This window comes from Balaenoptera acutorostrata, chromosome 11, assembly GCF_949987535.1.
Source record: "Balaenoptera acutorostrata chromosome 11, mBalAcu1.1, whole genome shotgun sequence".
NCBI classification, from domain to species: Eukaryota; Metazoa; Chordata; class Mammalia; order Artiodactyla; family Balaenopteridae; genus Balaenoptera; species Balaenoptera acutorostrata.
The window spans coordinates 44,058,338-44,193,533 of NC_080074.1; the positions used below are offsets into that span (position 1 = coordinate 44,058,338).

General features: G+C 35.6%; 2 protein-coding genes and 1 pseudogene across 2 annotated transcripts; 2 read left to right on the forward strand and 1 right to left on the reverse strand.

The window, feature by feature from the left end:
* Positions 1-2,797: 2,797 nt before the first annotated feature.
* GLIPR1L1 (GLIPR1 like 1) lies at positions 2,798-34,397 on the reverse strand. The gene is made up of 6 exons (XM_007195002.2): positions 34,221-34,397; positions 17,733-17,978; positions 14,765-14,865; positions 8,247-8,335; positions 2,978-3,004; positions 2,798-2,889 (listed from the first exon to the last, which is right to left on the reverse strand). The coding sequence occupies exons 1-6, from the start codon at positions 34,395-34,397 to the stop codon at positions 2,798-2,800; spliced, it is 732 nt and encodes a 243-aa protein (XP_007195064.2).
* Positions 34,398-50,011: 15,614 nt separating this feature from the next.
* On the forward strand, positions 50,012-88,856 carry CAPS2 (calcyphosine 2). Its single transcript, XM_007198355.2, is given in 15 exon segments — positions 50,012-50,120; positions 53,992-54,161; positions 58,997-59,060; positions 59,063-59,118; positions 60,950-61,017; positions 65,560-65,679; positions 70,097-70,171; positions 71,036-71,131; positions 71,220-71,292; positions 74,367-74,485; positions 75,530-75,603; positions 77,194-77,348; positions 80,181-80,300; positions 82,261-82,357; positions 88,681-88,856. Coding segments are annotated over 15 exon segments (1,569 nt in total). The 5' UTR covers positions 50,012-50,014.
* Positions 88,857-101,802: 12,946 nt separating this feature from the next.
* On the forward strand, positions 101,803-103,000 carry LOC103006761 (cyclin-G2-like; annotated as a pseudogene).
* The last annotated feature ends 32,196 nt before the right edge of the window (positions 103,001-135,196 follow it).

Genomic DNA, 135,196 nt, shown 5'->3' on the forward strand with positions numbered 1-135,196 from the left:
ATCCTTCAAGGGGTAAGAATGGGATACACCAGGCCCAGTTAAGACTGATAAGTCTGATCACTTTACCTCCATATGATTAGGCAATTTCTAGAAACTTCAAACATAGCCTAGTAGGACAAAAGGATCCCCAGAAAAATGCACTTTTCAAATCCTGAGTTCACTGGCCTCAAGTAATTTGAAAAGGCCAAATCCAGACCTGTTTGTCTAGTAATTCCAAACTGAGTGAAATATGAGGGTTACTTATGGTCACTATCAAGAGCAAGATCTGCTCAGAGTAAAAGAATCAAAGTGATGCCAGGCCTCCTAAGATATCCTGTCAAGAGACTGTGATTATGATCACAAGGAAAAGACATCTTCTTGGTCTAGAATTTTCTCTTCTTGCTAATGGGATGAAACCCCACTGATAAGGCAGAGGCACTCCACCTGCCCAGCCTCTGCTCACAGCTTCAGAGTAAATGGAAATCTCTCCATGTAGAGACCCCATTATCTGAGAACTGCCACTACTTGCGAGTTCCTGTAGCAGTGCTAATATAATACTCTCTGACAAATATTTCTTCAAAATCAGAGAATTAATTCTATAAAAATTCATTTTTTAATGTGGCCTGTAGAATTTCAATTCATCTCACCTAAGGAAACTTATATGGTCCTGGATGAATAAGGAATCTAAAGAAGTAATAGAGTAATTATATTAAAAATCAGAAGATTTTAATTATTGAAAAAAGTTTAATTAAAAATCCATGAAGGGACTTCCCTAGTGGTGCAGTGGTTAAGAATCCACCTGTCATTGCAGAGGACACGGGTTCAATCCCTCGTCCGGGAAGATCCCACATGCCATGGAGCAACTAAGCCTGTGTGTCACAACTCCTGAGCTTGCGTTCTAGAGCCCATGAACCACAACTTCTGAGCCTGTGAGCCACAACTACTGAGCCCGTGTGCTGCAACTACTGAAGCCCGCGCCTAGAGCCCATGCTCTGCAACAAGAGAAGCCACCGCAATGAGAAGCCCGCGCACCACAACGAAGAGTAGCCCCTGCTTGCCGCAGCTAGAGAAAGCCCGCGTGCAGCAATGAAGACCCAATGCAGCAAAAAGAAAAAAAAAAATCCATGAAGACAATACAACAATAAACAATAAACAATAAAACAGGTAGAAAAGTATACTATGTATATGTCAGTTTACCTTTAGCCTGTTTCAAACTGCAAGTTAAGGAGTAATTAATCATGAACTTAAATTTTAACAATGCAATAGTTAAGCAAACAGCAATAGTTTATTTTACTAAAAAGATAGTGACTCCATGTACATGATGCTGAATAGCAGTGTGATGGTTAACTTTATGTGTCAGTGTGGCTAGACTATGCTGGTTGATATTTGGTCAAACACTAGTGTAGATATTGCTGTAAAGGTATTTTTTAGATGTGATTAACACTTACAGTTAGTTGACTTTAAGTAAAGCAGATTACCCTCCACAATGTGAGTGGGCTGCATCCAATCAGTTGAAGGCCTTATGAGCAGAGACAGATTTCCTGAAGAAGAATGAATTCTGCATTTATACTGCAACGTAGTTATTCTGCCTGATTTCCCAGATTTCAGATTCACGACTGCAGCAGCAACTCTTGAGTCTCCATCCTGCTACCTTGCTCTACAAATTTTGGACTTGCTAGGCACCACAATCGTGTAAGCCAATTCCTTAAAATTTCTCCTTTCTCTCTCTTCACCTGTGTCCCCATCTCCTTCCCTGTTGGCTCTGTTTCTCTGGAAAACCTTGAGTAATACAAGCAGATTTGAAATATAAAATCACTTGGCTTCTCTTTTAAGAATAACATCAATCACTCCACTATGTGGAAATTCCTAGGTATTTGGCAGTATATACAAAGTAACTCTCAATCATGTTAAAAATACATTGAAAACACATTTACGTTTTACCATCATAAAAATACATTTGCATCATAAAAATATTATGATTTTAAATATTTATAGCTGAGGGAAGTTGGTGATTGCTTTAGTTGAGAAGAAAAAGATTTAGATAATTTAGTCCATAGGAGTCAACCATTCAACATAAGCAATTTTAAAAACTGAATTTATTGAATAATCTTTTTTTTTTTTTTTTTGGTCTTCAGACAAAAGAAATGCCAGAATTCACCAATTCTTTGGTTTCTAGAGATGTTGTTAACTGTACTACAGATAATTCTGTACAGGGTTTTTAAATGTATACCTGCATCCTGTTATTTTATACAGGGTACATTTTAAAATAAAATCTCCTAAAAGAGATTAAAATCTCAATACTAAAGGAGTGTGATTTTAATTTTTGAACACACATTTACCTTTCAAAGGTTTAAAATTGATTTCCCTTTTGAGTTTAATCTGTTCTCATCCATTTCCCCAACTATTGACTATGACCATAATATAACATTACATGCTATTTGAAACTTAATAACATTTTGTTTCTGAATAATGTTGATGGAATTCTTAAAGGGAACTATTGGCATATAAGGAAAATATTTAATATCTGAAATGTTTAATTCTTTAAGTCTACTCTAACTAAAATGACAATCTAGAATATTAGATAACAGGAATCTTTTGATACATGTAAAAAAATTTTAAATCTCCTTAAGTTTTTTGTTTTTAACTGCTACCCTTCTTCTATACTACAGTACATATTTTGAATTAAAAACAGACATTAAATTTAGATAAAAGATAAGAGTTTAGAAGTTTTAATAACTAAACAGATAAGAGTTACATTTAACCATAAACTATTCCTTTGTTGTCATGTCTGAGAATTTCCCTTGTACATAAATGACAATTAAAATAGTCTCAGAAAAACAGAAATCAGGTACAATGGAGTACATGCTATCAGCTGAGGTGCTATTCCCGGTGGATTCCAATTTGGATATGCTGTCAATAAAAAACAATAGTTAAGAGCTCAATTTAGTTTCAAGAAGAGGAAGTAATTGAATTAATACTGAAATATTCTGATACATACTTCGAGGTTTATCACGTTCTTTATTTTCTAAAATAGAAAAAAAATAATATTACAAATTAAAATCATTCATTTGCTTTTGTGGCTTTTTGAATAAGATAATCAACTTAGGAAACTTAGCTTGGCTTTTTAATTTAAGAAAACTAAAGCTTTCTCTGCAAATCCCACACTACTTAAAAATCTGTATGATGTCCCCTGACAATGATGCCATGTCAACAAATATTTCTAGAACATCTCTCATACTGAAGACACAAAGGCCTGAAATAGATAAAACTATATATAGTAGTTAACTTTATTTTTGGCACTCTGTCATACCCATTTAAAGTCCCCGAAAAAGATAATAATTCCTTCATATTGAGTTTGGGTACCAGGATTCGGCAGTTTATTGAGTTTATTTATTTCATTTATTTTTATTCATTTATTCATTTTTGTGTGTCTACTATGTATTGAGCATGATTCTAGGCTTTTGATATAATGGTGATTGGGAACAAAATAAAGTTCTTTTCCTTACAGAAGAGTAAGGGGAGAAAATCTATCATCAATTTTAAAATTGAATAAATGAATAAAAGTGATTAAAAAATATCATTTCAGAGAGTGATTAGTGTGATAAAAAGGTTCAAATGATAGAAAATAATGAGGAACTTAACTATGTTAATAGCTAAAATTTATTGAGAACCTACTTTTTTTGGGCCCAAGTCATTCTGTATGGTTTATCATATTTAATCCTCTTAATCACCTCCTGAGTTAAGCCATCTGATTCCAAGGCCTATATATTTAACCATTGTGCTATATCTCCTATCCTCAAAAAGGAAGTAAAAAAGATAAAAGTTGGCTTTCTATAGAAATTGATCAATAAAAGTCAAAAGTCATAGGACTTAAAGAAGTGGAACACAACAGATATAAGAGAATGTCATTAAAACTTGAATAAAACAAAAATTTGCTAATTCCCCCCCCAAAACCTGAGTATCACATAACATTTAAAGAAGTTAAATCAGTAATTAAACATTTACAAACACACACACACACCAGAACAAAATAGTTTTACAGAAAATTTCTCCCAAACATTCAAAAAATAAGTGAGAATCTTACACAAACTATAAGCAAAATATTAATAGAAGTAATGTTCCCAACTTTCAACTTCTTTTATGAGGCTAATACAACCTTGAAGTCAAAATCATATGAGGAGAAATGAAGAAGGAAAACTAAAGGCCAATCATAATTCTGAAATTAAATGCAAAAATTACAAGTAAAATGTTAACAAGAATTTAGCCATCTATAAAAGAAACCTCATGACTAAGTTGGGTTTATCATGGGAATGAAAGAATAGTTTAAAATTAGATTACTGAGCTATCACTTAACTCTCAATATCTATATGAAAATATAAATCTCACTGGTTAAGTTGTATTCACTAAATATATATACAGCTTTTGTATGGCAATCATAGTTCAAAAAAAGTTTTAAAAAATAATAAGAGAGGGCTTCCCTGGTGGCGCAGTGGTTGAGAGTCTGCCTGCCAATGCAGGGGACACGGATTCGAGCCCTGGTCTGGGAAGATCCCACATGCCGTGGAGCAACTAGGCCCATGAGCCACAATTACTGAGCCTGCGCGTCTGGAGCCTGTGCTCCGCAACAAGAGAGGCCGCGACCGTGAGAGGCCCGCGCACCACGATGAAGAGGGGCCCCCGCTTGCCGCAACTAGAGAAAGCCCTCACACAGAAACGAAGACCCAACACAGCCAAAAATAAATAAATAAATTTATAAAAAAACAAAACAAAAAAACTTGCAAGCTCTAGCTAGTTGGATTTCAGAATTAAAAAAAAAAAAAATAATAATAAGAGAAACAATAAACAAAATGGAAATAGGATATAGAATATAATAAAAGATAGATTATAAAAATTTTTAAAAAACATCATGTACCTACCTCTTTACAATAACTTGAAAATATTTGTGAAATGGGCCAATTTAAAAAACTGCATTTACTCAAAGAGGAATTTAAAGCACAAATAATTTTTTAAAAGGTTACAAAATATTATTTCCAAACAGTTTCCAAAAAAAAAAAAAAGAAAAGAAAAACATCATTTGATGTAGTTTACAACATTAAGACATTAAAGGAAAAAAATTGGGGATCATTTCAAGAGATGCAGAAAAAAAAATCTGGTAAAATTAAACATTTATTCAAGATAAAAGCTCACAGCAAAATGAGGAAAAGAGAAAACTTCCATAACCTGGCAATGAGGACTAATTAAAAACAATCTAAACCAAATATGCATAATGGCCAAACATTGTCAGGAATAAGAGAATGGTGCTACTGTTACAGCTTACGTTCAACACTGCACTGGAGAATTCACTATTAATATTAATAAAATAAATAACTGATATAAAGATTAGAAGAAAGAACAAAACTTGCATTTATATTTATGATCAGCAAAAAAATCAATTAGGAAATATAATTTAAAAATACCATTTATAATATCAACTATAGATTACCAAGCAATCTAATTTAAGATGCAAGACCTTACTGAGAAAATTTCAAAATGTAAAAGATGTATAAAAAGACCCAAGTAAACAATCTTTATTAATGGAAATAGTCAACGCTGTAAAAATGTTATTTCTTCCCAAATTTATCTATAAATTCAATGTAATTCCAATCAAAATTTCATGGTTTTCTGTGGCATTGATAAGCTTATCCTAACACTAATTTGCAAGAGCAAAGGGCCAAGAATGGCCGAATAGTTTCTGAACAATTTGGAAAAGGAACAAGTTACCTCCTACCAAGTATCAAAGCTTATTGTAGCGTTGGTAGCTTGTATGGTGCTATCTTGGAGACCCACTGTCAACAGCTGTCTAAGTCTCCAGGATGGAAATGTTTGTAATGGACAAAATCTCTCATCAAGCACAACTAGAAAATCCAAATAAAATACAACAAAAACAATGTTTAAGAGCATCAGAGATTTGCAAAAGCAGCAAAGACTGGAGGGTCCAGATTTCAGAGCAGAAGATCCATAAAGAGGTGGGCTGATGTTATGAACGCTGCTCTTTCCTTGGGGCCATTTGTTGATTTGGGGCCCAGGTCTAGGGCTGAAAAACTGGGCTTTGCCCAGGAAGAGGCCATTTTTTAGGAAACAGAGAAACCGGCAGAGCTTTGGTTGGCCTTACAGAACTAGAGAGATAAAACTGGAGTATTGAGTAGTTCAAGATCCAGGTGGAAGGTAAAGGTGGAGGAAATAAGCCCAAGAAATGCCCATTTTGTCCTCAAGCTATTTGTTTAATTTTGAAACTATGAGGGGTAGGAGGCTAAAAACCTAGGCTGAAAGCCTTTGGAAATCAAAGTAGATGTTTCAGTAATTTCTGTGTGTTAAAGCAATAAGGATTGGAGTTCAGAACCCACTAGGGAAAGGCAACAATAAACACACCAGTCTCCCAGTGGAAAGCCCCCGAAGTCTATACTCTTGGAACAGAGCAAACAGAGGTAGAACACGCCTTAGGTAAATTCTAACCCAGCCTTGACTAAGTTGTGTTTAGATTAAGGTGAACCACCCTGACTCTATCTGTTCAGCAGAGGAAAAGGTAGAACTCTATGTTTTTGTTTCACACCATGTTGTTAGGTGTTTAACTTATTAGGCACACCAAGTGTTTCTACAATCTACTACTGTGGAACAAACTTTAAAACAGTAACAACTTACTATTATTTCTCACAATTACCCAGGTTGGCTGGTTCTACTAGGCAATTTCTCTGCTGTATCTAGTGTCATCAGGGTTGAAGGACGTGGGTGCATTTAGCTGGAGCTCAGTTGGGGTTTAAACAGAAAGATGACCTCTCCTTTTCCAGGGCCTTTTCAGTGTGACCACTCCAGCAGGAAAGCATGGATTTCTTGATATGCTGAACAGCTTTCAACAGAGGAAAAGCCGGATCTGCCAAGTCTCTTAAAGGCTAGGTCCAGAACTGGCACAACATCAAGTCTGTATTCAAGGGGAGGAGAAATAGTCTGGACTTCTTGATGGGAAGAGTGGCGTGCATGGAGAGGAAGGAGGAATCATTGATGGTCATCTTTAAGGACAATTCCCCATACCAAGATACAGAGCATGTTACCAAAACCAAGAGAAAAAACAATCTTGAAACTAAAAACAGGCTCACAGGTGATCTGGATGCTGGAGTTTTTAAAAAGAGGTTGGAGTATTTGAGCATGGTGATGATGGAGCTGACTGTGTCAAAGGGAGACTAACCAAAAATGTGGTAGGAGAGAGAGGCAAGAGGCAGATCACACCTGGGCTTGTTGGCCTCATTGAATAGAGTCAGATTTTCCTTTAGTTGCAATAAGAAGCAGTTGAGGAATTTTAAGAAAAGAAGTGATTTGATCTAATTTGTGTGTGTGTGTGTGCAGAACAGCTTTGAATAGAGTGGGAAGAGAAGTGGGGAGTCTGCACTAGTTCAGGCAAGAAATGGCAGTGATCTGGATACTGGGTAGGAAGGGGAAGTGAAAAAAAAAAAGAGTGTATCACTGTTATCTTTATATCCCTTTGTCTAGAAAACAGTAGTTTGCAAATAGGAGGTATACAGGAAATTTATTTTTTAAACCACTTTGAATGAAATCTCATACTAGAGAGACCAGGCTTGCAATTTATATTTTAATTGAAGTATGACATGAATGTGGAAACATGCATACCTCACAACTGGAAAGACTGATGAGCTATTACAAAGTGAACACACCTAGATAACCATAGCATAGGTCCAGAAAGTCTTTTTGGTACCCTTTTCTAAACACTAACGCCTCTTTCCTCTCCAAAGGTAACCACTATCCTGACTCTAAACCTAGATTAGTTTTGTCTGGTTTTGAACTTTATATAAATGGAATCATTTAATATACATTTTTTGAGTGCGTCTGTCTTCTTTCATGGCATCACACATCTTTCACAATTTTCATATTATCTCCTCTCTTCACCTCCTTCACTCTGTTCTCAGAAGCAAATACAAATAAGAAAAACATGTCAGCCAGTAGTTATTTTGAGTGTTGCAGCAAACTGCATCAGTTATGCTTTGCTCCTTTCTGTCCTTTAGCCTGAGAGAGAAAATAATCAGTGAAGAAGGGAGGGATCCCCTGGATTTAAATATGATCATTTATGACAAATGATTTATTGTATATCATTATATAGCAGCAATCAAATCTTGTCTTCTCTATAAAATCGAGGAGCCAAATTTTAAAATGTAATGAATTTTTGGAAACTTTGCTTTCCAAATAGAATGCCATGATTATTTGGTTTCCTTTTTGCTTACGGCAGAGTTTCTTTATGCAAGTATCTCCTTCTTCACACAGAGAGCAGGGTGTTCCATTAGTGTAAGGGGGCATATTTGGATAATTTCCTCTGTGAAAAAGAGAAACAATGATTAGCTAAATAACTATCAATTTCTCTATTTTGTGCATGCATTTATGCAAGTTGTTTTGGTCCCTAACCATGAATGTTGAAAAGGAAAAAAATAACAACTTAGGTCCCAATTTTATGCTTATTTCTCTTGGGTTTTTTTGTTTGTTTGTTTTTCATTTTTTTTTTGACAAAAGAAACTATTAAACTATTAAAGTAACTATTAAAATTATTCTTTACAGGATGTCCCCAATCCCTGTGGCAGTTGTATTCTTGAATGTTCTCTAGAACACAAATTAGGTGCGAACCCAATATAATTATCATGTGACAGCCAAAGTTTTTGTTGTAAACACTATGATTATCTCTTGATTTTTTAAACGGAAATTTAAATCGCAAATGGAAACATATGTTTTATAGTTTAATTTAAAATACAATACCATAGTCGTTATCTAGTTCTATTTGATGATGTAGCAGAAAGATTTGGCAGCTATTATGCCTGACTTTCAATAATATAAGCTGATACATGTTAACAAACCTCTTTTTTTCTTTTCCCATCTCTGTGTCTGTGGAAGACTTTAAAAAGTGTTACTTACCTAGAGTACACAAAGAAAAACATTAATAATATGAGTTGTATTCCATTAAAGAATATGCCACAATTTATTCATTCATCTGTTGATGGACATTTGGGTTGTGCCAGTTTTGGGGTATTATTAGTAAAGTTACTATGCACATTTTGAACATTCATATATAAGTCTTTATATGGACATACATTTTCTTGTATACATACCTAGGAGTGGAATGAATAGATCATACGGTAGGTGCATATTTAACTTTTTAAGAAACTGCCACAATATTTTTTACAAAGTAGTTGTAGCATTTTATATTCCCACCAGCAGTGTGTGAGAATGGCCAGTCTTTAGCCATTATAATGGTTGTGTGGTGGTATTCATTGTGGTATGAATTGTATTTCCCTAATGATTAATGATTTTGAACATTTTTTCGTGGGCTTAATTGTCATTTGCATATCTTGTTAATCTTTTGTCCATTTTTCTAATTGAGTTTTAAGTTTTTGTAAGTATTGATATTTAAGGGTTCTTCCTATATTCTTGGTGTAAGGTCTTTGTTTTGCAAAAGAATTTCTTCCATTCTGTGGCTTGTCTTTTCATTCTCTTACCAGTTTCTTTGAATAGCAGTCATTTTTAATTTTAATGAAATCCAACTTATCAACTTGTTCTTTTATGGATCATTCTTTTGGTTTGGTAGCTAAAAAATCTTTGGCTATCTGAAGGTCACAAAGGTTTCATCTATGTTTTCTTCAAAAAGTTTTAAAGTTTTAGGCTTACATGTAGATCTATGATTGTATGTTTTGTACATTTAGATCATAGATTGTATGTTTTGTAGATCCAAGTTTACTTTTGTTTTTTATATGTGGGTGACAGATTGTTCCAGCACCATTTGTTGAAAAATCTTTTTTCCACTGTGTTGCCTTTGTGCATTTGTGAAAAATCAGTTGAACATATGTGGTCAACTGTGTGGGGTTATTTCTGGACTCTGTATTCTATTCTACTGATCTATTTGTCTAACTTTACATCAATATCACAATGTCATGATTATTCTATTTTAATAATTTTTGAAAACAATAGTGTTAGCTACTTCAAATTTGTTCTAGTTGTTTTGACTATTCTAAGTCATTTGGATTTCCTTATGAATTTTATGATCTGTTTGTCAATTTCTACTACAAAAGCTTGCTGGGAATTTTTATTGGGATTGTATTGAATCCATGGATCAGTTCAGTGAAAAATTATATCTTAACAATGTTGAGTCTTTTAATCCATTAATAAGGTATACTGCTCTAATTATTTGGTTCTTTGTTAATTTCTCTTGTGACTATTATGTAGTTTTCAGTGTATTGGTCTTCCATGTTTTCTGCCAGATTTATCCCTAGATAATTTATATTTTTTGATGCCATTACAAATGGTTTTTTTTTTAAATTATTTATTTATTTATTTATTCATGGCTGTGTTGGGTCTTCGTTTCTGTGCGAGGGCTTTCTCTAGTTGCGGCAAGTGGGGGCCACTCTTCATCGCAGTGCACGGGCCTCTCACTATCGCGGCCTCTCTTGTTGCGGAGCACAGGCTCCAGACGCGCAGGCTCAGTAATTGTGGCTCACAGGCCTAGTTGCTCCGTGGCATGTGGGATCTTCCCAGACCAGGGCTTGAAGCCGTGTCCCCTGCATTGGCAGGTAGATTCTCAACCACTGCGCCACCAGGGAAGCCCGGTATTTTTATTTTAATTCAATTTATGATTGTTCATTGCTGGTATATGGACATGTAATTAAGTTTTGAATGTTGATCTTATATCCTGAAAAATTACTAAACTTACTTTTTAGTTGTAGAAGAGTTTTCATAGATTCCATTGGATTTCTATATAGACCTACTGACCAGCAGTCAGTAAAGTATGAACCATAGGTCGTATCTGGCCTGTGCTCTGATTTTATGCAGTCTGTGAGCAAAGAATTTTTTTTAAATATATTTTTAAGGGGTTATTTAAAACAATGCAAAACAAAGATGAATATGTAGCAGAATGTATGTGTCATGCAAAGCCTAATTTACTGACTGTCTAGTACTTTACAGAAAAATTTTTTAGTACTGGTATAATGTTACATGTAGGCTTTTCATAGATATGCTTTATTAGGTTTAAGAAGTTCCCTTGTATTTTTAGTTTTCTGAGAACTTTTATCAAGAATGAATGCTTGACTTTTTCTCAATCTATTGAGATGATGGTATAATCTTTATTTACAGGTTGATTAATATGGTGAGTTACATTGATTTTAGAATGTTAAAACAGCCCTAAATTACTGGAACAAAATCCATTTGGACAAGATATATTATGCTTTTATTCTATTGGGTTCAGTTGCTAAATTTTGTTTAGAATCTTTGTACCTATGTCATAAGAGATACTGCAGAAGATCTGAATAGGCATTTCTCCAAAGAAGACATGCAGATGGCAACAGGCACATGAAAAGATGCTCAATATCACTAATTATTAGAGAAATGCAAATCAAAACTGCAATGAGGTATCACTTCACACCAGTCAGAATGGCCATCAGCAAAATGTCTACAAACAATAAATGCTGGAGAGGGTGTGGAAAAAAGGGAAGCTTCCTACACTGTTGGTGGGAATGCAAATTGGTACAACCACTATAGAGAACAGTATGGAGGTTCCTTAAAGAACTAAAAATAGAGCTACCATACGATCCTGCAATCCCACTCCTGTTCATATATCCGGAGAAAACCGTAATTCATAAAGACACATGCAGGGACTTCCCTGGTGGCGCAGTGGTTAAGACTCTGTGCTCCCAATGCAGGAGGCCCGGGTTCGATCCCTGATCAGGGAACTAGATCCCACATGCATGCCACAACTAAGAGTTTGCATGCCACAACTAAGGAGCCTACTAAGGAGACACAACTAAGGAGCCCGCCTGCTGCAACTAAGACCCGGTGCAACCAAATAAATAAATAAATAAAATATTTTTAAAAAGATACATGCACCCCAATGTTCATTGCAGCACTGTTTACAATAGCCAAGACATGGACGCAACCTAAATGTTCATCAACAGATGAATGGATAAAGAAGGTGTGATATATATAGATACAATGGAATACTACTCAGCCATAAAGAAGAATGAAATAATGCCATTTGCAGCAACATGGATGGACATAGAGATTATCATACTAAGTGAAGTAAGTCAGACAGAGAAAGACAAATATCATATGATGTCACTTATATGTGGAATCTAAAAAGATGATACAGATGAACTTATTTACAAAACAGAAACAGATTCACAGATGTAGAAAACAAACTTATGGTTACCAAAGAGGAAATGTGAGGGGAGGGATAAATTAGGAATTTGGGAGTAACATATACACGGTACTATATGTAAAATAGATAAAACAACAAGGACCTACTGTATAGCACAGGGAACTATACTCATTATTTTGTAATAACCTATATGGGAAAATAATCTGAAAAAGAATATATATATATTCATATATATATATATCTCTCTGAATCACTGTGCTGTACACCTGAAACTAACACAACATTGTAAATCAACTATACTTCTATAAAAATAAGTAAATTACTTCTGCACAGATTAAAAAAAGAGATATTGCTCTGTAGTTTTCATTTTATTTCTCCTTTGTAATTTGTGTCTCTTGAGGAATTTTTCCATTTCCTCCTAGTTGCCTCTTGATTATTTAATTCCATTATTATTTTGAAATAACCTTCTTTATCCCTGGTAATATTCTTTGCTATAAAATCTACATTATCTGATATTAACATAGACCCTGCCACTTTCTTTTGATGAATGTTAGCATAGTAAACCTTTTCCCATTCTTTTACTTTTAATCTATTTGTGTCTTTTAATTAAAATATTCTTCTTGTAGGAAGCATATAATTTGTTCTTTTTTTTTCCAAAGATTTTTTTTTGATGTGGACCAGTTTTCTAAAAGTCTTTATTGAATTTGTTACAATATTGCTTCTGTTTTTTTATGTTTTGGTTTTTTGGCCACGAGGTATATGGGATCTTAGCTCCCTGACCAGGGATTGAACCCACACCCCCTGCATTGGAAGGCAGTCTTAACCTCTGGACAGCCAGGGAAGTCCCTTGGTTCTTGATTTTTTATCCAATCTTCCAATCTCTGCCTCTTTATTTGGGTATTTGTACTATTTACATTTGATGGGATTATTGACATAGAGTTAAGGCTATCAAATCTTATTCTATTTGTCCGATTAGCCCTTTGTTCCCTTTTTCTTTTTCTGTCTTCCTTTGGATTAATTGAATATTTTTTTTAAGATTTAATTTTACCTGCTTTGTTGGCTTATTTGCTATTACTGTTGCTTTTGTTATTTTAGTAGTAACTTTAGGGTTTATAGTATGCATCTTTTACTTATCTCATTCAAGTTAAATTATTCCACTTAACATTGAGTAGAAGAACCTTAAGGTAATACACTTACATTTTTCCCTCTCAGCCTTTATGCTATTATCATAGATTTTAACTTTACATATATTATAACCCTCACAATACATTTCTATTATCTTTGATTAAACAATTATCTTTTATTTTTGAAAAGTATTTTCACAGGAAATGGAATTCTTGGTCAATAGTTTGGGGTTTTTTTTTCTCTTTCAGTATTTAAAGATATGGTTGTCTTCTCTCTTGCATTGTTTCAAGTGAGAAATCTGCTGTCATCCTTATCTTTGGTCTTCTGTATGTATGTAACATGTCTTTGTTTTCTGGTTACCTTTAAGATTTTCTCTTTATTACTGGTTTTGAAATGTTTGATTATAAGGTGAGTTGGTGTAGTTTACTTCATGTTTCTTGTGATTGGGGCTTGTTAGGTTTCTTGGTTCTGTGAGTTTATAATTTTCCTTAAGCATACAAAGTTTTGGGCCATATTTCTTCAAATATTTTTCTATCCCTGCCTCATTCAGGAAATCAATTCCCTCTAAAGTTATCTCACAGTTCTTTTTATCTCTTTTTGGATTCTCTTTTTATCTCTTTTGGATTCTTTTTTTCCTCTGTGTATTCTACTTTGGATGGTAATAAATAAGTGTTCTACAATTTCTCTGCTATTTATAAAAATTGTACTCTGCCCCAAGCTTTTAGACTATATATTTGTCATTCTTGGTTTTACTTCTGACTGAGAGGAAATGAAAGAAAATACAGAAAGAGATATACACATTTGTACCTCTCCATAGCAATTTCGACATATGTCAAGTCCCTTTTGCCAAATCTGTATATTTATTCTTTGCCAATGTTTTCATCTTTTCCACATTTTATTTTTACATGTTTGTTTGTTAAAGAGTTGGATTATTAACTGATTTAATCTTCCTTGTACAGATATATTGGGATTTGAGTTCCAGAATTTCATTTTTGGAGACTCCCATTAGACTTTTGTTATATTTCATCTAGATATGCAATTACCAGCAAGGCAGTCAAAAATTTATAGTATTCTTTTCTTAGAAGAATGTGCTTTTCACCATCATTCTCAATCATTTACCCATTCAAATTATATTATATTATATTATATTATATTATATTATATTCACATCTGCCAACCTATTTTGTATTCTAGTATTTAAATATTATTGTGACAATGTATTTTATATTATCTTTTTTTTTTTTTTTTACTTAACAAATGATCTCCATCATTTTCCCTCTCAAGATTAAATAATTCATGACAGGCATAATTTTTCACACATTCTCTTACTAACTTTTATTTCATTTATTTCTTCTGATTAGCATTATAGAGGGAGACTCCACTTATAAAAAATATACTTGTCTCTTTAGTATAAGATCCTATTTTTAGAAACAATACTTAACATATATTTCAATTTAAAATATTTTTAATAGCAAAATAACTTACGTAGGTCCATAGTCACATACAAATATTGCAGTGTCAGGTCCCCCAAGTTTAGGACAAATTGTAATTGCACAACCAACTTTATATGAATTGGCCCAAACTACCTATAAAGAAAGGAATTTTAAAATAAAATATGCAAAACAACTCTACACAAACAGTGCATTATGGGAACAGGTATAATCTTTGTCATGCTACAAAAATGAATATACATAAATATTTATTGACTATTTTTTTCTTAATTTCTAATATTTAGTTTAAAACAATTATTTTCTTAAGGCTGCATTCATGAGGGCTACCTAACTAGTCTTTCCTCACTGATAATTCTCATAAATCAAGAGGAGGCTATAATATATAGCCAAAATCATAATTTCTTCTAGATGATTTATGAAATATATTTTTATTTTCTCCATGGGTATATCATACAAAGAGCATTAAAACCAGATTATAAATGAAAACAATAATTAACTTTTATTTCTTTTTCTCAGAAAAATTCTAAATTTATGACCACATTTTAAATTTTGTGGTCTTAACCATATTCTTACCTTTGTCAAATCACAAGAGACAGGTAGGGATAGAGATTAAGAACATACTGAGCTTATTGCAAAAAAAAAAAAAAAATGCCTGCCATAGGGATGGTGAATCTTAATTTTTGTCTATTTGCACAGAATAGCAAAGTTATTTGAAAGGAAGAAGACTCCCATGGAAAATTAGCCATGGGGAGAGAGATAAAGAAGTGAAGTACATAACTATTCCTTTGTGACATGACAGAATGAAAAATTTCTCTACTTCTCAGATGAACAAAGGGAAAAATACTGATCTACTCCATTTGGAAAACAAAATAATCTACGGAAGGTTGATTTTGACAACATAAATGAATTTTCTGAACTCATTTATTTTACAATTCAATTAACAAAATATACTAACATATTTTATAAACCAATGTATTAGTCACTATTTTCGAGGGCCGGGGTGTAGCCAGAATCAACAGTTTTGAAAATATATTTTAATGCTCTTTGATTGCCTGAGAGGCAGCAAAGTGCAATAAAAAGCACAGTGAACCGAGAACTAATAGATGAGTTTTGCTTCTAACCATGTGTGTGTCTTCGGAGAGTGACAGATCAATTCTGAGCTCATTTCCCACCTAATATAATGAGATTAAGCTAGATCCTTGAAAGATCATTTTCCTTTTGAATGTTTTAGAAAGTTGATAAACTATATGGCTGCAAGTACATATATTTTAACTTAATCATGTTTAAAAATTTGGTTCATGAACAACTGACTACACTATGACATTTTATTTGCTTAATATATTTAAATTGATCCTTTTTTGGCTTTGGGAATGGTAAAAATAAATACTATGTATAGGTTTGAATGTACTGCTTTCATTAAAGTGACTAGATTTAACATTAATATGAACATTGGTTGCAACTTCAACATGACTATCTGCAAATGGTAAATGCAAGAAATTTTAGCTCATTTTGTTTAGAAAATTAAGCAAGATATAGTTGTTGAACCAATAGGAAGAATGCACCAATTCCTAATGATTTAAGCATATGTGTAAATTAGCCCATGAGGTGTGATTCCATTCTCTCAGTTTTCCTAGCAGAAGCCAAACCATGTTCTTTGCAAACGACATCTATCCTGAGAAGGATTTCTACACTTATAGCATTCTGTTATCGGACAAAGAGTGATTAGAAGGGGAGCATAGAAACTGCTAATTTCTGATAAAAATGACTTGCTTTAAGACACTATATGTACATTCGACTTATGCAGATGAGTCAGTTTGGAGAATAAAGTTAGCTCTTTCTGTTGCTTAAATGGACCTTTCTAAGAGCTCAGTGCCATGTCGAGGATTAGGTTAGCTAAAAAGTGACTTCCTCTTCTTACCAAAAACTCCCACCCAAAGCAACCAAAAGATTGGAAAAATTATAAGAAATAATGTTTTTCAAGATACTGGACATCAGGCAACAATGGATAATGTTCCCGAGAGTTGGAGGGAAAAGATGCAAGCTGTACAATTGTCTCAGTTTATTGTACTGAGTGAGTTTCCAGGCTGTGTTTGGGGGTGGAGATGGTGGAGAAGTCAGGAGAAGCTTGATGGAGTCACATAGTTGAGGGACAGAGCTGAGAGTCTGGGGAGACCAAGGAAGCAGGAGTAGGGGAGAGGTGAAAATCTTCTAAGTGACACAACTGTGGAGGTCTCTAGGGGGTACTTGTCATCAGTTCAGCAGAGCACTAATCAGAGCATGCATGTGTGAAAACTACCCCAGGCTTGGAAAAGAATCACCTATAAAAACTAGAGGAAAGAATACAGAGGCTTACACAGGGCCAGGAATAGGGATAGTGGGCCTGTTCCCACTGGCCAGACTGGAAAATTTAATCATTTCTGGGGCATCCGGTAGAAGAATCTTGCCTCATTGGTGAGAGAGAATTAGCCCTAGACTAAATACTGCTTTAATTCCATCTAACATATTTTAAAAGCAGGAACCAAAAGGGACAAACAAATTCCAGATAACTACATCCCAGAAGACAGTTAAGAATATTTATAGGTATATAAAGAAATCCAGCGTCCAACAGGGCAAGATTTACAACGTTGGGAATATAATAAAATTTACCCGACGTGAAAATAAGAATAGTTTCATTATTATGAAATTGCTTGAGACCTGTAATGAAGGAAAAAATTTAAAGGCAGTCAGAGAAAAAAGACACATTACATACAGGGGAATAAATAAAAGGATTACAGTAGATTTCTTGTTGGAAATAGGGCAAGTGAGATGACAGTGGAGTAAGATTTTAAAGTTAAAGAAAAAAAAAACCTCACTACATAGAATTCTATTCCCAGTGAAAATCTTCCAAACGAGGGTGAGTTTTTCAGATACACAAAAGAAACGCTAAAGAAAATGCTAAAAAATTGTCTTGTGATTGAATTATGCATACATAAGAACTAATCAATAAAATCTGAAATACTTACCTGTGTATAATGACCACAAGTTTTGGAACATGATAGACGATTAAAATCATAAAATTCAGTTTCATTATACCAAAAGTCAACAGCAGATTTTGGTGTAAATATAATTAATGCACCTAACCAGGTATTTTCTCCAACAAATTGAAATGTTGGATGGCATTGATATGATTTTGATAAACAGGGGTTGTGTCCGAATTTGCACTTGTTCGCCCATGCTTTAGCAGTCTTCGCTAAACCTTCATCCCAACTCTGAAAGATAAAAATAATTTACATTGAATTGTGCATATTTGTTCGGATTAAAGTTATTCTAATGATTGTAATAAATTAATTTTTATTTAAATTTATTATTTAATGAAATATAGTTTTTCTTTGGTATTTATTATGTTCACAGTGAGTCATTTCTCTTTAGTTCTGTTTCAGAAGCACTTATTTAGTAGCCACTCTATGACAGTTCATTTTTGTATTTCCAGTACCTAGCAGATGGCCTGGTACAGTAGAGACACTCAACAAATATATTTGAATGTGATTTAAATAAGTCAGAGTTCACAGTCTAGTAATTCAGAAGGTTACGCAAATATATCATAAGTAAATCATGAGAACCCATTTATAATTAAAAATAGAAAAAGCCTCTTAGCACACTAAGAATAGAATTTCCTTAATTTGATCAAGAGTATCTACAAAAGAAAATCAAAACCCTACAATAAGCATTAATGTATAGTGGTAAAATATTGAAAGCTTTCCCCTAAGATTGAGAATGAAACAAGATGTCTAATTATTTCTGCTTAAAATTGTTCTGGAGGTTAGGTAGTATAATAAAATAGGGAGCTATAAATATATGACAAAAGATATAAAACATATAATGATTGGAATCTCTCATTATTCACAGATGACATGACTGGGTTGAAAATTCAAATGAATACACAAACGAAACTATTAGAAATAAGTAAAATTATCAAAGTTGTCAGATATCAGGAATAGATACAAAATTGTATTTCCATTTACACTCCAGAAACCAATAGCTTCAAAAATATCAAATATATATAATTAAATCTAATAAATGATATAAAAACTATCTCTGTACTGAAAACTATAAAACATCACTAAGAGAAATTTTAAAAGACTTAAATAAATGGAGAGATATTAAATGTTCATGTGCTGAAAGATTCCATATTGTAAAAAATATTGGTCTTGATTTGAATACATTCCTAATGAAAATCTAAGTAGGTTTTTTAGGGGGGTGCAAATTGATTATAAGATTTATATGGAAATTCAAAGAAGAAACAATAGCTAAGGCAACCTTTAAAAAGTAAAACAAAGCTAGAGGACTTACTCCACCAGACATCAAGGCATCATAAAGCTACATTAAGACATTGCAATATTGGCAGGAGGGTAGACAAATAGCCCAATTGAACAAAACAGAGTCTAGAAATAATTTTTGACAAAAGTATAGGTATAGTTTAGTCTTAGTATAGGTATTATTGGCAAGATGATTTTTAAAAAATATTTTTATTTTAAATTAATTGTAGATTTACAAGAGGTTAAAAAATAGTACACAGAGGTCCTGTGTAAATGTCACACAGTTTCTGGATTGGTAATGTTTATGTAAATATAGCACAATGCCAAAATCAAGAAACTGACATTGGTACAATCAACAGACCTTAAGATTTCAATAGTTTTACATGCATTCATTTGTGTGTGTGTGTGTTTTCATGCAATTTTATCACATATGTAAATTGAAGTAACCATCCCACAATCAAGATACATAACTCTTTCATCACCACAATTATCCCTCATGCTAACCCTTTAAAGTCATGCTCACTCACTCCCCCACCCTATTCCTAATCCCTGGCAATCACTAATATGTTCTTCATTTCTATAATTTTGTCATCTAAAAAATATTATATAGACAGAATCTTACAGTATGTAACCATTTTGAGGTTGGCTTTTTTCACTCAGCATAATTCCCTTGAGATCCATCCACACTGTTTGTTGTATATATTTTCTCCTAGCCTGTAGCTGTCTTTTCATCTCTTAGCAGGGTATTTTAAAGAGCAGAAGGATTTAATTTTATGAGGTTCAATTTATGACTTTTTCTTTTATAGTTTGTGATTTTGGTGTCATATGTAATCAACGTAATCAAACATATTAAGAAGCCCCATCTAGCTGTAGATTCTGAGGAGTTTTTCCACTTCTAAAAGTCTTACAGTTTTATGTTTTGCATTTAATTAATGTGATTCATTTAGTGTTAATTTTTGTATTATAAGGTGTAAAGTTTAGATGTTTGTTTTTAATCCACTCAGCCAATCTCTGTTATTTTAATTTATGTATTTAACTATTTACATTTAATACCTTTATTGATATATATTCAAGCATGTCTACCATTTTATTGTTTATTTTTTATTTGCTCCCTCTCTTTTTCATTCCTGTTTTATTTTTCCTGACTTCCTGTGAATTACCTGAACATTATTTAGAATTCTACTTTGATTTAATCATACTGCTTTTCAGTATATATCTTTTATAAAAAATAATTAATTAATTAATTTTAAAAATGTTTATTTATTAATTTATTTATTTTCGTATTAGTCATCCATTTTATACACATCAGTGTACACATGTCAATCCCAATCTCCCAGTTCAACACACCACCACACCCACCCCCTGACACTTCCCCTCTTGGTGTCCATATGTTTGTTCTCTACTTCTGTGTCTCGATTTCTGCTCTGCAAACCAGTTCATCTGTACCATTTTCTAGGTTCCACATATATGCATTAATATACGATATTTGTTTTTTCTCTTTCTGACTTACTTCACTCTGTATGACACTCTCTAGGTCCATCCATGTCTCTACAAATGACCCAATTTCATTCCTTTTTATGGCTGAGTAATATTCCATTGTATATATGCACCACATCTTCTTTATCCATTCGTCTGTTGATGGGCATTTAGGTTGCTTCCAGGACCTGGCTATTGTAAATCGTGCTGCAATGAACATAGGGATGCATGTGTCTTTTTGAATTATGGTTTCCTCTGGGTATATGCCCAGTAGTAGGATTGCTGGGTCATATGGTAATTCTATTTTTAGTTTTTTAAGGAACCTCCATACTGTTCTCCATAGTGGCTGTATCAATTTACATTCCCACCAACAGTGCAAGAGGGTTCCCTTTTCTCCACACCCTCTCCAGCACTTGTTGTTTGTGGATTTTCTGATGATGCCCATTCTAACTGGTGTGAGGTGATACCTCATTGTAGTTTTGATTTGCATTTCTCTAATAATTAGTGATGTTGAGCAGCTTTCCATGTGCTTCTTGGCCATCTGTATGTCTTCTTTGTAGAAATGTCTATTTAGGTCTTCTGCCCATTTCTGGATTGGGTTGTTTGTTTCTTTAAATATTGAGATGCATGAGATGTTTATATATTTTGGAGATTAATCCTTTGTCCGATGATTCATTTGCAAATATTTTCTCCCATTTGGAGGGTTGTCTTTTCATCTTGTTTATGGTTTCCTTTGCTGTGCAAAAGCTTTTAAGTTTCATTAGGTCCCATTTGTTTATTTTTGTTTTTATTTCCATTACTCTAGGAGGTGGATCAAAAAAGATCTTGTTGTGATTTATGTCAAAGAGTGTTCTTCCTATGTTTTCCTCTAAGAGTTTTATAGCACCTGCTGTTACATTTAGGTCTCTAATGCATTTTGAGTTTATTTTTTGTGTATGGTGTTAGGGAGTATTCTAATTTCATTCTTTTACATGTAGCTGTCCAGTTTTACAGTGGTGCCCAGCACCACTTATTGAAGAGACTGTCTTTTCTCCATTCTATATCTTTGCCTCCTTTGTCATAGATTAGTTGACCATATATGCATGGGTTTATCTCTGGGCTTTCTATCCTGTTCCATTAATCTATATTTCTGTTTTTGTGCCAGTACCATATTGTCTTGATTACTGTAGCTTTGTAGTATAGTCTGAAGTCAGGGAGTCTTATTCCTCCAGCTCCGTTTTTTTCCCTCAAGACTGCTTTGGCTATTCGGGGTCTTTTGTGTTGCCATACACGTCTTAAGATTTTTTGTTCTAGTTCCGTAAAATATGCCATTGGTAATTTGATAGGGATTGCACTGAATCTGTAGATTGATTTGCGTAGTAAAGTCATTTTCACAGTATTGATTCTTCCAATCCAAGAACATGGTATATCTCTCCATCTGTTGGTATCATCTTTAATTTCTTTCATCCGTGTCTTATAGTTTTCTGCATACAGATCTTTTGTCTCCCTAGGTAGGTTTATTCCTAGGTATTTTATTCTGTTTCTTGCAATGATAAATGAGAGTGTTTTCTTAATTTCTCTCAGATTTTTCATCATTATTGTATAGGAATACAAGAGATTTCTGTGCATTAATTTTGTATCATGCAACTTTACCAAATTCATTCATTAGCTCTAGTAGTTTTCTGGTGGCACCTTTAGGATTCTCTACGAATAGTATCATTTCATCTGCAAACAGTGACAGTTTTACTTCTTCTCTCCCAATTTGTATTCTTTTATTTCTTTTTCTTCTCTGATTGCAGTGGCTAGGACTTCCAAATCTATGTTGAATAATAGTGGTGAGAGTGGACATCCTTGTCTTGTTCCTGATCTTAGAGGAAATGCTTTCAGTTTTTCACCATTGAGAATGATGTTTGCTGTGGGTTTGTTGTATATGGCCTTTATTATGTTGAAGCAGGTTCCCTCTATGCCCACTTTCTGGAGAGTTTTTATCATAAATGGGTGTTGAATTTTGTCAAAAGCTTTTTCTGCATCTATTGAGATGATCATATGGATTTTGGTCTTCAATTTGTTAATATGGTGTATCACATTGATTGATTTGCGTATATTGAAGAATCCTTGCATCTCTGGGATAAATCCCATTTGATCATGGTGTATGATCCTTTTAATGTATTGTTGGATTCTGTTTGCTAGTATTTTGTTGAGGATTTTTGCATCTATATTCATCAGTGATATTGGTCTGTAAGTTTCTTTTTTTGTAGTAACTTTGTCTGGTTTTGGTATCAGGGTGATGGTGGCCTCATAGAATGAGTTTGGGAGTGTTCCTTCTTCTGCAATTTTTTGAAAGAGTTTGAGAAGGATGGGTGTTAGCTCTTCTCTAAATGTTTGATGGAATTCACCTGTGAAGCCATCTGGTCCTGGACTTTTGTTTGTTGGAAGATTTTTAATCACAGTTTCAATTTCATTACTTGTGATTGGTGTGTTCATATTTTCTGTTTCTTCCTGGTTCAGTCTTGGAAGGTTATACCTTTTTAGAATTTGTCCATTTCTTCCAGGTTGTCCATTGTATTGGCATAGAGTTGCTTGTAGTAGTCTCTTAGGATGCTTTGTATTTCTGCTGTGCCTGTTGTAACTTCTCGTTTTTCATTTCTAATTTTATTGATTTGAGTCCTCTCCCTCTTTTTCTTGATGAGTCTGGCTAATGGTTTGTCAATTTTGTTTATCTTTTCAAAGAAGCAGCTTTTAGTTTTATTGATCTTTGCTATTGTTTTCTTAGTTTCTATTTTATTTATTTCTGCTCTGATCTTTATGATTTCTTGCCTTCTGCTAACTTTGGGTTTTGTTTGTTCTTCTTTCTCTAGTTCCTTTAGGTGTAAGATTAGATTGTTTAGTTGAGATTTTTCTTGTTTCTTGAGGTAGGCTTGTATTGCTATAAACTTCCCTCTTAGAACTGCTTTTGCTGCATCCCATAGGTTTTGGATCGTCATGTTTTCATTGTCATTTGTCTCTAGGTATTTTTTGATTTCCTCTTTGATTTCTTTAGTGTTCTTTTGGTTATTTAGTAACATATTCTTTAGCCTCCATGTGTTTGTGTTTTTTACGTTTTTTCCCTGTAATTGATTTCTAATCTCATAGCGTTGTTGTCAGAAAAGATGCTTGATGTGATTTCAATTTTCTTAAATTTACTGAGGCTTGATTTGTGACCCAAGATGTGATCTGTCCTGGAGAATGTTCCATGCGCACTTGAGAAGAAAGTGTAATCTGCTGTTTTGGGATGGAATGTCCTACAAATATCAATTAAATCTATCTGGTCTATTGTGTCATTTAAGGCTTGTGTTTCCTTTTTAATTTTCTGTTTGGATGATCTGCCCATTGGTGTAAGTGAGGTGTTAAAGTCCCCCACTAGTATTGTGTTACTGTCCATTTCTTCTTTTATAGCTGTTAGCAGTTGCCTTATGTATTGAGGTGCTCCTATGTTGGGTGCATATATATTTATAATTGTTATATCTTCTTCTTGGATTGATACCTTGATCATTACGTAGTGTCCTTCCTTGTCTCTTGTAACATTCTTTATTTTAAAGTCTATTTTATCTGATATGAATATTGCTACTCCAGCTTTCTTTTGATTTCCATTTGCATGGAATATCTCTTTCCATCCCCTCACTTTCAGTCTGTATGTCTCCCTAGCTCTGAAGTGGGTCTTTTGTAGACAGCATATATATGGGTCTTGTTTTTGTATCCATTCAGCAAGCCTGTCTTTTGGTTGGAGCATTTAATCCATTCACGTTTAAGGTAATTATCGATATGTATGTTCCTATGACCATTTTCTTAATTGTTTTGGGTTTGTTTTTGTAGGTCCTTTACTTCTCTTGTGTTTTCCACTTAGAGAAATTCCTTTAGCATTTGTTGTAGAGCTGGTTTGGTGGTGCTGAATTCATTTAGCTTTTGCTTGTCTGTAAAGCTTTTGATTTCTCCATCGAATCTGAATGAGATCCTTGCCGGGTAGAGTAATCTTGGTTGTACATTCTTCCCTTTCATCACTTTAAGTATATCATGCCACTCCCTTCTAGCTTGTAGAGTTTCTGCTGAGAAATCAGCTATTAATCTTACAGGCGTTCCCTTGTATGTTACCTGTTATTTTTCCCTTGCTGCTTTCAATAATTTTTCTTTGTCTTATTTTTTGCCAATTTGATTACTATGTGTCTTGATGTGTTTCTCCTTGGGTTTATCCTGTATGGGACTCTGTGCTTCCTGGACTTGGGTGCCTATTTGCTTTCCCATGTTAGGGAGTTTTTTGACTATAATCTCTTCAAATATTTTCTCTGGTCCTTTCTCTCTCTCTTCTCCTTCTGGGACCCCTATAATGCGAATGTTGTTGCGTTTAATGTTGTCCAAGAGGTCTCTCAGGCTCTCTTCATTTCTTTTCATTCTTTTTTCTGTATTCTGTTCCACAGCAGTGAATTCCACCATTCTGTCTTCCAGGTCACTTATCCGTTCTTCTGCCTCAGTTATTCTGCTACTGATTCCTTCTAGTGTATTTTTCATTTTAGTTATTGTATTGTTCATCTCTGTTTGTTTGTTCTTAAATCTTCTAGATCTTTGTTAAACATTTCTTGCATCTTCTCGATGTTTGCCTCCATTCTTTTTCCAAGGTCCTGGATCATCTTCACTATCATTATTCTGAATTCTTTTTCTGGAAGATTGCCTATCTCCATTTCGTTTAGTTGTTTTTCTGGGGTTTTACCTTGTTCCTTCATCTGGTACATAGCCCTCTGCCTTTTCATCTTGTCTATCTTTCTGTGAATGTGGTTTTTGTTCCATAGGCTGCAGGATTATAGTTCTTTTTGCTTCTGCTGTCTGCCCTCTGGTGGATGAGGCTATCTAAGTATATATCTTTATATAGATGTTTTAGTGGTTGCTATAGGTATTACATAATATATAAACGTAACTTATGACAAACTATTGGTGTCACCATTTTACCAGTTTGAATGAAGTGTAGAAATATTACTTCCATTTAGGTCACTTTGCCACTCACTCCACCAATAATACAATTGTCTTAAATATTTCTTCTATATCAAGAACCATATATGTTCCATAACCAATATAATATAACCAATATCACCATAACCAATGCTATAATTTTTGCTTTAACTCTCAAACATAATTTAGAAAAGATAAGGGAATAGTTTGTTACGTTTACTCATAGTTTTACTCTTTGCCTTGAGTTTTCTTCATTCCTAATGTTCCAGGAATCCTTGATTTATCATTATCTTACTATTTTAAGATCTTTCTTTAGGTATTCTTTTAGAGTGCGTCTGATTATGACAAATCATCTTAGTTTTTCTGAATCTGAGAATGTGTTAATTTCAATCTTCATTCCTAAAGTATATTTTCTCTATGTAGTATTCTTGACTCTTTTTTGAAATTGAAATTAAAGTTGAAAATGTTGTGCCACTTTCTCTGGCATCCTTGGATTTGGTTGAGAAATTTGAAGACACTGAAATTGTTTTTCTCCTATCTGTAATGTATTGTTCCTCTCCAGCTACTTTTAAGTTTTTTTTGTCTTAGGGTCTCTGAAGTTTGATTATGATGTATCTTGGCATGAATTTCTTTGGGCTTATCATATTTGGTCTTTACTCAGAATTGTTTATATCTTTATCCAAATTTTGGAAGTTCTCAGCCACTATTTCTTAGAATGTTTTTTCTGGTCCTCCCCATCTTTCTCAATTCCTTCTGGGACTCCAATGACATGAATATTAGATATTATATTTTGTTATTGTCTCATAGATCCCTGATGTTCTGTTCATTTTTTTTTTCAGTCCATTTTCTCTCTGTTGTTCAGATTTGGTAATTCCTACTGTTCTATTTTCAAGTTCACTGGTCTTTTCCTTTCCCATTTTCATTGCCCATCCAGTGAATTTTTAATTTTGGTTTGTCTATTTTTAGTTCTAAAATTTCCATTTGAATGTGTAACTTTCATTTCCTAGCTAAGACTTTATTTTTTTTCATTCCTCTTAAGCATTTTTATAATAGCTCCTTGAAGCATTTTTATGATTATTTTTTTGATATCTTTTTTTAATTAAAGTATAGTTGATTTACAATGTTTCAGGTGTACAGCAAAGTTATATATATATATGTATGTATATATACTTTTTATGATGTCTACTTTTAAATCCTTGTCAGATAATCCTAACATCTGTGCCATTTGGGTGTTGGCATCTGTTGTCTTTTCTCATTCACATCGAGATTTTCCTAGTTCTTGGTATATGACTGATTTTTTTAATTGTATCCTTGACATTTTGAGTTTTATATTATGAGATTCTAGATCTTAGTCAATCTTCCAGTTTTAGCAGGTCTTCACTGACACTGCTCCAGTTGGGGGCAGTCCTACTTATCACTGGTTGGTGGGCAAAAGTCCAGGATCCCTACTCACTTTTTTTTTTTAATTTTATTTATTTATTTATTTATTTACTTATGGCTGTGTTGGGTCTTCGTTTCTGTGCCAGGGCCCCCTCTAGTTGCGGCGAGCGGGGGCCACTCCTCATCGCGGTGCGCGGGCTTCTCACTATCGCGGCCTCTCCTGTTGCGGAGCACAGGCTCCAGACGCGCAGGCTCAGTAATTGTGGCTCATGGGCCCAGTTGCTCCACGGCATGTGGAATCCTCCCAGACCAGGGCTCGAACCCGTGTCCCCTGCATTGGCAGGCAGACTCTCAACCACTGCGCCACCAGGGAAGCCCTGCCTACTCACTTTTATTAACCCTGCTGTGGGGAGGGTTATCTTGTTACCACTGGAAGGAGATGGACATCCAGGCTCCCCCTTTGCTTCTGCTGACATCATCTCATGGGGAGAGAAAGGGGTACCTTGTTATGACCAGGCGGGAATGAAAGTCTAAGCTCCCCACTTGACCTCTGCTGACACCTCAGAAGAGGAAGGGGTATCTATTGCCTCAGGTGAGGCTGGAAGTCCTGTTTCCCCATATGGCCTCCACTGACACTGTTGGGGGGGGGGTTGTTGTGACATGCACTTCATTACTGCTGGGTGGTAGTGAAAGTGTATGCTCCATGCTTGGCCTCCTCTGACCCCACACTGGCTGGGAGGGAGAGGGGCACCTCATTACTGCTTGGTGGGGGCTGGAAGTCTCCTCACTCTCCTCTGACACATCACTGGTGGAGAGGTGGTGGGAGGGGTGCTTCATAAGTGTCAGGCAAGGACGATAGTCTAAGTCTTCCACTTGGCCTTTGTTGAAAAGAATAAGAGGCTTGTTTTTTCCCCATGTTGTTTGTCCAGAAGAGGATGGTTACTGTAGAAAATAAAACAAACAAAAAACATTTCTGCCTTACTAGGCTCTCCCTTTCCTTATTCTCTGGCAAGAGAGGGCAGGCTTTTCTTGAGGCTTTTGTTTCCATCATCCATTGACATTTCTGGATTTCAGCCTTCTTTAGTACCCAGTCCAGGATTTACAAGAGTCAAAAAGGAAATCCAGGGAACTCACCTTGTGTCATTCCTTGAGTCTTGGCGTCTCTAGCGGATCTGTCTGCTTTCTTTTCTCCAACTTTAAGTCTTCTGATATTTGTTTTATATAGAATATCCAAGGTTTTTAGCTATACTTAATGGGGAGAATAGGGCAAATGGATCCACTCCATCTTGTTGGGAAGGTAATTTTTTAAAGTTTTTTGCTCATTGTATTTCCCATTCCTAACTCCACAACTCTAAAAGAAGGCATTCCCAATAGATAGATAGATACCCTGTAATTCCTTGACTCAAGAATTTTGGCATGGCAGAAACCTTGAGCAGCTAAAAATAAAGGCTGCTACCAGTATCAGAATCGTAGCCTTGAGCATACAAAAAGATCTCAGAGGGAATGGTAGGACATTGAACTCGGAAGGTAGGGTATCTAATATGGTTCTTCCAGCCTTCATCATGATTTCTGTGGCATAGGACTACCATGGAAGCAGTAGCATGTCCAAACCTGGAAGGACAATGTCACTGGCATCCCAGTGGTCACTGGTTGGAAAGGATAATAATGATTATTGACTTGATTTCTAAAGATGCTTCCTTTATCTTTTGGAACAAAGACTTCAGATTGTGTGTGTGTGTGTAACAATGGGGGAATATAAGTCCAAAAATGTTAAAGATCGCATTTTTAACTCCCTTGTCAATGTGAGGACTAAAAATTACACTGAAGTTGATTTAATGAAAATAAATAAATGCCATTATGTTTCCATTTTAGGATTGTAGATTTAAATTCATGGTATTAACCTCATTGGTTAATTTCCTATATTCTTCTTTTGACATTTTAATCACTAATTTTCTTTCAAACTGCAAAAATTGTCGTATCAAAAATTTTGTTTTCAGTATTCAAGAGAGACTTCAGTAGTTTTCAGAGGATGATACATAATTTACTCTTCTGAAAAATGAATAGACTGAGTGATGAGTTCTGATATACCAACCTCCACCAAAATTATATGAACTTGAAACAGGTAAAATACCACAAAGACAAAGCCTCCATTTTTTTCTCGTAGATACAATTCAGAACCAAACCAAGAAATCAACAACAGCAAAGAAATGTTTTCAAGCCAGTTCCTTTCACCTAATATATTCCTAGCTATAGTTTTTATGCAATTCATTTCTTTTCCAAGATATCTCAGCATATCTATAGCCTCTAGAAAACTTTATCTCCCATTAAGCCTGTAAGAATTCTAGTCTTTTGCTTGGATCATTGGGAGATTTCTCTGCTTTAAAAGGGAAAAATGATTAGCTTTAATCTGGTGTATATTTTAAAAGAAAAAATATTAATTAAAGTACAGTTCTACCATGAAATAGCTTGTACCAAGTCATCCTCTATCCAAAGTGTGGTACAAAAGAAAACTATTCTGTCATTCTAATTAAGATCTAGAATTATTACTATCCAAATGGTAAAGACTATGGTCTTGAAAAAGTAAGAATTAATATCTGATGGCTAAGGAATTATATTTATTCAAAACATGTATTTCAAACCAGTTCAAACATACACAACATGTACAAATTATAATTCCCTAGATGTATGTATAACTAAAAACATATATTTGCATTTTAAAATTCCCAAGGAGTCTATAATTATAGCTCATTTGTTTTGATTGAACAATGTAATTAAAAGTTTTTCTAGAAAAAAAATTAACGACCTCTCAGATCTGGCAATGCTTTCACTTAAAACTTAATTGCTATTAAGTCTCTGGCCCTAAGGGAAAATTTTTATTGAGCAGTATTCTGCCTTAACTTGTAAATGGAAGAATTTGACTTATAGACATGAATCTCTTTAAAAAGCCTAATCACTTGTCTTACGCCTAGTAACTAATAATTCAAGTACATTCTAGAAGCTCTTGTAATCACTAACACTCATACTATGAATCACATCTATATAACAAGTTCCTCTGCACAAGGAAGAAAAAGAAAGCCTACCAAGAAATTCTTCAAAATAGAAACTAAACACAAAGATATTTATAATATTTTCATCTGATGGAGAATTCCCACACTACTTTTTAAGGATATGCTCAGATAATCATGATGCTTCTGCTTATGCTGTGGCAAGAAACATTATATTGTGCATATGGTTGAGAGCAGGAGGATGTTGGGATGTATTGTATGCTACTGAAGAATTTATTCTATACACAGAGAGGATAAAAAAATGTTCAGCAATAAAAATATATAGCATAGTAGTCACTATTCAAAATTCCTGAAAGGAATATACTAAATAATGCAAATGACAAAAATAATACTTTAAAATGGATTTATTGAGGTATAATTGATATAGAAAAAAACTGTACATATTAAATGTGTACAATTTGATGAGTTTGGACATATGCAAACACTCACGATACCATCACCACGATCAAGGTAACAGACATAATCAACACTTCCCAGTATTTACTTGTATCCCTTTGTGTGTTTCTTTTTTTCAAAATAAATTTATTTATTTTATTTTTGGCTGCTTTGGGTCTTCGTTGCTGCACGCGGGCTTTCTCTAGTTGCAGTGAGCGGGGGCTACTCTTCGTTGTGGTGCACGGGCTTCTCATTGTGGTGGCTTCTCTTTTTGCGGAGCACGGCTCTAGGCACGTGGGCTTCAGTAGTTGTGGCTCACAGGCTCTGGAGCCCAGGCTCAGTAGTTGTGGCACACTGGCTTAGTTGCTCCGTGGCATGTGGCATCTTCCTGGACCAGGGCTCGAACCCACCTCCCCTGCATTGTCAGGCAGACTCTGAACCACTGTGCAACCGGGGAAGTCCCTCCCTTTGTGTTTTGTTTGTTTTTATGGTAAAAACACCTAAAAAAATGAGATCTACCTTCTTCACAAATTTTGAAGTGCACCATACCTTATTGTTAACAATAGGTACCATGCTATTTGGCAGATCTCTAGAACTTATTCATCTAATGTAACTGAAACTTTGTACCCTTTGAATAACAATTCCCCAATTTTTCCACCTCCAAGCCCCTGGCAACCACTACTGTATTCTCTGCTTCTATGAGTTTGACTATTTTAGATACCTCCAATAACTGGAATCATACAGTATTTGTCCTTCTGTGACTGGTTTATTTCACTTAGCATAATGTCCTTCAGATTCTTCCATGTTGCCACAAATGGCAGGATTTCCTTCTTTTTTAAGGCTGAATAATATTCCATTGCATGTATATACAACATTTTCTTTATCCAGTCATCTTTTGATGGACCCTTGGGTTGTTCCTATATCTTGGCTAATGCAAATAGTACTGCAATGAATGTGGAAGTGCAGATATCTCTTCAAGATCCTGAGTTTTCAATTTTTTTTTGGATAGATACCCAGAAGTGGGATTTCTGGATCATATCATAGTTCTATTTTTTAATTTCTTGAGGAACCTCCATACTTTTTTCCATAGCTGCCGCACAATTTTACATTCCCACTAACAGTGTACCATGGTTCCAATTTCTCCACAACCTCACCAAAACTTATCTTAAAATTTATTTGTGTTATAATTAGTTACCACCAGCATAACAAACATTTGCAGTTAAGAAGAATAACAATCTGAATGAGTCACTAATTTAATAAAAAATGGGGATGAAAAGAAAGCAAAAGGATGCTAAACCTCTTACATTAGAATAGCAAGAGGATCAGTAGATACCCTCTTATTCTTCACATTGGTAAAGCAATTATCCAATGAATGACCTTGAGAGCTCTTGTTATACTGCCTGTCACTGAGCTAGCTGAGTTTGGGGGCACTCCAAACTCAGAGTGCCCCAGCCAGAGAGGCTGAATCCTAACTCATTTTCTCTACAACCTGTGTTAAGTATGAAATTAAACTTTGTTTCATTAAGCCACTGAGATTTCAGGGTTTATTTCATACCAGAGCTCAGCCTAGCCTCTTGTAAAACTTATTGCTGGAAGTGCAGTGCAGCCATAATAAAAATCCAAGCTCATACCACTTGAGACCTAGGTAGGAAGGATCCCTGCTCTGGGTCCAGACTTTATAGGACATCACATATTACACACACACACACACACTTTATTTTAAAATGAGAAAGATTCTCCTCATTATAATCTTAGCATGGGTTCAATGAGACCTGCAACACTGAATGTCTGAATCTTTTGCCACATGTTTTTAAAGCAAAAGGCCTCTGTATCTGAATGGTAAAAAGGCTTGTGAATATTGTTGCTGATGACACTGGAGACAGACACTGCTTCAGAGTCCAAGAAAGATTTGAACCATGGAAGCTCTTAGGTTAAGAGAAAAGCTTGACTTGTCAAATCTTTCATTTCAGCATGAAAGCAGTAGATTCATGAATAATATAATATTGTTTAGAAGTACTACTGAAGATGTGTTTCCTCACTTCTCTCTTTATATTCCCATTTCAGGGATAAGGAGACATTTTGCAATGGTAACAAGTTTCTATTACTGTTAAGTAGGGATAAATGTAGTTTTTTATGTCACCTAAGTGAAGCATGATATCAGTTCTTCACATTGGCCAGTAGATGGACATGAGCACTAGAATAGTAAATCATCTTATACTTATAAAAATATTTAAGAAGACAATTAAATTTTCCAAAAAATTAAAAAATATTTAAAATACTAAAATTGATGACCATTCATTATAACTTTAACCCTAACCCTAACCCTATAGTTATAGTTATAACTATAAAATTGTAGCTATAATTTTAATGGACAGTTTTGATTATTTTAGAAGAAATGGAAATTTAGCTAATAACATCAGTGAAAATGAGCAAAATTATCCTGACCGAATCCAGATCTGAGCAGATTAGATGAAATCCCTGAAACCACATATTCTTTACTAAATAAAAATTTAACTACTGAGCCAACAATGAGACTATATGTGGGCTTCCATTTTTGTACTTCTTCTAGCCCACAAATGTTAGTGGCAAGCTTGCCTTAGCTGTGTGGTAGAGACTACCAGTTAGTTGGCGAGCAGTGAGGAAACTTATATCAGAGGAATGATGGCAATCCATGTGATTCAGAGCCAAAATATCTGAAAAAATGTGATCTGTTACTCAGGAGGCAGATCATGAGTCCATTGAACTTGAAGCTCTAAGCAGAGGTTGGAAAACAGATAATTAATAGTATTTGTAGGTTGTAGTGTGGGTTCAAGAAGAAATTATAAAAGTATTTAAAACACCGGCCAGTTTGGAAGCAGAAAGAGAGAATCAAGAAATGTGGGGCTTTGGAGAAATGGAAAAGGAGCTGCTTCTATATAAAAGGCTTTGAGAGACCAATGTTGTAAAACTTTCATGTGATTAAAAGCCTCAGGGCAAAGAGAAGATGAAGTATGTGATTCCAAGGAAATCCTCTTAATTGATTAAAAATTGCCTCAGCAAATGGAACAGTTTAAGACTGTACCCATTTCCCCAAAATTCATGTTTCAAGGTAACTGGCATTAAGATGGAAAAGAAAAGCACCAGGGTGAGAAAACAAAGAAACAAAGATGTGAAAATTTCTCCAAACTATACTTTAAGCATGGGTATTGGTACTTGGAACTGACTGGAGGTATATAGCTGAAAGGCCTTCAGAGTTTTGGAGAGAGGTGTATTCCCAAAGATACTGTAAACCTGTTATGAAAAAGCAATGAATGCAAGATATTTTAATGACTCTTAGACCTTAAACTTCTGTGGGCAGAAAGCAGTCTGAGAAGACTGTGTAGCCCTCAAAGATGGCATATTTCCCAAGGCCCGCTTCAGATTGGTCCAAGGAGAATGAGGGATAAGGAAGAACATTTTTAAGGGAGAAGATAGGGATCACAAAAAACAATGGACAAGGGAACACCTATCACCTCTAATCAAATAACTTTTCTGACTCCCGGTATAGCAGGTCTTCATAATATCTACCCTAAAGATTTCAGAATTGCTCTGAACCAATGATTGCTGTGTAGCTCCCATTCTTCCACTTTCTGATTAGAAGTGTTTGTTATAGTTGTCTTGTCTGTTACCATTGCATATTGTTTATGTGCGGGACAGACAGTCACTAGGCCAAGAGTATCCACAACGATTGCCACCCCCCTGGCCCCAGCAAACCTGCATAAAAGGGAGCTAAGTCTAGGCAAGGAACAGCTCCAAGTTTTCCTTTCTCATCCACTCTTATCACTACCTTGGAGGAGATAGCCCAGCCAAGGTGTGATTTCTAGCTGCATGCAAAAGGTCCAGACTGAATTCATACAAATGAGTCCATGACACTTATCGCCCAGATACCTTAGGATGAACCAGAGAAGTAAGGGTTTTTCCTCACCATGTGTTTCATGTTGGCTGCAGTGGGCTGGACTCTGCCACGCGCTTCGTTGTGAGCTTTCACGGACTCGTCTATAAACGTCTGATTTGTGATGGAGGGGACTTTGGGAGGCGATTTACTGGCTACCAGACAAAGACCTAAGGTCCATAAGCAATTCAATTTCTTCCCTTGAATCATGGTGGGACGCAGAGAACGCCGTGACTGCACGGACCGGTAACGGCTCAGTCTGATTTTCCCGGCTCCTGGGGACCACGCTCTTCCGCTGGCTCCAGTTTCCTGCGTGGCCTCGAGGCCAGCGCGGGGATGCGCGGAATACTCGGCTCCAAGCAGGGAGGCTGGGCAGGCTGCAGGATTGGCCCGCCACAAAGCCCTGGGCTGAGGGATAAAGCCCTGAGTCTCTTTGTGGTGCAGTTTTAACCATCCAAGGTGCTTTCTGTGGATCCAATCTGGAACCACTGCAGAGGGCACCTGGATTGTAATCCAAATTGCAACATGCAGGCAGCACATGTGTATAAAAGGAAAACACGTGTAGGATGCTGACAATGGACCGAGCCTGGGCAAAGCCCTATAGAGTAGTTTCATAGACTCAGCTTGCGTGTATAGCTTTTAAAAAATTCATTGTTTTAAATAAACCGCAGCATCACGTTGTGTGTTTCCTCAGAGACTGGGAATAAAGCAAGAATAGGCATTTTGTATACTCGATGACATAAGAGATCCTTAATTATTACCTTGTCAAACATTTAATTATTTAATAATTTGCTTCTGTGGTCTCAGCTGAAGAGACAGACTGCCTAGAAAGATAAACATAGACATGTGGAAAAGTGGGCAAAATCTTTCCTTCTTGATACTTAAATTTGGAACAGACCTACTGTTTGGTGACTAGTAAACTTCAGTTAAAGGACTGCTTTAGTTGGGATGCTAAAGGCTAGGACAGAGTACATTTGATTGCTTATTTTACCTACATTGCAATATGAATCAACTTCATTTGGCTTAATGTTTTAAATCCATTATATGTAATATTGTTAGTCAATAAAAACCAGCATTGTCCCCCTGTGACATTAAATGACATTTTTTTCAGTATTTCTGTGTTTCAAATAAATGTCTTTGATTATTTGAGGTTGTTTACAATGCCATTTAATTCAAATGAACATATATATTTACATTTACTGATATTCTAGCCAATTCTAGTAGTCAGTTAACCTTGCCTCTAAAAGAAAAAAAAATTGATACAACTAGTCATTTTTTTAATAGAAAGCAGAAAATTAAATTATAAAATGGGGAAAAATAAAAGGATCCTATTGGAAATTCTATGGAGCAATAGAGAAAATACTTCTGGTCTACTATATGCCAATGGAGAATTGCAATATATGTGACTTTAGCATTATTTACATAGTCCAAATTGAGCTTCTGATATCCACACCCCAATCCTGATCCTCCCATAATCTTCCCTAATTCAGTTAATGGCAGCTCCATTTTGCTGACTGCTCAGGCCCCAAACTTTGGAGGCATTTGGTCCCTTAGTAAATTCTGTTGGCTTTGTCTTTGTGTTTTCAGACTGTGACCACTGATCACCATTTGAAATGGCACCTCCTTGATTTCATGGATAATTACAACGACTTCCTAGTGGATATTCCTACTCCCACTCTTAATCCCCTGTAGTCTTTTCCCAAGATAGCAGTCAGAGTGATTTTATATAGTCTTTAGTATACTTAAATATTTTGAGTGTCTACTATGTACCAGGCATTCTTCTTGGTGCTTGAGATTACAACCATAAACAATAAAACAAAGCAATCTGCCTTCCTGGAATTCTAGTGAAGGGAGACAGACAATAAATGATAAGCATGATAAATAAATTCTACAGTATGATAAAATGGTGATTATGTCTATGGAAAAAATAAATTAGGCTAAGGAGTTTGGGAACACTGGGGTGAGGGTGGGGGTGATGGTGGCAGGTTGTGATTTCAAACGGGGTGATCAGTGTGGATGTCTTTGAGAATGTGCCTTTTGAGAAAATGCTTGAAGGGCATGCAAGATGGAAGCATGTGGATACTGGAGGAAGAGTGTTCAAGGAAGAACTTTAAATAAAGGTGGAACTTGTAAAGCAACTATACTCCAATAAAAATTAATTTTTAAAAAAACCCCAAAAACAAAGCAAAAAAAAAAAAAACAAGGTGGAACTATAATATAGGCAATAATCATCTGGAATATGGGAGAGCTTAGTGATTATAATTGAACTATTCTAAGGTACTTGTATTACTAGGAGAAGAGGAGAGATAATGAGCAACTTTTGACTTCGTTAAGTAATGCACACGTTAATTATTTAAGAATGACTATTAAAAGAAAGAAGAATACCAAACCAGTAGAGGGAAAACCGACAGATGAAGAATAATCATTCCAAGAGAAGTCAAGAAATCAGAAAGAATTTGTACTTTTTTCCTTTCTTCATGTGTGTATTTAAGGTTATTCATGTTCTTACAATTACAACTTAGCTGCAACTCATAAGGTTTGAGAGTGTATTGCTTTTATTGCTATTTAATTATAAATATTTCATTATTTCCATTATGACTTACTCCTTGATTCCTTAATTCCTTAGATTTCTCCAGATGGGTTTTTAAGCCATTTTTTTGGTTATTGATTATATTTCATTACATTTGTGGTCAGAGAATACGAACTATGTGATATAAAACCTTTGCTGTTGGAACACAGATGAAGAAATAGATAAAATAAAGAGAAAAAAGAGTCAAGAAGTATCCACATATACATCCCAGAACTTGTATATAATAGAGATGGCATTTCTGATGAGTTAGGTAATAAGGACTTTTTAAAAAATATTCTTATATAATTACTTATCCCTATGGAAAAATGTAAGATTTAATCTCTTTCTTACACAAAAATAAATTCTGTATTAAGACTTAAATGTGAAAAAATATCTCTACCGGAAAATAAGAGAGTATTTCTGGGTATTTCTAGGACCTCATACCATTGCCTCTATGTATACTTATCTTCATATTCAAATATTTAAATACTATTCTCAACACAGCATCCAGAGTGATTCTGTTAAATGTGAGTCAGATCATGTCACTCCACTGCTCAAAACCTTCCAACTGATGGCTTCCTATGGCATCCAAAGCAAAATCCCAAGTCCTCACATTAAACTTCAAGACCCTAAACAATGCAGCCCCTCTCTGATCTCATCTCCTACTTCTCTCCCCTTCCTTTTCTCTCTTTCAGACACTTTGGCTCCTTTGTCATTCCTGGAAAAAGCTAAGATGCTCCTGTTCCAGGGCATTTGCTCTTGTTTCATTTCCCTAAATTCTTTTCCCCAGAAAGTTACATGGCTCTATTAAATATTTGCTCAATTTACATCTTTTCAAAATACTTGAGAGTGGTATTTTATATTACCCATCCTATACCTATCACTTCCTATTGGCCTTTTTCTGTTTTATATTTCTTCATAACCCTTACCCTCACATTTTGTGATATAATTTATTTATCTATATTGTTATCATTTCCCCCTCAGTTGAATAGGCAGGGGTTGCATATTATTGTTATTTTCTACTACTGTATCCCCAGCATCTCAACAGAGGAGTTCAATATTTGCTGAGAAAATTAATAGACAAACCCTTTAAGACTCCAATTAAATGTTAGTTCCTTTTATGAAGTCCTCCAATTAGAAGGAATCTCCTATCATTAAAACACTTTAGCTTCCTATGTCTTATTACAATACTTTATTTCTCTTTTCCCCTCTGTATTAGTCAGGGTTGTTCAGAGAAACAGAACCAATAGAACATATATCCCCAACCTCTCTTTATACACATACACACACACACACACACACACACACACACACACATTTTAAAGAATTGGCTTACACAATTGCGGGGGCTGGCAAGCCCCAAATCTGTAGGGCAAGCTGACAGGCTGAAGATTCAGTTAAGAGTTGATTTTGCAGTCTTCAGCCTGCAGGCTAGAAACTCAGGTTGAATTTTTATATTGGACTGAATTTCTATTTTGCCTCTACATCCAGTCTTCTTTGGGAAACTTCAGCCTTTGCTTTTAAGGCCTTCAACTGGTTGAATGAGGCCCACCCACACCATGAAGAGTAATCTGCTGTACTCAAAGTCTATTGATTTAAGTGTTAATCACATCTAAAAACTATACTGGTGTTTGACCGAACAACTGGTCATCACTGTCTAGCCAAGTTGACACATAAAATTAACCATCATACTCTCTTATTCCTCCAAACACTTCATGTACCTATCTTATTACTTTATTCTTCTTTTCCCCTCATATACTGCATTCAATCAATTTACAGATCCTGTTGGTTCTACTTTTAAAATAATGCAAACACTTCTTCCCATGCTGTGGACAGCCAACACCCTGGTTAGAACCACCATCATCTCTTACTGGAGCAAAGGCAGTAGTATCCTTCTTCTCAGTTTCTCTATATCCATTCTCACTTCATTACAAATTATTTTCAATAGAAAAGCTAGATTATTCCTTTCAAAACAAAAGTGCCCCTCTTTTCAAAACCCTCTAATGACTTCCTGTCACACTTATAACATTGAAAGTCTAGATGTGGCTCACAAGGCACTGCTTAATCTGACCATGGCTAATCTCTGGCCCATATCCTACATTCTCCCCTGGCTCACTCTGCTTCAGCCACATCCATCAGCTTGACAAGGATGCCCTCTCCTCAGGCCTTTTGCACTTGCTGTTCCCTTTGCCTGCGAATTCCCCTCAAGGAAACCATACCTGATCATACAACATCTCCTACTGTCAGTGTCTATCCCATTAACCTCTTATATTTTTCTTCACTGTATTAATTGCTACCTGACATTATTTATTTATTTAATGTTTGTCACCTCTATTAGATTGTAACCTTCAATAAAAGAGTGGCTTTGTTTCCTTCACTGCTATATTTATAGCACCTAGAGCAGGTACTGAACCCTTATACCCTCAGTAAATACTGTTGAATGAATTAATGAAGAAACGATCACTCTTTTACTTTCTAAAAATGTTGTATACAACTGTAAGCTTCTTTAGAAACCATATCTTATTTGTCATAGACTTACTAGGGGCTCACTCAATATTTTAGACTCAATAAATAATTTAGAAGGCAATACTGGCTAGGCATATATTCTTTACTTTTTCTAACACTGGTTATATTTGCAAATAGTAGGTGTTCAATGGATGTTTTTTGAGCTTCAAATACAATTTACTTTGGATCTGCAAATAGTCGAGGTTAACATATGGCTATTTAGTTTTATTTTGTGTATAGAGAAATTAATTGGAAGTAATAACAAACGAGTTTTTGTAATGAATTGTTTTGAAAATTGGCAAAAAAGTACAATTTATATGATCAACACATCATCCAAGATTACTGCTTCTACACTAGATGTTTTCTGTACTCAGAAATGCTGAAGCAATTTAGGTGTACTAAACCTAAGTGCCAGGAGCAGGGAAGGATATATCTTAATGTTATTTTCTTGAATATCTATTTGTGGAATGGGCAGAATTAGTCAGGCACTAGAAGTTTTTAAGGTCTTTGATTACTTTTTAAAAGTTTTTGGTTTCATTTTTTTTCAGTTTATTTTTGCTTTTCTCTCTGTATGCGGGTAATAGGTGGATGAAATTTTACAGAGTATAGGGAAGAAGTAGGAGTGATTACCGTATACCCATTGACTTCACTCATTTTATGCTTTAAAAATGCATTTGTATTCTCACTCCAAAAACTGGTTCCAATTTGCAAATTTAGATACACTTTTTAAAAAATTTAATTTAATTAATTTATTTTTTATACAGCAGGTTCTTATTAGTTATCTATTTTATACACATCAATATATACATGTCAATCCCAATCTCCCAATTCATCACAGCACCACCACCACCATCCCCCCACCGCTTTCCCCCCTTGGTGTCCATACGTTTGTTCTCTGCATCTGTGTCTCTATTTCTGCCCTGCAAACCGGTTCATCTGTACCATTTTTCTAGATTCCACATATATGCATTAATATACAATATTTTTTTTTCTCTTTCTGACTTACTTCACTCTGTATGACAGTCTCTAGGTCCATCCACGTCTCTACAAATGACCCGATTTTGTTCCTTTTTATGGGTAATATTCTATTGTGTATATATGTACCACATCTTCTTTATCCATTCATCTGTTGATGGGCATTCAGGTTGCTTCCATGACCTGGCTATTGTAAATAGTGCTGCAATGAACATTGGGGTGCATGTGTCTTTTTGAATTATGGCTTTCTCAGGGTATATGCCCAGTAGTGGGATTGCTGGATCATATGGTAATTCTATTTTTAGTTTTTTAAGGAACCTCCATACTGCTCTCCATAGTGGCTGTATCAATTTACATTCCCACCAACAGTGCAAGAGGGTTCCCTTTTCTCCGCACCCTCTCCAGCATTTGTTGTTTGTAGATTCTCTGATGATGCCCATTCTAACTGGTGTGAGGTGATACCTCATTGTAGTTTTGATTTGCATTTCTCTAATAATTAGTGATGTTGAACAGCTTTTCATGTGCTTCTTGGCAATCTGTATGTCTTCTTTGGAAAGATGTCTATTTAGGTCTTCTGCCCATTTTTTGATTGGATTGTTTGTTTTTTTGATATTGAGCTACATGAGCTGTTTATATATTTTGATACACACATTTTGACAGGAGTTAATTTTGAAAACAACAGCAGATTAGAAAAACAACTTGATTTTGTGGGAAGAGAACTGGATTAGGCTTCAAAAGATCTTAGCTCTAATTTGGGTATCTGACACTTGGATGAGTAGTTCAGGAAAGTTACAGCATATTAGAGTAGAATGGAACCTTAGAAATATCTCAAACCAGACCTTTCCTTTTACTGATGAAGAGTTGATGCCTGAAGACATTGTGTGCAGAGCAAAGAATAAAAGGAAGCTTTCCTGATTCCCAGGCTTTTCCCCTTTCCATTCTATCAGTATTTTAATTTGTAATTATATATATAATTATATATGTGATCATTTATGTATATGTGTAAATGTGCACATATTTAAAGTAATATATTTCTCTTATCTCCCTCCCTTTGTCTCTCTGTCTCTCTCTATATACTGCAGTCTTGTCTTTTTAAATAATTGCAAGCTCCTGGAGAGTGGACATCACGGCATACGCCTTAATTTCTATCCTTCTCATAACATCCACCTGGGACCTGGACACCCGGTAATGTGCCCTATAAAATATGTTAAATAGAATTCACTTAAATGAAGAATTGCACAACTGCCACGGATCCGGGCCGGGCTTTGTCTCTCTCCTTGCGCAGGACAAGCGCAGATGAGTGAGTCCGCTCCAGACCCGCGCCGAGGTTTAGAGGCGCTGTGGAGCTGGTACCCTAGAAGGCTCGGGAGGCCCTGACTTAGAAGAGTTCATGCCTCGGGCTTTTCCACGAGTACCACTGGGGCGGCGGGAGCTCCTGCGGCGAAGGCCCGGCTGCAGGAGGACTGGCAGAAGGAATGGCAGCTGGGGGCCGGGAGGTGGGGCGAAAGGAGCGGGGGACTCGCCTACGACCTTTCTTTCCCTGGAGGCTCGGAGGCCCAGCGTGGAGACACCTGTTGCCCGGCAACCTGCAGACGCGGGCCTGGGCTGGCCAGAGCCATTGCTGGGAACTGTCTCCTTCTTGCTCCTCCTGTCTGAAGCCATCTCAAGGGAGTTCTCTCGGTGGAATTGCTTCAGTTTATACCTTTTCCAGCCCTCTCATTTTGGACTTAGTCTTTACCCGGATTGTTGGGTCAATTCAGGTTGGTTGCCGCTTGTGTCCCACCCTAGTCCATGAATCCCAGGTAGGAAGAGGGTGCTAGTACATTGCAGGTGCGCTTAAGTATAATCTCAACTTTTGGGGGAGTGAATTGGGGGCAATTACTCTGATTGTTTTGAAATTAGGAATGACCCCAAGTTCCATTCAGATACTTACGTCTGTTATCACCTGGGCTCCAAGGTAGACTTGGTCCTCACCAGCATGGAGCTTAAATACTAACAATTTATTTACACATCTCTTTCCTCTCTCCTTGATTATGGGCTGAATTTGATCAATTTATTCTTTGTTTTCCACTATGTTCTGATTTTGTATAAGCAACGCCCTAGCCACTAATACCACTAACCAAAAGAGAAGTGATGATAATTGGAGTTGGAAATAATCATCTTTAAAAATGAGAGAAGTGGGAGGTGGGTTCAATTCTTTTTGGTAGCACAAAAGCTAACATGGTAGACGTGGATCTGTTAGTCCACAACATTCATTACATGCTAGAAATAACATCTCATGACTTGGCCACAGTTTGAGTGGAGACAGAAGCCATCAGAAGTGCTCTTCCAGGGCAGACAGCAGAAGCAACAAGAACTACAATCCTGCAGCCTGTGGAACAAAAACCACATTCACAGAAAGATAGACAAGGTGAAAAGGCAGAGGGCTATATACCGGATGAAGGAACAAGATAAAACCCCAGAAAAACAACTAAATGAAGTGGAGATAGGCAACCTTCCAGAAAAAGAATTCAGAATAATGATAGTGAAGATGATCCAGGACCTCAGAAAAACAATGGAGGCAAAGATCGAGAAGATGCAAGAAATGTTTAACAAAGACCTAGAAGAATTAAAGAACAAACAAACAGAGATGAACAATACAATAACTGAAATGAAAACTACACTAGAAGGAATCAATAGCAGAATAACTGAGGGAGAGGAATGGATAAGTGACCTGGAAGACACAATGGTGGAATTCACTGCTGCAGAAGAGAATAAAGAAAAAAAGAATGAAAAGAAATGAAGATAGCCTAAGAGACCTCTGGGACAAAATTAAACACAACAACATTCGCATTATAGGGGTCCCAGAAGGAGAAGAGAGAGAGAAAGGACTAGAGAAAATATAAGAAGAGATTATAGTCGAAAACTTCCCTAACACGGGAAAGGAAATAGCCACCCAAGTCCAGGAAGCACAGAGAGTCCCATACAGGATAAACCCAAGGAGAAACATGCCAAGACACATAGTAATCAAACTGGCAAAAATTAAAGACAAAGAAAAATTATTGAAAGCAGTAAGGGAAAAACGAAAAATAACATACAAGGGAACTCCTGTAAGATTAACAGCTGATTTCTCAGCAGAAACTCTACAAGCCAGAAGGGAGTGGCATGATATAGTTAAAGTGATGAAAGGCAAGAACATACAACGAAGATTACTCTACCCGGCAAGGATCTCATTCAGATTCGATGGAGAAATCAAAAGCTTTACAGACAAGCAAAAGCTAAGAGAATTCAGCACCACCAAACCAGCTCTACAACAAATGCTAAAGGAACTTCTCTAAGTGGAAATCACAAGAGAAGAAAAGGACCTACAAAAGCAAACCCAAAACAATTAAGAAAATGGTCATAGGAACATACATATCAATAATTACGTTAAACGTGAATGGATTAAATGCTCCAACAAAAAGACAGGCTTGCTGAATGGATACAAAAACAAGACCAATATATATGCTGTCTACAAGAGACCCACTTCAGACCTAGGGACACATACAGACTGAAAGTGAGGGGATGGAAAGAGATATTCCATGCAAATGGAAATCAAAAGAAAGCTGGAGTAGCAATACTCATATCAGATAAAATAGACTTTAAAATAAAGAATGTTACAAGAGACAAGGAAGGACACTACGTAATGATCAAGGGATCAATCCAAGAAGAAGATATAACAATTATAAATATATATGCACTCAACATAGGAGCACCTCAATACATAAGGCAACTGCTAACAGCTATAAAAGAGGAAATCGACAGTAACACAATACTAGTGTGGGACGTTAACACCTCACTTACACCAATGGACAGATCATCCAAAATGAAAATAAATATGGAAACAGAAGCTTTAAATGACACAATAGACCAGATAGATTTAATTGATATCTATAGGACATTCTATCCAAAAACAGCAGATTACACTTTCTTCTGAAGTGCGCATGGAACATTCTCCAGGATAGATCATATCCTGGGTCACAAATCAAGCCTCAGTAAATTTAAGAAAATTGAAATCATATCAAGCATCTTTTCTGACCACAATGCTAAGAGATTAGAAATGAATTACAGGGGAAAAAACGTAAAAAATACAAACACATGGAGGCTAAACAATACTTTACTAAACAACCAAGAGATCACTGAAGAAATCAAAGGGGAAATCAAAAAATACCTAGAGAGCATCCCTGGTGGAGCAGTGATTAAGAATCTGCCTGCCAATGCAGGGGACATGGGTTCGAGGCCTGGTCCAGGAAGATCCCACATGCCGCGGAGCAACTAGGCCCGTGAGCCACAACTACTGAGCCTGCACTCTGGAGCCCATGAGCCACAACTACTGAAGCCCACGTGCCACAACTACTGAAGCCTGCGCACCTAGAGCCCGTGCTCCGCAACAAGAGAAGCCACCACAATGAGAAGCCCGCGAACCACAACGAAGAGTAGCCCCCGCTTACCGCAACTAGAGAAAGCCCGCACGCAGCAACGAAGACCCAACACAGCCAAAAATAAATAAATAAAATGAATGAATTAAAAAAAAATACCTAGAGACAAATGACAATGAAAACATGATCCAAAACCTATGGGATGCAGCAAAAACAGTTCTAAGCAGGAAGTTTATAGCAATACAAGCCTACCTCAAGAAACAAGAAAAATCTCAAGTAAACAATCTAATCTTACACCTAAAGGAACTAGAGAAAGAAGAACAAACAAAACCCAAAGTTAGCAGAAGGAAAGAAATCATAAAGATCAGAGCAGAAATAAATGACATAGAAACAAAGAAAACAATAGCAAAGATCAATAAAACTAAAAGCTGGTTCTTTGAGAAGATACACAAAATTGACAAACCATTAGCCAGACTCATCAAGAAAAAGAGGGAGAGGACTCAAATCAATAAAATCAGAAATGAAAAAGGAGAAGTTACAACAGACACAGCAGAAATACAAAGCATCCTAAGAGACTACTACAGTCAACTCTAGCCAATAAAATGGACAACCTGGAAGAAATGGACAAATTCTTAGAAAGGTATAACCTTCCAAGACTGAACCAGGAAGAAACAGAAAATATGAACACACCAATCACAAGTAATGAAATTGAAACTGTGATTAAAAATCTTCCAACAAACAAAAGTCCAGGACCTGATGGCTTCACAGGTGAATTCTATCAAACATTTAGAGAAGAGCTAACACCCATCCTTCTCAAACTCTTCCAAAAAATTGCAGAGGAAGGAACACTCCCAAGCTCATTCTATGAGGCCACCATCACCCTGATACCAAAACCAAAGATACTACAAAGAAAGAAACTTACAGACCAATATCACTGATGAATATAGATGCAAAAATCCTCAACAAAATACTAGCAAACAGAATCCAACAACACATTAAAAGGATCATACACCATGATCAAGTGGGATTTATCCCAGGGATGCAAGGATTCTTCAATATATGCAACTCAATCAATGTGATACACCATATTAACAAATTGAAGATAAAAATCCATATGATCATCTCAATAGATGCAGAAAAAGCTTCTGACAAAATTCAACACTGATTTATGATAAAAACTCTCCAGAAAATGGGCATAGAGGGAACCTACCTCAACATAATAAAGGCCATATACCTCAAACCCACAGCAAACATCATTCTCAATGGTGAAAAACTGAAAGCATTTCCTCTAAGATCAGGAACGAGACAAGGATGTCCACTCTCACCACTATTATTCAACATAGTTTTGGAAGTCCTAGCCACGGCAATCAGAGAAGAAAAAGAAATAAAAGGAATACAAATTGGAAAAGAAGAAGTAAAACTGTCACTGTTTGCAGATGCCATGATACTATACATAGAGTATCCTAAAGATGCCACCAGAAAACTATTAGAGCTAATCAATGAATCTGGTAAAGTTGCAGGATACAAAATTAATGCACAGAAATCTCTTGCATTCCTATACACTAATGATGAAAAATCTGAAAGAGAAATTATGGAAACACTCCCATTTACCATTGCAACAAAAAGAATAAAATAACTAGGAATAAACCTACCTAGGGAGACAAAAGACCTGTATGCAGAAAACTATTAGACACTGATGAAAGAAATTAAAGATGATACCAACAGATGGAGAGATATACCATGTTCTTGGATTGGAAGAATCAATACTGTGAAAATGACTATACTACCCAAAGCAACCTACAGATTCAATGCAATCCTTATCAAATTACCAATGGCATTTTTTAACAGAACTAGAACAAATCATCTTAAAATTTGTATGGAGACACAAAAGACCCCGAATAGCCAAAGCAGTCTTGAGGCAAAAAAATGGAGCTGGAGGAATCAGACTCCCTGACTTCAGACTATACTACAAAGCTACAGTAATCAAGGCAATATGGTACTGGCACAAAAACAGAAACATAGATCAATGGAACAAGATAGAAAGCCCAGAGATAAACCCACGCACCTATGGTCAACTAATCTATGACAAAGGAGGTAAAGATATACAGTGGAGAAAAGACAGTCTCTTCAATAAGTGATGCTGGGAAAACTGGACAGCTACATGTAAAAGAATGAAATTAGAACACTCCCTAACACCATACACAAAAATAAACTCAAAATGGATTCAAGACCTAAATGTAAGATGGGACACTATAAAACTCTTAGAGGAAATCATAGGCCGAATGCTCTATGACGTAAATCACAGCAAGATCCTTTTTGACCCACCTCCTAGAGTAATGGAAATAAAAACAAAAATAAACAATGGGACCTAATGAAACTTAAAAGCTTTTGCACAGCAAAGGAAACCATAAACAAGACAAAAAGACAACCCTCAGAATGGGAGAAAATATTTGCAAACGAATCAATGGACAAAGGGTTAATTTCCAAAATATATAAACAGCTCATGCAGCTCAATATTAAAGAAACAAACAACCCAATCCAAAAATGGGCAGAAGACCTAAATAGACATTTCTCCAAAGAAGACATACAGATGGCCAAGAAGCACATGAAAAGCTGCTCAACATCGCTAGTTATTAGAGAAATGCAAATCAAAACTACAATGAGGTATCTCCTCACACCAGTTAGAATGGGCATCATCAGAAAACCTACAAACAACAAATGCTGGAGAGGGTGTTCAGAAAAGGGAACACTCTTGCACTGTTGGTGGGAATATAAATTGATACAGCCACTATGGAGAACAGTATGGAGGTTCCTTAAAAAACTAAAAATAGAATTACCATATGACCCAGCAATCCCACTACTTGGCATATACCCAGAGAAAACTATAATTCAAAATGACACATGCACCCCAATGTTCACTGCAGCACTATTTACAATAGCCAGGTCATGGAAGCAACCTAAATGCCCATCGATAGATGAATGGATAAAGAAGATGGTACATATATACAATGGAATATTACTCAGCCATAAAAAGGAACAAAATTGAGTCATTTGTTGAGACGTGGATGGACCTAGAGAGTGTCATACAGAGTGAAGTAAGTCAGAAAAAGAAAAACAAATATTGAATATTAACGTATATATGTGGAATCTAGAAAAATGGTACAGATGAACCGGTTTGCAGGGCAGAAGTTGAGACACATATGTAGAGAATAAACGTATGGACACGAAGGGGGGAAAACCGCGGTGGGGTGGGGATGGTGGTGTGCTGAATTGGGCGTTTGGGATTGATATGTATACACTGATGTGTATAAAATTGATGACTAATAAGAACCTGTAGTTTAAAAAAAAAAAAAAAAAAGAAGTGCTGTTCCCTCCTCTTGCTACTGCCAACCCCAACATAGCCCAACTGGATATTCAGTGCTTTAGGACAAAGACAACCCTTGGTATGCATTCTAAAGATGAGCTCACAGGCCATTTGTGTGAAATGCTGATTCTTTTACCACCAAGTTTAGTTTCCGGTGTTCTTTAGTCTCTGCAGCTAATTCCCCTTCCCTTCCCCTCCCCTTCCCTATTACCTGTACCAGCAAAGGTGTAGCACTGGAAAGAGGTCTGAAACCTGTTTGACTTTAAACTCTGCAATAACTAGCAAATAATTTGGTGAAGTAAAATTTACTTTTCTGGGTTTGAAAGTCAGAAGGTTGAGCTCTTTTATCTATGCTAGTAATTGTAATTCTGAAATAACTCATATCTGAATTGACTGAATGCACTTATTTAACAAATATTTAAGCTCCCACTATTTTCCTGTTAAGTGCTGACGTACAGGGTGAGGAAAACCAGTAGTAACCCTTGCCTTTTTGAGGATTACAGTAGAGTGGTGAAGAATAATAGCTACCATTCATGCTTTAAACACCTTATCTAATTTTTTGAAGACAGAATTTATAGATGGGCATTATGATCATGTCATAATTAAGTGCAGAGAAGTGAAACTAAGAATGTGTTTAAAATGTATTCAGGTATTTGATTATGCATTAGTTTACTTATTGACTAAATATTTATTAAGCATCTGCTATATTAAGGGCATGAGATACCAACCTTCGTGGTCTTGATAGTTTTTTAGGGAGATAAAAAGAGCTAATTTCAGTGAAGAGTGATGACTGTCATGCCTGGGGAAGTAAGGAACGAGGAGCACGTGGACACTTAAGAGTATAAATTTTGTTGTTTTTATTATTTTCAAGTGAGTTATAGTGACTTAAAGTGGCCTATAGTGATTTGAAATGGCTATAATGTTACTAAGGTATAAAAAACTGTGAGGCTGATGTATGGAGAAAATCACTTAGCCGATTGCTTAGTATCTGTGTTTCAACTTGGGTTCGTTGGCCACTAATCATCCTGGCAAATACAATAGGTCTTGTGAAGTGACTAAAAGCAAACAACCCCCCTCCCCCCAGCCAAACCAGTAACAGTTTTTAAAAGTTGCTTCTTCCTGAAAGATATCTCTGAAAAGAAAGCCATTTGCTAGTGCTGTAGGGGTATTTTCAAATCTAATGATCTGTGATGCTTTCAGAATATGTCTGCTATTGGTTGGTAAATCTTCCTGACTTTACTCTTGCAGTAGAATCCCAGGCTTAGGGCAAGGGATTTTTAGGGGAGAGGGCTATGGAAATGGGTGTCAATGGAAACAATCTATAATATGAATAGAAGAGAGTTTTATTTGAGCCAAACTGAGGACTATAGCCTGGGAGACATCCTTTCAGATAGCTCTGAGGAAATGCTCTGGAGAAGCCTGGTTTTCAGCACAGTTTTATATCTTGTCATAACAAAGAACATCATGACAGGGGCACATTCCTTCAAGGTTTCAAAAAAGACACCTGCACAGTGAGTCAGTATCACCTGGAAAGGGAGTCTTATCATTGAAGGAGTACTAGTACTAGTCAATGCTGTTTGACATCTTAGCTCCTCTCTGACCTGTGCTTCCATCCTGACATCTTCTCTTTCTCACTCTGATCATCCTGCCTCCCTTTTATAAGGTGATTAATTGGGTCCACCAGATAATCCAGGATAATCTCCACATTTTGAAATCCTTAACTTAATCATGTCCGAAAAGTTCTTTTTTGCCATTTAAGGTAACATATTCACAGGGTCTGGTGATTAGGACATGAACATCTTCAGGGGGCCATTATTCAGACTAGGATTTACCCCATAAATGTTGCCCTACATAATGCAGTTGCCTCACAAAAAGCTGCTTTTGGTGAAAGGTCTAAAAGTGATTAACCACCCGATTTCTTTCCATGTAATATTATTATGTAATTTGTATGGCTTATTTAAAATTAGAATAAGAATTACCATTTTATATTTGTTTGACATTTTTCAAAGTACACTGCATGATAAATACAGGAATTTGAATGGATTTAGAGGTTAAAGGAATTGCTGCTTCTCCTACAAGTCAAACTCAGCCATTCTCTAAAAGAAAGAAGCCACTACACGTATGTACGCTATATAATTTTCCTCTTGTAGGATGATTCATTAAATAATTTTCTGACTCCTTTCTTCATATTTTTATGACTACTTATACTTCCAAATATTTAGGATTAACATTTCCTAGATTTGAATAGTTGAACCAGCAAAATTGAAGATAATCATTATTTGAAAATTGATCATTACTTGAATTATTTTTATTTTTTTATTTTTTTTAATATAAATTTATTTATTTGTTTTTGGCTGTGTTGGGTCTTCGTTGCTGCATGCGGGCTTTCTCTAGCTGTGGCGAGCGGGGGCTACCCTTTGTTGCGGTGCACGGGCTTCTCATTGTGGTGGCTTCTCTTGTAGCAAAGCACGGGTTCTAGGTGTGTGGACTTCAGTAGTTGTGGCACGTGGGCTCAGTAGTTGTGACTTGGGGGCTCTAGAGCACAGGCTCAGTAGTTGTGGTGCAGGGGCTTAGTTGCTCCGCGACATGTGGGATCTTCCCAGACCAGGGCTTGAACCCATGTCCCCTGCATTGGCAGGCAGATTCTTAACCACTGTGCCACCAGGGAAGTCCCAGTTTTATTTTCTTTAATTAAGCTTATCATTGTTTTCTTCTTATTATTTAAAAAATTATCTATGTATGTCTGCAGAAAATATAAAAAATAAAAATGGTAGAAAGAAGAAGAAAATAATATACATTTTGTGTAAGTTAGGTAGGAAGAGAATCTGGGCTTCTATTATTAGGACTTTTATTCTTTTCAACCTTCATAATATCACTGTTGTGTATATCATTGATTAGGTGCAAGTCTAAAGCTACTTTGTCCCTGTAACCACCACAGAATTGAGCAAATATAAAATTTAGTTTAGAAATACATAAAAGTGATATATATTTCCTTGCTATTCTTACTGTTTCAAATATTGAATGCCTACTGTTCATCAGTGAACATGATATATGTTTCAATAACTTACATCACTTAATTCTTACAACAAACCTTTGAGGTAGGCATTATTATTAACCTGCTTTTATTTTTTATCTATCTATCTATCTATCTATCTATCTATCTATCTATCTATCTATCTATCTATCTAGGAGACTGAAGGAGTTATTACTTGCAGTAAGTAAGGAGAACACCAGGGATCTTTTCCCAAAGCAGTATCTCCCTGAACTGCAAAATTGGGGAAATTTTAAAGTAAGGGTACATGCATATTCATAAGGGGGCTTGAGCAGAGGAGAATTCAGCATGTAATTGGGGGAAAGTTCGACAGAGTCCAAGCTTTAGTTGACTGAAGTCAGGAGGGTCAAATCATCATTCCATCCCCAACCTGAGTGGGGGCCTTAGTTCCAAATAAACCTAATTAGTTTAACATTCCTCTCTGAGATGTCTCAGGGTTCCTTCAAAGCATCCCAGAGTTAACTGGAGGCCAGCATCAGGATTTACTGAAGCTCAGGTTCTTTATGTCTTGTTGCAGAAAGAATTTAGGGAGAGACAAAGTGATAGGTAAGAAGTGGATTTATTTATAGAGGTACAACTTCCATAGACAGAATGTGGTCTGTCTCAAAAGGCGAGAGAGGCCCTGGGAGAAACACGCTCCACAGAGCGTGGGCCATCTCAGAAGGTGAGAGGCCTAACCTGCTTTTAGATATGGAAGAACTGAGACTCCTAGAGATTAAGTGACTTGCCAGGATTTTGAACTTTAGTTCTGACTTCAAGATCTGTGCTCTTTACTCTGTGTTCAGCCGTCTCCCTTATATACATGAGTTAGTGCTTTGAGGCTTTTATGGTTCACAATATTATGAGTTAAATCTGAATTATTTGATAATTTGAATCAAAGCAGCCCTTCCTGGGGGAGGCTGTACATGTGGAGGGTCAGGGGGGATATGGGGAATCTCTATACCTTCCACTCAATTTTGCTGTGAACCTCAAACTCTTCTAAAAAATAAAACTCATTAAAAAAAAATGAGTTGGATAAAAAAATTGTTGGATACAAAAATATCCAACTGTTAAAATAAAGGGCCAGATAGTAAATATTTTTGGCTTCATGGGCCATGCAGTCTCTGTCGCAACCATTCAACTTTGCTGTTTTTGTGAGAACACATAGACAGTTTGTAAGTAAATGAGCATCGCTGTGTTCCAATAAAACCTTTCTGTATTTATAAAAACAGAGCTGGGCCTAGTTTGCTGACCGCTGGCCTAGGGATTTATAAACTATAATTTATCCTTATTCTGGATTGGCTAGCACAATTTGGTTGGAATTAGATAGGAAAGGTAACTGCCATTCTGAAATATTTATCCCTATGACCTCATTATTAAATAGATCTATTTAACAGATTTGAATAAGTCTATTAAAACATTTTCTGGAGAATAATAATGGTCATGATTATGAAAACTACAGCTATATTTTATTTAGATTTTCTTCCTAAAGTTAGATGATGTTATAATGTTTCCAAAATATAATTAAGAAAATATTTGATGGGTGATAGAAGTGTGCTGCTATTTTAGTCTATGTTTCAGATATAATACATAATAATATATATTATATTAAAATTAATTAAATATAATCAATATTATATACATTTGTTTTTATTTTATTATTATATATTAAATATATATATCCATTTAAATGATCACCTTGTGATTTTACATTTCTACATTTTAACTATTTATTAGGATAGTACTTAAAACAATACCATTTTAAAATTGATACTGAGCTGAATTTGTTTTTTCCTACTCTTACTGTCAGAGTGATGAAGCCCAGTCTTGATTAAAATTTCTGTACTTGCTATCAGTATAACAAAAATGACCCGTTAGATGATATTTCAGAAGTAAGCTATAAATGCTTATGGGTAAATTATTTCCTGCTTTTATTAACTTGAGCTTTCCCTAAGATTCATACATAGTTCTTATTCCATGGTGGCTAAGCTCACTGTAATTTTCAGGTCTTTGCACAATTTTTGGCAATAAAATCAAACATTTACAAACATATACCTGTATATATTTGTCACTTCCTTGCTTAAAATCCTGTACTGTCTTCCCATTACCTTTGGGATAAGGTCCAAGTTCTTTAACTTGTATTATAATTGAACAGCTCTGGCTCTGAAGCCTTGCCTCATCCTTCTCCTCTGGGTATAGACTTGGATACAACACTTTCAAAGGGTTGTCCTGGTTTTATACTACTTTTGGAGCTACTGTCCCTCTCTGGGACAATATATATTTGCTTAGTATTCTTTTTAGATTTCTCTTATCCAATGGCTCTGTTATCTTTCATCCCATGGAACTGTGGCAGGGAGCCAAATAACACCAGAAGATAGAATATTTCAATATTCTAGAAATGGCAACCAGAGATTCGCAGTATTAGTGATCTCCAATTCCAATGACTGTTCTGGAAGAAATGACTGGCAATGGAGTTTTCTGGGGCAGGAATAAAAAACCTATCCAAAACTCCTAAGAAGAAAGAAAAGTCATTTTTTCTTCTATTTTAGAACCAGGAGGAAAGTGGTGGTGGTGGGGAGGTGGTGGTGAGATGAATTGGGAGATTGGGACTGACATATCTACACTAATATGTATAAAGTAGATAACTAATAAGAAGCTACTGTATAAAAAAAAAAAAAAAAGAACCAGGACTGATCTCCAGCTGGGAAACAAGATACAGGCTTAAATGGTATTTGAGGCCAGTGCCCATTGTGAGCAGTTCTGTGTGCTTTGATTGCTCAGTGATGTTGTACCAGCTAAATGTTTTAAATATGACCTCTCTTTAGAAAATAGATTATAATGGTCTGTTTCTTAGGCATAAATGCTAAGGTAAATGGTAAACCTGTTAATGTTAATAAGGAAAAATTAATAATAATTCTGATTTTTTTTATGGCGATAGTATACTTTTTACTTCTAGGAGTAAGACATAATACCTGAAAATTTGCCAGTGCCAACAGACAAATATAAACTAAAATATCAGCAATACAAAACTGAAATGAAAGAGGGATACAAACAGTATAGTCAGAGAAATGCACAAAAGACAAAGTCAAATATCACACATCAACAGACTCTGAGAAACAAGATAGATGACAAGGTAATGTATAACGCTTTATAAAATAGTAATGAAATTTAAAGAAAACAGTTACACGTATTATAGAAACATCTTTTTGTCTGATATGTCTTGCTGTTAGTCATAATAAAGTACAGTAGCTAACATTTATTTCTGTGTGCCAGTGACTATTTTAAGTATTTTACTTACATTAACTAGTTTATTCTTCACAACAACCATAATGGGTTATTATCACCATTTTCAGGCATGAAAACTTATACGACCTACTGACCTACTCATCTTTTCTCTGTTAGTAGTTTTCCACTTGCCTTGGGTTGGAAATAAGACAGTATTATATATCTGTTTTTGATGTAGCTGTCTTGAACTCTGTTGGTCTCACAGATTAAATTTTGAAGTTGAAAAATGGTTTCAGACTTTAAAGCGACCCTGTTTTATTCTAAAACTGTCATCACTCCGTGATTGTCTTCTAGCTCAGTTTGGGAGATGTTTTTAATATCGAATTGCTGAAACTGTTATACTTTAATTTAATCTTAATTAGGTATAAACTCACCATTCATGAATATAAGAGCAAAGTAAACATAATAAATTTAATGGCTTTCCACAAGCATACCAGAAAGGTCAATCTCGAATTTTACAAAGGTTTGAAAACATAGTTTATGATACTACTGGCCATACTTTATGAGAGCCCTTAGGTACAATTCTTCATTCAGTTAACTTTTAATAAGAATAATGTATTTTCAGGGAGGTTTGATGGTTGTATTTACTTAGCATTTTACTGTAGGTAAAAAAATGATAAATTGTAAGTAGATGCGGCATATCAGCTTTTTTTTTTCTAACGCATGTAGGAACTATCTAGAACTGACTAAATCACATGGTGTTTAGCTAAAAGACTAACAAAAGTTATGGGATTATTTGGTCTCTTTTATTTCAAAACAAATTTTCCAGATCCAAACAGATGCACATAAATATAATATTCTAGTATCTGTAGTAATAGACAGGATAATTTCATAACCATTTAGCGTCTGGCTGTGTATTTTTTGTAGGATCTACCATGTGACATTTAGATCACTGTAATAATGTTGGGAAAATAGAATGAAGGTTTCTATAAGTGCGTGCTTTATTTTCCATGGCAAAACGGTTCAAATAGTTTTAAAGTAAAACCTTGGTGTCCTTGAACACAAGTTCAAATGAGGACGCTTGTTTACTTTTGGTTTAAGAGAAGACAAATATTGTTTGCAAATCTTCCCATATGATTGTAAATATTTATATAGTATGAATAAAGGGTTTTATAAATAAAAGCCAATATTTGCATATTTTCTTCTGGAGAAGATCCTGTTTTACTTCTTCGATTTTTTTTTTAACCTGCATTTAACCTACATATTAAAAGTTTAATATGTTCTTGATAGTCTTGTGAAAAAGCCCTGGTTTCTATATATTCTATATATAATAATCTTGTACTTAAGGGGTTTGAGCAACGTATCTGATGTCTTTTTAAATGTATACCATTATGAGAACCAAAACTGCTGTATAAACGTGCTGTTAGTAAATCCTATTATTATTACATGAATTAACACTGGAATAGTAATCTCTGGAAATAGAAGAGGTCCCTGATATCCAAAACATAAGCCCTGCTTTAAAGCAGGGAGCCACTTGTAAATTGATTCTCTTTGCTGATAAAGAAAAGCTAGGGCTTCCCTGGTGGCGCAGTGGTTGAGAATCTGCCTGCCAATGCAGGGCACACGGGTTCGAGCCCTGGTCTGGGAGGATCCCACATGCCGCGGAGCAACTGGGCCCGTGAGCCACAATTACTGAGCCTGCGCGTCTGGAGCCTGTGCTCTGCAACGGGAGAGGCCGCGATAGTGAGAGGCCCGCGCATCGCGATGAGGAGTGGCCCCCGCTTGCCACAACTAGAGAGAGCCCTCGCACAGAAACGAAGACCCAACACAGCCATAAATAAAATAAATAAATAAGATTTGAAAAAAGAAAATGCTCCCTATTAATAAAAAAAAAAAAAAAAAAAAAAGTAAAGCTAAAGTTAGATATATTTAGAATCCAAGATAATAACTAAAGATCATAGCTACTAACTAATCAGGCTGATATATCAGTCAACTGATAATGTCAAACAGTAAAATAAAAGTTCCACTCTGCTTGATTGTTAAAGGCAAATTTCCTGTGTTGAGTTTTCCTTCCATTTAGTATAAAAAGGTGGTGAATCTCTTATTGTCAAATTGTTTTGCCACCTAAAACGTAAACTTATATGTGTGTGTCTATATATATATATGTATTTTAAATAGTGAAACATCTTTAAATAAAACATGAAAATCATTAAACTTCAATTTTACAGAAAATAATATTAATTCCCAAATTAATATTAATTAATTGTACTTATTATTAATCATTCCAGATATACCTTTTTTCACCAACTCTATAAAAAGACAAAAAATCTTCTGGATTTAGAAACAATCACCCTAATTCATCCATTCATTGTTTATTCTTTCAAAAATAGTTATCTAATATTTAACTACATGCAAGGTACCTTTCCAGGCACTGGTGATAAGTCAGTGAGTAAAACAGACAAAAATTCTTGCCCTTACAGAGCATATAACCTAATTAAGGAGTAAGCAAGAAAAAAAAAAAAAAAGAACAAATGAATGAATGAACCGATCAGTTCATCTAATTATGAGAGATGATGATAAATGCTATGGGTAGAAGGGAACTGGAAAGGCTAGGACTCGAGGTTGGGGTAGCAGTTTGTACAGGGTCATCAGAGAAGATCTCTTCCATAAGGTAGCATTTTAGCACACATATGAAAGGGTTAAGAGGTAAGCCAGTCAGGAGAAACTCTGTCATGAAGTGTCATGAAGTAGGAGTGGGCCTGGAGTGTTTCAGAAATATCAGGAGCAGTGTGATGAGAGGGAACAGCGAGGGAGAGGTGGGAGGAGATTGTTCAGTGAGTTAAAGGGAAGATGAGGCTGGGAGGCAGACCATGGAGGTCTTGTAGACCGCTTAAGGACTTTGCCTTCTATTTTGTTCTGTTGAGGATGGGTCTTATTGAGGAGGTCATCACAGTAATCCAGGCAAGAGGTGAGGACGCTTGCCTGGACCGAGGTGGTCGCAGCAGACTTGGATAAGAAGTGGTCACGAGGAGGAGTCGGATTCTAGATAGATTCTGAAAGGTAGGGCTGAGAATATTTGGTGATGGATTGGTTTTAGGCTTGAGAGAAAGGAAAGATGAAAAGCGACTCTAAGGCTTTTGAGCTGAGCAATCGGAAGGGTGGATTTGTCAATAACTGGAGTGGGGAAGACCACTGTGAAGTCTGATTTGGGGAGGTTAAATTTGAATACCAAGTGGAAATGCCACTGTTTCCTTTTTGTAAAAGATTAAAAACAAGTTGAAACAAAATAAAATGTTTTTGAAAGTTTCCTCCAACCTACACATAATGCAGAGCTTGGCTTCTACTTAAACATATCTGTCAATTTAATCTTTTAAATTTACCTTATATAATTCTAAACATTTTTTTGGTGCCTGTTAAAATAAATCACTATTTAGGAAAAACAGATATTATTGGGTAAATAAATAAAATTATAAGGTATCCTCGTAAATTTGTTCCCCAATAGTACATACTTAAGATTTATTATTCATTCATTGAATAAATAGCAAGTGCTCACTACATGTGGTCCTGTTCTGGCACCAGGGATCCTGCAATGAAAAAGACAGACAAGGTTCCTGCCCTCGTGGAACTTACATCAGGAGAGGCAGGCAACAAGTCATAAACAAATGTATAATAAAGTTTCATGTAGCAATCAAAGGTCATGAAGATGGAATGTGACCTTTCAAGGAAGATCTAAAGTAAGAACAAATCCTGGGGGAAAGACTCTTGAAATCTATTATGTTTTTGACAAGTTGCTATCTTATTGGGGCATTATTTTTTGTTAAGCTCATGTAAGCACATCCTATATTCAGAGAAAAATTTAGTGGTTATCTCTTTAGGATCCTTGTCAAAAGTTCAGAAATAGCAGACATAAAACCAATGAATCACCGAAGTAGTAATTAGTAAAAGTTTTGTGCACACACCAAAAAGACAGTTTGTGAACTGGGAGTACTCAAATCAGACACGGGATGAGACTCAGGAATCTATTGTTATAAAGCAGTTTATGTAGTGAGGCGGCAGTGACTTTATTCTTCACAGTGGTTGGTTATAATATGAAAATTTTCTTAAATGATAGGGAATTGGTTAGTGGTTATCAATTTGGGGGAACAGTTTACGTTTTGCTTATGATTTCCAGAGACACAAGCAAGAAATGACCCAGGTCAAGTTAGTCTCACTTGTCTTGCAAAATAAGCCAAATTAAGCTTTGCTTTTATGACTAAACTGGTATTGTCTGCTCAGGGAATTTTCAAGGCTGATCTCTGTTTGTGTTTGATTTTAACAATCTCAAAGGATACACCCCATCTACTGGTAATTTACTTGTGAACTTAATTTTATAAAGGAGTGACATGCCCATATTTATTAAGTTCACAAAGACTCAAATGGACAATTATAATAGTTGCTACTTTTTATGAAATGCTTACTATATGTCGGGTACTTTTATAAGTGTTGGACATGTATCATCTCATTTATCATTTTCGTGTGTGTGAAGTAGTTACTAATGTTAATTCCCATTTTATCTATGAGTAAACCGAGGCACAGAGGTGTCGTCTAGCTAGAAAGTGGGAGAGCTGGATTCAAACAGGCAGTCTGATTGTCAGAGCCTGTACTCTTAATTTGACATATCCAGTGATCATTTTATCCTTTATTTTGTTAAAAACAAATATTCTAAGTATGTGTATGAGGGTTCACTTATTGCTTCACGTCTAGTGTGTACAAGGTGCAGAAGCCATCACAGATGATCTTACAACTCTGGATAGGAAAGCCCTCCTACAGCAGGTTATGCAGACAACCCTTACATCACACAACAGAGTACAAGAAAATCTGTTGCTGTAAGTTATTGGTATTTTTACTCATTCGATAAGATAATTTGCCCTCCAAGATTTTACAGACTTAAAATTGGATAATTGCAACAGCTGAATTTGGACAGAGGGGAATATTCATTAATATGCAAATTCAGTCCTCACTCTTACCACAGATTGGCATTTGGTATGTTTACTGTGGAAAAATCATCTTGAATCTTTGGGAGTTCGTAAAAATTTAGTTTATACTGTTCAAAATGTTCATTGACCACTACTTATGACAATGGGCTAATCTGCATCACCCCTTCCCCCAGAAAGAAGTAGCTGGATGATTTATTTTTTATTTTTTGAAAGTTATACACTAATACAACTGTAGAAATTCAGGCCAATTAAGAAAAATAGCAGGGATAAAGCAGTTTTTCTTTAGTAAAAGGGAAACAAAGCTCTAGACTCTCAATATCTCAACTTTAAATTATATGTTTTACAAAATCACTGAGATTGCTTAATGAGTATTATTTAGACCAGTTCTTGTACAAATAGATGGTTAAAACATTTCTATAGTGTCCTGGAGTAAGCAGACCAAGCTGCTTGGAGTTGGAGTCCGTTGGCTACCTAGACACCCACAGGTGATTAAAATCTTAGGCACACCTGTAATGGATTGATGGAATATCAGTATGTGTTGGCTCAAGAGTTGAGAAAATTCTGCTTTAGATGGCCTAAATAATAATAAAACATGGATTTAACTAGTTACATTATCATTATCATTGAGGGGAAATTCAAAATAGATTTTATTTGGATAACAATCATCCAGAATCAATACATTTTGAACTGACAGTGATTTGTAATCAATCTCTGGGCCAGCTGGACTGATTTTCTGTGGCTGTCCCAAGTTAGTAATTTGTTCTTTTACTAAAATCACATATACATTATTTTCTATGCCTATTATTGTGTAGATATTTATACTTAATAGAATAAGGAGTATTGCCAGGATGAAAAAAAAATTTAAAAAGCTACTTTATAGGGCAATGTTTTGTCCCAGATAGGGCTTATTTTGATATATTCCTGAAGTTATACTTGCATGGATGTTACTTAAGGCCCATTGGGTACTGTTCTTGGTATAATCTAAAGCCATTTGGGTGTCAGTGGATTTCTTTTCCTTATAATTACTTTCTTAGTGAAATCATATCTAAATTCACCATCAAGCACATTTTACTCTATTGTGGTAGCACTCATTTATCAGGTTTTTAAAGGAAAGTTTATGTGAGTAAACTTTGAATGCATCTGAAATTAGTACAAATTTACTTTTAAAATGTAGGTGGAAACACTTCAATTTAGTTTTTAACTAAATAAACAACAGAAGCAGTGAACCTATGGTTTTTATGTCCATCTCTTCTAGTTTGTCATTTTTCAGTGTTATCAGATCCTTTGCATCTGTGTGACTTCTGCTTCTAATCTGCTTTCTGTTTACACAGACCTCTAAATCAGTGTGCCTGAGGGTGGTTCTAACCTTTCCTCCAAAGTGTAAGCCACCATAAATGTCAACGCCCAAGGTGGGCTTTCGGCGTGGACTCTGTATTCATTAATGTCACCTCTTTTGCTTGCTTCTGGGTTTTACATCCATTGTCTGGCCAATATGGAAATCTCCTATGATTTCTAACAAAATTTAAGTGTATTATTTTTTAGGAAATAAATGTATTTTTAGGTTAAAAAATTGGAATTTAAATTGATTAATGATGAATACAGTAATCTATATTTAAGAAAGAAACTGGAAGTGTTTAACTTATATTTTAGGACTCTTGTGTTAACTATAGGATTGTTCTGCCTTATGGACAGTGACATTTTCTTTATTTTCTCTTCTCAGGAAACTGTGGCTGCAGAGAAGAAGAAACAGACTGTCGCAGAGCAAGTGATGACAGACCACTTATCCAGGTAAGGGTTAGTAACTCGTAATAGAAATCCATTCAGAAGGTATTCATTAAATTTCTTTTTTTGTACATGACACCCATATCTTTGGGTGTCAATCAACAAGTGGTCAACTCAGAAGTTTCCACACTTTCTGTGTTCACTGCACTTGTTGTGTTTTAGTTAATTTTTTCACCAGACTCCTTGGCCAATAGAAATACCCAACAGTTCTATTTATTAACTATTTTTGTCTAAACAACTTAGTAAATATTTACTTTCTAACAACTTAATGGTCATCTGAAAAATAATACACATAAATTGAAAGAAAAAATATTTTAATTTCATTCTTAAATAAGCACAATTACTTACTAATGGGATGTCTGCACTTCTTGGCACCCCACAATCTCTCAGACCTTAGAATTGTGTAGGATTTTGCCACCCTCACTTTCTAGCCCACATGGCACTTGCTTTTTATCACAGCAACTCTAGAAAAGCTGGCTTTGCAAAGATGTGATATCATTCATTGAAGGAGTGTAGCATGATATCTTGTTGAAACTGTGAATTATCTTGAACTAGTAGTTTTTGTGGTATCCAACAAATATGAAGTATCACTATGTCCCTCAAAAGTTAAAAATATCTAGAGGTGTCCCTGTGAGTTCCCTGTGACATCCCAGTGTGACTTAGTGAACAGTTTGGGAACTGTGAGACCATCAAGAATTTTAAAACCTAATGTAAAGTGTCACAACCCTTAGAAAACTATATAAAGTTTCAATACCTGCTGTGCTTAATTGCATGAATATGTAAGTACTGTAGGATTCAGAAGAGGCTGGAATAGTCTATGAAGTCTTCAAGGAAGAAGTAAGACTTAAGTTTAGCTTTGAAAAAAATAATCGTTTCGTTGGGTGGCAGAGAGAAAGAATGATGGTCTACATGCATGTGTCTTAGTTAATTCTTTGAAACAATTAATTTTATTTACAGTCTTTGGTGTATCTCCATTATCTCATGAACTGACTTTATGTTTTCACCCCCAGAATGCCACCACAGTATCTCTTCATAAGATGACTAGTGACATCCATATTGCTGGACTAATGGTGATTTCTTAATTCTCATTTACTTGACCCATCAGTGACATCTGTCTGGGTTGAAAACTTCCTTCCCTTCAAAACACTTTTCTTTTTCTCCCTTGACTTCTGGCATAGCACACTTGGCTCATTTTTCCTCCTACCTTCCACTCCTCAGCCTCCTCTCCTGGTTCCTCTTCATCTCTCCAGTCTTTATACATGGGAATACACAAGGGCTCAATTCTTAGACGTCTACATTTACTCCCTAAGTGATCTCACCCAGTATCACGTCTTCAGTAACCATCTACATGCTGATGCTTTCCTAATCCAAGATCCCAAAGTAACATTTTCCAAACTGGGTTCCTGAAAGTGGTTTCCCTTCCCTCCCCTCATGATGAAATCCTCTTTAGTTTTCCTCCATGGCAATCCCATTCTTTAAATTATTTAGGCCTAAAATCTTGGTGATGCATTTAATCCCTCTCTTTCACTCAAATCCTATATGCAGTTTGACAGCAAACACTCTCAGGTCTACCATCAGGATAAATTTACCCCCTCTGCTGCCACCATCCCTGTTCACACTGTCATCTTCTTTTTTTTTTTTTGAATTTTATTTAATTTATTTTTTTACACAGCAAGTTCTTATTAGTTATCTGTTTTATACATATTAGTGTATACATGTCAATCCCAATGTCCCAATTCATCCCACCACTGCCCCCCACCCCCACCACTTTCCCCCCTTGGTGTCCATACGTTTGTTCTCTACATCTGTGTCTCTATTTCTGCCCTGCAAACCAGTTCATCTGTACCATTTTTCTAGGTTCCACATATATGCGTTAATATATGATATTTCTTTTTCTTTTTTTTTTAGCATCTTTATTGGAGTATAATTGCTTTACAATGGTGTGTTAGTTTCTGCTGTATAACAAAGTGAATCAGCTATACATATACATATATCCCCATATCTCCTCCCTCTTGCATCTCCCTCCCACCCTCCCTATCCCACCCCTCTAGGTGGTCACAAAGCATGGAGCTGATCTCCCGGTGCTATGAGGCTGCTTCCTACTAGTTATCTAGTTTACATTTGGTAGTGTATATATGTCAATGCCATTCTCTCACTTTGTCCCAGCTTACCCTTCCCCTCCCCATGTCCTCAAGTCCATTCTCTACGTCTGCATCTTTATTCCTGTCCTGCCCCTAGGTTCTTCAGAACCTTTTTTTTTTTTTTTTTTAGATTCCATATATATGTGTTAGCATACAGTATCTGTTTTTCTCTTTCTGACTTACTTCACTCTGTATGACAGTCTCTAGATCCATCCACGTCTCTACAAATGACCCAATTTCGTTCCGTTTTATGGCTGAGTAATATTCCATTGTATATATGTGCCACATCTTCTTTATCCATTCGTCTGTTGATGGGCATTTAGGTTGCTTCCATGACCTGGCTATTGTAAATAGTGCTGCAATGAACATTCGGGTGCACGTGTCTTTTTGAATTATGGCTTTCTCTGGGTATATGCCCAGTAGTGGGATTGCTGGGTCATATGGTAATTCTATTTTTAGTTTTTTAAGGAACCTTCATACTGTTCTCCATAGTGGCTATATCAATTTACATTCCCACCAACAGTGCAAGAGGGTTCCCTTTTCTCCACACCCTCTCCAGCACTTGTTGTTTGTAGATTTTCTGATGATGCCCATTCTAACTGGTGTGAGGTGATACCTCATTGTAGTTTTGATTTGCATTTCTCTAATAATTAGTGATGTTGAACAGCTTTTCATGTGCTTCTTGGCCATCTGTATGTCTTCCTTGGAGAGATGTCTATTTAGGTCTTCTGCTCATTTTTTGATTGGATTGTTTGTTTTTTAATATTGAGCTGCATGAGTTGTTTATATATTTTGGAGATTAATCCTTTGTCAGTTGCTTCGTTTGCAGATATTTTCTCCCATTCTGAGGCTTGTGTTTTTGTCTTGTTTGTAGTTTACTTTGCTTTACAAAAGCTTTTAAGTTTTATTAGGTCCCATTTGTTTATTTTGTTTTTATTTCCGTTACTGTAGGAGGTGGATCAAAAATGATCTTGCTGTGATTTATGTCAGAGAGTGTTCTTCCTATGTTTTCCTCTAAGAGTTTAATACTGTCTGGTCTTACATTTAGGTCTTTAATCCATTTTGAGTTAATTTTTGTGTATGGTGTTAGGGAGTGTTCTAATTTCATTCTTTTATGTGTAGCTATCCAGTTTTCCCAGCACCACTTATTGAAGAGATTGTCTTTTCTCCATTGGCACACTGTCATCTTCTGTCTCCTGGATTATTTCAGACACTTTTTAACTGGACTCATTGTATCTGCATTTGCCCCTATTGGTCTGTTCTCAACCCAGCACCCAGAGTATGTCCATTAAAAGACAAGTCAGATCAAACCCTCCAGTAATTTCCCATCTCAATCGGAGTAAAATCTATAAGACCTATGTATTGGTTATATATCACCATAAAACCTAGTAGCTTAAAACAGCAGTCATGAATGATAGCTCATCTATCTTCAGGTCAGCTGTCCAGGCTAGGCTTGGCTGAGTAGCTCTTTTCACTTACTTTTGCCAGTTATATATGAGCAAAAGCAATGGGCTTAATTCTGAGCTTAAGCCTTAAGAAACCTCATGTGTTTCCATTTGCCTTTTTGTGCTTCTGCCATCTTTGTGAGAAGAACACAGCTCGGTCAACCCACTGGTCTCAGGAAGAAAACACTTTTATAAATGCAGCCAGGCCACTTAGCCAAGATTATCCTAGATGAGCAGATCTCCAACCAACCTACCCTTGCATGAATTAGTTCAATGGAGATCAGCAGAGCCATCCAGCTGCCAAAGCAAATCAAATAGCTAAGCTTAAAGCCAAAGGGAAAGAAAGTACACTACACTTATAATGAGGCCATGGCAAGGATGCGGATCAGGAGTGCTGAAAAACTGAGGTCAATAATATGTTCTCCCCAAGCCCTGCATGATTTGCCCACCGTTAGACCCTGGACCCCTTTTCCTACTTCTCTCCCTCTTGTTTACTCTGCTCCACCATCTGGCTTCCTCCCTGTTCTGAAACATATCTGGTTCACTTCTGTCTCAGGTGCTTTGCATTTATTTTCCCCTCTGCTTGAAATGCTTTTCCCACAGAAATCCATATGGCAGCTTACTTACTTTGCTTTCTGTCTTTATTCAGAAGTCACCAGCACATTGTCTTTTTGTTTAAAGAATAGTAAGAGGAAGACATGAAGCTCTGAGTTCCCTCAAAAATTTCAATTTATTTTTAGATAATGCTTATGGAAAAAGAGATAGATAAGAATATTCACTTTTTTATGGTCAGTGTTTTTTAATTATTAAATTTATTCATTTAATATCTGACAGATCATGTATTCTGCCAGTAGTATAAATTGGCATTTGTATATGAGCTTTTCCAACTGCTTATAAATATGTGGATGCTAGAGCAATTCATTATAACATTTAATTGTCAGACTTTGTATTTTCCTGAATAGGGCTGTAATCAGTGATCCAGAACAAAATTTAACCACTGAGAAGCAAGAAATTGCTCATATCCTTCCAAATTCAAAGCTGGTACCTCTTCGATTTAGGAAAAGAACACTACATGAAACAAAGTAAGAAGGTTTTACTTATATAAAATGAGGATGTAGTATGTTATAAATGTATTTTTCAAATGTACTTTTGTATCTAATGGAAAAGTTTTTCTGCATGTTTTTGCTTTTTTCTATATAAAGGAAAGTGGAATTTTTGGAGTTCAGATCCCAGTTATGCCACTTTAAGATATCGGGGTACACTTTGCCCTCCAGATCTTGTATTTAGAATTTAGGAATCATAGCCAGTACCTTAGGCGATAATATGTGTGAAAAGACACAATACAGTAACTGAGACACTTGTATGTGCACAATATATATTGGCTGAATTTCAATGACATAATATATTAAAAATTAGTATTGTTTAAAAATTATTACTTTCTGCCTTTTACTTTGTACTTTATAAAATCTTTGGTTTGGTATGGACTTTTACAGTCTGCTAGTGCAGTCCACTGAAATTTCTCAGTGACTTCACTGACAGTTGACGTCTAGCCTCAGATTTAAAAGAATAGAAAACCCACCAGTTCCTGCAGCAGTTCTTTTATATTTTCAGACTGCCATAATTGCTAGTACTTTCTTATAGCTTTTATCTTTTTATCTCATTCTTATTTTCTGGAAGCCTTTGTTTCCATGTCTTTAAATATTTGAAGGTATCATGTATTAATTTCCTATTGCTGCTGTAACAGATTACCACAAATGGTATTTTAAAACAACACAAATTTATTCTCCTCCAGTTCTGGAGGTCAGAAGCCTAAAATCAAGGTGTTGACAGGGCTGCATTCCTTCTGGAGGCTTCAGGGAAGAATTCATTTCTTTGCCTTTTTCAGTTTTTAGGGGTTACCTTTATTCCTTGGCTTGTGGCCCCTTCGTCCATCTTCAAAGCCAGTAATGGCTCGTGTTATATCAGTCTGAGGCTCCTCTTCTGTAGTCACATATCTCTCTGCTTTCCTCTTATAAAAACACTTGTGATTGCATTGAACCTACCTGGATAATCCTGGTTAACCTCCTCATTTCCAGATCTTTAACTTAATCACATTTGCAAAGTCCCTCTTAACCATATCATGTAAATTAACTAACTACGTGTTCTGAGGATTAGGATATGAATATCTTTCGGAGGCCATCATTCAGCTACCATATACCTAAACATCTCTTTCTTAAAGTAAACTTTTATAGAAATAAAACATTGATTCACAAAGTGTACACATTTTAAATGTACACCATAGGAATTTTCACAAACTGAACAATACTCATGTATCATTCCTAGACCAAGAAATAGGACATTACCCCAGAAACCCTCCATGTGCTGCCCCTCAGCTACTATCCACCTCCTCTGACATACCAGGTTAACCTCTCTACCTTGATATTGTAAGTATAACTATCTGGTTATATATTTACATGAAATCGCAAAATTTGGACGCTGTGTCTGGCTTCTTTTGCTCAACATTATGTTTGTGAATTTTATCCATGTTATTTGTAGTTGTCCTTTATTCTCATTACTGTACAGTATTTTATTGTACAAATATAGCACAGTTTATTTACTCACAGCTGTTGGTGGACATTTGGCAATTTATGAATAGTGCCGCCGTGAACGTTTGTGCATTTTTTGGGTGAACATATGTACCCATTTTTGCTTAGTACACACTTACAAGTGGAATCGCTGGCCCATTTAGTATGCATATGTTCAGCTTTAAAAAATACTGCCAAATAGTTTTCCAAAGTGGTTGCTGCAATGAAAACTCCCACCAGTAGCAGTGGGAAGGTGCCAGTGGTGCCATATCTTTGCCAGTGCTGGGAATTGTCTATAGTTTTCATTTTAGTTCTTCTTATGGGTATATATTGGTGATTTTCACTTGCATTTCACTGGAGACTAATGATGTTGAGCACTTTTCATATGTATATTGATCATCTGGATATCCTCTTATAGGAAATGTCCATCCAAGTCTATTGGGTTATCTTTTTCATATTGATTTGTGGAACTTATTTCTATATTCTAGTTATGTGTCCTTTTTAAGCTATGTTTATTGGATGTATCTTTTCCTACCCTGTGGTCACCTTTTCATTCTATTGACCATGTCTTTTGATGAACAAGAGTTGCTAAGTTTATAATAGACCAGTTTACCAATCTTTCCATTTATTGTTAGTGTCCTTTGTGTCTTCTTTACAAAATCTCTCCCTACCACCAACTCATTCCTCTGACTCGTAATGCCACTTAGGTCATATGCGAAGTTGTTATAAATGCATGGTTGGCTTCTAGGCTTTTTTTTTCAGTCTCATCTACCTGTTATGCATTCCTGCACCAATATTATCCTGTCTTAATTAGTATTGTTATATATTAAATACATAAAGCTTGTTTAGCTTTAATTTTGTCTTGGCATACTCGGCTCGTTCCTCTTCAATATAAATTTTAGATTTAGCTAGTCTAGTTCTATGAAAAATCCTACGGGGGTATTGCTTACAATAATTGCAGTGATAGGCTTCACTCCCCTTATTCATTATTCCCAGAGGAGGAGGAGAAAATTCTGCTTCATAGAGTGGGAAGCAGGAATTGGCATGTGTAGCGCAGCCCTTCCTCTCCTCTTTTTCTTAGGAGCCAGCTGTCTGCAGAAGTGCACAGTCTCACCTATGCACTAAGTTTTACAGGGCCCCTCCCCAGCTGGAATGAGTGGGTTGATCTGTTTAATTCTAGTGTTAAGGACTTAGGTTATTGTTGCTACATTTCTAAGCCATGGTTTCCAAGTGCTTTATCAATAATAAAATTCATATGTAAGTCTTCATCTGCCTGATTCTTCTTTCTCTATTGGTTAAGAACTTGGAGATGTATTGGTGTTACTTATTGGATACATAAAACCCCAACATGGAACTTTCCATTTTATAATATAAATGCCTATTTAATTATTTTATGTTTTCAAAAAGACTCTAGACTCCTTGAAGCTATTATGTCAACCTATCACTGTTAAACTGAGTTCTACTTACCTTTGAGAAGCAATATAATGTAATGGTTATGAGCAATTTTCTTTGGCTCTGCCATGTGCTAACTGTATAACTCTGTAAACTTTATTTTTAGAATGCGGATAATAGTACTTACTTCCTAGAGTTATTGTAAGCATTAAGTGAACCAATACACATTAAAATGATTTTAACACAGACTAGTGTCTAAGAAGTTCTTAATAAATAGTAGCTATTATTATTACTTTCATTTTCTCAGCATTCAGAATTGTTTCAGGCACATAGTGGGCATTCAATAAACACATTAATACTAACGGATTAAATTGAATTAAGATGACCAAGCTTTCATGGCTCCACTCTGTGTTCACAAACTCTCATTTGGTTTACAGATTCTTATTTGCTATATCCTGCTTACCTTTCATAGAGACCTAGATTTTATAGAGGTATAACTTTTCAAGATCTCAATGAGCTACAAACTTACTATTTACATTATTGCAATTTCATTATACCTGCAGTTTTATGGGAATATCATAAAATTACTTAGGAAGGGAAGTAAAGAAACATCACCGAATCTTCAGATTTCTTAATATAAAGGAGATTATTGGTAGTAGGGTGTCAAAGTGTGTGTCATTGGGTTTTGCTTTATATTAGGAAACAGAATTTTAGGACTGGCAGTCCTTGTGAGATAGTTCAATGCTATCTAAAGGCCATAAAGATTAAATAACTGATCTGAGTTTCACAGCTAGAACTATAGCCAAGACTGGAACCTCATCCAGCACTCTTTTTCTCTACTCTATTTTGGCAAAGAATGTTTTCAGCTACGCATAACTGAAAACCTGACTGACAGTGGCTTAAACAAGTCACGATTTATTTTCCTTATACAACCAGCTGCTTGGAGGTAGGCAAGTTGGTTTTAGTTCAGTGGCTCAGTGAGGCGCAGCTCTGGGCTGGCTTCCCTGAGATCATATTCGCCTCTCCGACATGGTTGCCTGATGGCTACAATGGCTCCTAGCATCATATCCCTGCCATGTTCACAGGCAGGAACTCTTCCCGTGCCACTCTCTTATCAGGACAAAAGAAAGTCTCTCCTGGAAGTTTACTGAAAGAACTGGGTCCCTTAGTCACTTCTAATTGCAAGAGGCTAAGAAAGCAAATTCTGTGGTGGGAGAGAGGCAAAGAAGAGGGTTAGAAATGGCTGTCGGGTAGCCCTGCAACTGTGCCAGGCACAAATGTGCTATCTCTGCTCCGTACTGACTTTGTAGCACTTTGATATAAGTTCTAACGTTAAAGTCATTCATGTATTATATACCATAGCTCTGGGTAATTTCTTCTCTGTCTGCCACAGCTAGCAATCTGGAATAAAAAGAGGTTTATACCTCACCTTTATCCAATATGTGCATTTTCAAAATATTAATTTTTGGGGTACTTTTATCATTTACATCAAATTTAAATTTGTAATTTAAATATAATTATTAACAATTGTATTTCTTAGCAGGATAAGAACTCAGTCTACATTAACTGAAAGTATGCTTTCTCATAAAGTACAATTTGATGGTAGGATCATATCAAGGTAATCGTCATTTTACTAAACTTTTTAATCCTATGATTATAAAAAGGTATTTTCTTTGCAAATAGAAATAGCAATAATAATATTAGTTAAATTTGTCACATTTAAGTGAAAAATGTGAATTTAGCACAAACGTTTTTAGGTAATATATATTTAATTTGTTATAAAAATTATGGGAAGTATGAGTCTAAAAGAAAAACATTTCAATTAGAAGTTATTTAAAATGTGACTTTAAAATGTCTTTCAAAAAGAAATTTATAAGTGAATCTTTAAAGATACATATTACTACTAGAAGATTCTAAACTATTTAAAAATCAACACTTATGTAAGCTGCTTTATTTAATTTCATTTTAATGGCTTAAGTTAACACTAAACTATTGGTAGATGTAAAGTGACAAATTCTTAAATCTGTTATCCAGTCTTATAAACTTCCAGTAATACATAATGCTACTTGATGTTCTACATGAATATTAAAGGTAGGGTGGTTTTTTAAAAATTATATTTGTTCAGTGATTTTAAACTTGCCGTGAGAAAAGGTAATAAATGTATATCTATCTCTGAGTGGCTTCTTGCAAGCTCAACATTTTTTTTAAAGGTCTTTCACTGTATCTTAAGTCTATGCCAAAATAGTAATCTATATTGTAATATATCCATATTCATATCAGTGTAAGATAAAGCTTTTTTCTCCATCCAAATCTGACTTAAGTTGACACTTCAGCAATCTCTGTCATGGTTTCCCATAACTCTTGCCCATTACCACACATTTGAGCGAGTTCTGTTATCCCTCCTTGATATACACTATCCATTTATTATTAAATATGAAAAGTGTCCTACTTGAAAATCTTTGATATTATTCTGCTTTTCTAGAAATGGACATGATGCTTGCAGAGAGCTGGTTGGGCTCTTTTTTACTCATGACCAGTCCCTTACAATTTATGAGTATCGGCAATTTGGGAAAAATAGGTATGCCATAAAACATTGTCACAACTCTCAAGATGATTACTTCCCAGAGAAGCTGAATAACTTTACATTTTTGTCATTTAACTTCTAGAACAAATGTGCTTCCTTTTATTCAAAAAAACATTTATTGTCATCAGCATGGACAACTTGGTGATTTTTATACTGTAAGTTGAGCATGTGTGCGCACACATATGTTTTACTCACTGGTGTTGGATTTTGAGGGGTCCTGTGGGGCTAGCGGAGCAGAGTTTCTAGTTTCCAGTTTATTTTTTTCCCTCCTTCCTGAGCAGGGACATTTGTGTTGGCTAATGGTTGATATTTCCCCAGGAGGTTCTGTCTCTCAGCTCCAGATCCCAATGGTCTGAATCTAAGCATAGCATTTATTCCCTGTAACACTCCTTCCACCACCACCAATTCCACAATATAAGCCCAGGAGAGCTTGTCTCTTGGTACTTTTAAAGGCCCTGCCAGGCTATACCACTGGGTAAGTGGCCACTTCAATAGTACCAGGAGTAATTCTCCACCTAATGCAGGATTATCTTCTGAGGACACAAATTTTTCTCCACATGGGGCACTTGGCTTCTAGAGCCATCATATATCTCCTAGTAAGCTTATCTTCCTTGTGATTTCCCTGCCTTGCACATGTCCTGGCGTACGGCGTATAAAAAGGATTCCCTAGCATGAGTCCATCATAGGTAATGTCAGAATTTGTATAGTGCTCTTAAATTTTAAATTGTTACATTCATGTCATCTCATGATTAAAATGTAGCACTATCCACAGTGATCATGTAACAAAAATATACTCATAGGCCAAATCACTGGAAATGGAACTGTGAATAACTTAAAAACATTCCCTGCTTTTGTGGGAATTACAGTCTAATGGGAAACAGTCAGAAGGGCCAGATAGGAGGGGCAATGACCCAGTTTTGTCGAGTCAAAGGAGGCTTCTTGGAGAAAGTGCCATCAAACCTTGACCTAGGTAGGCTGGGATACGTAGATGGAAGAGGGTAGGGAAAGGCTTCCAAGTGGAGGAGACAGCTGGTGCAAAGAACAAAAGCATGAAAGACATGGCTGTTTTTGAGAACTGAAAGTAGTTCAGTGTTGTTGAACTCTGCTTCAAGGTGGGGGTGGGCAAGAGACGAATCAGAGCTTATTAAGGGCGGCCTTTTGTTAAAGACTTGTCGAAAATGTCTTGGGGAGTCACTGAAAGGGAAGAGGTGGATGAAATGAAGGGAGGTGGCATCATCAGGTTTGTGATTTAGAAAGACTTCTCTGGTTGCAGTGTGGGGAATGGATTGAAGACTAGTACAAAGGACCAGATTGGATTGAACTACATTAATCTAGGAAGGAAGTTGAGACAACCTGAATTAGGCGAGTGACTGTGGCTATGAAGCTAATTAGAAAAATTAAAAAAAAAATCTTCAGGCAGTAGAATCATAAGATGTAGTGACCAGCTCGGTGAGGAGTTGGGGGTGAGGAAAACCTTTACATCTCAAACTTGGATTTAATACATTATGCATACACTCTATATCTGTATCTATTATCTATATCTGTGTGTATGTCTCTTAAGCCAGCCTCTAGAGATTGAGAAAAGTAGCTCCAACTCACATTTCACAACCTGTAGGAAGAATGTTTAATGCCTATCCCAGATAGATGAAAGTTACCTCTAGCCCTGAGCTGCTGTCTCTAATAATTTATTTGTTCTCACTGTCCCTGTTCCATATTACTTGAACCAGATGTGGAGCTTTGCTCCCTCTTATGATTTCCAAGAAAAAGAAAGAGAGAAAGAGAGAGGGAGAGAGAGAGAAGAGGGAAGGAAGGAAAGAAAGGAGGAAGGGAGGGAGGGAGGGAGGAAGGGAGGAATGGAGCAAAAGAGAGAGAGAGGGAAAGAGAAAAAGAGAGAGAGAGAGCCACACACAAACTATATATATGATACCTTCGGTGTGTGGCAGACATTTTGAAGGGGATATGGAGGGAGGTTTATATTGCAGCAGTGAACGGAATTTACAATTTGTTATTAGACAGTCTTATTTTTAAAAATATGTCCTTTGAATATTTCCCATGGTAAAGGCCCTCCTCTCAATTTTCTGACTCCTTTCACCTCTTGCTCTTCCCCACAATCTTCTATTTCTTTGTGCAGAAATATTCAACCTTATCTTTCTTTTTGGGGAGCGTTGGGTCTCTTTTGCCTTCCAGGTGTTGCTCTGGAACTTATCTTTTCATTTCTATATGCCCCATCAAGGTCTTTTTTCTAAATACTCCCTAAAATAAATTGTAATGCCAGCTGTTAAGATAATACTTATAGAAACATACACTTGTGTCCATAGACACACACACATAAAAGTGCACCCACATATGTTCACTCACATACATACATATATTGCTTTGGATGCACTGACACAGACCTCATAGATGTACCGTTACGCACACATGTATGTATACACACATATGCTTAGATGCATAACCCTGCTACACATATCATGTAGTCTCTTTAATTGCTTAAATAATAATTTCAAGAAAATTTATATACATTTCAAAGAGTGAAGAAGGTACTTATAGTTACAAGTTTTCTAAAGTAAATGCTCCAGGATAAAGGAGAGGAGAGAAATCTCTTCCCTTATTTTCAAAAGAGATAATTAAGCCTCTTATTTTAAATTTGTGTTTGTCCATATTTGACCATATTTATTTGAGAAACTCAGAAATTAAAATAATAACAATTTTCTAAGTTTGGATTAAGGATTTTTGAGGGGAATTTTTTCAGCAAAGCCTTGATTCTCTAAATAGCTTAAAATTAGTTTTACATTTATGTAATGTTTGTCATCAAAAGACCAGGTGAAAGAGGGTGATGAACCTGTCATAGTTCATCAATTTGCAGCACATATTTCTGTGGATTAATAGCTCTATCTCTGTATTTTGGGGTGTCATAATTTCCACTGAAATAACTTGTCCTTTCTTCCTCTGATTCTAAAAAACAATTGGAGTTCTTATTTTTTTCACATGAATTGTTGAATCTAAGATTGTTCTAATTGGGAGATTGGGAAATTAGTTCTCCTATTTTCCTATATTATTAGCTGAAGCCTGTGTTGTTTCTAAATATTCTCTCAATATACTTTTTTATTAGTATAAAAGTATATCACATCAGATATAATCAAACTTGAATATTTAAAGTTAGTATTAGTTGTAGTTTACTTCTTATATATTTTATAGTTTAAATAATTCAATTTGTTCATTTCTTTAGGGTGCAAACTTGACATTTTTGAGTTCTGATCATCCCAGACTTCCAGAAAGCATAAAAGAAAACACATTGCTTACACTTTGAATCACAAATATTGATCAGAGAGCTTTGGATTCTCTCAAGTAAGTCAAACATGCATTTGTCATTTTGGAGGTAAGTGAAAACATTATGTTTATTATATTAAAATGAGATTCTATATCAAAGCATTTTGATTTTAGTTAAGATTTATATTTAAAAAAATAAAGCATAGCTATACATATCCATTTTATGTGCTATATCTTGTACTCAAATACACTCCATGTGTGGGAACAGTTATAATCAAGTAGAAATTTAAAATGTCCCATTTTAAGTTAAAGTACTTTATTAATTTGCCTGTGCTATAACACTTTTATTTTACCGAATGCTACCAAAATAATACATTTTAAAAGATGGGATACAATACAATATAATAACAACTTTTCCCACATTTTTAGTGTGATGCTTTTTTTAAGCACTAAAAAAAGTCTTGGGTTCCACATGCTTGTGGTATTCATTGATTGATAATACATATAATGAAAAAACAATGCTATGAATCAAAAGCTTTTAAATGAATTTTGGTTTTTTTTTCTTCTTATCACAGAAAACATATATGCCATTCTTGTGGAGTGTTTTTTGGTGCTAAATATAATCAAGATAACAATAATTGGTGTACTCTCTGTACATTAGAGGCCATTTGCTATAAATTGGCTATAAGGAAGTCTGTGCTTCTTTGTCTTTTACTGTATTGTTCAATATGATTGCATTTTTTTTTTTTGCTTTTTAAAATAACATTTTTACATTTTATACATTTAAAGGTAAAACTGCTTTTAAATTTAATAGTTTTAATTAAGTATTTTAAAAGAACATTGAAATAGCTACAAAACTGAATATAATGTTTAAAGGTAGTTCTTGGAAGGTTTAAGGATTTTAGCTTTTGATTTATCATATTTAATTCTCCCAAGGATTAAAGCAGGGAGCAAAGGTGGGACTTGATTAATCTCTAAGCACTCTTCCAACTTTCTGTAGCTTATTAAGAGTGAGAATTTATTTGAGAATTTCTTTGAGTCTAGAGCAGGGAAAGCTTAGAGTTTCCATACTCAAGATTGCAAAACAATATATTTTTATCACTGCGAACATGTCAATTGCAGAACTGATTCTGTGGAACATGATGATGTAACCAATGAAGAAGCCAATGACAGATTGGTTTTCAAGGCCATTCAAGGTGTGTGTCATTACTATACTCTCAAGTATTAATTTTCAACCATTTTCTTTGTAAGTAGTAAAGCAGTATTTTCCAGATATTGCTTAGTTTTTTGGCACTTGATTTATATTTCCTATTTGCTTTCCTATCTTTTTATAAATTTATACACACATACATGTTTAAAAATATTTTTAGTATTTCTCCTACTTTAATGATCCTTTCTAACTGAATAACTAGTATTTTATGATTTATGAATTTAAAAATTTTAGAAAGTACTAGATAGTATGGGTTTTATTCATGAAATGAATATAAGTGATTTTTGCAATATAGTACTTGTCTTATGCATTAGATGATATCCTAAAGAGATTTGTGGCGGCCTAGTGTGAAAAAAAAATACTAGACTGGGAGCCAGATTCATGTTTGGAGCCGTTCATCCAGTAGACATATGACTGTGTATACTCTTGCACCTCTTTCGTTATATCTAAAATAGGGATAATAACCTCTTTTATTAACTTTCAGAGTTGTTGTAGGTGATAAGTGAAATATATGTAGGTTTTGGTACTCTAAAGCATTTTATAGATTTGTTTCTAGAGTCCACTCTTGTAATCAATACAGTATACTAGGCTCAAATAGACAAGTCCTTTGTTGAATCTCATAGTCAAGAAGGCAGGAAGGCATTAAACAAGTAATCACAGAAGTCAACATATAATTTATAAATTTTGATAAATCCTGATTTATCATATAAAGATGATATGGGAGTAAGAAGGCTAAAAACAGATTTAAAAGTTGTCTGGGATTGGTATTTGAACTCTCAAATATTCTTGATGCCATTGTTACTAAATAGTTTTCTCTGTTCTATCACGATCAATATGGTATTTGTCACTATTGTATCTAGTGACATTTGTTTTTTCTTCTAATGTATTATATTTAATAACTGCTCTGGTAAAGTTACCTATATTTTCTCAAGTAAAGATGGAACAAACTGCATCAAATGAAATCTGTCCCACAATGAGAATGAGCCTAAGAATATAAATTCTTATAAATTCCTAGAAGAAAGGGTTACTTTAAATGTATAAGTATAGGATAGCATTCCAAAGCCTTGATGCTATTTAATATATAACCTACAGTTTGAAGATTTCAAACTATTTTAGAAATTTTGAACTGATGAATTGATGTCAGGCAGATCACCCAAAAATGTGTAATTCAGTTGGTAATTACAAAGAAAGAGGAAAGAGATTAAAGATATGGGCTTGATAGATGAAGAGGAAACCTGGAAAATTTTTAAAAACTAAGATTTTATTTGTAACATTTAGGTTATTTTCATGCTGATAAAGTGAACCATTATTTTCCTATATATAAAATATAACACTTTTACCACACAGTGGTGCTATTGTTCTGGTATATTTTACATGTGATTTTGTATATAACCCCCTTTACTAAGAGCATTCTATTTTTCAAAGCCTTTTGTCAGTCATACGTATGATCTGGTTGCATATTCACATCCCTTATGTCAGTTATATCAACTTTAATTTTCTTACCGGAGAGACAATTGCAATTTGATACATTTGTGCATAGGAATAATTAGTTTCCATCTCTCTTCTTCTTAAACAGATGTGCTAAAAGAACAGCTATGTAAAAGAGGTGTTTGTATTTTGACTGGATTGAGAAAATACCTTCAACAATTGGACAAGGAAGGAAATGGACTTTTAGATAAGGCAGATTTTAAGCAAGCTTTAAAAGTATTTCACTTAGAAGTGTCTGAAAATGTATGTACCACAGATAATTCTCTGCAGTGAATGACATATTATTCTTCAGTGGTCTTATTCACTTTTCTACTGAAATTTTAGTAGTTCATTTGTCTCCTTCTTTATGCCTCATTATCAGTGTTAAGCCATCAGGCAAGTCCCGCTGATTTTTTAAATGTCAACATTCATCCCTCCCTCATATACTTATTAAGAGCCTAATAAGTGGGCATTGTTCTAAACTCTGAGAAGACATACTCTGTACTCTTAAGGTCTTCATAAGTAAAGGAAAGAAAAATATAAATGATTACAAAACAACATGATAAGTGTTAAATAGAGAATGCTTTCAGAACATGTGAGATAAATTGCAAGCCAGGTTATGGAGAAGGAAGTTCATAGGATTCCTGGAGGTGGGTACATGTCCGAGCTGAGTTTTGAAGGATGAGGAGGAATGAAGCAGACGAGAGGGGAGGAGGAGTGTGGATCAGACAATGGCTACTTCAGGAAAGGGAGAAGCACATGGGAAGGCTTCCAGGGGAGAGGGAGTGCGGCAGGTTCCAGGAATTGCCCCAGAGGCTTCACCCCTACCTTTCCCTCTGCTGTGAGTAATCTTCCACCAGACCTTTGCATGGCTGAATTTTCACATCATTCAGGTTTTCTCTACTAAGAACACTACACTGACACCTCCATCTAAAGGAGCATCCCATCTGATCCCTGATCCTCTCTATACCATTTTTCCATTTTGTTTTCTTTATACCACTTTGTATATATTCTCTGGCTCTGCCTGCAGTAGAATGGAAGTCCCATCAGGGCAGAGACCAAGGTGCTTCTTGTTTCCTGCTCTATTTCTAATACCTCGAATAGAACCTGGCGTTTGGCAGGTGCTGAATAAATAGACGATGCATGAGTTGAAATAGATAGATAGGTGGAAGGAAGGAAAAGAGAAGAATGGAGAGAAATAAGCCTAGCAGTGTCCATTACATTAAAGCTTTGCATGCTACTCTCAGAAGTTTGGATTTTATCCTGAGTGTATATGAATTTGAAACATGTCTACCTCAAGGGTTTTAGATAAGGCATTCTCTTGCATTGTTCTCTTTTGCTTCAAATCGTCTTGTCACAAGATATAGTACATTTTGTGGGAGGAACACTGGAAATTGAATTTATGAGATAAAGGTTCAAGTTCTAGCCTTAACATTTGAACTGTGTGATCTTGAATAGGCCTTTTCACTTTTCTGACAGACAGACTCTGGTGGAGCAATCCAGAGATAATACTTATAGTCAGAGTTGCTTTGAAACTCAAATGAGAAAATTACATGCCTTATCAATTGTAAACTTCTGTGCCGGTATGGTATTGCTTATTATTGCTGTGCTATACCTGTCTTGTGTTTTTTTACAATATTTAACCTTGTGGCCCACCTAGTGACACACACTAGGGATTATCTAACTTCATCTCTTCCTTGCATTAATAATAATAATAATAATACTAGTAATATAACAGCAGTAGAAAATTAGAAAGATGTGGTGTCTTACACCCTGTTTTTTCTTTTCCTCTATAATATCACTGGAGGCTGCCCATGCAATGAGAAGCAAAAACAAGAACATAAGAATCACCAACCTGGGTCTAATTCTGGCACTAGTTTTAGGGAAGGAAAAGTCATTCTTACTAATTTGAAATTTAAAAAAATTGGTATGCCCCCTAAATAGCCTAATTTATATAGAGATACTATCAATAAATATACCTTAGTTTTTTTTCAACTGAATTATCATTTTCCATCCTGCACCATATTTTAGAAAGAGTTATATAAATTTGTTGCCACTTTTGGTAAATTATTCAGTTCTTGAAAAATGTTTCTTTTAAGCTTCTAGCATTATCTTTTAATTCTAGTATCCCTTGAGTTGGGTGAGCAAATTCATCTTCTATCCATATTACGTATGATTTTAAAGATTAAGCTCATTTTCACACTTAAAAGCTCATTTTATAGACCTTAAAGTCTTTTTATGTACAGGGCATTACAACAGACCAAAAAAATGTATGGGTTGTTGAGAACTGCAGGGGGGCAGGGCGTCTTAAGTTTCCTTATTAAAATTTTAATTGAAAAAATTAGGAGGAAATGGAAGAGAATATTTTGGGGGTAACCATTATTTGTCAGTCACCTTGCTAGATGTTTTATTTATATTCTCATTTAAAGCTAACAACTTGACTGAAATATTGAAAATCTATTTATCTGAGTTTAAGAAAATCTCATGCTGTATTTTTTTTGGTTGTTGTTAGGAACTTTATGAATAGAATATTCTATTAAATAGTGCATTTGCCAAAGAAGTAAGTGGCAATAGTAAAATGAATAAATTGGCATAAGGGATCTACTCAAAACAGCACCTTTCAGTGTAAATCATGGAATAATTGTTAGAGTCATTCAAATCTCTTATACTTTCAAGTATGAAGACTAGCAGAAGTACAGTCAGTATCCTGATGCCTTTTGGAGGCATTCCAGTAAGTGAAGTGACTTCTTAATTGTCACTGATATAATACATTAAAGATAATGAAATGGTCAAATTCAAGTGAATGGTAAGCATTTTTTATTGAAAAATAAATAAATTTAAAAAGATACATTTGTGATTTATTGCCACTCTTAAATGTTTCTTAACTTTATGGAACTGTCCACTACAGAGTTCCTCTAAATAAGCTTTTTTAGTGCCTTTGATTGGATTTATAAGTAACTTTTTAGAATTTTCTTATTAAGTCCACTACCTTGTCTAGGGCTACAACAGATGTAACAAAATGCTATTATGATGATTATTGTTGTGGCCATATATAAATTAAAGGTGTAACAGTGGTCTCTGTGTGATCATTTCTAGGATTTTGAGTCTTTGTGGCTAATTCTAAATGGTTACGGCAATGGTAAGGTTGATTACGGAGAATTCAAGCGTGCCGTTATTGGTGAAATGAATGAATACAGGAAATCATTTGTTCAAAAGGTAACTTGAAGTAATCTTTCAAATAGTTATTTTTAATAGATTTTTAGGTTCATTCTTTTAAATCTTTAATGAATTACCATTGAAAATGTTTTAAATTCCTTTCCCTGTAATGTATTTTGGGTTTAGTAAAACACAAACACACACATACACATACAAATCTACCCAGTATAAAGCAAAATAAATTATGCCTATGTTTTAGGAAAATATTATAAAAGGAAAATAAAATCTGAAATTAAATTTCAGTTCACAAATTACTAATTCCATAAATTGCTGGCTCCATATAGTTATATGTCTATATCTATTATTAAATATTTCCAAGCCTCAGTTTCTTATCTCACAGAACTGGTCTAAGGTATTACATGTAAAATTACGAGCATTATAGCTGTCCCAGTGTCAAGGCTCAATGCACATTATCTTAGGATGATGACTAAAACATGTTTCTCTACTTTTTAAATATGCATGCTAAATGTTCAAATGAAGATTAAAATGATCATGTTAAATTGTAATTAAAAACAGGAGCTCTGACTTCTTATGTAGGGGAGAAGATATTAGGTTCTGGTAGCCATTTTTAGAGCATGCTTTTGAGCAATGTAGTTTTCTTTTTCTTTTGTATATGTACCTAATATAAAATGTATATTTATCTAATACTGAAACAAACCTATTGTGAATAGGGTAGTATGAACAATTACATCAGGTACAAATCTCAAATAGAAAATATCAAAATCTTTATCTTTACTGGCCAAAAGACAAAATAAAAACCTTATGTTAAACAAATTCACCACATAATATTTATAAATTTGCATATATTTTTACCTTACATGTCCTGGTGATAGGTGTGAGTATCAGGAGTAGAAACTGGAGGGTTGTCTCTTTCATAAGTCTTGGTCCTGGGAATAGAGGACAAAAGTAGACTTAGTTTGCTAGGGCTACCATAACAAATACCATAGACTGGGTGACTTACACGACAAAATTTGTTGTCTCACAATTCTGGAGGCTAGAAGTCCAAGATCCAGGTGTCATTAGGTTTGGTTTCTCCTGAGGCTGCTTTCCTTGGCTTGTAATTAACTGGCTGTCTTCTCCCTGTGTTCTCATGGTCATCCCTCAGTCTGTGTTGTCTGTGTCCTAATCTCTTCTTCTTATGAGGATACCAGTCATATTGGATTAGGGCCAGCCCTAATGATTTCATTTTAATTTAATCACCTCTTTAAAGGCTCTATCTTCTTCTGCAGTCACACGCTGAGGTACTGGAGGTTAGGGCTTCAACATATGAATTTTGGGGAGGATGCAATTCAGCCCATAACAGGTACCACATACCTGTGACATTATTGTGAATAAACAAACTTGATTCCAGTTTTGACTCATCTGCAAATGTAGGATGTTGCTTTTGGTCAGTTGTATGTTTCTATGGACCCACTCCTCTTCTCAATAAAATATATTTTATGATCCTCAGAATTGCATTGAATTAGAGGAGTGAAAAAACAACTAGCATTTCGAAAGGTAGTGTTAAATTTCAGGAAATAGAGTAACACAACCCATTTAAGAATTATTTAACTTTCTCATTGATTTTAGTAATGGAATATTTGCAGGTTTACTTTTTGAATCAAAATAGTCCTGGTCATTTGCCTTGGCCATTTATCAATTTCATGTGATTCGTAGAGCTGAAAGTTACCTGAGAGGTCTTTTACCCAACTCCTCAGTGTGCAGAAGAGGAAAGCCAGGGTAACAGAGGTTAAGTTACTTTCTCAAGGTCAGGGTGCTAGAAAGTGGTAGTGCACCTTAAGTGCAGGTTACCGAATATCTTGCTCCAATATCTTTCTCCCTGTTTTCATGATGCTTCCTTCATATACCACTTTAGTACTTTAAACTGTCTTGTTTAGAGGTCAAAAATAACCTACTGCAGAATAGAAAATTAGGTTCTAATGATTTCATAGAAAAAAATAACACTTCTCTCTTTATTTAGGCCTTTATGAAACTGGATTTTAACAAAACAGGCAGTGCGCCTGTTATAGACATAAGAAAATGTTATTGTGCAAAGAAGCATCCTCAAGTAATTTCAGGTAATTATTACAAGTCAAAATGCATTAGATTTCTAAAATGTGAGTTAATCAAAGTATTATCTTTAAATTATATTAATTTATAGCATGGACTTGAGGCCATTAAGTGAGGACTATCACCTCTTTCTTTCTCAAGATTGCTTTGGCTATTCGGGGTCTTTTGTGTTTCCATACAAATTGTGAAATTTTTTGTTCTAGTTCTGTGAAAAATGCCAGTGGTAGTTTGATAGGGATTGCATTGAATCTGTAGATTGCTTTGGGTAGTAGAGTCATTTTCACAATGTTGATTCTTCCAATCCAAGAACATGGTATATCTCTCCATCTATTTGTATCATCTTTAATTTCTTTCATCAGTGTCTTATAATTTTCTGCATACAGGTCTTTTGTCTCCTTAGGTAGGTTTATTCCTACATTTTATTCTTTTTGTTGCAATGGTAAATGGGAGTGTTTTCTTAATTTCACTTTCAGATTTTTCATCATTAGTGTATAGGAATGCAAGAGATTTCTGTGCATTAATTTTGTATCCTGCTACTTTACCAAATTCATTGATTAGCTCTACTAGTTTTCTGGTAGCTTCTTTAGGATTCTCTATATATAGTATCATGTCATCTGCAAACAGTGACAATTTTACTTCTTCTTTTCTGATTTGGATTCGTTTTATTTCTTTTTCTTCTCTGACTGCTGTGGCTAAAATTTCCAAAACTATGTTGAATAATAGTGGTGAGAGTGGGCAAGCTTGTCTTGTTCCTGATCTTAGTGGAAATGCTTTCAGTTCTTCACCATTGAGGATGATATTGGCTGTGGGTTTGTCATATATGGTCTTTATTATGTTGAGGAAATTTCCCTTTATGCCTGCTTTCTGGAGGGTTTTTTATCATAAATGGGTGTTGAATTTGGTCGAAAGCTTTCTCTGCATCTATTGAGACGATCATATGGTTTTTCTCCTTCAATTTGTTAATAAGGTGTATCACGTTGATTGATTTGTGTATTTGAAGAATCCTTGCATTCCTGGGATAAACCCCACTTGATCATAATGTATGATCCTTTTAATGTGTTGTTGGATTCTGTTTGCTAGTATTTTGTGGAGGATTTTTGCATCTATGTTCATCAGTGATATTGGCCTGTACTTTTCTTTCTTTGGGACATCTTTGTCTGGTTTTGGTATCAGAGTGATGGTGGCCTCGTAGAATGAGTTTGGGAGTGTTCCTCCCTCTGCTATATTTTGAAAGAGTTTGAGAAGGATAGGTGTTAGCTCTTCTCTAAAGGTTTGATAGATTTCACCTGTGAAGCCATCTGGTCCTGGGCTTTTGTTTGTTGGAAGATTTTTAATCACAGTTTCAATTTCAGTGCTTGTGATTGGTCTGTTCATATTTTCTATTTCTTCCTGGTTCAGTCTCAGAAGGTTGTGCATTTCTAAGAATTTGTCCATTTCTTCCAGGTTGTCCATTTTATTGGCATATAGTTGCTTGTAGTAATCTCTCATGATCCCTTGTATTTCTGCAGTGTCAGATGTTACTTCTCCTTTTTCATTTCTAATTCTATTGATTTGAGTCTTATCCCTTTTTTTCTTGATAAGTCTGGCAAATGGTTTATCAATTTTGTTTATCTTCTCAAAGACCCAGCTTTTAGTTTTATTGATCTTTGCTATCGTTTCCTTCATTTCTTTTTCATTTATTTCTGATCTGATCTTTATGATTTCTTTCCTTCTGCTAACTTTGGGGTTATTTTGTTCTTCGTTCTCTAATTGCTTTAGGTGTAAGGTTAGGTTGTTTATTTGAGATGTTTCTTGTTTCTTAAGGTAGGCTTGTATAGCTATAAACTTCCCTCTTAGAACTGCTTTTGCTGCATTCCATATGTTTTCAGTTATTGTGTTTTCATTGTCATTTGTGTCCAGGTATTTTTTGATTTACTCTTTGATTTCTGCAGTGATCTCTTGGTTCTTAAGTATTGTGTTGTTTAGCCTCCATGTGTTTGTATTTCTTACAGATTTTTTACTGTAATTGATATCTAGTCTCATGGCATTGTGGTCAGAAAAGATACTTGATACAATTTCAATTTTCTTAAATTTACCAAGGCTTGATTTGTGACCCAAGATATGATCTATCCTGGGGAATATTCCATGAGCACTTGAGAAGAATGTGTATTCTGTTGTTTTTGGATGGAATGTCCTACAAATATCAATTATGTCCATCTTGTTTAATGTATCATTTAAAGCTTGTGTTTCCTTATTTATTTTCATCTTGGATGATCTGTCCATTGGTAAAAGTGGGGTGTTAAAGTCCCCTACCATGATTGTGTTACTGTCGATTTCCCCTTTTATGGCTGTTAGCATTTGCCTTAGGTATTGAGGTGCTCCTATGTTGGGTGCCTAAATATTTACAATTGTTATATCTTCTTCTTGGATTGATCCCTTGATGATTATGTAGTGTCCTTCTTTGTCTCTTGTAATAGTCTTTGTTTTAAAGTCTATTCTGTCTGATATGAGAATTGCTACTCCAGCTTTCTTTTGATTTCCATTTGTATGGAATATCTTTTTCCATCCCCTCACTTTCAGTCTGTATGTGTCCCTAGGTCTGAAGTGGTTCTCTTGTAGACAGCATATATATGGGTCTTGTTTTTGTATCCATTCAGCCAGTCTATGTCTTTTGGTGGGAGCATTTAATCCATTTACATTTAAGGTAATTATCGATATGTATGTTCCTATTACCATTTTCTTAATTGTTTTGGGTTTATTATTGTAGGTCTTTTCCTTCTCTTGTGTTTCCTGCTTAGAGAAGTTCCTTTAGCATTTGTTGTAAAGCTGGTTTGGTGGTGCTGAATTCTCTTAGCTTTTGCTTGTCTGTAAAGCTTTTAATTTCTCCATCAAATCTGAATGAGATCCTTGCTGGGTAGAGTAATATTGGTTGTAGGTTTTTCTCCTTCATCACTTTAAATATGTCCTGCCACTCCCTTCTGGCTTGCAGAGTGTCTGCTGAAAGATCAGCTGTTAACCTTATGGGGATTCCCTTATGTGTTACTTGTTGTTTTTCTCTTGCTGCTTTTAATATTTGTTCTTTGTATTTAATTTTTGATAGTTTGATTAATATGTCTTGGTGTGTTTCATCTTGGATTTATCCTGTATTGGATTCTCTGTGCTTCCTGGACTTGATTAACTATTTCCTTTCCCATATTAGGGACATTTTCAACTATCACCTCTTCAAATATTTTCTCAGTCCCTTTCTTTTTCTCTTCTTCTTCTGGGACCCCTTTAATTCGAATGTTGGTGCATTTAATGTTGTCCCAGAGGTCTCTGAGACTGTCCTCAATTCTTTTCATTCTTTTTTCTTTATTCTGCTCTGCAGTAGTTATTTCCACTATTTTATCTTCCAGGTGACTTATCCGTTCTTCTGCCTCAGTTATTCTGCTATTGATGCCTTCTAGAGAATTTTTAATTTCATTTATTGTGTTGTTCATCATTGTTTGTTTGCTGTTTAGTTCTTTTAGGTCCTTGTTAAACATTTCTTGTACTTTTTCTATTCTATTTCCAAGATTTTGGATCATCTTTACTATCATTATTCTGAATTCTTTTTCAAGTAGACTGCCTATTTCCTCTTCATTTGTTAGGTCTGGTGGGTTTTTGCCTTGCTCCTTCATCTGCTCTGTCTTCTCATTTTGCTTAACTTACTGTGTTTGGGGTCTCCTTTTCGCAGGCTGCAGGTTCATAGTTTCCGTTGTTTTTGGTGTCTGTCCCCAGTGGCTAAGCTTGTTTCAGTGGGTTGTGTAGGCTTCCTGGTGGAGGGGACTAGTGCCTGTGTTCTGGTGGATGAGGCTGGATGTTGTCTCTCTGGTGGGCAGGTCCATGTCTGGTGGTGTGTTTTGGGGTGTCTGTGGCCTTATTATGATTTTAGGCAGCCTCTGTGCTAATTGATGGGGTTCTGTTCCTGTCTTGCTAGTTGTTTGGCATAGGGTGTTCTGCACTGTAGCTTACTGGTCGTTGAGTGGAGCTGGGTCTTGGCATTGAGATGGAGATCTCTGGGAGATTTTTGCCGTTTGATATTACATGGAGCTGGGAGGCCTCTTGTGGACCAGTGTCCTGAACTTGGCTCTCCCACCTCAGTGGCACAGCCCTGATGCCTGGCTGGAGCACCAAAAGCCTGTCCTCCACACAGCTCAGAGTAAAAGGGAGAAAAAAAAGAAAGAAAGAAGAAGATAAAATAAAATAAAATAAAGTTATTAAAATAAAAAATAAAAAATAATTTTCAAGAAAAAAAATGTTTTTAAGTAAAAAAAAAAAAAAGGACAGAGAGAACCCTAGGACAAATGGTAAAAGCAAAGCTATACAGACAAAATCACACAAAGAAGCATACACATACACACTCACAAAAAGAGAAAAAGGGGGAAAAATATATATATCGTTGCTCCCAAAGTCCACCTCCTCAATTTGGGATGATTCATTGCCTATTCAGGTATTCCCCAGATGCAGGGTACATCAAGTTTGTTGTGCAGATTTAATCCCCTGCTCCTGAGGCTTCTGGGAGAGATTTCCCTTTCTCTTCTTTGTTCGCACAGCTCCCGGGGTTCAGCTTTGGATTTGGCCCTGCCTCTGTGTGTAGGTTGCCTGAGGGCGTCTGTTCTTCACTCAGACAGGATGGGGTTAAAGGAGCAGCTGATTCGGGGGCTCTGGCTCACTCAGGCGGGGGGTGGGGGGAGGGAAGGGTATGGAATGCGGGGCAAGCCTGCGGCGGCAGAGGCCGGCGTGACGTTGCACCAACCTGAGGCGCGCCGTGTGTTCTTCCGGGGAAGTTGTCCCTGGATCCCGGGACCCTGGCAGTGGCGGGCTGCACCGGCTCCCGGGAGGGGCGGTGTGGATAGTGACCTGTGCTTGCTCACAGGCTTCTTGGTGGCGGCGGCAGCAGCCTTAGCGTTTCATGCCTGTTTCTGGGGTCCGGTCTGATAGTCACGGCTCGCGCCCGTCTCTGGAGCTCCTTTAAACGGCGCTCTTAATCCCCTCTCCTGGCGCACCAGGAAACAAAGAGGCAAGAAAAAGTCTCTTGCCTCTTTGGCAGCTGCAGACCTTTTCCCAGACTCCCTCCCGGCTACCCGTGGTGCACTAGCCCCTTCGGGCTGTGTTCACGCAGCCAACCCCAGTCCTCTCCCTGCAATCCGACCTCCGAAGCCCGAGCCTCAGCTCCCAGCCCCGCCCGCCCCGGCGGGTGAGCAGACAAGCCTCTCGGGCTGGGGAGTGCTGGTTGGCAGCCTTCCTCGGTGCGGGAATCTCTCCGTTTTGCCCTCCGCACCCCTGTTGCTGTGCTCTCCTCTGTGGCTCCGAAGCTCATCCCCTCCGCCACCCCCCCACCGCCCTGCCATCTCCGCCCGCGAAGGGGCTTCCTAGTGTGTGGAAACCTTTCCTCCTTCACAGCTGCCTCCCACTGGTGCAGGTCCCGTCCCTATTCTTTGTCTCTGTTTTTTCTTTTTTCTTTTACCCTACCTAGGTACGTGGGGAGTTTCTTGCCTTTTGGGAGGTCTGAGGTCTTCTGCCAGCGTTCAGTAGGTGTTCTGTAGGAGTTCTTCCACATGTAGATTTATTTCTGATGTATTTGTGGGGAGGAACGTGATCTCCACGTCTTACTCTTCCGCCATCTTGAAGCCAAACAGTAAAGTTTAGTATGTTCTTTTACTATAAACAGCTGAGGCCCTTCCTGAGATACAGCAAAGTTTAATGGGAAACCTGTGGGAATTCCAATCAGAGAGATCCACGTAATTCACTGCTTAACCATCTACTGTCTGTGTCCGACCAGTGGAAATAGCCTACTTAATGTCAGAGATTAAAAATAGAATGAGTTAATCAAGTAAAATATCTTCCAGCAAAGATTTTCATAGGCCTCTGAATCCTGTGTTTGCAGTAATATTTTCTAGCTGCAGTTATGAGTAACTGCTTCATAAAGTAACTAATGCCTTTAACACATTGCATTACTGTGTTATCAGCCTATAAATCATGAAACTATTTACTTGTGTTCTTCTTTCCTCATTTCTAATGGGAATGAAACCGAGTTGTCTAAAACATTAACAAATACAAGAATATCTACAGAAGTAACTATTATTTTGCCTATACATAAGGATACACCCTGTCAGACGCTTTTAAAAGATGCTTCAAATGTGTGTTAAAGTCCTCACCATTAAATTCTAGTTCATACAAGAAAATGTTTAAATAAATTGAAGGGTAGTTTGACATAAGATTTCAAATTGTTGGAAAGATTTCATCAGGTGACTTAAGTATTTCTTTATCATCATCAGCCAATTCACTGAACTTTTAAGGACATTGTTTCATAGTCAGTACTATTTTACAGGACATTCCACAGAGGAAGAAATCAAAACATCTTTTCTAGAAACATTGAAAGATGCCTGCAGTAAGTCTGATGAAGTGTCATATGGTGAATTTGAAGATTACTATGAAGGTCTAAGTATAGGGATAGTAGATGATGAAGATCTTGTTAATATCTTATGTACTCCATGGGGGATCTAGTTTTTTAAAATGAGTATGTAATCAGTACTAAGCATTTTAAAGGAGAGATGAATTGAATGTTAAGTATCAAACACTGGAATGTATTTTTCTAGGCATCTCATTATTCTGTTTGTTTGTTTTTGTTGTTTTCTCAAAAAAGTTGAGCCTGGAAAGAGAAGTATTCAGAAAAATAGATGTAAGGGTATGTGTAAATTCACACACATGTATGAGTGCTCGCCTGCTTATAAGTTTATAAAGATCTGTCTTTTTGATTTATTACTTATCTTGAATAAGTAATTATTCAAGTAATTTTAGTAGGTCATATTTTATTAGCTTTCATAGAAAAGTAACATCTGTATCAAACAATAGGTGAGCAGCTATACAGTAACCACGTTTCTTGTCCATTGATTTTTTTTGCTACCCATTCCCCAAAATATAATTGCCACCATTCTCAATTTGATGAACTAGACTTGGGCCCAAAGCCTATGAGACTGAAATAGTTCAGCTTGCTTCAAACATCTGAAAATGTTAAATGAATTAAAGGATATGCAAAAGAAACTTTCCATGCAGTGTGATTATAGATGTTTTCTGTACATAAATATTTAGAATGGTGGAGGCTTACCCCTCAAATGCTTATTTAAACACTGACTTGTCTTGTGAATTCTTGTCTTCCAAATCATGTACTATTGCTTGTTCAATAGAGCACAATGTAATTATTCTGGTGACCAGTTCTATTTGTTCTTTTATTCTCTTTTTAACTGCAATTCCTATTACCTGCACAGAATTATTATTTAACTAGAAACAATACAAAATGGGAAGAGAAATATTTTCTTAGAATATTAAATAAAGACCTCAAAAAGTATGTTATCACTTGTATGGACTAAGGGATAATTTAGTAATTCTTAACCAAAATGTAAAAAGTTCATTTGTGTCCTAAAATGAATGTATGCTATCCTAAATAACACCTCCTTTTGGTATACTAAACAACTGAAACATTTTTTTCTAAATAGATCTTATTTAACAGTTAGATGTAATCATTCTTTATAAATTCTTCTACGTTCCTCACATCTCTTTGGAAATACAGAGAGAAGAAAAAACTTTATAGAGTTATTTTCAAGTTTGTGGTTTAAAATTTTATGTATTAAGATAAAACAAACTATAAAAAATAGTGTCAAGCAAAATAAGAAGTGGTTGAAAAATGAAAATACTGTGTAGAATATGAATTTTGGCATATAGCTTCATATCTTTGACAACATTATCAGAAATGTGATGTGTGTGAACCCCATAAATTTAAAGTAGTACTTTTTCAAGATTCGAGGAGGTACTAAAACTTTCTACTGAAATATCAGAAACAAAGTATGCATGGACATTTTAGTGCTATTTTCTCTAGCTAAATTCTTTATTCCTTCTTCAATTAGGTTATTGTAATTAAAACAATATGCTGGAAGATGTTTTGACAGAAATAAGTCTATAACACTATTTCTGAGTCGCATTCTTTTTCTTGGAAAAATTTATCCAACTGTAGTCATTTTAAACCCTACAAATTGTTTTCACATTAAAATGACTAATAACTCTGGGTGTTCAATATGCATGTAATATTTTTCATTGGTAAATTTTTATTTAGTTCTTCTTAACAAATCTATTCTTAATATTGTTATGTCATATTTTCCTGTGAATATAATCAGAAAATGTATAGGCTGTCATATTGAGGAAAAAAAAGGGGGCAGGGAGATTCTTCCAGGATTTAACATATTAATATAACAGCATATTCTTCAATAAACCTCCACCCTCTTAATATAAATATTCATGTGATTATTTGCAGGAATTTTCTCTGTTTAGGAGATGTAACTTCTTGTAGTTAATTTCTTATTGTTTTACACTCTCATTTCCATGTAGAGCTAGAAAATACATGTTCAGTATGTTATTTGGCATATTTTGTTAAATTATAATTGGTGGCACAATAAATCATTCTGCTTTTGCCTCACTGTCTGCATTCTTCTTTGGTATAGTAAAAATCTATTGTTTAGTATTCAATTTAATAGAAGAGCATTTAATAGAAGTTACATTTTCAAACATCCACAGCATAATAATTGACTTTTGAAATTATATTAAAAATATAGTCTTCCTATTCTAAAAATCTCTTGATTAGCTTTAGAATACTGTTATATGTTGTAACGATGTTACATGAAGTTTATGGTTAAGAGTATTTCATTGTTCTCTAGATCTTTAATAGGTAGTTATTTGTTTGTGGTATAGAATTGCTTTTCCAGTTAACCATACTGTTTATTGAATTCTATATATTGATTTTACTGTTTCTATTCTTATAAGTAAAGTTTTACAGAATTTTCAGGGAAAATTTATATTTAATTAGAAAGGGGATATTATTTAGGAACTTTTAGCTGTATTTTAATTAGGAAAGAATATACATTTGTATGATGGAGCAACTAGAGTATAGTATAGATAAAAGTGTATGTTTCTGTTTTAAATTTTATGGTATATGTACATATGTACTTAATAAGCCAGTGATTCTGCACAGGGAGAGTCACTTAGGATAATTCATAATGTAGATGCAGCTGTAAAACACATCTTAGTTTATGAATTACTTTGGATTTCTAGTCAATCTAAGTTGTCAGTTACTTCAGGAGAGAACTGTATAAAGTAAGCTGTGCTTACTGCAGATTATCTAACATGCATTTGTGAGATTACAGTTTATGCTATAGTGCTTGCAAAATAAAATATGTACTGTGATAAATTGTAATCACTACTAGGTTGACCAGCAAGAAAGAAACATCTACAGTGAAAGTGCTTAAAGAAGTAGAAGGGACTGAGCCTGTATAACAGAAGCCAAGCAAGAGAAGAGAATCCACTGGGTTGACAGGGCTTATTAGAAACTGATGAGAGAAGAAGCTTGTGTCATTGCCTCCTACTTTTATTTTATGGTTATACAAACTTCTAAGGACAACTTACGTATTGGATGTCTTCATACAGTAAAGAATAAATACTCCATAGTGGAGCCACTGTTCATTTGATCATTACTTCATTCATTCAGTCATTTACAGCTATTGTGTAGCACTATCCATACAATTGCCCAAGGCAGAGGTATTCTAAATTTTTCTCACACTCTGTATATCCACTCAGTCTCAAGTCCTTTGGTTTCTTTCTTTTGAATCTGCTCCTTTCACTATTCTCAATTGCTTATGCCTTTGCTCAAGCTTTTACCGCATACCCCCTCATCAACTCTTTCTCTTCCCCAGTCCTACTTCAACCCATCCTACATATTGCTGTTGGAATGATCTTTCTAAAATGTACACTTCTTCCATGATTAAAATCTTCCCCTGGTATACCATATCTTTTAGAAAAGTTCAAACTGCTTCCCTTAACATGTAAACCTAAGTGATCTGGTCTCCCTAAGCTCCTTTCTCTCCACTCAGCTCACTCTCCATGATCCCCCAGCCATTCTGAACTACTTACAATTTTTAAAATGGCTTGTGAGGTTTCAAACTTCTCTGCCTTCAGAATTGCTCTGCTACTTTTGTCCAAAATTATTTCTTCCACTTAGTGCATCTAAATTAATTCATAGTTGTGTTCTGATACTACCTCAAGAACCATGTCTTTTAGAAAGCTACATCGGACAAACTCTGGAGTCTGATGTAGTGGCCCTTCTTTGGGACCCTCTTGGCACCTTGGATGTGCCCTTAATCCAGCATTTATCACTTCATACTATAGTGATTATTTCGCTATGTTTCTCCAACTAGATTGTAAGCTTCTTGAGGATAAGAACCATATCTTATTTAACGTTATGGCGTCTAGCATTGTGTCTGACCTGCGGTAGGTGTTAAATCAAAATTTGTTGACAGGATACACGTGTGATTTACTGAGCCTCGACTGTTAATGGTTCTTACCTACGAACACTTTTGCATTAAAACGTTTTAGCATAGACCATGTACATAGTATGAATGTGCGCTTTAGTGCAAACTTCAACTACAGGGGCAGTAAGTTTCCCTAATAAAGAATGCACAGACTGCACTTCATCAACAAGGCCTCACGGCTCAGGGGCTACTATATTCACTTCAGTTAGCTGGGACTCAGTCATTATCGGATGCCTAGGTAATTAGCCTCCTAAACACAATGGGTTTTATTCATGAAAACAGTGTCTTGTTAGAGTCCTAAATGGTCTCGTGTCCACCTACGGATTAGAACGACTTCTGGCTGACCAACTGTAACAACGCGGTAACCAGATCCCTCCCCTGGAGTGTGGCTGCTTCTTCCTCTGCTGAGCATTTCAGCACAGCATTGACTGGAGTTCCCAAAAGGACAGACTGCTGGGATTTCACCGAGTTCACAGAAGAGGTTTGGTAATCTCTCTGTGCCTCCTTGCTAAGATGTGCTTGTTTAATAAACGTCTGTACGTTTGGCAGAATTTACTCTGAAATTTATTCCGTTATAACTGGGTAGTGAGGATAAGAGGAATAGCTAATTCTCACCTACCTCAAAGATTTTAGGGAGGGTTGGGAAGTCACAGTTAACTACCATAAAGAACCTATTACTTGTGTACAACTAAATTAGCTACTCCTAAGTTAGTTGTTAGGTCACAGCTGCAGTTCTCTGTCAGACACTACAGTAGGCATCACGGACCCAAATATGGCATGGCGCAATGCCTAAGGTAGTAGAGTTAGAAATTCCCAAACCTAATTCATGATTGCTATAACACAGGCATAAACTAGGCACAGTGGGGCATGGAAGGGCTGCCTGTGTCATCCCAGGGGAATAATAATAACACACCATTCTGAAAATATTCGATTTATTAAGGTATTATTGAGATGGCAATTAAAAGGTTCTATTGATATATATATAAGCTGAAACAGAGAAGATTTTGGAGATTTGATCATGGAGATTTTAGAAATGTATTAGTGGATACACATTTTCAGATTTCTCTCTTTAATAACCTGCGTAAGCTGATTTGTATAGTTTTTGGATATCCAAGCAAGTAAAGTCATTTGGAAGGATTTGAATAAAAATTACCTCTCTGGTGACAAATTTTAGGCCAAGAGAAAACAATCATGGTCCCTGTTGTGTTTAAGTATTCTTTTTATCAAGTTAGAATGGGATTTCTGAGCCATGGCTGAATGAGTTTAGATATAAATGAAAAGATTCCTCACCCTTGCAACTGTATGTTGAGTTTTCTGCGATTTTCAGATGATGAGAAAGCCAGGGTGAAACAAATGCCTGCAATTCAAGGAAATCATTGTGTGTCACTTATCAAAGTTGGACACATAAAGTAGTTGAAGAGATTCTTACAGAACTTTCAAGTTGTTAAGGAAAAGTAATTTGGGGGAAGTATTCAGGTGACCACCACATCAAGGAAAAGTATGTGCTTATAGTAATATTTTAATGTAAATGATGTTGTGGAAAGAGCACAAGCTTTAAAGTCACTGAATACTGCTTTCAAACCTGAGCTCTGCTACAAATCAGCTATACGACTTTGGGAAGCAACTTAGTATCACTCAGTCTCTACTTCTGCACCTGAAGGTTGAAATAAGGGTTGAATATAGATATAGAAATGGATATACTTAAAGATGTTAAGTGTAAATACATATCTAGATACAGTACTTAGCCCAGTCTAGCAGACAGATGTAACTCAGTATACATTTAGTTCCTTTGTTTTCTTGCTTGAAATAAAGTAATCAAATGTTTTCCTTATTTTTTTCTGATTAATCCCAAATGGCAATCATAAGAGCTATTCTTTTTTTTTTTAATATCTTTATTGGAGTATAATTGCTTTACAATGGCGTGTTAGTTTCTGCTGTATAACAAAGTGAATCAGCTATACATATACATACATCCCCATATCTCCTCCCTCTTGCGTCTCCCTCCCTCCCTCCCTATCCCACCCCTCTAGGTGGGCACAAAGCACCAAGCTGATCTCCCTGTGCTATGCGGCTGTAGAGCTGTTCTTTTAAAGGGATATATATTATGGGTAGAAATAATTTGTATGTCACCATTTACTCCTGCATCTAATAAACTTCTCATTATTATCAATTCTCTTCCTTCATCAGAGCCCATGAAGGAAATTCAAAATCTTGTATTAAGGCTATCAATTCTTTAGTGATTAGTAATAAAATGTATTGTTATTGAAATTAATTGAAAGATGATACATATGGAAGGCTAAGTTTATATCTATACAGACTTTAGGCGACATTTCTAATATCTTTGGTGTGTTACAGTAAGACAAGAGACTGCCTGGAATTCTGTAAGTGATTGTTTTCCAAAGATGGCTGCAACAGTATCCCATCCCATATAGTGTTCTTACATAGTGAATTTGGCTTCACATCAAGAAGTGGGGTCTATTTCCCCTTTGCTTGGTTGTGCATAACTTGTTACTTCTTTGTAACAAAGGATTATGGCTACAGTGATGCTGTGTTACTTTTCAGACTAGGCAAGAAAAAGCCACCTAGTTTTTGCCACATTTGTTGATACCTGAGCCACATGAGACTGCCAAACTGCAGAGGTTATATGCAGGTGCTCTGATCAATAGCGAAATCTGCACTCTCAGCTAGTAGATAGTATCAACTGTCTGCCAGGTGAGTGAGTCATTTTGGGTTAATTCCAGTCCCAGCCAACATCTCACTATAGTTACATGACAGACCCCAAATGAGAACCACCCAGCTGAACCCTTACCCCTTCCATATTCTTTTTTTTTTTAATTTTAGATTTATTGAGATATAATTGATCCATAATTTTGTGAGCAAAATAAAATGGTTGCTTTAACCTGCTAAGTTTTGGAGTTAATTTTTATATAAAAATAGTTAAACAAATCCTTAAACTTTGAATGAAGCAAGGATATTAAAAACATTTTGTCAAATATTCAGGGGATTTAATTTATATGGCAACAGTTTATAAAATTCTTTTGAGACACTAAAGGAAAAAATAGACATGATAAGTCTATATGATTTCAGTTGTGTGGTAGAAAGTTATCTGATGGAATGTGTAATACACAGAATCCAAAAGGTCATACTTTATGAAAGATAAACCAAATTGAATCATAATGTAAAATCAAAACCTTGCAGAGCATGTTATTTTACCCCTGCAGCAGTTACTCTTTATATTATATTAGTTCTGGCAAATAGTTTACTTATTATGGTCTTAAATTAAGTATCATATAATTTTCTTGCTGAGAATATTTGCTTATTTCCTCTAACAGTTTCACCAATGACTCAAATAAATATGGCAAGATAATTTGTAGAGATAATAATTTATGTTTGGTTCTTATTCCTATAAGATACAGAAGAGAATAAAAGAGATCCCTCCAGTCCTATTCCAAGAAGACAGGCAAGCTTTTGTTTTTTATTGCTCCAAGGTCTGAAGCAGAAATGCCAAGAACTCAAATCAGGATCTGAACCTCACCTATCTTGAGTGTGTGTGTGTGCGTGTTGGAGGGAGTTTAAGTAGATTATAATGGATATGGGTTCACCTGGAGTGGAAGAGTAAAATTTGAGTTTCTACTGGGACAGAGAAGGAAAGGGTTTTCCTATGCTAGATCTTCATGGTAACAAAGTAGAATAAAAGGTGCTTTCTGTCTTCAAAAAGGCTTATGGGTCCTGGAGACTGCAGATCCAGAAGTCAATGATTATAGTAAGTGTGACAAGTGATTGACAACATAGATATAGAAATAATACTCTGAACACATGTGCATTTGTATATGTGTCATGACAATGGGGGAAGAGACAAAGAAGATGATACGTAAGCAAGTTTAAATGTTACCTAAGGCAATGAAGGTTGGAAGGCAGAGGAAGGGTAAGATTTTGATGTATTTCCTATTTATGTTTTTCTTTTGTATTTCAATATCACTTAGAAGGTAACTATTCTATTTCTGAAATTTCTTGTGAACAATTTAAAACCCACTTTCAGGTTTCATCTGTAACGCCTGAAATATTAGGACTCCTTTTTTACACCCTCCATAACATTCTCTTTATCTGTTGTATCACTCTGCCACTAGTATTTGTCTAAATCAATTATTATCTTCCTTGAGAGGGCAGTTGACATTTTTAACTGTTCATCACTATATTCTCATAGTCTAGTGCAATTCCTGGTTTTGTGTCTGGCACATAAATAGAAAATGAGTATTTGTCCACTGACATAATACATAAAATTGTATCTACCTCAGCAATACCACTACTTTTGGATCATTTTTATATCATATATTTTATGTTGTTTATCTTGTCTATCCTGTCATATTCTTTATGATTTCTATATGAAGAACTGATATTTTTGAAAGTTATGTTCAAAAGTTACTGGAGTTATTTAAATTCCACACCAACTTCTTCTAAATGTTTGTATTTTACCCTTTTAAATGATCACTTTATCTTCTTTTTATTATTTATGAATCACTAAAGTAGTTAGTTTATAAAACATCCAAAGACTTTTTTTTGAGTTTTCCTGTAATCTTTTAGTTATTGACGTTCTAAGTGCTATACTCTATTGTCCTCTGAAGAAAGATGTATGAGTGGAAAAGATGTTGGAAATTGGCCTTTCTTAGTATAACTCCTATAGCCACCATGCAGTAGGGACAACTTGAGATTAGTCTTAGATCACCTGCTTTCTATTTCAGGCTTTTGGAGATGTCACTCCACTGTCTTTGGTAGTCTGAAGCACTCTTAAATTTGGTTTCCTGGTGGTAATCTGTTCACTCTCCTTCTGCTTTTGAAGTTTAGTGAATTCTTTTTTCTTGAAATTTAAGGCTTTTATTAGGACATATCCCAGTGTTGACTTCAGCTTGTTCATTTAACACCAGACATATTTTCTGATTTTTCCATTTCTCACCTTAGTTATTTTTCAGAATTTTTACATTATAATGTGGATTATCAATTTTGCTCTATTATTCAGGTATTTTCTTTGAATATTTTAAGGTTGGATTGCAATGATGTAATATCCATATCCATATTTCTTATATTAAATGTTTGCTGTTCTCCATATTTTTCTTGACTATCTTCTGTTTTATAAATGGCACGTTCATATGTCACTATATCCTTTTTTTTGTATTAAAGATCCATGTTTATATGTCACTATATCCTTTACTTGTATTAAAGTTCTTTCTTTCGCAGTGGAGTCAGATTAATGTTTTCTGGTTTTCCTGTTACCTTGCAAGCTCCCCCGTCCCATCCCCAAGTTAGGACCTATCAATTGCATCTCCTGAGCCAGCTTTTCCTCAGAACTCAGTAAGAAGAAGTTATCTTTTAGAAAAATGAAACAAAAATACGTGTATGCATGTGTGTATGTGTACACACACATTTATTTTGTACAATCCCTGTTCAGTATTATTTTCCAATTAAATCACTGAATTGTAGTTTCTTCATTAAGAGTCTCACTGGTGTTCCTTATTGTTGGCTAATTCTGAAGCTATAGATAAACACTAATCTTAATTGAAAGCATTTAGCCTAATTGTTTTTTACCCTTAAGCAGGCCCATAGTACTTCTCCTTTGTTATTTCCTTCAGCAAATGTATACTGAATATTTACTATATATGTCAGGCACTGTGCCTGGCACTGAGAGTATACAAACACAAACCACATAGTTACTACACTTGTGTGACTGTCTCATATGGGAAACAGCTATGTTATACAAATATAAGCCAAATTATAAAATATCAGGAACTATGGAAGTCCCAGTAATGTAATGGTGGTGGCTAACCAGAGAAAAGTTCTTATAGGAATTGAAACCAGAGATACTTCTTAAAGGATGAGGAGGAGTTATTTAGTGAATACCAGGGATGGAGATGGGAGAAGTGTGGAAGAGAAAGGCATGAGCAAATGCACAGAAGTAAGGACCAGCATAGTAGGTGGTGTGTGTGTGTGTGTGTGTGTGCACGCGCATGCTCCCATACAGTTTAGTTTTGCTGGAATTTGACTAGTCCAACAAGGAGTGGCAGAAGCCCAGAGCAGGTCCTGGAGAGCCTTGTATGCATTATAAAGGGACTTGGATTTTATACTGAAGGTGAGTGGTTCTTAATCTTTGGATAATGTTCCCCTTTGAGAATCTGTTGACAGCACTGGAACCTCTCCAGAACAGTGGGGGGGAGACTTACACATGTTCATAGATTAAAGGGCTTGCACTCAAGACACTTCTTATCTTCTGCTCCAAATACAAGCAAGTGACAAAATATTAAATGAAATTAACTGACAATAAAAAGTTATTTTGTGTGTGCATTTAAAATAAAGAATAAAATGAAAACTGTAAACAACAATAACATTGTGCAGGAAGGGATTGTGAAAGATGACATGATTGGCTAGGGGTAGAGGTAGAAATACTGTTACATTTTGCTAAAAATTCTAGTTAAGTATTCATGTCAAAATTTTAGCAGAAGTCACCAAAAAGAATAAAAATGTAATCTACACTTTTAAAATCATCATAGATAAAAGAAAACATAAAAATATTTATCAAATGGAAGGTAAGTAGGGAAGGAATCTAAGAAAAACTTTGGATAAACAGAAACCACAAAATAGGATTGTAATAAAATCCTAGTATACTAGTGACCATAATAAATACAATTGGGCTAATTTCACCAGGCAGATTTTAACACATTGAATAAAAAGAATAAAAATTTTAGCCACATACTACTTATAAGGGACACCCAAGTTAAATAATTAATTACCTAAATCAAAACCACACATAAATGGATGAGGAAATATATACCATTCAAAAAATAACCAAAAGAAAGTTGATCTAGCTAAACTAATATCGGACAAAACAATGTAAGGCGAAAAGCATTTATGAGAATAAAGCAAGGGCACTACTTAAGAATAATAAGAAGATAAAAGGGAAGGAGATTAAAAAATATGAGGTACTGATGGAGTACTAGGTAGCTTGGGACAAGATGGGGTCAAGGGTACACAGGATGAACTTTAAGATTCTTGAGAAAGAATAGTGCAGTTGGTTGAGAATGGATGTAACCTAATTGTTGGCAGGCCTCTCTTGTGGTTAAAAAAATTGGGGTAGAGATGAGGAGGCATGCATTTTCACTTGTGTCCAGTGGCTATTCAAAAAAAGCTCACTTTGAAGCTTTCCCAAGTTATTCTGGGAGGCTTGAAAGTGGTATTTCATATGCTCCCAGGACCATTCTCCCAGCTGCATTAACTGAGCTTATGGTCGACTGTTCAAGGATAAATTCCTAGTCTTAGTACTGGATCGGCTACCTCCTCTCAGGACCATGTGGTTCACATTTTTCTTATGGGTTTGCTGAAAGCAAAAATAGGAACTGCATGTACATAATAAGCACAAGGAGGCTGATTACTCAATGAAAGTTTACTACTCTTATTTTGACAAAACTACAAAACATCAACCAAGATTGTTCTTGTCATTGGAGGTTCATGTATTAAAGATCTTTACCTGTATTAAAGAGGCTTACCCATTTTATATTCTACACCCCCCTTTTCTTGACATAGAATATATGGTTGTCAGTGGTCTATACCCCTTCTACAGAGGGCAGCCATGAATGGGAGCTAAGGGGCTGGTGAGCACATATTAAGGTGGCAAATGAATGTTAGGTTAGATTTAACTCTGGGGGGAAACTGAAAGCCTATTCCTTGAAATGACTGCTAGGCATCTACTCATTGAACAGTACAAGCATTAGTTAGGACTTCTCCTCCAAATGCTAGCAGGCATAGTATGGGGCTGAAGTCAGCTACTGGGCAGATTTCAGGCATCAGGATAAATCCAGATTGGCTTTTCTCATTTGCTACATTGTTTCAATCCACATGACAGATGGTAGTGTCCTGGTATAAAATGATATCACTGGATTAGGATGACAGCTATTGGGGAGTTCAAATTCTGATCATACTTTGAAGGTAGAGTCAAAAGGATATTCTAATGTTGCAAATGGTATATGGCATTACCTATTGCCCTCCAAACCACCCATATGTACACTTATGATGTTGTCCAATGTTTTAGAAATATCAAGAGTTAACTACTGAACCCTTCCAGTTAAGTTTGGCAGATTGACCACCCTTGCCCATCAGCTCTCCCTCCAAAAACTTCATTAAAATATCAGTGAAGAATAAAAAAAGTATTAACCACAAGGGTAAATTCAACATAAGGGAAAACCATGGATGAAAGATTTCAAAAAATGTTTAGACACAGACTGATGGAGGAGATTTAATGAACTTACCAGACTAGAAGAAGTAGAAATCCAAATACCTGCAAGAGGTGGTGTACCTCTAAGAATTTATCTAATTTGCCTTGAAGAATGCCTAGAACATGGGCTGAGGTGTGTTTGGCAACATGATTGGTTTAATATCTGTACATCAACTGGTTGAACTTGCCTGCTCCCCTGCACTTCCCTGAGCAGTCAGAGAACGACTCTACCCACCTCCATCGTATGCAGCAACAGGTTTAGTCTGGAGAAACTAAGCCCAGGAGCTCTGGATTCAGATACAACAGACATAGGATAAGACAGGGGTGAGTGTTGGAGCTAAGAATAGTGGAATTATGTAAGCATCTACGTATTGAAATACTGGACTAGCAGGCGGCTTCTCCTGCTTTGCTCCTAGAATCCTAGACAGCCAGGTTGCTGCCCTCCACCAACACACACCAATGCACTTCTTCCAATCAGCTTCTCATTTTTACATATAAAGGGGACGCCGATAATCACTGGACATTTGAGAAAAGACAACTCAAGAGGCAGAGACAAAAACAAACAGAAAACAACTTGGACAAAAACAATCAATGGAACAGAGAACCAAAAAAAGTCATAGTTAATATCATCAAAGATAGAAGAAAAGATTATCTGTTTATGAAACCAAAACAGGATCTTATAGAAAAAGAAAACTCAAAGAACAATTTTTAACTTTGGAAATTAAAAATATGATGAACCAGAACAGGTTTGCTTCAGCTTCTGCTGATGGCATGGCATGGCCCAAGAGCTTCTGGGAGACCAGAGTCTGCAGGAGGAGGTGCTGCCAGTAGGAGGGTGGGCATGGGCAGTGGTGTGAAGCTGGGCTGTGAGGCTGCAGAGGAGGTGGCAGAGGCGGTGGAGGGTTGCATGCTTGTTGGGGGCACTGTTGAGCTGGTAGGTCACTGACCCAGGGAAGAGTCCATCGTGTTCTTCCGTGCTCAGCTCTCTCCAGGCCAGATGCTGCCTCTCCCACCTAGTGAAGGATCTGGGGGCTTAGGTCTTGGCAGTCTGGAATAAGTTCAGCTCTCTGAGCTACTGAAACTCTACTTGGAATAGTAACAGAAATTCCAACCACAAAAAAAGGACTGAGCTTGACGAAGGCTTCCCCTGAGAACAATAACATTGTGTGTTAAAGACAGAGACAGGTCAAGATTTAAGGGATTTAACCAACTTTTTTATTTTCAATCTTGCACATAAACTTTTATCCTGGTTGTCAATATCTTGGACAGATCCTTGGCTTTTATGAAGGTGAAACCTAAAATTTGTCTTGCACTGGAATCTGTTGTTTTTGCTGCCTGCCAGAAGAGTTGAAGAAGAATGCAATGATTCATCTTCTCATGAAGTAATCTGGATTAGTCAATGTAAATGCACTGCTTCTGACAGAAAATGAAGGAAAATAATAACTTTGGAAGAAAAATTAGAACTATGAAATGGAACATACTGCTGTATTAAACTTTTTTTTCTTACACAAGACTATTATACTTCTTCATATTTCAGAAAGGAAAGAAATATTGAGCCTTGATAAACTGGAAGCTCAGCTGAAAGCTTGCAATTTTCTACTGGTCTTTGCAAAAGCAAAGCCATCTGTATTAACTTTGTGTCTTCTCAATTTGGAAGTAGAAACGTAATTTATTAAGTTATTGCAGTTTCTCCAGCTTGTTATAAAGTATTCAAAGATTGATGATACTGAGTCCTTTTACTGGAGGTAAGTAAATAGTTTCTAAATGACTAGCTGGATATTTTCTCTTGAATGTTGCAAGAAGCTGGTTTGGATTGTCTATAGGCACAGAGCCCACACCCTCCAAGACAGCAACTGTGATGTTCCTGAGTTGTCAACAATACCAGAAGATTGTTGTCTTGATGAAAGTGAAAGTGAATCCTTGGAGGATGTGAGTTTTAGAGAATGAAGTCTCAGCAGTTCTCTCGCCATCTCAGTGATCAAAGATGCACTGTCTTTTTCAACTCAAAAGTGGCACACTCCCTGTGTTTTCCATTCTAGAAATCTAATTACATTGTGTCAGAATTTAAAGTATACGTATAGTTTATAAGCAATAAATGGGGAAGTAGGTAGTTTTTGGTCCAGCCCCTATCTAGGTAGGAATACAAAGACTGGAACACCTGTTGTCTATAATTATTCAGATCAGATCTGGTTTATTTTCATATGCTAAGCTATCAAATGGGTTAGGACCTCTCAAATGATTGAAAATGATTTAAATTTTGCACTTTAGTTTTTTCCTTGTATAAAATAATTTTTAGCTACTTTTCCATATGGATAATGTATTTTGTTGGTAAGGATGTAGGGAGGTAAAGAGAGAACCTTTTTTTCCCCCATGATGAAATATAAAGTAGAAGACTTTGATATCTGCTGAGAATAAAAGAGTCGAGTCTGAGTGAAGATGAGGTTTGAGGGGAGTGGTGCAAGTTCTGAATGTGTTTTGAGGGGAAGGTTGGAGGGAAGTAATCAAGGAAAGTAAGAGTACTGAGGTTGATGTTGAGGTCCTAGCCAGGGCTGAAAATCATGAATTTACAGTAGTGCAAAATCCAAGAATTGGGAGATTTTTATCCAGTATTCTCAACTATCAAAATGTAGAAACAAAAAAGGTTAACTGTTACTGCTCCAGGACTTGGGTTTTGCAGTTGCTGCTGTTGCTGAACTTCTGAGGTCCAAGCTCAGTAAGGAAGGAAGTTAGCCTAGGATGGAACTGATAAATCCAAAGAAAATGGGGAATCCAGGGACTGGAGGGTTTGTGGAATTTATTGTGCAGATTTGGTGGGAAGGATAGTAGGAGAGAGGTGAAAAAACAAAAATCTGTTTACAAAGTATAGAATATGAAACTTTGAAATTTCTGAGTGAGCTATTAAAATGTGTTCTTTAGAGGAGCACTGTAATGCAGAGGAGGAAAGGGTAAGGTGAAAGAGGTCTAGAGAATTTGAAACTAGGATGCCATCCTTTGTCTACATGAACCCTAAAATCTCCTAGAATTATGGCAGAAGTATGGCAGAAAAATACTGTGAGCCAGGTCTGAAAGTCTACATTCAATGAAATGAGCTTAACAAGGATGATGTACAATAAATAGTCTTAAATGAGGATGGACTTTTACAGGCAGATGGAAGAGTAAAAGTCAGGAAGAAGAATGAGGGATTCAGGAGAATGTCACCTCCACTATCTCTCCATACATCCACTTTCCTGTGGACATCGGAAAAAGAATAGCTTTCAGCAGAGAGGCTTACGGGAGTACTAAAAGTCACAATTAATCAAGGTCTGTCTTCCTGTAGCATCAATTTCCATGCTTGGTAAAAAAGTTCATACATCTCAGATGAATAGAAACTCAGATCCATTTTGAAGTAGGATGCTAAATTTATGTACATTAATGATAAAACAGCAAATGACAAAGAAAATTTACACTTATGAAATGCTGCTTTGGGCTAGTCCTGTGGTTCCTTCCAAAGACTCTCTTTTCACTGTCACGTATGTGGAAAACTTTAGAATTATCTAGGAGGTAAGGGGAGGGGAAGAGGTCCTGAAAGAGAAGGACACAAGGCAGTTCATTATCCACAGAAAGGACTCTTGCATGGCAACGAATAAGGTGGAGGTTGTGTTGTTTAATAGAGAGAAAGATCAGGAAGAGACATTTGAAAACAGTAATAGTGCAGGTGCCCAGGAAAAGAAAAGAGGAGAAAGTGTAGGATGTTGCAATTTTTCAGTGATTAAGAAAAACAAGAATGAAGATTGTTCACAGGTGATTGTTCTCAGATATTTTCCATTCTAACTTTTGCACAAGTCATTTTTGTGTGGGAAGTACAGTACCCTGCTTGTCTTAGGCACGTGGTAAGGACTATATGTGAGGAGATTTCAGCCAGTGTTAAGAGTGCTGATAAATCCAGGGTTTTTCATGGTGTTAGAAGCCATGAGTCATTAGTTTAAGTTCCTTCATCATAACCCTCCATGTATCTTATAATTAATTGAAATGGTGATGAGATGACTTAACTTTAGCTCAGTAACTCTTTTCTGTCAGGTCAGAGATAACCAGTGAAGACCCCAAGACACGATTTTACTTTTTTAAAAAATTGGTTTTCATAATGCTTGTCTCTTCCACCTCCTTAGGAGAGACAATAAATGCATGTAAACTGCTAACGCCGAGTTTCTCAGCAAATTTAACTTTTAGGTGCCCAAGTATCAGATCTTTTGGCCTTCGGCTCACAGTGTCTTAAATCCCGGTTCTTTTGTTGGATCTATTTGCTTTTATCAAAAATTACAGCAACACTGGTATTTTTTCCTCCTTAAGGGTTATTTTGTCCTCATGAGAGATCGCTAAAAATGCATCAGAGTAAAGACATAACCTCAGAACCCTTGAAGCTCGTTTCCTCTGTTGCCCAAATGATTCTGCTATTTTGAAATTTTGCAGCAGTTTTCAACCAGAAAGCTTTATGAAGAACACTTCCTTCCTCAAATGTTTTTGGATATTGAATTATAGTCCCTGTTTTCTCTGTCAGTGAAGGTGATCACATTATCTTCAGATAAATTAATTTCATGATTTATTAATAATCATATGGCAGTAATTTGACCTGGTATGGCTATGAATGGTGAAATAAACTTTTTATGAGAAACTCTGGAATTTAAAGACGTATATTTTTGATCTAGCCTGAAAGAGCAGCAGTCATTTCCAGAAGGACTGAAGGCAAGCCAGTTGAAAAATATTGTGAGTTTGGAGCCACTGATAAAAGGGAATTTTTCTAAAAAGGCAGGCAGTGGCCTCAGGAAAGGAGACTTGCTAAGGGTACTGGGTACAGACAGGAAATAATAGAATTGCCAAATTGGGTTTTTGAGGATATCAGGATGAGACTTAACCTGGAGTTATTAAGTCCAGGAAGAAAGGACAGAGTAACACCTGGGGCTGTTATCAATGGTCTGCTAGCCCGAGAGGGTAATAACAAAGTAATGCTAACCCTAGCATAAATTGTTTAATTTTTATTTTTAAGAGATACTCTTCTCACCTAGGTACAATAAAGCATCAGCTGACATCTATTAAACAAAATCCGTACTTAGTCATTTAAGCATCAACTGATTTACTGAATTTTTAAAAAGACTTAAAATTGTCCTAGAAAATTTCCCAACTGTATTGAGAGGTAATGGGTATTTGTAGTGGATGGTTAAAGATGATGAGACTTAGGTAATTTGAAAAAGAAACTGTGTGACATAAGGACTAGGATGAAGAAAGGCAATAACTAAAAACAAAGCAGTAGAAGTCATATTATAAATATTAGAAAGATATTTGAATGATAGATTGTTTGGATTTTTTTCGAATGGTCACGGAAAAATACTATACATCCTCAAATAGAAAAGTAGCACTGATTTAGGAATCTTAATCAATGATGTCATGTTGGATGGGCGAGGATTATATAGACAATAGGATGATGGTGGTGGCTATTGCAATTACATAAATACTACGTGAACCTCCCTTGCAGGGCAAGCTTTGTGATTATGGAAAAGTAAAGAAGGAATAGGTGTGAGAAGCTGTGGTTGTAGCTGATTGCATTTAAGCAAGCTGTTTCCACCATTGGTTTAAGATAGATGTGGTCTGTGTGATGGTGATTAGGTCTACCAGAGTCTATCCTGCCTAACTGAGGAGGCTTCTTGGATGAAAACTTGACCTAAGAGAAGAGGGAGTCAATGACTCAATCTGTAGATATTCAAACCAAAACCAGGCATTTTTCATCCTTGAGGAATAGTGATGCTGAGTACACATCATTTTTGCCAGTTACATTTGTCTCCTCTATGGATCTATATTTTAAAGTAAAAACTAAGTTTTTAAAAAAAGTCTCTAAGATGGGAACAAGCAACTCTACTGTGTTATCCTTTAGTAGAACATAACACAAAAAGTGGAAAGAAGCATTTTCCTCCAATTCAAAAATTTGATGCTTCTGGGATTTGAGTGCCACTATTGCAGCATCAGCAGAAATGGTGGGCAAGGCTGGGAACAGGGATCGTGATCCTCCAAGGCTACATCACTAACCAGAAGACATGCTTGTATTTAATGAACAAGGCTAAGGAAGAAAAGAGGGATAACAGTACAGGTGAAACGTTAAAAAATATGACTTGGTTTAAGTACATGCGAGGTACCTGGTGGAACTCCCAGAAGTGCTTGGAAGGAAAAGAATTTTGCATAGGATTTGTCCTAAATTATGAAATAAGGGGGAAAAAAGCAAAACAACAACAACAACAAAAAAAAAAGGGTGGGGGAGGTGATATTTCAATTGATTTGGATTAGATAATGTGATAGAATAATGGCTCCACAAAGATGTCCAAATCCTAATCCTCAGAAACTGTGAATGTTACATGGTGAGAGGGAAATTAAGGTTGAAATTGGAATTAAGATTGCTAATCAGCTAATGCAGGAAATTATTCTGGATTATGCAGGTGGGTTTAGTGTAATCCAGAGGGTCATCGAGGAAGAAGGAGACAGAAAAAATAGAACCAGAGAAATGGCAGCATAAAAAAGATTCAACTAGTCATTGCAGGCTTTGAAGACGGAAGGGGACCATGAGCCAAGGAAGGTGGGTAGCCTCTAGAAGATGGAAAAGGCAAAAAAAATGAATTCTTCCCTAGAACTCTCAGTAAGGAATGCAGTCCCACTGACACCTTGATTTTAGCCCATTTCAGACTTCTCTCCTCTAAAACTATAAGATAATAAATTGATGTTGTTTTAAGCCACTAAGTTTGTAGTAATATGTTACAACAGCAATAGGAGATCAATACAGATGTGAATTTATGGGAGTTGATGTGACTGATCAGGGAAGGAAAAGAGAAAAACAAATATATGAATCTTTTTTTTTTTTTTTAATTTAAGTGGTCAATTGGGATAACAATGCATCCAGAGAAGCCAACCGTAATTGGCAATGGGAGATGTTTTGGGGTAGAAGATAATGAGATTCAACTGATTTATGTTGAGTTTGAGGTAGTAGAATGCTATGAAAGCGTAAGTATCCAGATGAAAAAATAGATTTGGATTTGGAAATTGACAATATAGAGAAGTATAAGAATAGAAGATTAGTCTAAAGAGTATTTTAGGCAAAAATATGGTTTAATTTTAGAGATTTTCAGATTTAGAGGTAGATCAAAATTATAAAAAATAAAATAATAGAGCAATCAGAAGTGGAAGGGGAATCAATACAGGACAGGGATGAGTTTTAAGAGAGTTTGTGGAATGTAATTGGAGTCTGGTAAACATCTGTTGAATGAATAAAAGAGAAATATCTTAGAAACTAGATAAAGGCTAAGACTGGGGTGGTTAAACGTGGCCTTGATAGTCAAGAGCGGTGAAATTGCTCCTATAAAATAATATAGACTTAGAAATTGACTAGTTTATTACACATTCCAAAAAAACACAGATTAGAGTTTATGTCCTGAAAAGTATCATCTAATAGCAGTATATGTGAGTGCTTGTTTCACTATGCCCTTGCCCATGTGGAATGTTATAATTTGAGAAGGAGGATCTCAAGTGCATCCAACTAAATTGAGGTATATTTCTCGGTATGTTATCAGTCAGTATATGACAAATTTTTATTTTGTATTTTTATACCCTTCATCTCCCAGCATGATCCCATCCCCTTATGCTTTCTTTCCTTTTGTGCTTAATATTTGTCCTGCCAATTCATACTTCCATAAATGTCTTTACATGTGTCAAGGTAAAATATATAGTATTGCTTCATATAATGCATATATACTTATATATGTATATATAAATTATATAAGTTTCATATAAATATTAGATTCATATATTACTACATGTGTTGCATTACGTTTCTTACTTTTTTCATTCAGCCCATATGGAACTGGATTAAAAAATAAATATATTGGAATTATCTTCTTTTAGTACTCACCTAGGTTATCTAGTCTTCTATTGATTGATACCTAGATTGCTTCCAATTTTTTTCTACTGTTGTACTTCAATGAGCATTTTTATTCATGCCTATTTGTGTACCTGAGCAAGAGTTTCTCTAGAGCTTGTTTTTGATTCTAGATGTACATACCCTTATTTAACTAACAGATTTTATTTCCAAAATGAATGCTACTGATTACATCCAAAAATAGGGCATCAGGGTTTTTGCTTCCCTGAATCTGCAACAATACTTGATATTATTTGAATTTTTGCCAATATGATGAACATGCAGTGTAGCCATTGTTATTTTTACTTGCACTTCTGTGATTACTACTGAAGCTGGTTTCCTTTTTGTATATTTAATGGTGTTTGTGTCTATAAATTGCCTATTCATATCCTTTCTCAATTTTCTGTGGTTTCCTTATTTCTTTTATAGCCTTTTTTAAAAAATTGAAGTATAGTTGACTTACAATATTGTGTTAGTGTCAGAAGTACAGCAAAGTGATCCAGATATATAATTTTTTTCCATATTATTTTACATTATAAGTTATTACTGGTTTCCTTTTTTCTTGATAATTTTTAAGACTTCCTTGATATTCCAGATCTTAATCCTTTTGTCACTTTTGGATGTTGCAAATACCCTCTTACTGCTAACTTTATCTGAGGGGGCCTTGTCTGAGGAAATCTTTATTTTTGATGTAATATTATACGTGATTTTTCTTTACCTCATTAATGCCTTTTGGTCTTATTTAAAAGTCATTCTCCATAGAAATATGTTAATATAAATGTTTCAGACATTACATGAAATTTCTAAAAATCTTATATTTGTATTTGTATGGAAATATGTATGGAAATATGTTAATATAAATGTTTCAGACATTACATGAAATTTCTAAAAATCTTATATGTTCTGGTATAATGTTATAAGTAATAATCCTAGTTATTACTTTAAAATGTATATCTCAGAAATAACTAATTTTCTTGTCAACTGCATTATTATGAACTTTCATCAAATCTTTAACCGTGGTCATTTTTAAGTCTTTTCTCATTTACAGACAGTTCTGGGTATACTCTGATGCTTTTGCAAATATGTTCCTATTAAAGGGTTTCATCTTCAAGAAATTCATGGAAAAGACTCTGACAAGTACAGGTTTCTGGTAACTGACTGTACTGCTGAACTGAATGAATAAGCATTTTCAGAACTCTAATGAAAAACTGATGAACTCAAAAAAGTGCTAACAAAAGATCAAGATGAAAAAAAAAATTTAATTACATGGGACTGAGTGAACTGATGAGGATGAGTATAATTTTTGTGACTTTCTGTCTGAATTAAAAAAAAAAATCCCACAGGGACTCAGAGGCAAAGAATATACAAATCAATTTTCACTGCAAAGTAAAGGAGCTGTTACAGTGGAGGATTACTGGACTGAATGTCAATATTATGACATAGTATGAGTGTGTTTCAGGTTTGGTAATTGCATTCATTGTTACTTTTGTTGTGGTCATCCATGTACAATGCTTCGTGTCAGTCTATTTATCTCTTGTAAAAATAAAATACACTGTGTGTGTGTGAAAAAAAAAAAAAAAGAAAAAAAAAAGTCATTCTCCATAGAGAGAGAAAAGATGTTAGAGTACACTTTCCACTAATTCTGCTTTTCTTTTAGCAATGTATCTTCGATCCATGGAGCTTATTTCTGTGAAGAGTCGTAATTCCTTTGTGTTTTACATAGTATAGTGAACCAATTATTTCAACATCCTTCACAAAATAATCCATACTTTATCCTCTGTATAGTACTTTAGTCTTTTACCTTTTTACATCCAATGTTGCTCTTTGGGAACCTCAGGCCAATGATTCAAATTTAACATTACCATTTTATCCTACAAATGTTGAGAATTTCTCTGTGTTTAATGTTTTAAAATATTTCTGTACTATTTATAAATATGTATTATTTTATGTTTTCTGGTCTGCTTTGTACTCTATGAGGCTTCTCACCTGAGGGCATGTATTTTTCTTTAGTTATGAAGATTTCATGACTATTATATCTGTAGTTCTTTCCTCTCCATTATCTTTTCCTTTTTAAATTTTTGACTGCGTTGGGTTTTCTTTGCTGCTTGTGGGCTTTCTCTAGTTGTGGCGAGCGGAGGCTACTCTTCATTGCGGTGAGCGGGATTCTCATTGCAGTGGCTTCTCTTGTTTGGGGCATGGGCTCTAGGTGCACAGGCTTCAGTAGTTGTGGCACGTGGACTCAGTAGTTGTGGCACACAGGCTTAGTTGCTCCGTGGCATGTGGGATCTTCCCAGACCAGGGCTCAAACCTGGGTCCCCTGCATTGGCAGGCAGATTCTTAACCACTGCACCACCAGGGGAGTCCCTCCTCTCCATTTTCTTATTTATTTTTTTCTTTCTGGGATTTCTATTAGATGGAAATTGATACTTTGACCTTTAGTGTTTGTATCTTGTAACTTCCATTTTTATAGGGTAGGGCTGAGGGTTTGTACAAGTACATAAAAGTCTATCTCATTCATTTAAAAAGCCATGTAGGGGGAGGACCTTCAAGATGGTGGAGGAGTAAGATGTGGAGATCACCTTCCTCCCCACAAATACATTTAAAAATACATCTACATGTGGAACAACTCCTACAGAACACCTACTGAATGCTGGCAGAGGACCTCAGACTTCAAAAAAGGCAAGAAACTCCCCATGTACCTGGATAGGGCAAAAGAAAAAAGAAATAACAAAGACAAAAGAATAGAGACAGGACCTGCACCTCTGGGAGGGAGCTGTGAAGGAGGAAAAGTTTCCATGCACTAGGAAGCCCCTTCACTGGTGGAAGCAGGGGGTGGTGGGGGGAAGCTTTGGAGCCACAGAGGAGAGCGCAGCAACAGGGGTGCAGAGGGCAAAGCAGAGAGATTCCCGCACAGAGGATCGGTGCCAACCAGCACTCACCAGCCCGAGAGGCTTGTCTGCTCACCCGCCGGGACGGGCGGGGGCTGGGAGCTGAGGCTCGGGCTTCGGAGGTCGGATCCCAGGGAGAGGACTGGGGTTGGCTGCGTGAACACAGCCTGAAGGGGGCTAGTGCTCCACAGCTAGCTGGGAGGGAGTCCGGGAAAAAGTCTGGAACTGCCTAAGAGTCAAGAGACCATTGTTTTGGGGTGCGCGGGGAGAGGGGATTCAGAGCACCGCCTAAACAAGCTTCAGAGATGGGCGTGAGACACGGCTATCAGCACGGACAACAGACATGGTCATGAAATGCTAAGGCTGCTGCTGCTGCCACCAAGGAGCCTGTGTGCGAGCACAGGTCACTATCCACACCTCCCCTCCCAGGAGCCTGTGCAGCCCGCCAGTGCCAGGGTCCTGTGATCCAGGGACAACTTCCCTGGGAGAACTCACAGCGCACCGTGACGCCAGCCTCTGCCGCCGCAGGCTCGCCCCGCATCCGTACCATCCCTCTCCCCGGCCTGAGTGAGCCAGAGCCCCCTAATCAGCTGCTCCTTTAACCCCGTCCTGTCTGGGTGAAGAACAGATGCCCTCAGGTGACCTACATGCAGAGGTGGGGCCAAATCAAAAGCTGAACCCAAGGAGCTGTGTGAACAAAGAAGAGAAAGGGAAATTTCTCCCAGCAGCCTCAAGAGCAGCGGATTAAATCTCCACAATCAACTTGATGTGCCCTGCATCTGTGGAATACCTGAATAGACAACGAATCATCCCAAAATTGAGGCAGTGGACCTAGGGAGCAAATGTAGACTTGGGGTTTGCTGTCTGTGACTGACTAGTTTCTGCTTTTATGTGTATCTTAGTATAGTTTTTAGCGCTTGTTATTTTTGGTGGATTTGTTTATTGTTGTGGTTGCCCTCTTTTTTTTTATTACTTAAAAATTGTTTTTATTTTAATAACCTTATTTATTTTATTTTATTTATGTATTTTCTTTCATTTATTTCTCCCTTTTCTTCTCAGCCATGTGGCTGACAGTGTCTTGGTGCTCCGGCCAGGTGTCAGGCCTGAGCCTCTGAGATGGGAGAGATGAGTTCAGAACATAGGAACACCAGAGACCTTCCAGCCCTATGTAATATCGATCGGCGAGAGCACTCCCACTGATCTCCATCTCAACACTATGACCCAGCTCCACTCAACGACTAGCAAGCTCTAGTGCTGGACACCCCATGCCAAACAACTAGCAAGACAAGAACACAACACCAGCCATTAACAGAGAGGCTGCCTAAAATCATAATAAGGTCACAGACACCCCAAAGACACCACTGGACATGGTCCTGTTCACCAGAAAGACAAGATTCAGCCTCATCCACCAGAACACAGGCACCAGTCCCCTCCACCAGGAAGCCTACACAAGCCACTGAACCAACCTTACCCCCTGGGGGTAGACACCAAAAACAACAGGAACTACGAACCTGCAGCCTGCGAAAAGGAGACCCCAAACACAGTAAGTTAAGCAAAATGAGAAGACAGAGAAATATGCAGCAGATGAAGGAGCAAAGTAAAAACCCATCAGACCAAAGAAATGAAGGGTAAATAGGCAGTCTACCTGAAAAAGAATTCAGAGTAATGATAGTAAAAATGATCCAAAATCTTGGAAGCAGAATTGAGAAAATACAAGAAACATTTAACAAGGACTTAGAAGAACTAAAGAGCAAACAAACAATGATGAACAACACAATAAATGAAATTAAAAATTTTCTAGGAGGAATCAATAGCAGAATAACGTAGGCAGAAGAACAAATAAGTGACGTGGAAGATAAAATAATGTAAATAACTACCACAGAGCAGAATAAAGAAAAAAGAATGAAAAGAATTGAGGAAAGTCTTAGAGACCTCTGGAACAACATTAAAAGTACTAACATTCGAATCATAAGGGTCCCAGAAGAAGAACAGAAAAACAAAGGGACTGAGAAAATATTTGAAGAGATTATAGTTGAAAACTTCCCTAATATGGAAAAGGAAATAGTCAATCAAGTCCAGGAAGCACAGAGAATCCCATACAGGATTAATCCAAGGAGAAACATGCCAAGACACATATTAATCAAACTATCAAAGTTTAAATATAAAGAAAAAATATTAAAAGCAGAAAGGGAAAATCAACAAATAATATAAAAGGGAATCCCCATAAAGTTAACAGCTGATCTTTCAGCAGAAACTCTGCAAGCCAGAAGGGAGTGGCAGGACATATTTAAAGTGATGAAAGGGAAAAACCTACAACCAAGACTCCTCTACCCAGCAAGGATCTCATTCAGATTCAACAGAGAAATTAAAATCTTTACAGACAAGCAAAAGTTAAGAGAATTTAGCACCATTAAACCAGCTTTACAACAAATGCTAAAGGAACTTCTCTAGGCAGGAAACACAAGAGAAGGAAAAGACCTACAATAACAAACCCAAAACAATTAAGAAAATGGTAATAGGAATATACATATCGGTAATTACCTTAAATGTAAATGGATAAAATGCTACAACCAAAAGACATAGACTGGCTGAATGGATACAAAAACAAGACCCGTATATATGCTGTCTACAAGAGACCCACTTCAGACCTAGGGATACATACAGACTGAAAGTGAGGGGATGGAAAAAGATATTCCATGCAAATGGAAATCAAAAGAAAGCTGGAGTAGCAATTCTCATATCAGACAGAATAGACTTTAAAACAAAGACTATTACAAGAGACAAAGAAGGACACTACATAATGATCAAGGGATCAATCCAAGAAGAAGATATAGCAATTGTAAATATTTATGCACCCAACATAGGAGCACCTCAATACATAAGGCAAATGCTAACAGCCATAAAAGGGGAAATCAACATTAAAACAATCCTAGTAGGGGACTTTAACATCCCACTTTCACCAATGGACAGATAATCCAAAATGAAAATAAATAAGGAAACACAAGTTTAAATGACACATTAAAAAAGATGGACTTGATTGATATTTATAGGACATTCATTCCAAAAACAAGAGAATACACTTTCTTCTCAAGTGCTCAAGGAACATTCTCCAGGGTAGATCATATCCTGGGTCACAAATCAAGCCTTGGTAAATTTAGAGAAAATTGAAATGATATCAAATATCTTTTCCGACCAGAATGCTATGAGACTGCATATCAATTACAGGAAAAAGCTGTAAAAAGTACAAACATATGGAGGCTAAACAATACACTACTAAATAACCAAGAGATCACTGAAGAAATCAAAGAGGAAATAATAAATACCTAGAAACAAATGACAATGAAAACACGATGACCTGAAACCTATTGGATGCAGAAAAAGCAGTTCTAAGAGGGAAGTTTATAGCTATACAAGCTTACTTCAGGAAAAAACAAACATTTTAAATAAACAACATAAGCTTACACCTAAAGTAATTAGAGAAAGAAGAACAAAAGAACCCCAAAGTTAGCAGAAGGAAAGAAATCATAAAAATAAGATCAGAAATAAATGAAAAATAAATGAAGGAAACAATAGCAAAGATCAATAAAACTAAAATCTGATTCTTTGAGAAGATAAACAAAATTGATAAACCATTAGCCAGACTCATCAACACAAAAATGGAGAAGACTCCAATCAATAGAATTAGAAATGAAAAAAGAGAAGCAACAACTGACACTGCAGAAATACAAAGGATCAAGGGAGATTACTAAAGCAACTATATGTCAAAAAAATGGACAACCTGGAAGAAATGGATAAATTCTTAGAAAAGCACAACCTTATGAGACCAAACCAGGAAGAAATAGAAAATATAAACAGCCAAATCACAAGCACTGAAATTGAGACTGATGAAAAACCTTCCAACAAACAAAGCCCAGGACAAGATGGCTTCACAGGCAAATTCTATCAAACATCTAGAGAAGAGCTAACACCTATCCTTCTCAAACTCTTCCAAAATATAGTAGAAGGAGGAACACTCCCAAACTCATTCTACAAGGCCACCATCACCCTGATATCAAAACCAGACAAAGATGTCACAAAAAAAGAAAACTACAGGCCAATGTCACTGATGAATATAGATGCAAAAATCCTCAGCGAAATACTAGCAAACAGAATCCAACAACACATTAAAAGGATCATACACCATGATCAAGTGGGGTTTATCCCAGGAATGCAAGGATTCTTCAATATATACAAATCAATCAATGGATACAACATATTAACAAATTGAAGGAGAAAAACCACATGACCATCTCAATAGATGCAGAAAAAGCTTTTGACAAAATTCAACACTCATTTATGATAAAAACCGTCCAGAAAGGAGGCACAGAGGGAACTTAAATCAACCTAATAAAGGTCATATATGACAAACCCACAGCCAACATCATTCTCTGGTGAAAAACTGAAACCGTTTCTTCTAAGATCAGGAACAAGGCAAGGTTGCCCACCCTCACCACTATTATTCAACATAGTTTTGGAAATTTTAGCCACAGCAGTCAGAGAAGAAAAAGATACAAAAGGAATCCAAATCAGAAAAGAAGAAGTAAAATTGTCACTGTTTGCAGATGACATGATACTATATATAGAGAATCCTAAAGAAGCTACCAGAAAACTACTAGAGCTAATCAATGAATTTGGTAAAGTAGCAGGATACAAAATTAATGCACAGAAATCTCTTGCATTCCTATACACTAATGATGAAAAATCTGAAAGTGAAATTAAGAAAACACTCCCATTTACCACTGCAACAAAAAGAATAAAATACCTAGGAATAAACGTACCTAAGGAGACAAAAGACCTGTATGCAGAAAACTATAAAACACTGATGAAAGAAATTAAAGGTGATACAAACAGATGGGGAGATATACCATGTTCTTGGATTGGAAGAATCAACATTGTGAAAATGACTCTACTACCCAAAGCAATCTACACATTCAATGCAATCCTGATCAAACTACCAGTGGCATTTTTCACACAACTAGAACAAAAAATTTCACAATTTGTATGGAAACACAAAAGACCCCAAATAGCCAACGCAATCTTGAGAAAGAAAAACGGAGCTGGAAGAGTCAGGCTCCCTAACTTCAGACTATACTACAAAGGTATAGTAATCAAGACAGTATGGTACTGGCACAAAAACAGAAATATAGATCAATGGAACAGGATAGAGAGCCCAGAGATAAACCCACGCACATATGTTCACCTTATCTTTGATAAAGGGGGTAATAATATACAATGGAGAAAAGACAGCCTCTTCAATAAGTGGTGCTAGGAAAACTGGACAGCTACATGTAAAAGAATGAAATTAGAACACTCCCTATCACCATATACAAAAATAAACTCAAAATGGATTAAAGACCTAAATGTAAGGCCAGACACTATAAAACTCTTAGAGGAAAACATAGGTCGAATGCTCTATGACCTAAATCATAGCAAGATCCTTTTTGACCTACCTCCTAGAGAAATGGAAATAAAAACAAAAATAAACAAATGGGACCTAATGAAACTTAAAAGCTTTTGCATAGTAAAGGAAACCATAAACAAGATGAAAAGACTACCTTCAGAATGGAAGAAAATATTTGCAAACAAAGCAACTGACAAAAGTTTAATCTCCAGAATATACAAGAAGTTCATGGAGCTCAATAAGAAAAAGAAAACAAACAACTCAATCCAAAAATGGGCAGACGACCTAAATAGACATTTCTCCCAAGACGTACAGATGGCCAAGAGGCACATGAAAAGCTCCTCAACATCACTAATTATTAGATAAATGCAAATCAAAACTACAATGAGGTAACACTTCACACCAGTCAGAATGGCCATCATCAAAAAATCTACAAACAATAAATGCTAAAGAGGGTGTGGAGAAAAAGGAACCCTCTTGCACTGTTGGTGGGAATGCAAATTGACCCAGCCACTATGGAGAACATTATGGACGTTTCTTAGAAAACTAAAAATAGAACTACCGTATGACCCAGCAATCCCACTACTGGGCAAATACCCTGAGAAAACCATAATTCAAAAAGAGTCACATTCACAATGTTCATTGCAGCACTATTTACAATACATGGAAGCAACCTAAGTGCCCATCGACAGATGAATGGATAAAGAAGATGTGGCACATATACACAATGGAATATTACTCAGCCATAAAAGAAACGAAATTGAGTTATTTGTAGTGAGGTGGATGGACCGAGAGTCTGTCATAACGGGTGAAGTAAGTCAGAACGAGATAAACAAATATCATATGCTAACACATATATATGGAATCTAAAAAATAAATAAATAAAAGGTTCTGAAGAGCCTAGGGGCAGGACAGAAATAAAGTCACAGACATAGAGAATGGACTTGAGGACACGGGGAGGGGAAGGGTAAGCTGGGACGAAGTCAGAGAGTGGCATGGACATATATACATTACCAAATTTAAAATAGCTATTGGGAAGCAGCCACATAGCACAGGGAAATCAGCTCCTTGCCTTGTGACCACCTAAAGGGGTGGGATAGGGAGGGTAGGAGGGAGACGGAAGAGGGAGGGTATATGGGGTTATATGTATACGTATAGCTGATTCACTTTGTTATACGGCAGAAACTAACACAACATTGTAAAGCAATTATATTCCAATAAAGATGTTAAAAAAATAAAAAATAAAAACTCATGTAATACATTACAATATTATTAAAAATAATTTATTGATGGACACTTAGGTTTCCAATTTTCACTATCACAAGAAAGAAATCATTCTACTATATACATTTTGATGCTCATCTGTGAATATTTCTCTTGAATTGTTTCTGAGACGTAGAACTGCTGAGACAATGGATATGTAAACTTTTATTTTGATAAACTGTCAAGTTGTTTTCCAGAATGGTTTCTTCAATTTATACTCTCACTAAAAGTGTACAAAAGTACTATTTCTTGTATACTTGCCAAGCCTTGATATTGTCACTGTAATTCTTGTCAAATTTATGAGAAACAATTCCTTTTAATTTGCATTTTTCTTATAACTAGTCAGGGTGAACATCTTTTTATATATATTTATGTAGACATTTGTTACTATCCTTTGTGACTTGCCTCCTTATATCCTGCCTATTATTTTTATTTTATTTTATTTTTTAAAATTGACTTTAGGAACTCTGTATATATTCTGGACAGCAATCTTTGTCAGTAATATAAGGTGCAAAGTTTTTCCCAGCACTTTGTTGAAATGTTAACTTTATTTATGATTTATTTTGTTTTAGGGAGGCTTTAGTTTTTATGAAATAAAATCTGTCGGTCTTTTCCTTTGTCTTTTGTGTTTTACTTAGAAAATATCCCTACCAATATTAACTTGTATTTTCTTCAGTGACTTCTGTAGTGTTAATTAACCTGGAATTTACCCAGGCACACAGTTCTATTCTATTTTTTTTAAATATGTAAATCCAGTTGTTCAAATTCTAGTAATAGAATAGTCCACATTTTCATTTTTACTTGAAATACTGTCTTTACCACAAACTAAATTAAAATATAAACATAAATCTGTTTATGGATCCTCTTTGTAATGTATTTTAACTTCTGTCTTTCATGTCCTTCTTCATTAATTAGAAAAAGTTATAGCTATATTTGTCATAGAATTCCTACCTTATTCCTTTAATGAACTTTAGAATTAGTTTTTGGTTAATTTCTTTTATCATTGGTTGAGGTGATATTTAAACATAGGTTTATTTATTTGTTCCTCTATATCTCATGATACATCTCTTCCTTTTCCAGATCTTTTAGGTCTTCAGTAAATTTTCATAGTTTTATTCCTCACTCTTTGGGGTTTTTTAGCTTTTCATTATCATCCTTGATTATTTGTATTTTTAAAATTTCTGATTCTTCTTCAGAAACATTTGATAATTAAAAGAAAATCCTTTTAAAAATTTATTAGATTAAAATGTGTACAGTGTATTTCTTATAATTTATAATCTCCTCAGGGTGTTATTTATTTTATTTATGCTTGTTTTTCTTTTTTTTTTTGATAAGGTTTATCACTACATTTTTAATTTTACTATTATTGCCTCAAAGAATCAGCTCCTGATAACAGTCAATTCTGTTTTTGTCTTTATTTTAATTAATTTATTTATAATTTTTGTGTTGATCTTTTAATATTCTTTGTTAAGGATTATTTTATAGTGATTTTAGAACAAGAGATAAATATGTTTTTAACTTATTTTTATTCTATATTTTTAAATAATGAAAGCTCTGAAATTCATACTTCTGTTATAGCTTTGCCTCCTATATGTTTTATTGTTAGATCTTAAGGATGTATTCTTCTTTTTAAATTAAAAATGTATAATTTAGTGTTTTAATATTATTTAATTTAAGCATGGGCTATTTAAATTAAATTAGCATTAGTTTATTCATTCACTGACTACTTGAGGGTCTACCATATGAAAAGTATTGAAATATGAAATTATGTGACATTTATAATGAACACTTTTGGAAGGCAAAAAAATATATCTCACTGTGATTTAAAATTTCATTTCTCCAATTACGAAGGGCGTTTACCATTCTTTATGCATTTTATTGTCATTTTAACTTACTATTTGGGAAAATACATGTTTTTATTGTTTTTCCTTAATCTTTTATTAGAGAGGCATCTTTTCCCTATTGATTCCCCAAATTTCCTGATAGTTAAGATTCTGACACTTTGTAGTCTGCAATTTTTTTCATTTTGTTTTGTTTTTACTTTTTGAACTATTTCTTTTAAGTGCAGATAATTTCTATAACATTATAAACTGAGCTATACTTTACCTACAGTGAAATGCACAGATTTTAAGAGTACTATTAGATGAACTGGCAAGTATATAAATCTATGTGACCAACATTCTAATCATTGTAGAGTTCAATTACATCACCAGAGAAAGTCCGTTTCTACTCCCTTCCAGTTGATCACCCCTCCCCTGCTTCCCGCTGACCACCATTGCTCTGATTCCTATATTCATAAGTTAGATTTCTGTGTTCTAGAAATGCATGTAAATAGAATTTTACTATACCTACTCTGACTATATCTACCCTGAATGGTGTCCGACTCTGTTCATTCAACATATGTCTGTGAAATTCTTCTATGTTTTTGAGTGTATCAGCAGTTTGTTTCCTTTTATTACCAAATAGTATTTTGTTGAATAAATATACCAAAATTTGACTATCCATTTGGATTGTTTTCCAGTTTTTGGTTACTATGAATAATTGGCTTCATCTATGGCCATACCATCCTGAATGTACCCGATCTCGTCTGAATAATTGGCTCTAATAATTTTTTGTTAGAGATTTTTAGGGGACATATTGGAATTGAATTAATGCAAAGAGAATTTCAAAAAATCACTAGAATCAACTCAGAAATTGCACAGATGATGGAATTAGCAGACAAAGACATCACAACAGCTATTTTAATTACAATCCATATGGACAAGAAGGTATAGAAAAACATGATCATGAAAAAGAGACAGCTGAAAAACACAAAGAATTAAATTGAACTTTTTGACATAAAAAATACAATATCTGAGATGAAAAATAAAATAGATCATAATATAGGCTGTTTATTTCCCCCCAAAATTCATATAGTGAATCTTCATCCCCAATGTAATGGCATTTGGAGGTGGGTCCTTTAGAAGATGATTAAATCATGAGGGTGAAGCCCTTATAGAAGAGGATTAGTGTCCTTATAAAAGAGACCCCAGAGAGCTCCTTTGCCCTGTCTACCATATCAGGCCCATCTAAGAACTAGGAAGTGGACCCTCACTAGACATTAAGTCTGCCAGTCTCGATCTTGGACTTCCCAGCCTCTAAAACTATGAGAAATAAATATCTGTTGTTTAAGCCAATCGTCTATGGTATTTTTGTTGTATTGCAGCCTGAAGACTAAGACAAAAAACGATCAGTGAACTTGAACACAGAGCCATAGAAATTCTACAACATTATGCATAGACAAAAAAGGATGAAAAAATGAACGGAGCATCAGTGACCTACAGGATAGTATCAGACAGTCTAGCATACATGCAATTGTGGGCTCAAAAGGAGAGAAGAAAGAGAGGGAATAAGAGAAAAAAATTTGAAATAATAGCTAACAATTTCCCAAGTTTGAGAAAGACTACAAACCTACAGACCTAAGAATCTCAACAAACTCCAAGCAGGGTAAACTTTTATGAAAACTAAACTAATCAAACTGCTGAAAACCAGGTAAAGAGAAAATCTCAAAAGCATCCAGAGGAAATAAAGAGAGAGGACTTCACTGTGGTAAAATTTAGATGAATATAACATTTGTGATTGGTAGCAGTTAATTGACTTAATACTTTAAACATAGATTATAATAAAAGTACAAAATACAAATCCACACTTTTTTAGCCATGTACCATTATTATCTCATAAAATCATCATTAAATTACCAAGGGAATATAGTATAGTAAACAATATGTATCAACAATGAAACTTGGAAAAGAATATGGTTCTTGTTTCAAAGATTTGAGGAGTCTACAGGCCAGAGAGGAGGTGAGAATGTATTGAGAAGCCATGTCACCCCATAATTCACTGCATATTAAACTGTAGCCTATCTTAGAAAGAACTGAAGGAATTATTACCACTACCTCATTTTGAATGACAAGAGCTGGATAAAAGTGTGGGTTGCGGAGCAGTTGGTAAGAAGTATAACTTGGTCCTAATTAAACATACCACCAGAAATTTTCTGGATGCCAGAGTTTATACAGGGGAGGGAACCTGCTGTACAGATTATTGCCACATTACACTTTTAACTAAATCAGGGAGGCAGCTGAGCCTCGTTCCCGGTGAGAGCTGTCAAGCCAGTGAGAATAATTTTATGAAAAGGGCTAGGACTACTCCATAATTACAGAGGAGAAGCTCTTTAGCAATGAAGAGAAAATCCATGCTCTGATTGCATCCAAATATAATGTCCTTGATCACTAATCTTCCAAAGTAAAATTATAATAAACCTATGTTTTCCTTTTCTTGCTTTTATGATTTGCATAGGGACTCATTCAATTTCTTACAGTTCATCTCAACCTCAACATTATTCAAACACAAGCTTACCTCTCTAAGGTTAAGTAAACCAAAAAGCTGGCCAATGTATTGAAAAGTGTACACTTTCAATTGAGACTAATCTGAGGAAGTAAAACAAACACCCACCTATAAAATAAACTTACTCATAAGAAAATAGAGAAACTTTAAAAAACCTATAATCTATAAATGTATTAAAATTCAAGAAAACTAGAGTAAGGAGTCATTAAAGATGCAAGAAATATATTTGGAGATTAAAAAATATGACTGCTGGATTTTGAAAACGCAATACGGGAAAAAACTGTGTATTAGATTATACAGAATACTGATAATGTATTAGTATTTTTATCCTCCCAAATTGAATAGCAAACAATGTAATGATAAATGGAACACATATTACCTGAAAACACAAAGGACTAAACTTATACTGCCCATCTTTTCTATGGGTATGCTGCAGCCAGATGTCTTAAGATAATGTGTCAGTGTTTCATTATGTTAGTGATTACAGGTACATAGGAACTTCCCAAACTGAAATTCACAGAGAAAAAGAAAAATAAAAAAAGGCCAGAACATTCAAGACTATGAGACAACTTCAAAAAATATAACATACTTGTAATTGGAATAGCAGAAGGAGAAAAAGAAAACAAAGCAGAAGAAATATTTGAAGTAATAATTTCTGAGAACTTTTCAAAATTAATGACAGGGACTTCCCTGGTGGTCCAGTGGTTAAGACTCTGTGCTTCCAATGCAGGGGGCGCAAGTTCAACCCATGGTCAGGAAACTAAGATCCCGCGTGCCGTGCTGCAAGGCCAAAAAAAAAAAAAAAAAGATTAGAAAAAATTAATGACAAACACCATGGATCCAGGAAGTTCATAGACTACAAAGCAAGATAAATATTAAAACTCCACCTTGAGACATATTATATTCAAACTTCAGAAAATCAAGAGAAATTGAAAATATCCAGGGAGAAGAGGTGGGGGAATCTTACTATAGAGCAATAGGTATAAGAATTATGGTTGACTTCTTCTCAGAAACACAACAGAAAACTCCACAATGATGAGGTAGCTTGTAATGGTCAAAGCCAGAACAACTTGAGCAAATAAATAAATAAATATTAGATTATAAGCCAAGCTATGAAATGTCCATGAACCATATGGATATAAATAAGTAAATCAATAAAGAAATGGGGAGAATAGGCAAATTTTCCAAGCAGAGGAATTCCAAGTAACTTATGGAAATACTCTGCTCTCAAGGAGTTGGGACATAATTCCTCACTTCTTAAGTGTGATCTGTTATAGTGACTTCCAAAGAATACAATAAGGAAACAGGGGAAAAAAGAGTAACTTTACAGTGGAAAAATCTGACAAAGACTACCTCAGCCGAGGGATCAAGGTTAACATCAACAGTGATAAGACATGTTGATCCTATGTACCACTGATATGATGGGATGAGAATGGGACTTTACCTCTGTGGTCTTTCTCCCCAAAACCCATAACCTCAGCCCAATCATTAGAAAAAAATGAATCAGAAAAATCCAAATTGAGGGACATTTCACAAAATATCTGACCAGTACTCCTCAGAACTGTCAAGGTCATCAAAAAATAAGGAAAGCCTAAGAAATATCACAGTCAAATGAACCTAAGTGAATATAACAACTAAATAAAATGTGGTATTCTGGATGGGATCCTGCAGCAATAAAGACAGGTTAAAAACTAAGGAAATATGAATAAAATATAGACTTTAGTTAATAATGATAATCAATATTAGTTCATTAATTGTGAATAATGTACCATAATAATGTATGATGCTATTAGTAGTGGAAATGGGGTATGGGTATATGGACACTCTCTTTACTAATGTCTCAATTTTTCTGTATATCTGAAACTATTCTAAACTAAAATGCTTTTTTAAAATAATCTGTTCTGAGAGTAAATTTTTTTCTCCCCCCCCCACAGTAAAATGTTTTCTGTAATTTTATCCTGCATGTCATTTATATAGTAGCTTAAAATAGAAAAACCACCAAGATGGAGTCTTACTAATGTAGTTGGTAACTGAATATGCCTGAGAGAAAAAGATCAATGAGAAAGAATGTCCTTGTGTTATTACAGTCAGAGACCCTGCTGAAAACCACAAAATTCTTAGAAAGTGTCCCTATGGACAGAGCACAGAGAACCTCATGAACCTGAATTGCTGGGATTGGGGTCCTGAGTTTACCTTTTTTTGGCAAGTACAAAGGTGATTCTTATTTACACTAGAGGTAGTGAATCACTGCTTTATCATGTGATGTGACACTGGACACATAATATATACTGCTTTAGAATCTTTAATCTCTAATCCTCAGATATAGTCATTTAACCCAAGGTTGCTATTCAGTCTAACAGAACCATGACCAGCTCATATTCCTCTATCTTTTCTGAGATTTCTGTAAAAGACCTTGCCTACATCCACAAACTGCCCTAAAAAGAGCTTATGATCCATAAATTTCCCTGACCTGGATGCCTGGAGTATAGAGATGAACAAGACAGACATGCTTCTCATCCTGATAGAGGTTTAGTCTGGTGAGAAAGACAAATATTAAACAAATAATTATACAGACAACTAATCAATTATAAAAGTGATAAATATTATGAATGAAGAACTAAGGCTATAATAGGGGAATCTGTCCAATGTTTATGTTTCTGTGTGGAGAGTGGTGTTAGAGAAGAATTTCATAATAAATAATGCTGAATTTGAGACATGAAAGGTGAATTGAGTTAGCTAGGTTAAAGCTGTTGGGCTTAAGGGAGTTTCAATCAAGAGAGTGAGTGGTTTACAGGCAGACAGAACAGCATGCGCAGAACCCATGTATGGAAAAACCCATTGGAGGATATCATATTAGAGATTGAGAATGAAAATTTAGTTATCCACTCAACAAAAATTTACTTGGTTTCTATTATGTGCCAGGTTTTCGGATGAAAGGTAACCCTCTATGGTAGGAGCACACAGAGCAAAAAGGGAAGGAAAAATATGTTAGCATTAAATCGCTTGCCATTAGTAACCTTGCTACTATTTCCTAATAATTACAGCTTTATTTCATAAAGCTTATAAATTATACCATTATAACTTGTTCTAGAAATGTTCTTCAGGTAAGACAGTCTTCTGGATTCTTCACTTTGTTCTCTGCCTTTTTGAATATTAGAGAAACATTAGCTTCTCTCCAGGCTTCTGGAAGCTCACATACCCACCAGAATTTCTCAAAGATTTAATGCCCATTATACATCCTTCAGCAAATTCCTTTGCAAGTTATTTTACCACTCTGGATAATTCATCTGGTCTAAGAGAACTGGCCTCATTTTGAGATGTTGCTATGTCTCTTTAAATATCTTATGTTCTGGCTTTCAACCTCCTCTTTTTGGTATATTTATTCTACCCTTTACATATGGTTATTCACCTTGCAGGAGAATACAAGTGCAAAACAGTTGTTTCATTTTCTTTTCATAATACCTATTTCCCCAAGCTGTTCCTTTTTTGGTTGTCTTTTTGCTCCAAAAATGAGCAAAAAGTTGTTTTAGTTGTCTTTAATATTTTTGTAATTTTAAATGAATTGTGAACAAGACTTCTTCCAAACATTCTTAAGTGCTACTATTTTATCACTGTCACTAATTTATTTGTCTTTTTAAATTGAATGTATCAGAAAGCTTTCTTTGTGGAAATATCATTTTACTGTTTTTGCCCCCATATTCTTTCTCATCAGTATCTCTTCTGTATGATGTAAGCAGAATTACATCTTGTGGAGCATTTTGAAAAACTGTTGATGTCTTCCTTTGTAGGTTCTGATGGCCTGCATTCATTTTCACTTTGTTATTAAACAAACTAATAAACTTTTCTTCAAAATCGTGAAGAATGTTGTCTGAATATGCCCAGGATTTTCTTTTGTCATAATTTTAAAGTCTAGGGTAGCATTGTTTCCTGTCCCCAAGGTTCTTGTCACTTCTACTTTACCAACCAATTTTTCCTTCTTGGTCATTATTAAGTTCAGAGTAGCAATTTCCCAAGTTGCTTCTACTACCCTCTAAAGGTAAAATTATCAGTGGAAGCAATTCAGTTACTAACTATTTTGACAGTCCAGGCTACTCCTACCAGTTTAGTGGCCTGAGAGAATCTTTTTGTAGCCATTTGAGTAGAAATATTATGATAGTTAACTTAGCTGTAAGTTACAGAACAAAGACGAGTTATTCTTACTATAGCCCAGAAGGTTCTACATAATCCAGACTCTTTCTTTCCAACTTCAACTCATACTAATCTCCTGCTCTCACACTTTACTTTAGATATGATCTGTTGACACAGCAAGCGTTTTTCTTTCTTGGGGCATTCATTTATTTACTTCCCTCTGCCTGGACACTGTTTTTCCAACACTCTGCAGAGCGAGTTCCTTCTCAATCTTTAAGTTTCAGCTTAACATTTACTTTTCTATAATAACCTGCTGTTTATTCCCTTCATACTACTTATTATTATCTGAAGTTATCATACTTACCTGTTTGTTTACTATATTACACCAATGAGAAAGTAAATGCTAAGAGGTAGGAAAATTTTGTGTCTTTCCATTACTGCATACTCATGCATAGTAAATCCTCAATAAATAAATGTTAAATAGGTAAGTAAAAGGTATCCTGAAATGGTAAGTTCTTTGCAAAAATGAATTAAATAAAATTGTTGAGAAGTTCTTTGTTATACATAATTACTCAATCAGAACAGCCAATTCATACTCCTTTTGAGTAACCTTTAGCAAAAGGTCATAGAGAAATGATTCTGGTAATACCAGGCAAAGAAATGCAGGCCCTATAGAACATCTAGAAAACTGGATAAAATGTAGTATCAAAATTACTTGAAGGCACAGAAAATTAACAAGGTTGTGAAGAATTATGAAGCAGACAAGTAATCCTGACATTTGGGGCGCTACTTCTTTGGGTGATATATGCCAATTCTGAGAAATGGGTCTCAGAGGGTGAGGGGTGAGCAGAGCTTTAAACAGTCTTACAGGACTATAGAGACAAATTGGTATCCAGAATTTGTCAAGAAGGAATAGCATTGGCAAATCTCCCATCTTCAGTTAGAATTTGAAAGAATATACCCTAGAATAAGGTTGAACCAAAAGTAGAAAAGCCCGTCAAGAAAGCTGAACCCAGCATCAAGTCATTTTAATCCTTGTAAAGGGATGTAAGTGATCTATTATTATTAGCTTTCTTTGATGCATGAATCTAACAATAATTAGATGAATAAAGGATATCCTAAAATATCAGATTTTTTTTCAAAATGAGCTAAATAAAATAGTTGGACACTTCTTTGTATAATTGCTAAATTAGAACAGCCAATCCATATTTTTCAGTCACTTGTAGCAAAAGATCATACAGTAGTAACAGAGAAGCTAGCAAAAATAATTCCTCTGTAGAGGAAGTTAATGTCATCATAGGCCTCAGGTTATTTCCATAAAATTTCATTTATGATGCCTGTAAATATGATTTCAATAAAAAATGGAGTAACTCATGGAGGCAATCAACATAATTTAAAACCAAGAGAAACAATAAAATACAGAAATAGATCAATAAGAAATAGAGATAATGGAGTTACAGACATTAACTATGCTGTGCTTGTTCAAGTAATTAAAAAAAAGATTGAAAACTTTGACAGAGAATTTGAAATTATAAAACATAACAGAATGCAAATTTAAAGAAAAATTATAAAAATCAAAATTAAGTACCTAATGTATGGATTTAAACATGCATATTGTAAGAAAATTATTGTGATGATTGGTCAAAAGAAAATGTTCATAACAAACCAAGGAGAAACAACATAATGAAAAAAATACAGAAAGCAATACAAAAGATATAGGAAATACAGTGATAAGATCTAACATAAATGCAACTGTATTAATGGAAGAAAATAAATAAGAGAGCAGAACAGAAACAATATTTCAAGACCTAATAGCTACAAAGACCTAAAATTAATGAAAGTCATCAACATACAAGTTCAGGAAGCCCTTCCAACACAGAAAAGGATGAATAATAAATAAAAAGAATTATCAAGACCCATCAAGGTAAAATTGACAGAATATAAACTGCTAATATATAGAAATAGAAAGTTTTCAAAACAGCAGAAAAATAGAACAAGAATGACACCTGATTTCTCAATAGCAATTAGAAATGAGGATATAATGGAATGACAGCTTCAAAGTAATGAAAGGATATAAGTGCCAAACTAGAATTCTAAGTCCATCATCAATAGTAGTATAATTGGTTATTGCATGTTTTCAGATGTGATACAATAAAAAGTATGCTATATCATCTATTATTTCCAAAAACTGTAGTTGAATCTAATAATAAGAGAACAATCAGACAAATTCAGAATATGAGACATCCTGCAAGACAAATGGCCTCTTTGAAAACATCATGAGAAACAAAGGAGGGGCAACAAGTTCCAGATGAAAGGAGATTAAAGAGACCTAATGAACACATGCAAATGTGTAAACATCGATTAGATCCCAGAATGGGAAAAATTCAATATTGAATGTTTATTAGACATTATTGAATTATTGTTAATTTTCTTAGATATTATGGACATATAAGAGAATGCCTTCATTTATACGAAATACATATTAAAATATTCAGAGGTGAAATGTCAAGTCATCTACAGCTTATTTTCAATTGATTCAGCAATACACACACACATATACACATACATATGTGTGTATATTTGTATATATAATGTGTCCTTATACATATAAATGTAACTAAATACATATTTAATGAGCAAGTTAAATTCACTGATAATAAAATAAATATAAGGTAATAAAACAATAAAGTATTTTCCTTCTATATCAATAGAGAGGATAAATTATGCTTCTTCACACAATTTACTAAGGCAGAAAATGTGAAATACATTTTAGGTAGCTTTTCTTAAAATATTGAAAAGAAAATATATGAAATCTAAAAGAATAACTGCTACATGTGTTGAAAATGTGAACAATCAGAACATTCACCAGCTATCCTAGATATTAGAAACAAAATCTTAACGTTATTATATGTTACGTGAGAACTGACACTTTTTTTTCTGGAAGTAAAATGTTCAAGCCCTGTGGAGTCTCTTATCTCTTCCAGGGTAGCACGTGTGTAGTGGACATGTTGTAGTATCATTTGACAAATTATATTTCTGGCTGTCCTTTCTGGCCAGAGTTCCATCGTTCCACTTTCATTGCAAGTATTTGTGCTCCAATAAAGTAATTTTATCTTCACAGGAAGAGAGTCAAGACTTTCATTTTGCTAGCCTGAGAATGGGGCTTCCGGGTACACTTTCTTAATGGATTATACAAAGTTACTAGCTTCACCTATGCTTTTTAGTCTAGCAGTTGCACAAAGATATTTCTGTATTGCTTTTTTTCACTGTGTAATAGATTCTAGTATGATTCCCATGAGGTAGATTCTGTGGAAACATTTTCCTTACTAAGAAAAAATGCATGTGAAATTAACTTGCTTCTAAATCCTGGTGGAAGTGATGAAACTTGATGTTTAATGATGTTCCCTTGCGATTTAAAGTGCACATTTCTAAGACAGGGACAAGACTACAATTAAATTTCTAGTTTCCTCTATTGCCTAGAGGGAGAGTTCATCCAAGTTGATCCAGGCATTGCTTTCTAATAATTTCTTTTGCATCTGCTATGACAACACAACACGTCGTACTTTCTTATAACCATGGAAGTCAGAATTTTTCCCTGTATGTCTAATGTAATTTCCAAGCTAGCAATTTCATTTGGTGTTCTATTGTTCAGATGAGAGACAGAGTTTAAGAAATAGTATTTGAATGAACAAAAATGCATAAGCATTTGTTTCATACTGGACATTTTCTCTATCCTTCATACATTGTTGCTGTTGCTCAGGGTATGGGAGTAAAACAAAACAGAAAGATGGTAATTGACACAGTTAATGGGAGGAAGGTTGAGGGGTTTTAGGGCTGAATATTCTGCTCTATCATCCCCACTTTTTAAAGCCTGGATTCTAACTTATTTCTTCTATTTATAATTACAACTTCCCCAAACCTATTAGGTGAAGGACAAGAAAAAAAGGGGTACATGATTAGACTGTGAATCATTTTGCTTTTCATAAAACCACAAAGATTCAAGGAGGGGGAAAAAAAAGTCAGGAAAAAAATAAAGTCATAAGTTAATTGCAGTATCTCACCACCTGCAAAAGAGGGTTCTATTTTTCCTTTTGACCTCTCCACTGCACACCCTGCATCACATTAAGAAAAGTGACATGCTTCCCTGGATTCTGGGTGACTGATGCAGGAGGTAACTATGTCAAGACAGTTTCCATGTGATGATGAGTCTGAGCAGAGACTTGCATGATATAAAGGTCAATCCAGGAAGAGATCCATAAGAATAGCAATTCAGGCAAAGGAAACAGTAAATTAAATGGTCTCAAGATAGGAACTAGTTTTAGTACATTATGGAATAGAAATAAAACTACTAGGACTGGAGCTTAACGTTAGGTTTGCAACATCACAGGAATCCTTATAGTTTCTACCATGATCTATTGGATTTATTGCTTTTGAAGCTCTGAGCTTCAATGTAAAGTGTATGACTCCCCTGGGCTGCTATACTGGAAAAATTACATGGAGACATCCCATGAAAAGACCCTGAGACTATGTAGATGGCAAACTCTCAGTCAGTCTCAGCAGGTCCAGACCACAGTCATTTCAGTCTTCCCATCTGAGGCCTCAGATATCATGGAGCAAGGATGAGCCACCCTTTGCCATGGTACCTGACCCACAAAACCATCAGAGGTAATAATAAGATGGCTCTGGTTTTAAGCCACAAAGTTTTGGAGCAGTTTGTGATGCAGCTCTAATCAGAACAGAATCTGGTTCTGGAAGTGTAGCACTGCTGCCCAAAGCATTTTCCATTGGCTTTGGGACCCAGTGGTAGACCAAAGCTGAAAGGGTCTCAAGGAGACTGTTAGTGGAAGCTGGAAATAACCTTGAGGAAACCATTGGCGAGGGCTTGAAGGAAAGTGAGGAAAATGTTACTGGAGATTGCAAACAGAGGATTCTTGTCATGTAGTGGCAGAAAGTTTGACAGTACTGTTGCCTACGGTCACATGAGAAATAGAAAGGAAACCTAATGAACTCATAGATCTGGCAGGGGAGATTTTCAGGCAGAATGTACAAAGTGACAACTGGCTTCTTTTTGTTGCCTGTGATAAAATAGGGGAAGAAGAGATGCACCAAAGAAGAAGCCTCTAAATTTTTGAGCAGAATTTAGAGAAATTACATGAACCAGAACTTGCTGGATTTGAAAGTAAAACTATTTCTTTTCTCAGTCTTTCCCAGCAAAAGAATACCAAAGTAAAAAATCAAATTCAGATAGGGTTGTAAGATCCTTTGTTAAAATCCCCAAAGATATAAGTTGGTATGTCTCATAGATACTTTCAGTTAGACAAAAGCCATCTAAGGAATTTAAGGGCATGCCACATAGGTCTTCCCTGTTAAAACAATAGAACTCCTAAGACTGTGAAGGGTTTTGTATCCTAGCAGCCTCACAGGGAACCCAAGATTTAGATGGGCTTTGAGAAAAAATATATGAATGTATCTTTTGTTTAATGGAATAGATACTAATTTGATGCACAAGATTTAAAAAGAATATTAGATTGGACTAAAAGGGGCAGGGAAAGTTCAAAATGAAAAGAGGCTTTTGGATTCTAACCTGCTTCAGATAAGAAGCAGGCTGAGAAGCATCCTTATATTTTGGAAGATTCTCTCTTATGTTTTGAATATAGATGACATATTAGAATAGGACATTAATTGAAAAATAGTGTCACTAAGTTAATTTTAAAATTAGAAGGACATTGATCTATAAACTTCTGAATACCCATTAAAAACCTTTTACTTTGTAAACGTATTGTATATTATGGGTTTTGTAATTTTCCAAGGAAATAATACATTTAGAATTCTTAAGAAAAGGAAGCAGAGCTGAGAGCACTAGGATTACACTGTGAATGAATAAGATTGAATCATCAGAAATCCAATGGGAAAAGAATCCAATATCTAAAATTCTCAGTTGTAGAAACTCAAACTCATAAAGAGCAATTTCCTCCACATGGCTTGCAGCATTCAATAAAATTCAACACAAATATTATTGAAAAAGACAACTTTTGCAGGCAAAACACCTGGATTCAAGTCTTATTTCCTCCAATTACTAGAGGTTTGATTTCAGGCAATTTTAATAACCTTTCTATACCTACATGCCTTTACCTCTAAAATGGGAATAGTCATTATCTTTAAAATGGGAATAATCATAGTACATATACTAAAGGATTGTTGTGAGAATTAAATGGAGGAATAAATGTAAATCATTTAACCCAGAATCCGGAAGATGGTAGTTACACAATAATATAATTATAATCATCAAATGCAATATAGTCACCATTGAAGTTATTTCATCATCATTATCATCTTCATTATCTTCATCATTGATCATTGTAAAGCAGGCATGAACCTGGGCATTGGGGATATAATTGTAGCCAAGAAAGCCTTGATTTCAGCCCTTATAGTCTAGCATGGGAGATAAGCAATTAAACAAGTAATTGCAATTCTGACTTCTAAGTGTCCCGATAGAGAAAATAAAGCATGCTATGTGCATATGCATAGTACTGAATCCACAGAACACAACATATTTTAGAGCATTGAGGAAGCCTGCAAGGAGATAATAATGTTTAAACTGAGATCTGAAGGTTGAGTAGCAGTTAGACATGTGAGGAGAGATGGGAAGGTTCTAAAAAAAAGAACGATACCTGAGAATATCCTGAGGTAGTTCGAAGGAGAAAGCATCAGAAAGAAATGACCCAGGTGAGATGGACAGGGACATCTTAAGGAACTTGGGTTTATCCTAAGCGCAGGAAATAGCCATTGGTAAGTAATAAAATAGGGCAGGGCATCATGAGTGTCTTTATTCTCTGAAAGACCATTTTGACTGCAATAAGCAGAATAGATTTTTTTTTTTTTTTTTGGTATCAATACTGAGGGCAGAGAGCTCTGTTAGGGAGCTGTGGATATTATGCAGATAACACATGTTGACTGCCTGGACAGTTAAGAATGGAAGGAAGTGAGCAGACATGAAAGCTGCTTAGGAGAAAGAATTTTTTGAACATGGTGACAGAGTTGATCTTGGATGTGAGATAGAAAGGGATTGAGTCATGAATGCTTATTTTCCAAGTTTTTAGCTTGAGAATATCAATACCACTCATAGATTTCAGGAGGAAGTTGGAAAAGCTGAATTGGGGATTGAAGATAATGGAGGATGAGTTTAGTTCTAGGTGTTCTGTTTGCAAGGCCTTTGGGACAATTTTTTTATTTTTTATTTTTATTTTTAGTTATTGTCCTCAACTATGCTTTCTAAGTTGGTTCTACTGCCTAATGCTTTTTTTTTTTGTCATTGCCTAAAAGGGGACAAAATAATTGAAATGACGACTAGTAAAAGCAGAAAGTATTGTCTTTAGGGTTAGGGAAGAGTATGTATTGTGAGTATTCTCTTGGTTTAATATTTCATTAATAAATGTGTCACCCATCACAGTAATGAAACGAAATCAACTAAAGATGCTCTGAAATCTATTTAACTAAATGTCCAAATTTAATTATGGCAATAAAAAAAGATTCAGGACATTCAGAGAATACTGGACTTTTAAAGATTATATATCATACTATGGAGTTAAAATTGATGCGTGTTTTTTTTTTTTCTTGACAGAAATTTGAAAAGTGTTTTATATCTCTTGGAAACAATTAACTGTGTGTTTCAGTATGGGGCTTAACATTTTCTCTGAGAGGTTATTTTGTCATGCTAATTCATATGGAGTTTTAAACTATTTTTCACCTCTGTTCCCAAAATTGCATGATATTCTATGCTATCCCATAGTTCCATTTCTTTAAAAAAGAATAAAAATAAATTGAAAAGCAGATTTCCATGCTCTGGTTAAAGAAGAATTTCAATAATATTTGTCTCTGTCTGGTTGCTTTTTAGAACTGCTCCTTTGCCCTGATATTATTTTCACTTCACTCAATTCTGTTTGAAACCTGCATATGGTAGCTTTTCAGAAGCCTGCTTTTCTACCTGTCTAGCTCTATTTCTAAATAATGAAGCTAAAATGGTGTGCTTATATTTGCTTTGGTCTTATTGCAAGTTTCTTTCAGCTTTCCTCATTCTTTGAGCTCATAATTTTATTTGCTGGGGAAACCCACCAGATTATTTCTGACCTTTTGCAAAACAATATTTGTGACTCATGGTTTCCATTCTTCTCCTCTTGTATTAAATAAATCCAAACAAAGTCCTTCT

What these genes read in the sequence shown, in the direction of transcription:
- GLIPR1L1 (XM_007195002.2), bottom strand. Translation starts at nt 34,397, where the DNA reads ATGATTCAAGGGAAGAAATTGAATTGCTTATGGACCTTAGGTCTTTGT. An exon ending in CAGCCAACATGAAACACATG is followed by an intron (nt 17,979 to 34,220) that starts GTGAGGAAAAAC and finishes TTTATCTTTCAG; the next exon opens with AGTTGGGATGAAGGTTTAGC. An exon ending in AGAACGTGATAAACCTCGAA is followed by an intron (nt 2,890 to 2,977) that starts GTATGTATCAGA and finishes TTTTATTGACAG; the next exon opens with CATATCCAAATTGGAATCCA.